At 24.3% G+C, this 122,736-nt stretch overlaps 14 protein-coding genes across 26 annotated transcripts; 8 read left to right on the forward strand and 6 right to left on the reverse strand.

The window, feature by feature from the left end:
- Window positions 1-7,585: 7,585 nt before the first annotated feature.
- Window positions 7,586-15,414, reverse strand: LOC112592512 (cyclin-dependent kinase 8). 2 transcript variants are annotated; one of them, XM_025336595.1, is made up of 12 exons: window positions 15,231-15,414; window positions 14,914-15,112; window positions 14,409-14,475; window positions 14,236-14,346; window positions 13,344-13,484; window positions 13,097-13,286; window positions 12,689-12,803; window positions 11,486-11,584; window positions 11,315-11,387; window positions 11,140-11,237; window positions 10,978-11,071; window positions 7,586-8,304 (listed from the first exon to the last, which is right to left on the reverse strand). In XM_025336595.1, the coding sequence occupies exons 2-12, from the start codon at window positions 15,039-15,041 to the stop codon at window positions 7,768-7,770; spliced, it is 1,653 nt and encodes a 550-aa protein (XP_025192380.1). In that variant the 5' UTR covers window positions 15,042-15,112; window positions 15,231-15,414; the 3' UTR covers window positions 7,586-7,767. The 2 variants fall into 2 exon arrangements, with proteins under 2 accessions (XP_025192380.1, XP_025192378.1); XM_025336593.1 differs by having other exon boundaries at window positions 7,587-8,304; window positions 14,409-14,484.
- A 2,822-nt stretch (window positions 15,415-18,236) lies between these two features.
- Window positions 18,237-20,807, reverse strand: LOC112592509 (D-aminoacyl-tRNA deacylase). 2 transcript variants are annotated; one of them, XM_025336585.1, is made up of 4 exons: window positions 20,591-20,807; window positions 19,991-20,081; window positions 19,455-19,687; window positions 18,237-18,467 (listed from the first exon to the last, which is right to left on the reverse strand). In XM_025336585.1, exons 1-4 carry the CDS (start codon window positions 20,631-20,633, stop codon window positions 18,334-18,336), a joined length of 501 nt encoding a protein of 166 aa, XP_025192370.1. In that variant the 5' UTR covers window positions 20,634-20,807; the 3' UTR covers window positions 18,237-18,333. The 2 variants fall into 2 exon arrangements, with proteins under 2 accessions (XP_025192370.1, XP_025192371.1); XM_025336586.1 differs by lacking the exon at window positions 19,991-20,081.
- Window positions 20,808-20,914: 107 nt separating this feature from the next.
- LOC112592510 (low molecular weight phosphotyrosine protein phosphatase-like) lies at window positions 20,915-21,732 on the forward strand. 2 transcript variants are annotated; one of them, XM_025336588.1, is made up of 2 exons: window positions 20,915-21,103; window positions 21,249-21,732. In XM_025336588.1, the coding sequence occupies exon 2, from the start codon at window positions 21,256-21,258 to the stop codon at window positions 21,679-21,681; it is 426 nt and encodes a 141-aa protein (XP_025192373.1). In that variant the 5' UTR covers window positions 20,915-21,103; window positions 21,249-21,255; the 3' UTR covers window positions 21,682-21,732. The 2 variants fall into 2 exon arrangements, with proteins under 2 accessions (XP_025192373.1, XP_025192372.1); XM_025336587.1 differs by having other exon boundaries at window positions 20,915-21,732.
- A 63-nt stretch (window positions 21,733-21,795) lies between these two features.
- Window positions 21,796-26,750, reverse strand: LOC112592511 (vacuolar protein sorting-associated protein 33A). 3 transcript variants are annotated; one of them, XM_025336591.1, is made up of 12 exons: window positions 26,490-26,750; window positions 26,222-26,421; window positions 25,934-26,018; window positions 25,624-25,728; window positions 24,630-24,930; window positions 24,452-24,563; window positions 23,820-23,980; window positions 23,566-23,720; window positions 23,347-23,499; window positions 23,060-23,285; window positions 22,012-22,101; window positions 21,796-21,946 (listed from the first exon to the last, which is right to left on the reverse strand). In XM_025336591.1, the coding sequence occupies exons 1-12, from the start codon at window positions 26,589-26,591 to the stop codon at window positions 21,846-21,848; spliced, it is 1,791 nt and encodes a 596-aa protein (XP_025192376.1). In that variant the 5' UTR covers window positions 26,592-26,750; the 3' UTR covers window positions 21,796-21,845. The 3 variants fall into 3 exon arrangements, with proteins under 3 accessions (XP_025192376.1, XP_025192375.1, XP_025192377.1); XM_025336590.1 differs by having other exon boundaries at window positions 22,012-22,125; window positions 26,490-26,591; XM_025336592.1 differs by having other exon boundaries at window positions 22,012-22,125; window positions 26,222-26,375; window positions 26,490-26,576.
- A 2,336-nt stretch (window positions 26,751-29,086) lies between these two features.
- LOC112592518 (electron transfer flavoprotein subunit beta) lies at window positions 29,087-30,221 on the forward strand. Its single transcript, XM_025336600.1, has one exon. It carries the CDS (start codon window positions 29,359-29,361, stop codon window positions 30,118-30,120), a length of 762 nt encoding a protein of 253 aa, XP_025192385.1. The 5' UTR covers window positions 29,087-29,358; the 3' UTR covers window positions 30,121-30,221.
- A 712-nt stretch (window positions 30,222-30,933) lies between these two features.
- Window positions 30,934-35,592, reverse strand: LOC112592504 (vacuolar protein sorting-associated protein 53 homolog). Its single transcript, XM_025336577.1, has 16 exons — window positions 35,293-35,592; window positions 35,032-35,217; window positions 34,756-34,970; window positions 34,273-34,393; window positions 34,068-34,213; window positions 33,786-34,001; window positions 33,560-33,722; window positions 33,303-33,499; window positions 32,981-33,223; window positions 32,745-32,894; window positions 32,553-32,678; window positions 32,414-32,492; window positions 32,194-32,342; window positions 31,494-31,649; window positions 31,269-31,428; window positions 30,934-31,168 (listed from the first exon to the last, which is right to left on the reverse strand). The coding sequence occupies exons 1-16, from the start codon at window positions 35,377-35,379 to the stop codon at window positions 31,013-31,015; spliced, it is 2,550 nt and encodes an 849-aa protein (XP_025192362.1). The 5' UTR covers window positions 35,380-35,592; the 3' UTR covers window positions 30,934-31,012.
- A 1,126-nt stretch (window positions 35,593-36,718) lies between these two features.
- LOC112592537 (POC1 centriolar protein homolog B-like) lies at window positions 36,719-38,606 on the forward strand. 2 transcript variants are annotated; one of them, XM_025336624.1, is made up of 8 exons: window positions 36,719-36,800; window positions 37,046-37,173; window positions 37,232-37,409; window positions 37,479-37,587; window positions 37,644-37,938; window positions 38,007-38,203; window positions 38,272-38,394; window positions 38,450-38,606. In XM_025336624.1, exons 2-8 carry the CDS (start codon window positions 37,113-37,115, stop codon window positions 38,483-38,485), a joined length of 999 nt encoding a protein of 332 aa, XP_025192409.1. In that variant the 5' UTR covers window positions 36,719-36,800; window positions 37,046-37,112; the 3' UTR covers window positions 38,486-38,606. The 2 variants fall into 2 exon arrangements, with proteins under 2 accessions (XP_025192409.1, XP_025192408.1); XM_025336623.1 differs by lacking the exon at window positions 36,719-36,800 and having other exon boundaries at window positions 36,948-37,173.
- A 1,140-nt stretch (window positions 38,607-39,746) lies between these two features.
- LOC112592517 (ubiquitin-conjugating enzyme E2 L3) lies at window positions 39,747-42,767 on the reverse strand. The gene is made up of 4 exons (XM_025336599.1): window positions 42,410-42,767; window positions 40,503-40,598; window positions 40,227-40,413; window positions 39,747-40,142 (listed from the first exon to the last, which is right to left on the reverse strand). Exons 1-4 carry the CDS (start codon window positions 42,434-42,436, stop codon window positions 39,988-39,990), a joined length of 465 nt encoding a protein of 154 aa, XP_025192384.1. The 5' UTR covers window positions 42,437-42,767; the 3' UTR covers window positions 39,747-39,987.
- A 4,687-nt stretch (window positions 42,768-47,454) lies between these two features.
- On the forward strand, window positions 47,455-54,399 carry LOC112592557 (apolipoprotein D-like). Of its 2 annotated transcripts, XM_025336664.1 has the most exons (5): window positions 47,455-47,584; window positions 48,385-48,535; window positions 52,429-52,645; window positions 53,385-53,536; window positions 53,888-54,397. In XM_025336664.1, exons 2-5 carry the CDS (start codon window positions 48,404-48,406, stop codon window positions 54,161-54,163), a joined length of 777 nt encoding a protein of 258 aa, XP_025192449.1. In that variant the 5' UTR covers window positions 47,455-47,584; window positions 48,385-48,403; the 3' UTR covers window positions 54,164-54,397. The 2 variants fall into 2 exon arrangements, with proteins under 2 accessions (XP_025192449.1, XP_025192450.1); XM_025336665.1 differs by lacking the exon at window positions 47,455-47,584 and having other exon boundaries at window positions 48,387-48,535; window positions 53,888-54,399.
- Window positions 52,766-73,655, reverse strand: LOC112592556 (nucleolin-like). Of its 6 annotated transcripts, none has more exons than XM_025336663.1 (7): window positions 73,350-73,504; window positions 73,064-73,231; window positions 72,727-72,991; window positions 72,226-72,531; window positions 71,995-72,145; window positions 71,665-71,802; window positions 52,766-53,004 (listed from the first exon to the last, which is right to left on the reverse strand). In XM_025336663.1, exons 1-6 carry the CDS (start codon window positions 73,502-73,504, stop codon window positions 71,714-71,716), a joined length of 1,134 nt encoding a protein of 377 aa, XP_025192448.1. In that variant the 3' UTR covers window positions 52,766-53,004; window positions 71,665-71,713. The 6 variants fall into 6 exon arrangements, with proteins under 6 accessions (XP_025192448.1, XP_025192443.1, XP_025192446.1 ...); XM_025336658.1 differs by lacking the exon at window positions 52,766-53,004 and adding an exon at window positions 58,337-59,048; XM_025336661.1 differs by lacking the exon at window positions 52,766-53,004 and adding an exon at window positions 59,594-59,888.
- LOC112592558 (phospholipase A2-like) lies at window positions 62,902-70,030 on the forward strand. The gene is made up of 6 exons (XM_025336666.1): window positions 62,902-63,006; window positions 63,682-63,821; window positions 68,914-69,053; window positions 69,126-69,285; window positions 69,671-69,802; window positions 69,875-70,030. The coding sequence occupies exons 1-6, from the start codon at window positions 63,001-63,003 to the stop codon at window positions 70,008-70,010; spliced, it is 714 nt and encodes a 237-aa protein (XP_025192451.1). The 5' UTR covers window positions 62,902-63,000; the 3' UTR covers window positions 70,011-70,030.
- A 254-nt stretch (window positions 73,656-73,909) lies between the features above and the next one.
- On the forward strand, window positions 73,910-75,858 carry LOC112592534 (39S ribosomal protein L44, mitochondrial). Its single transcript, XM_025336619.1, has 6 exons — window positions 73,910-74,070; window positions 74,471-74,582; window positions 74,674-74,931; window positions 75,019-75,103; window positions 75,180-75,489; window positions 75,576-75,858. Exons 1-6 carry the CDS (start codon window positions 74,016-74,018, stop codon window positions 75,800-75,802), a joined length of 1,047 nt encoding a protein of 348 aa, XP_025192404.1. The 5' UTR covers window positions 73,910-74,015; the 3' UTR covers window positions 75,803-75,858.
- A 10,383-nt stretch (window positions 75,859-86,241) lies between these two features.
- On the forward strand, window positions 86,242-100,450 carry LOC112592514 (T-box transcription factor TBX10-like). Its single transcript, XM_025336597.1, has 9 exons — window positions 86,242-86,347; window positions 90,148-90,361; window positions 91,619-91,735; window positions 91,881-92,037; window positions 92,179-92,334; window positions 92,905-92,972; window positions 93,514-93,644; window positions 98,519-98,747; window positions 100,220-100,450. Exons 1-9 carry the CDS (start codon window positions 86,242-86,244, stop codon window positions 100,362-100,364), a joined length of 1,323 nt encoding a protein of 440 aa, XP_025192382.1. The 3' UTR covers window positions 100,365-100,450.
- Window positions 100,451-104,606: 4,156 nt separating this feature from the next.
- Window positions 104,607-107,761, forward strand: LOC112592525. Its single transcript, XM_025336608.1, has 6 exons — window positions 104,607-104,687; window positions 104,756-104,836; window positions 105,098-105,215; window positions 106,073-106,164; window positions 106,686-106,815; window positions 107,689-107,761. The coding sequence occupies exons 1-6, from the start codon at window positions 104,607-104,609 to the stop codon at window positions 107,733-107,735; spliced, it is 549 nt and encodes a 182-aa protein (XP_025192393.1). The 3' UTR covers window positions 107,736-107,761.
- Window positions 107,762-122,736: the final 14,975 nt, after the last annotated feature.

Consider the following 122,736-nt stretch of genomic DNA (forward strand, 5'->3'; position numbering starts at 1 on the left):
ACAATGTGAAATCAATTACACACAAATCAAGTACCTTTAGATAATATAAAATATATGTAATTAACCGCTCTTCCCGCCACTGAGTAAAACCCACGAGTGGGTACATGCGTATTATAATAAACATAATATATTAATATGTATGTAGTATGTACTGAATGCTCTATTAAAAGTAAGACATTTATTATTTCACAAACAAAATTCTTGGTAAACAATTAAATTTTTATCATTTTTTTTATTGTTATAATTGTTTATATTTCAAATTTATTACATGACAACATAAATTTTCGATCTTATATTACGAAATAGAATATTATTCGGATTATTTTCATTTACAAGAATCTAATTTAGAACAAATAATCGATTATTAAGAGTATTATAGTAGAGTAAAGTTTTAATTACCAGAGTAGTGAACCAACAATTATTAGTGAAATACTCTTGTACCACTCTATTCCACTAATAACTTTCAATACCTAATTATAACTCATAATTAATTACTCTTCCAAAATTCAATTTTTATATTCTAAAAAATATTCTACTTTGGAATAAAGAATTAAAAACTTATGTTGGTATTAAAAAAAAATAAAAATTAAAAATATATGATTTTTAAGAAAAATATTTCAAAAAATATTAATAATTTTTTGAAAAATGAATGTCTTACGTTGAATGAATCGCCCAGTAATATACACGTATCTGTGAAGGATGTACATGAATACATGATACGTTTACTTTATTATTTATACAATTACGTTACGTTAGTTTGACTTCTCCGAAGTTTTTTCCATACAATATTATACGCAAATATTTATGTATAGTTTATATACGAATAAATTGCGGTCTATCGACCCCCACTATATTTATTATGTTTTGTATTATTATATTATCACCACCATATATCATTACTTTTTTAGCTATTGCTTTGTATTATTATTGTACCGGTAACGGTTTTTTATTCGATAATAATAATTTATGATGATAATAAAGTGAATTATTTGTGAATTGGTTCCGAATTGTCCAAGTTGGTTTCTACGTTATAATAATTAAAGAGTATATCCGAACTGGTTATTGAGCAATAGGATGTCAAAAAACATACGTATTATATCCAAAATAGTTCTTGGATTTTAAAAGCAATTTCAATTTGCTTTTCTATTTTATACAGATAAATAAGATTCTATACATTTAGTAGGTACGAGTTAAAAATATTTCTATATTTTTAGCATAATTTTAATTATAATTGTTAAATATTTTTTTTAATAATTTAGGTATACACCCATAAATTACAGTACATATTTTTAAACAACCGTAATCATAACAAAATTATAACTTTCATTTTGCAAAGATTATTTTTTAAAAAAATCAGTTTATAACAGTTTGAAATTTATTATTTATTTGAAATGTCTTGTAAAAACTAATCTTTTTATGTGCATGTGGGGGAAAATTTTGATGCAGCCATTTGGTTGATACGACTTTATCTAACGTCCTGTTGTATATTATACTTAAAGTCAAATTTATAAAAATTTAGTTTATTGTGGTCATAATATTATACATTTTTAATAAATGTATTACAATTCTATCTATATATTTGCGGCTGTAATGGTGAAGGCATACAGTCAGCTGGCAACAAAACGCGTCCCAAAAAACTTGTGTTTGCTTACATAAATCAGCATGTAGCATTTTTAAACCTGTATTAAGTAGTTCATTATTTATTTATTTTTTTCGTAAATCTATACCTTTTCCTATTTATCAAATATTACCACCTCTCGTATTTTCTTTCAAATATGAATACACTATTAGCATCAACTGTATTAGTAAATTATTAAATACCCACTATTCTAAATTGTAATCTAAATTATAATTAACATATTGTTTTGTATATAAATACAAAATACACAATATTTTATCGGTACCTACTAGTTACATATCCACCATCACATTTTAGCTGTTAGACAATTGTCTTGAAATAAGCCTCAAAATTAATTACTATCTAAATTAAATTCAACTAAGTAACTCACCTTCAAAGTTGAAAAACATTTTACTGCTCAAAAAGGTAATCAGACACACCAATAAAATACACATGACACATCCAGTAAATTCAATACATTCATCGCTTCACTCAAAATCTAAAAGGTTGAAAATTCTTTCTTGTACTTTAAAACTCTGTAGCTTAAATCAAATATCTTGAAAAAATATAATATAGAAATGAAATGAGTGCGTCTCACAGAATCTACTCGTTCCAAAATAAATATTGATATAAAAATTGTATTATTCTTAAACTGAAAAAAAAAAATCAAACATTACAAAATATATTTTAAATATCTATAAATAGCACAAAAGAGCCAAAATATTTTTAATATTATGACTCATCTATTAAATGTTTATATAAATACTTATTTTGTGAAAATTTCAAGCTACTGCAGTTATTAATTTCTGAATCACTAAAAAGACTTTTCGTCGTTGTATAAAATATTATAATAAATTGAAGGTTTATTTAACACACTTTGTTAATAAAACTTAAAATAGTTAGAGGGGACAGTTTTATCGAATAATTCGTAAAATATCGAGATTAGAGTACTATCTGGGTTTTTTTATACTGTGAAATTCAATGTTTTTAATAATATATTTTATTTCTGAAGAAAAATAATTATTCTTAGAATATTATCAATAATGTTTGTTGAAGAATAAAAATATCAATAAAAAATAATACATTTTAAAAGTTTTGCATTGTCTATTTTTCGTAGAATAATACTTAAAAGTATTTCAATTAATATTATATAATAATAATAAAATACAAACACAACCTACACAATAATTTTATCTAAAATATTATTTTATTATTTTAAAACCTATCATATTTTGAATAGATAAAATTATTTCGCTTATTTTGCTCATTTTTACGAGTATATTACGTGTACTACATGACGAACACATACCTATCAAACATTTTTTTTTCTGTTTTAGCGCATTAATTATTCATAACTTCACTTAAGACTATATGAACTGGTACAACTTTGAGTAAATAATAACGTGCGTCGTCTAACATTTTTTTATTATTATAATAAATTATAATTATTTTGAAAAAAGGACTGACTTTGAAATAAACTATTTTTAATCACTAAACATCATTATCATATAAATACACTTTATTTATCATGGTTTATATTATATACCTATGTAACATGTAAATATTATATTATGTAAGGTAAAAATAACTTATTTTTTTGACAAAAGTTATAAAAATTAACGCACACCATGAAGACATATTTATGACGATTGCGAGTGACGATTGCTATACGGTAGCGAAGGTCGACATTTATTTTAACGATTTAAATTATTTCAAACACTACCATCAAATCGATATAATGCTTCGAAATATTCATTTTTTAAATGCATAATGTTTGTTAGTACCTATATTTTACCTACAAACTGTTATGTAATTTTATGGGTGTTCTATATAGCTATGACCGTTGATTCGCAATTATACTCGTATTATACAGCACTAAAACCACCGAAAATTTCAACTTCCTTTAGTTCAGCGAATTGCACACGTGTGGTCGTCGTAACCAGCAGGTATAGCAAAATTGTAATTTGTGTTATTACACCGAGCTGCACGCGAAAAAATAATCCATTAATACACATTTACACAATTATTATATTATATTAATTATCATTCAAACAAAATTATAATACGATGCATGCACAGTACGTAATATTATCACAGATATGTATTATAAAGCAGATCGGCAGATAGGTTTACGCTTGTAAGCAAATCGTAGTATAACAGTATTGTGATCCGTGTTATTATCAATTTGATGTTACTCACAAGCTATTGCCTAAACTGTAGTTGCATATACAATACCTGATGATATTTACAATTCCTACAAAATATCGTGTACTGTACTATAGCAATTAACCGTCTAGATATTAATTTTAAAAATTTGACGTGTTTAGATGCAAAAAAAAAAATATAAATAAATGGACGGATAAAGTGTTATTTTTCTTTTTAGTTGGTGCACTTAGGCTCGAGCCACGAAGCTATAAGATCATTGCCAAATGTCAATTGTATAATATAATATTATATGTTATAAGATTTCCTCAATTCCAAATTTAAAACTGCCCAAGAAAATATCGGAAAAATCGTATCTGAGATTAGCCAGTAAGACGAAGCGAACATCTTATACTTCGTATTCATATAAACTAATAAGTAGTAACTACTAAGATATAATGGCGTACTCTATACACGGAATATAATATTGTTAACTAGTTTGATGTCATGAAACTATAACGATTATAAAACCACGCGATACCTACTATGTCCGTATTATAGGTGTAGGTAATACAATGAAATAAAAAATAATAACAATAATGTACTATGATTCGAGCAAATAATTCAGACTATATATTAAACTATAGGTAAATGACTTCAAGTATTTACATAGATTGTATAATCGTGTACAATTATACTCCCGGTTCATACACAAAAACATAATAGCTTTCATAAAAGAAAAGGTATTCTTTAAAAAAATTACTTGGGATATAATAAAACCGTTAAATATTTTGATTAAGAAACACTCCACGATTCCCATGTACCGGATCCCTGCGTGACTATTTGCAGCACTTTAAAACAAATCAAGCTGATTGAAGTAATACCATTAAATACAATAACAGTTAAAACTATTATTGACCATCGCTATTTTTGTACATTGTCTTCTGCGTGTGCGGTAACACCACGAGGTGAAAAAGAGCAAGAGCAAAAGAGCGGTACAACAGTCACGGCAATGGATGTGGTAGAAAGGGTGCGAGTGCAGTGAGGGTAGAAAAAAAGCACCGTCGCTAAGGTGAGGAAAAAAGGGATTCGATCAATTGACTCAAGGACGTTTGTGGCTGGTGTGACCCCCTTTTTCAGCCAGGCATTCATTTTAGACCAGACGACCCCGAGGCGTCTGTCAGGCGTGGGGGGCGGAGCGTGCGATCGTCGCGCGAGGATGCATTACACGAAGTGGTCAATCGTCTAATTTTGTCGAATAAAATGTGCATCATGTATATAATATATCCATATAATAATATTCACCGTTCGGATCATAATAATAATGAAAAATAGCGTTAGTATCCACCTTATTTCAATAATTCGAACAGTAGTCATCGTCGTCGTTGCCATCGTCGTCTCCACCAGTTTTCGTCCGGTTCTATTTCCGGCCTTTTATCGTATGATGGTGATTTGATTGGATTTTACTAGCTAATGGGTAATATGATAATAAATACTTCAGCTATACCTACTCGGTCATTTTTCATCGACAGAGCACAACCAAAATACACAATTTGTCAGCTACAATATTATAAGAATAATATAACAAAATCCCAAAGTTTATACATAGACTAGTGGTTATAATTATATACTAAAAACTTATTAAATACGTACGTTTAACACTCAACGATACTCGGAATAAATACCTAACTGTAAAATTAAGTGTACATTTCAATAACGTACCCGGAAAACTCGACCGCTATTTTCGGTATTTGCTGAATTATATCCATATACCTACATGATATATACAGATTGATTCATCAATTATGCTCGTTCACTCCCATTTTCTTATTTAATTATTTATTTATTTATTCAAATAAATATATCCGGGGTTTTGAAATTTTCACTTTTGTTTTATAAATTATCTAGCAGATCATTTTTTTTTAATGTTAAAGTACCTACCAAGCAAAATATTTATACTATTAATATTTTCTTTAAAAATGGTTTTACAAAAATATAAAATAGATATACAATATATCATCAACAGTGTTAAATAAACTCTAAAAAATTTAACTACTCTTTCAAATTTTAATTTTATTACGTCAATATTTTCAGAAAATTATCGATTAAATAATTTGATGTATAAAATTGGTATGTCATTTGAAAAACAGGAGTTTGTATCTTTACAAAGCACTCCTTAATAGCACAAATATCTCAACATTTTAAAAATATGATATTTGCATGTATTTAAAAATTCCAATTATCGGATTTTGAATAAATTCATTATTAAAGGACAATAAAGGTATGAACATGTTAGATGAAACGCCTGTTTATTAACATGAATAATTGTACGGTAGTATGTTTATAATTGTATGAATATGATTTACTATTTACGTAATATATATAAAACGATTGTGGCATTGAACATAAAAACTACATTGCTTGTTATTGTTCCAGTTTCGATTACCTAAAAGCTGTTAATAAAAGAATACCTATATATTTATTTTATACAGCAAGGAATTAAAAAGTTAGAATAAGTAAATTACTCATATAATAGTATATAGATAGTATATAGTTTGTCTCAAAAATATGACAACCCATATTATTTGAAAACATAACAGCGGTGTACCTAAAATGCCTAACCAGAACGCCATGTTACCATTACAATTTTTTAATTTACATAATTTTATTAATATTAGGTACTCTTTTCGTCGGACAATATTATACATCTATTTTAAATACTAACGACTAATATTAATTTATAATGAATACATTTTGAGAATCAACACCAAGGTTCTGTAAAATTTATACTCGGAGTTAATGTCAGAATTTAACCGTATTTCAGTCACCATATAAAACAGAGTGGTTCAACCTTATATAGTTATCGGGAGGTCAATTTACACTTTCACAAAAACACCGGAGAGCACCAAAAGAAAAAATAATGATATTATTATTTATATTTTATTTATTACAAACATATTATATAATGCACAAATGATTACACCACAGATTAATACTTACATATAATTATGATGATTAGGTTACTTATATTTGGAATTTAGAATTTATGTTTTAAAAAAAATTAATATAAATTTAATATTAGTCTTCTAAAGGTAAGGGGGCAAAAAAGGCTTTAAAAGCTGTATGCGGCCAGCAGCCCAGGTTGGACCACCCTGATATAAAAAACTAACTAACTCTAGGAGAGTGGTGACATAATGGTCGATGTTATTAACCTAAAACATAGGAACCAGTCAACATTAACTAATTTAAAAATAATTTAATAATTTTAATGATTTTACTGTTATTATAGTCAAAAATTAGTAATACACTAAATACTAATACAATACATCATAAAATATTTCAATCATTGTATCGAAGATATTACAGTAACCTACTGAGATTCAGTATTTAGATTTATGTATCTCCAATAAATTGATAATAGAGATTAAAGTTTAGTACAATAACAATATACTCTAAGTACAGGTTAGTATGTTATAATTATTTAATTCTTGATGTTAATGATAAATAAAAGATTTTTTCAAGTGATTTAGTTAAAAAGTTAAATCAAAGGTTTGAAAAGGGTATAGTGATTTACAGTCAAATTATTAATAATTTCCATACAAGAAATAATTGACTTTAATACCACATTGTGGATTTTATATACATATAATATATAACATGATATATATTAATTAATTAATAATTCATTCTCACAACAGTTTTAAATATCTTTGAGGCTAAAACAGCACAAATATCAGCAATTTAGTGGTAAAATAATTCATTAATGTGCATAATAAAACAATTAGAATAAATTTAAATGTCGGTTAATTATATTTAAAAAAAAAATAATATTATAGTATAATCTGAACTTCAACAAATGTACATATTTAACCTGATGATTTAAATAAATTCATAAGTCGAGACATGTTTAGTTAAGCTGTTAAACTTAGTTTTTTTGCATGCTTGATAAAGGTTAATAAATAATATAATTTATCAGTCAAATAGGTTAAAAAATGATTTCAAATAATTCAAAACCTTTGCGAATAATTAGGACCAGGCCCATTGGGATTGACCTGAGAATACATCATTTGTTGGTGTTGAGGCACATGATGAAAGTCTTGTTGGTGCTGTTGTTGTGGTTGTTGTTGCTGCTGTTGTGGATGTTGTGGTTGTTGTTGCTGCTGTTGTGGATGTTGTGGTTGTTGCTGCTGCTGCTGTGGGTGTTGGGATTGTTGTTGTTGTACTTGTTGTTGCTGTTGTACTTGTTGTTGCTGTTGTACTTGTTGTTGCTGCTGCTGCTGCTGTTGTTGTTGTTGTTGTTGCTGTTGTTGTTGTTGTTGCTGCTGCTGTTGTTGCTGCACTTGTTGTTGTTGCTGCTGTTGTACTTGTTGTTGTTGTTGCTGCTGCTGCTGCTGTTGTTGTTGTTGTTGAACAGTAGGTGGCATTACCGTTCCTGGGTTGACACTCGGATGTTGGCCAAGCCCATTCATGCGCATACGTTTTTGATTAGCAGCATGTTGTTGCTGATGACTATGATGACTGCCCGACTGATCAGAATGTGCACCCTAATTAATACAATTTAATAATACAGTAAAATGCTTAAAAAAAGTCAGCTAAACATCTTAAAAAAACAATCGCTTAATACTTTCTTTAAACTTAAGTATTTTAATAATTCATATGAAATTTAAGTATGTTTACAATCCCAACAATTTGAAATTATTGAAATTATCTTTTATATTACAAATAATAGTTATAAATACCTTCTAATAAATCACAAACATTGAAAATATAATTTATGGTAAACAACTTGAGATTATAAAACCACTTCTTATCTAATTAATTAGATAATAAAAATGTTATATTTAACTATGAATTTAATTAATATAATTGTTGTACGAGTTTAAAGTATAAAATTATTATTACTAATTTTAGTTAATTTGATTTTAGTACTAATAAATTCATACTCAAACAATTATCTATACATATATTAAATGCTTTAAATAAAGACCACTATTAATATTTATTAAAATGTATGTAAAATAAATCAACAACACTACATAAAAAGTACTAAAAAACAAACAATATATTATTAATAGCATAATATCATAATATGATTTAAATGTTTAAAAATTAATAGTTTACTATAGAAAATATATTTGATTGCCACTTGGAATAATATTTAAAAAAAAAAATTAAAATGTAATCCATCATGACTACAAAATATTTGAAGAATGTATTTTTTTTTGTTTTTGTTTAATAAAATAAAGAAATAATTGTCACCATATGCCTATCAATATAAAAAAATCAATAAATACTGCACAATCATGTTACCAGCATTAAATGTCTAAGCATAAATTGTAAATGTAATAAGTATAGTAGTTACTTGTAATAAACGAAACAATTTTAAAACCTATCAATAATAAAAACGTTATGTGTATTATCTCTAGCGTAGTATGACTTAAGCCATGCCAATCATGCAAACTATTAATATCAGTATTGTTGGTTAAGCTATTACAATGGTCCTGAGTAATACTGTCAAATCTAGACATGATACTATTGTTCTTATTATAAATGGGACTGTTAAAACTATCGATTAAGTAACATCAACGATCATATAGAAAAATCTAACAAAATAATATTAAGTCATAAAAATATTGAAGTGCATGCAGTTAATATGGTTTTATATAATATAATGACTTATAAATATGTAATTTTTTTAAAAAGTATATTTTGTAAAGCAATAGAAAAATCAAAAAGCAAAAAGCAAATTTAAAAACCCATGGAATTGAAAAAAATTATTATCATATTTTGCATTAATAAGTAAAAATCATTAATAGCTATCTCAAAATTGAGATAATGCTCAAGTATCACTTTTTTTTAAATTTAAATTTAATTATTTTCTTAAAAATTGTGTTATCTTGATAATTTTGGTGATGATTTATTAGTAAAATTCAATAAATGTTTGCAACAATTAATAATATTGACTATTATTTTTTATTTATTTTTTTAGCTACTTCATGATCTTTTAAACTAATAGTCATGCATTATTAGGAAATCATATTTTTACAATTAGTTTTTACTCTCACACACGTAACATAGACCATAGTTCATATAATCAACTAAAAAATGTGATAAAGAGAGAGCATCAGTTGTCTGCTATAGTCTACATGACATAAATATAACTGCTTTCGATACTTAAATTGTTGTAACTTTGAGGTTCAAAATACTATATCAAGGTTTAATATATAAATCTGTTATTAAATTAAACTTTTTTTTAAATGTTATAATTTTTCAAAAAAATAATGAAAATTTAAAAAAAATAGTAATTAAAATACTTAAAATAAATTAAAAAATCAAAATATTTAAATATAAAAAAAAAATTTGTAAACAAAAAATAGATCATATTTTATTAGTAATGATTTTGTGAAATTAAAATATATTAAAAATTAGTTAAGTACAAAAAGCAGTTTTACTATACTACAAAATACATGCATGTAAAATAGCAACAATCACTTTCGCTATTGCATCTCCTAACTTTTAAGATTACGTAACACTCATATATATATTGTTAACATACTACATATCCATAACATAGTCAAAATTATGGATGAAGTCATAGATACCTATAATATTGTCACTTTTAATGTTAGAAAAGAAAACATCTATATTTTTCTCTCAAAAATATTTTAAACTAATACTTTAGTAAATATTGATATTATTTACATGTTTTTTTTTTTTAGAGATCACTTTACTAATGTTAAAAATAACATTACGTTGAATAAATATCAATAATGCTATACTCATACATGTAAGTTGGAGACAACAAATATAAGTTATTTTCTAAATAGTTTCTAAATATCAATTTATAAATTTATAATAGGTAATTAAAAAAGCTTATCCATAGAAAATATTTTCCAGTTTTAATAACTTAATATTATACTAACACACTTAGATATTAACCATTACATTTTCATTTGATTTTACTATGTGGGTTGTTATTTTAAATATGTTATATATGAGAGGTAAATTAATTAAATTTTGATATAGTTATTAACTAATATATTATGCTTTAATTTTCAAATAATACAAATGTATTATTTTTGAAACATGAAATTATAATTAATAAAATACTTCTTAAATAGTTAAATACTTATTGTAACTATGATTTGTTACAAAATCATTAAACAATACTGTACTAAAATTAGTAAAATTCATCAAAAAATAAAAATAAAACATACATTTGTAGCTTGCTGTCGTTTGTCTTTATCGTCTTGATCATCGTCAGTCAAAAACTCTCTTTTGGGATATGGTATTGGACATCCAGCAAAAACACTTAAAAATCAAAATCAAAGAATATAATTTTAGTTAATTTTCACAAAAATAAATAAATAATTAAATACTCTGAGGTAGGCGTAGGATCTTCTTGAAAATATGAATCTTGTTTAGCCTGTTCTGAAGTAATTCTTTTATTTGGATCCATAAGTAATAATTTTTGTAACTAAAACAGAAAAGTTATAAAAACATTATTTTTTATTTGGTATTTGGTTATAATGTTTTTTTTTTTTTTTTTTTTACTAAATGAAATGCTTTGCTATCCGGTTTTATTTTATGCCGATCCATATATTTCACCAAGGAACAATTTGAATAGCTAAATTAATTTAAAATAGTAAATTAATTAAAATAACTTAAAGTGTTATATTCAAATATTAAAATTTTTTATTTAAAGCAAATAATTTCTATATTTACTTTGATCGTTTAAAATCTTTCATTAAAGTTTGATGTTCTGGCATCTTTTTTATATCTTCCCAATCTTTCTCTTGAGGAAAGCCCATTACATTAAAAATTCTGAAATAAAACACATGACATATACACATTTGGACGACATAATAATTGTATTAAGCAATGTATATTGTTAATATAATAATGAGCAGGGCTAGGATAGTATAGGATTTTGCATTTTTTATTAGGATTTACAGGATATAGCTTTTCAAGCACAAAATGTGATTTGGTCATCTACGAGTTCAAATATATAGTTTTTATTTTGCATATTTTTGCATTTTTTGTACTTTTTTTGAATTTATGGTCATTTTTAGCATTTTTAGGTCATTTTTTCAATTTTAAAGTCATTTTTTATACTTTATTGAAATCTGGATTATATTTTATAAAATTTTAAATGGTCGTTATTGATCGTTATAAATTGTTGTACAGACATATAAAGATACAACATTAAAATAAAATCATAAACATATTTTCTAAAAATATTTAATACTTCAAAATACCAATTGTTTATAAGTATAATATAAAATATACTCATTAGATTAGTATACTTATAAATATTAATTATTATTTATTAATTTATTAATATAATTATATTTTTTTCGATCATTTTTTAGTTTTTATTAGGTCATTAAAATCCTAGTCCTAGTAATGAGTAATGACATAGAAACTTTATAATTTAGATGTTGCTAATAATTAATATATTATTAAAAACTACTTAAAATATACTTAAATTTATACAAGTCATGCAATATACTATTAGTTATTAATACTATTTGATTATGTTTACAATTAATGTAAATGCATAATTATTATTTCTTTTAAATTACAAATTAATGAAAATACCTAAATCCAACAAATGGACATGTTAAAATTGATTCTTTGATAAAAATACAGTACACTAGTTGGATAAAATTTTCTACTCCAATATTAATAAGTAATAGTAACTATAAAATATAAATTATAAGTTATATAAATGTAACTATAAATGTGATAATAAATAAACCAATATGTTCAGATATATTAAAAATAAGTAGTTAACTTAGTTAATGTTCATTTTTTTAAATTTAATGTTATTATTTGCACATACAAAATTAATGTGTTCATATAAATGTGTTTAATCACATTACTGAACTTGACTACATAAATTAGTATAATTTAGCTTTAACTTACCTATCTAATTGATCATGGTGGTAAGGATTACTTGTTTTAATATCTTCTTGGCGACAATGAAAAATTGGTTCAGATGTTAATAATTCAGCAAATATACAGCCAATTGCCCAGATATCTAAATTAAATTTAACATAAAAAATTATTAGTAGTAATACACTATAATTAATAAAAAATATATTTTAATGTAAACAATAAATTTCTTGATTTTAACAACAAATAATTATTTAAAATATTGAATTAATATGACATTATCTTAAAAATAGCAATTATTGGCTTATTTGTTTAATAATCTCGCTAAAAATAATAATCTACAAACTTATAACAAGGAAAAAAATAAAGAATTTTTTCAAAAATATAATGTTGCTTGTATTAATTTTTAGAAAAATGTGTGATTTATAATATAATTACCAATAGCTTTGGTGTAATGTCTTGCGCCTAATAGAAGTTCAGGAGCACGATACCAAAAAGTAACTACAACTGGATCAAGATCAGCAAGTGGTTTTAATGGGGCATTGAAAAGTCGAGCAAACCCCATATCAGCTATTTTTACACGTCCTCTTTCAGGACCTTCTCCCATTACTAAAATATTAGCTGGTTTCTAAAAATTGTAAAGATTATTATTAAATTCTAAAAAAAAATGTATAAATATATTTACCAAATCTCTATGTAAAACCCAATTTGAATGTAAATAATGTATTCCATCAAGGATTTGAAAAAGTAAAGATTTAACCATTCCTTTGGGAACCATTACCGGTTTTTTATTTGCTTTTGCTGCTCTATGAAACTTAATTATATGCTATAACAAAATAAAATGTTTTTTTGATAACTTTTGTTAAACTGAAACTTTTAAAAAATACAGAATAATATTGATATATTTAAAAATATCTATAACTTATAATCATTAATATCTGTAAAATATGTTTTTCCAAAAAATACTATGTACAAAATTAAACATTGTACTTTTACATTAAATAATGTAAATATCTGTTAATTTATTATATTTTACAGATATTTTACAGATATTATGCATTATTTTATTACTAATTATTTGTAAAAATTTTTTACATTGATAATAATGGTTGTACAAATAATAGTTAAATTTGTGATTTTTTTTTTAGTTAAAAATTATGTCTATAAAAAATAAAAGTTTTTTATATGTTTAATTGACTTTGTTATTCAATATTGTTAGTTTATAAACTAACTGTATTACTTAATTTATTTAGTTTATTCTAATTACAATTTATTAAGTTTAGAACATAACTATGTTGATGAAGTTTTTCAACAGAATGAAAATGAATACTTATGAATAACAACAAAATATACCAGACTATTTACGCTGTTATAATTAACATTGAAGAATATAAATTATACATTTTATACTTACTATTTATCAACACTACTATTATTAATCACTTATTATATAAAAATCATAAAAATTTAAATACAAATTTATTTTTATACCTAACTAGGTGAAATATACTTAACAAATAATAACAATTATAATTTTTAACATTTTTATACTATTCTATAACTGTAATAATTCTTACCCAAAGATCATGTTCAGCATAATCAAAGAGCAGCCAAACCTTTCTATCATTGTGTGACAAAAATACTCTAATTAGATTTATCACATTAGGATGCTTCAATTCACGTAACAACTAGAATAAAAATTATATTTGGTTATTTAAATTACAACAAATCAGCAAATAAAAATACTAACAGCAATTTCACGACATGCTGACATTGATAATCCAGTGCCTTCAATTTGCTTCAAAGCAAAGTCTTTACTGTTGTCCCTAAAAAAGTTAGCATATTCAATAACTTTTTATAATAATCTGATTAAAATAATAACAAGCAATTTTAACATTGCAAAATACAAATATGTATCATGTGTTGTGTAGACCATTAATTAAATTTTATTTATTATTACAAAAATAAGATTCACTTGCTATACCATACTATTATGCTTTAATATTTCAAAATGAATAATCAATAATTTAATTACTATTTATTTTCAAGGCTAGACAAATGCTAACACTAAATTTACAAATAACAATTTATTACTAAAGTATAAATAGGTAGATATTTTTAGATGTTTAATATTAATAATCAAAACAATAATATTTATCAAGGTTTTGTGATAATGGGACCCTTAATAATTGTGAAATTATATTCTTTCTAATCATATTATTATCTATTAAAAATTTACATAATATGTTACATACCCATCTTTTCTTCTGGCCTTATAGACATGGCCATATGTACCTCTTCCAACTTTACACCCTTCGTAGTCAAACAGCTCTTCTACCTTAGCTCTTTCATTACCTGTCTTAATTTTGAACTCGTAATCCATTGAACTACAATCTTTCAATGGACCAAAATACAAAGTTTATATTAAGGCTCATGAATTAATTAACTATAGACCTATAACATAAACATTAAATTATACTTTTAACTAGATATTAATTTTATGTTTAAAACGGGCAATTCATTTTTATATGTTTATAATTGTTTTCAATAACTAAATTAAAACCATACACACCTATATAAAACGCCCATAATTGTAGCAATGATTAACTCATCAGCAAAAATAACACACTATCGAGTATAAACTCGATAAACAATAGAACAGATAGCAATGGATTTTTGAGGCAGTATTAAATTGAAAACGATCAAAATATTACATACTTCATAAATAGCCAGTAGGTATAAAATTAATTTTATCTTTTAAATTTGACCACTTTTAACAACACTGAAACGTAAACAAACTGTATGCTGATAACAAAGGCCGGATCGGTATAGCCAACATTAGAAGATAATAATAATATCATTGAGCAAAGAAAAATAAGCCCACTAATGGCACTAATGAGTAATGTATTTACTACAATTTTGATATTTTGAATTTACATCAGTATTATTACATCAACTACATGTGTATCTAGTATATGACTATTTTTTTTTAAGATTTAATATGTTTATATAATTGCATAATTCATAATATGGTCTGTGGTTGAACGTTTGAACAATCAGTATTCACGAAGTAACTAAAATTGTTTAATTTAGAATATTCGATTTAGTCGAAATTTGAACACGGAATTTTCACATAATATATATTTCATCTGTTCTCTGAAATTTCTAAGAAAAATGTTTTTTTAATAATTTTAAATTACATAAAAGAATGACCTTTTATTACATATTCAGACCTTAGTTTTTAACATTAAAATTTAATTAATCATTGACTAAATTATAATTTTAGTTTTTTAAATTACTTTAAACTATTAAAATTTGTTGTTTTGCGCGTGAATGTTAAATATAGTATTATTACAATGTCACAATATGAGATTTAGACATTATTACTCTAACTCTATTTTTAATTTCAATAGCTAATAAGTAGATCATGGATTTTTATGCACTAAAAAGTATTGAAATGTACCATATAATATGCAAGAAAATTCTTTTATCTATTAAAAATTCAAAAATGAATCAACTTATAATTATACCTAAAATTTTTCATCAATGTATAATACATTTCATAGTTTGTAAAATATGCAATAACCACTAAATAATAAACAGAAATATGAAAAACAAATTTACTATTAGATTCAAATTATCAAATTATTATGATACGCGAAAATAACTGACAAAAATCCAAAAAAGTGAAAAGGAAAAAATAATCGATTAGCTACATAAAAATTCGCTCTAATTTTAAGTCAACAAAATTATTTTTAATAGGTATTCCTATTAATGACAAAATACTATTTTTTATATATTTTTTAATTTTTCACTTCAATATTCAATAGTTACATTTCGAGTTTGTAAAAATACCTAAAAATATGCAATAATAACCATTTAATATATATTAAATATGTTTGACTTACCTACTAGCTTTGAAAAATAATAAGATACCTAAAAATATTTAATTACATATATATTGCCATATTGGTGCAAAAAATAATATGATTCAAAATATAGTACCTACCTACCTATTTAATATAATATTATTACGTGGTGAACGCCACTCCTCCCTATTGGGCTTTTTTGTATAGTACAGGGGTGGGCAACTGGCGACCTGCGAGCTATATTAATTCACATTATAAACAAATAATAATAATTTTATAATTTAAATATACAATTAAATGCATATTTTAAATAACCTTTAGTATTGTTTAATAATCTTATACAACAAATTTAAATCACAATATTTCAGGTCAGATAAATATAATTGATACAAAATTTACAGAAGGGGAAATAATCTATAGTTACACCTTACAACACTACTGTACAGACCTTTAAGATATCTAGCTTGGGTTACCTATGGTTAATTATTTTATAAAGAATATGAAATACTATAATAATTTTTTTTTTTTACTATAACATAATATAATTATGTTTAAATAACAAATTAAAAACATCACGAGGTTTTATTATTGGTTTCTTAACTCAATTTTTTAAACTAAATCATACTTAATTCATCACTTGTAATACTTGTACAGTTTTACACATTGTTAAAAACTATTTATAGATTGTATATTATACTGGCGTGTGACGTAGTGATCCAGATATTAAGTCGTATAGCAGTGTTTTAATTAATTTAGATAATTTCTATCAGTTAAAATAAAATAGTTGTTTATTGAATAAAAAAAAAAGTTCAAACTTAATAATACAATAATTTTGTAACATGAAAATACTCGAAACTCAACAGTTATGATGTCATATTTTGCTTTTCTTAGACCAAAAGTAGTTTTTATAGGTAAATATTATTTTTTTAATTGTGAATAGCTAGATCATAATTTGAAATCTAGTTAAGTGGAACTTTATAAATGCCACTTATAAACATTATAAATAATTATTATAATATATTGTATTTTTGCAATCATATACTTATCATTGTATTTGATAAGTTGTCTTGAGTTTGTGATACCAATTAATATTTTTAAATAACTTTTAATAAAATCATTAATATATTTCATACTTATATTAATAAAAGCAATTTGTATGTATATAAGCAATCCATATCTTAGTCAATCATACTAATGGTTCTGAAATTTACTATAATATAGGTAATCCTGTAACCAAGAATGTGCACATCAAAACCAATTTTTTTTAAAATTAGAATTTAAAAAAAAAGCTCACAAAAGAATTTGTTGGCTGACAAAAAACAATATGTTTTTTTATTTTTATAGAGTACCCATTAGTTATAGCAAATAAAAAAAAATATTCATTTGTTAATATTGGATATAATTTTAAGCTTGTATGTTATTTAGTCAAAATCACCCAAATAAATATATAAAAATATGTTTAGTTTACATTTAATGGAGTTTAAGAAGAAGTAAATCTATGGGGATTGCAAGATTAGCCGGTATATAATATATTCTGTATAATAATTATTGTGATTCCAATTACCATATTACATCAACATTTTGTTTTGGCAATAAATCTTTAATCGTACAAGTATTGTTTCTAGGAATCCCAAATCCATGAGTATGTAATAATGTGATATACATAATATAATAAAAAAAACAATAAATAAATAACAAATAATAAAATATAGATAACTAATGAAAGTATTAAGTTAGCAGTATTTATTTTATTACACTCAAATAATATGAAAATTAAAAAACTTAAGTAAAAAAATACTTTTTAATCTATAGTTTATCCATATCGCCCAATTTATCAGATTTTCCATCAGTACATTTTTCAGGATTGGGAAATTCCAATTGAACAGTTACTGGTCCATCATTCACTATTTCAACTTCCATCATTTCCCCAAATGCTCCATCTAAAATGCATTATTTCTATTATTATTATTATTATAAAACATAATATGTAGATAAATTTTAAATATTATAACAATTAAATTATTTTGATAGTATAACATGTTTAATGATTAAAGATAAAAAACATAATATATGATAAATTTGAAAATGTGTGCAGTTAAACAATGCAGTACACCAAGTGATTTGCTCTGATTTTGAACTAAATGAATTTGTTGTCTTATAAAAATTTTTGGGATATCAAGTATAAAAATTAAATAATTGTCATCTAATATTTTTAAATTGTTATTATCAAATGATTTATGGAAATATCTTAAAACTACTATGGTAAGTATTTTCAATTTATTCACTTGTTTTAATTTTTTATTCATAAATTTGTATATTCTTCAATAGGCTTGCATTCTATCTGCTACAGCCACATTTGGCAGATGTTGAAATATTAATTTTGTATAACAACTTATAAAAATTTCAACAACATCTTCTATAGTAATAACAGATTTTCTATGTGTAAAAATAAACATGTCAACTTGAATTTAATTATCGACTAGGTGGCTCTAAATGGTTGAAAAAATAGACATTTAAAAATACACACACATGCAAAAAAACAAGAGTAATATTGAAGAATTTTTGATGAAGTTAAAGAAAAATATGACTTAAATAATACAAACAGTATTGAACTCAGAAAAATATATTTTTGAATATTATTTTATATTATAATTTAAAATATTTTAACCAGGTATGATGTATTAAGTTTTAAAACAAAAATCATTTTTAAGCTATTATTTTATTTTCTGAAATGGAATACTTAAATAACAATATAAAAGAATGTAATATAAAATTTCGTTTATTTTAGGCTGTTACAACACTGGTACAAGTTAAAATATTTAATATTCATATTTTAATTCTTTAATTTTTGAATTTAATTTAGATAAAATTAAATTTTAAAATAATAAAATCAAATAATACTTTTAATTTAATAAATTTGTCTTAACCTTTAATTTTATTTGGATTATAATGTTTACGCAAAGTGTCTAAAAAATATTGATAATTTTGCATTGCAAGGCCACTAGGCATGGCCATATGAAAATCTAATTTGTTTCCTTTAAGCTTATAGCATAAAGTAAACTGACTAATTGACAATATTTCATAATTCATGTCCATTACATTACAATGCCATTTCTTTTCATCTTGATTGAAAAGTCGTAGCTTTAATATCTTTTGAACCCTGAAATAATAAATAATATAATTATGACATAAGTAAGACTAGGTTAAGTCAATAAATTAAAACATTAATATTAATTAAAGTTATATCTTTCTTTTCAAAGACCTATCATGATTTAAAAGTAAAATATTGCAAATTAGTAAATGCTTTAACAATTAAAAAATAATCTCGATGAATAATTTATTTTTCACATTGTTTTCAAGAACAACCCAATATTTAATACAGAAACAAAATATACAGGTAATATAAGTTAATTAATATGTTAATCAATCGTAGATTAAAAATATAAATTTAATATCATCTTACATAGCATCAATATCATTTTTTTCATCAGTTTTCTGCAAACCAACCAACAGACATAAGCCTTTAGTTATTGAATTGACTTCATGTCCATCAACTAAAAAAAAAATTAAATTAAATTTGCCTACATCAATAAAAGAATTACTTTATTTAGTTTAGGATTTTCCTATAAACATGAGAGTTACTACATAGTTTAGTTAAGTTCAAAAACATTCAAACATATTCAAAGTCTACTAACTAAAAATATATCATAGCATTTATAGATGTCTTATTGGATATCAATTTAATCGATGATAAAAATATTATGAACACTTTTATAATGTTACTTATATACCGAAACAAATACATTTTAAAAATAATCATCAATAAAAATATTACAATTCTTATTTACAAGTATTTTTTCCTTTCCTGTCTGTATCTTAAATATTTTTCTATTTCTATGATATAATGTGTTAAATTAACATAAACAATATAAATTTAATAACATTTAAAGAATTTGTGGTTTTTAACTTTTAATTAAATTTTTATAACTAATTTTATAGTTTGAATAGTGAGTAGTGACATTAGATATTACAATAAGTCAATAAAAGTATTATAAAAATTTACCTGAAACTTTGGCTCTTAAAACACGTTGAACGACTACCTTCATAATGAAAACATGCAAAATAATATAAATACAACTGACATTTAACAGTAGTCAGCATTCAGCAACTACAAAAGTTATTTGTTGGGATGAACCAAACATTTGGCAAAGAAATCGTTGATATTTGAATTAGTGAAAATTAAATTCGTAAAATGTGTACGATAACAAAACATATCAGACGATGAGAAATAGAGGATATCACAGAATTCTGTGATAATATTCTTACTGATATCCATTGGCTATATAATTATTATTACTATTATCATAATTTCGACTGTCGATATGATAACGAATGTAAATACTAAATAACTAAAAGTTAATATGAAATCAACTTCTATTTTTATATTTAAATGTATATAATAGCGATTAATGAGTACACTCTACATCATCGATCAATTATCATTACTTATTATTAAAAATTGATCGGGTATTATTTTGAATTTTCTGTGACACAAACACTTAACACACGGATCACGGTAAAGTGATTTTTTTTTTTTTTATTTGAAACAAGAGTCATTTAAAAAACTTTATAATCATCATCATTTACTTTCCAACCAAATAGGAAATAGCAATGGGTGAAAAGCGTAAGGTCATGTTTGTGTGTTTGGGTAATATTTGTAGATCTCCGATGGCTGAGGCAGTGTTTAATGAGGTGGCTATGCAAAAAGGCGTAGCTGATAAATGGTATGCCGAAAGTTCTGGTACCGGAGGATGGCACGTAGGCTGTTCACCAGATCAACGAACAATGACCGTACTGAGAAACAATGGTATTAATTTCAAACATGCTGCACAACAGTTCAAGTTGGATGACTTGGAAAATTTCGATTTTGTTTTTGGAATGGATAAGAGTAACGTGGACTTTATCAATCGGAAAAAACCATCAGACAATACAAGAGCAAAAATATTAATGTTAGGATCATTTGATCCTGAAGCAAAAATCACTGGACAAACCAATATAGAAGACCCATATTATGATTCTGATCTTCGAGGATTTGAAAAATGTTTTCAACAATGTATGAGGTCATGTCAAGCATTTTTAGACCAATACGAATAAAAAAAAAAAATGTATAACTTTTATTAAATAATAACAATTATAAATATCAAACATTGAAACAAATTGGTTTTTTTAAACTTATTAGTAATTACTGAATATAATAATATGCATGAATATATTAATACAATAATAAAATGTATACATATGAAATAAAATTGAATAACTTACTTGTTTAAATTTTTGTTTATTTCGGGGATTAATAATGACTTGAGAAAACTATTGCCATTTGTAATATTGGTAGTGGCAATTACATAATCAATTGTAGCTATAAAAAAGGTTGGAATTTAAATTTGTATTCATATAAACACAAAATAAGATTTGGGAACTTACAGTCTTCAAGCGATGACAAAAATCTGAGAGCAGATATTTCTGCAAATGTACATCCTCCAATAAAGAACACAAGCACAACTTTTTGGGAGTCTGTCAAAAAGCTGATATTAGTTGCTATAAAAATAATAATTGCAATTTATTAAAATAGTAAGTATTTAAATGATTACAATACATGTTTTATTTATGATGACATTAAATTATTCCTAGAAATTAATTTTATTGAACATAGACTGCTCTTCCAGGAAGATCTAAGTCTGTGAAATTGTGGATATTTGGTTTATTCCTACATTTTTAAATTATTTCTCTAGGGCTAATATGCAATATGGTTAATAATCTTCAATTCAAAGTTCCCCTTCAGAAGTTTAACACTTACAGTGATAACATAACTTATATAGCCTTAAAAATTAGGATTTTTGAAGCATATAAGCACTAACTTTAAATTTACCACAACTGTTTCTGTCAAAGTGCACAATGCTTGCTTGTTCACTCAATCCTTAAATATAGTCTTATAATCTGGTATCTTCTAACAGTTGTGGTAGTTTTTAACTTGAACGTGTAAATCATAGTTTAAATTTGATGTAAATGTAGTGGATATTGACTGTCCTCTATACACAACTATACTCATTCTTGCACTTGGTATACAAATAGATTTCAGGAATGCGACCAACCTTTTTTTTTTTGTTTTTAGTAAATTAATATTAGAGCAAGTTAATACAATAACTATATGTTTACTAAACAAAATTAATTTTTATATGACAGGCAATGTTATACTTGTATTTTTTGTATTCTTTTTATGCAGCTGATTACCTATGAAATAGTTCTTCTAATAGAATAATACGGTTAGCTAATGAAAATTCAAACTTTTTTTATTATATTTGTTCTTTATATATTATAGTGCTTCTCACATAATTGAAATATCCATTTTTGTATTTTTTTTATTATGTAAACATTCATTATTAAAAATTGTTATATTAAATTATTTTAATTTTATTATTGCAAACTTCTGTAAGCTTCATCTTAACTAAATAATAATTAATAAATAAAATACCTTGATCAACATCAGAATTAACATGTTCTATAATAGGTCCCGGTAATAATGGTAGAACATCAGATAAAATTTTACTGTCTGATTTAGAAATATGTTGAATTAGTCTAACACTCAGTGGAGCATAAATCCCATAAACATAGTTAATATCATCTGGATCAACTTCACTCATTTCATAAACATCTAAGTTTAATAGACGGCGACAAACAGCATAACTTCTTGAATTTGCCTGTAATAGATATTCGTTAAAATTATATACTATAGCATAAATTTAAAAAAAATATATTTACTTGTATTTTAATAAGACCAGCATTTTCCAAATGAGTCATAGTTATAAGATGTTTGAAACCATACACTTGAATAATTTCTCTCTTATAATATTCTAAAGTTTTTTGCTTTAATCCTGAATTTACAGCAGATTGCATACATATTAATCGTAATACCTGCAACATATATGAAATATTTGATAAAATATTTTAACACGAGTATTAAAAATATCTTATAATTACTGTTATAAGATCAAATTTGTTGGAAATTAAATCTTCTATCTGTGGTAATACTTTGTCTGATTCAATACCTAAAATGAGTTCTTGTTGTACATTTATTAAATCTCGAAAACTAGTTTTATCAGTTAGTTCTTTGATTAGTCCAGCAACTGTGGTATCTAATTAACAAATAAATTAAACAATCATTTTTAGTTAATCTCAAATATTCATATATTAAATAAAAAGCTACCAAACAAAATTAATTACAGTATAATTACATGTAGAAAGTTGTCTTTTTAATGCCAGTATGTAAGGAAGTCTAGACACTAACTGTTTCATTTCTTGAACTGTTTTACCACTTCGATTTTCATCATATTCTGAAGTAATGTGTTTGGCTCTTTTACTTAAATTCATTAATACTGCATTAAAGTGTTTATTTCTATTTAAATACAATCAATAAAAATATTAACATTATTTATCCAACAAATTTTAAATTTTTAAGTTTATAGCAGTGTTTCTCTACTAGTGAACAGGGGTATTTTTTATAATTTTTTTATTAATAAAAAAAAATTGAAATTGAAAAAAAGACAGTCTTCATTAGCTTTATATACATATTTTTTTTATTCACTTCCAAGATATATAACCATTAACAGCGAGCAGTAATTACTATTACTGGAGACCAATAATAATTGTTTATTATTATTACTACAAGTAAACAATGTACAGTTTTTAATTATTCTAAAATTTAAAATCAGTGAATAAAAGTTATCCTTGTTATGAGAAATAAAAAAGTCTATAAAATCAAGCTAATGTGAACTATTAACACTTTTTAATGTGATCCATATTATAAAAAAGGTAAAAGACACTGATTTACATTAATGATATATTGTAAATCCATTGAAAATTATACCTTGTTTCAGCAAATATTTCATCGTTTGAATTTAATACAAGCTTTTTATGCGTTAATGTATTAACATTATCTTCTTCAGAAACAAATTTGTCAGCTGGTAGTTCTACAGTACCTAAAATAAAATTTAATAATAAAATAAAATAAAATAAATTAAAGCTTTTGTTTAAAATAAACTTACAGCAATCAATTCCAAAAAGCTCATCAATAAGTCCTTCAAATGTTAACTGTGTAGCCATTGGTGTCATTAAATCAACAGAACGGTCAATTAAAACAAGATGATCAATTGTTTTATAATTTCTGTTTGCTTTAGAATTAGGTTTGCGAGGTTCTAAAGATATTTTAGATACTAAATCCCAAACTTGTTTAACAACAGGGCCCTTGCCAGTTACGCGGCCAATTCGCCCATAAAGATCTTCTAGACTAACAATTGCTTGTGCTACGCGATATAAACATGTTGGATCATTTTCTAATGATAACTCCTAATTACAAATAAAATATTAGTCAACAAACTATAATATAAAATTTAGTACATTATTACTAGCAAGTTGTAAGTAAGCAAAAATAAATATTAAATAAACTGCAAAATGTCTAAAATACTAAAATATATTTATTAATTGATTCACATGTTTTTATTAACATTATTAAATATCAAAAATTATACAGTAGAGTCTTGATAATCCGGAAAAATTCAAACTGAGCATCATCCACTCTATAGATTTGTCCAGATTACTAAAGGGTTTTCAAGATTACCTACACAAATGACTAAGATTTTTATTTTTAATTCCACCACCTTTATAATATTGATTGCACTTAAAATTTAAAAAGTAATAAATAACTTTAATATATGAATTTAAAAAAAATAAATATTTATGATAATAGAAGAACTTAAGTATAGTAGTCAGTAATTTTTTTTTTTTGAATAATAATAGTAATAATTCTAAACAAACTAAAAATGCATTTACGAACAAATGGACTTATGCTGTCCAGATTACGGTGTTCACCAGATTATTGGGGGTTCGGATTATCGAGGCTCTACTATACATATTTTATCAATTTTTGTATAAAAAAAAAACTGATAAAAATAAAAATTTCATAATCATTGCAAAAATAAATAATATACAAGTGCACAAGGCTTCCCATATCAAATTTTAGACCTTTATTTATTGTTATACCTTATAACAATCATTCATTTCCATTGACATAAGATCATTTTCCAAAGGAAATAAAAAACAACAAAATTCTTCAATGAGAACAAAATTTCCTAAAACTCCTTTTCTCTGAAAATTATAATTATTATTATTAATATATTTATTTAAAAATTTAAATAGAATAATAATAATTATTATAATTATTATATAATGGATCTCATTAAGCTAACTATACCATTAATTAAATAATCATTTTTTTTTTTTTTTAAGTTCATGTTATAAACATAAACATGCAATATAATATGAAATATTATACCTAGTAAAATAAACTTACTTCTAAACGTTTTTCACATAATAAACTGCGAGTAGGAACAAAAAATAAATGATATTCTCTTTGTTTGAGATCATCTTGATTTTCCCTAAAATAATATACATTAATTTTAGTTGAATAATTTAAATAATCTACAGTGTATAGGTAAGCATTATTTAAATTGTTGTTAGACATTAGCTAAGTAATACTTGATCATTAAAATGCAAGAAATATTTTTTAAATATATCTTAAAATTATTTGAATAACTTATAAAAACAAAATAATAAATTAATTGCAATGAAATACACATACTTATGAATATTATCACATATCATATCCATATGTGTTAAAAATGGTCTTGAAATAAATATAACATTTTTCACCTTTTCACGAAAATTACTTAACTTGCCAGCGTTTAAAATAAATACTTCTTTAACATCATGTTCACGTAACAAACTATAAGTAGCTATCAAACCAATAGGTCTTGTTAGTCCTTCATCCAAGATTATAACCTACATATTATGTTTTAATTATTTTAACATAATAATTATATCTTAGTAATTCTTAATTAATATTTTACCTTAGGACCATCACATTTGTCCAATAAATAAATTAAGTCTTTAGCTGCGCTCTCTTGAAGTAAACTAATATTTACTCGACTGCTAGTTAAATAGTTAGACATGGTGGACAATAAAATATTTTTAATAAAATATTATGATTAACATAAATTTTGAAATAATAAATTAGATTCAAAAGTATTTCTAACAGATTAAGAGAGAAAATATACAAGGATATTTTTTATTAAAAATTAATTTTATAAATGTATAAATATTAATAAAGTGTTTTCTAAATTGTATTTATCATATTGTAATAAAAATTAAAAATATTTAAATAATTTAATTTAATTTTTGTGCACATCAAAATATGAATATTGAATACGGTCTGTATTATCAAAAAATTCCTATTAACAGCTTTGATAACAATGTAGTTGGTTACACTGTTAAACCGTATGTTTAAGTAGATTTTATTTTCTTATAGATAAAATTTAATAAAAAGTGAAGAGAGAAGAGACAGAAGGTTACAATATAATATATAAATTTCTTTGCAATTCAAAGTAGCTAAAAATTAAAATTTGTGAAATTTCGTAACGTATAAATCTTTCATACATTAAACATCTTAGTATTTCAATTAACTTGATAATCATGTTTGGTTTATCGAAATTAGCTCAGCCTTTGGCCAAGCAATCTCTACAAGTAGTATCCAAGAGAACAAATGTTACTGTTAATGGTCCACCTCAAGTTAAAATGCCAAAATGGGTAAATATACTAAGAATTTTTTTTATTTCTTTAATTGCTTAATACTTACATAATATATATTTTTCTTTTTAATTATCTTACGCGTTGAATGAATACAACTTAGATTTTGTGTTTATTGTAATTTGTAGTATGTTTTTACAATAATATGCTACTTTATGATAAAATCTTTAAAACTACAATTATTAATAATTTTAAATTTAAGTTATAATTTTATTTGATTTTAATAATATATAATTAATTCTCAAAAACTTGTTTATTAATGTAATTTTGTTGTTTTTTGTTAACAAATAATAGCAATAATTTTTTATTGTCTTTTTCTGGCAACAATTGCTTATTGGAGGTTCTGCATCTGGATCAATCTTGATCATACCTATTTGGGTTCTATACGATTTAAAGAGTCTTCCACGGGCATAATTACTATACTTCATGTTTTTGTTGCATTATAAAATTAGATATGTATTATGTAAACATTTTTTTCTATTGAAATAAAATGATATTGTAGTTGAAATACTACCAACTGTATTATATGTAGTTTTAATTATTAATATTACCTAAATTTTTATTTATGTTTTTGGTGTGTTATCTTAGTATAATTATAAAAGTAATTTTATTTTTTACACTCATTTAGGTTAAATAATTTCATATTAATATGTAAGTGAAAAATCATTATATTTTTATATTCATTTGTTGAAGCAATCTACAGACTTAAAACAGTGTTTTGAATAGATAGAATAAAAATTATTTAAAACCATCAAATAATATAACTTATATAACTTGAAATTATTTCATAATTGACATTTGAAAATCTTGTTCTCTTTACATTTTGTTTACAATATTTTTTTTATTGGTAGAAAAGACAAATCACTATTAATAAAAAGCATACTATTTGGTACTTTATGGTTTGGCATTTATAAACTTATAACTATGGTATGTTAAGTATCTTTATTCTATTGACATACATACATATATTTAAATTTAACTACAATTTGCAATGCTTTTATTGTATATATACAATTGTTTATGTTCTGATGTATTGATGCCCAACATGCTATCAAATTCATCGTATTACATTTAAAATAACTGTTAAGTATTAAATTATTTTATATTCAATAAAATCGTCTTGTGTATATTTATCTATGTGACTATGTATGAACACTAAGTCATAATTTCTATTAAATTTTCAACTTATGAGATATCTAATAGATACTATCGTAATTTGTAATTTATGTTCCACATAAAATAATATTTGGAATTTGCATTTATAGCATTTGCGATTTTTTTGAAGAATTTAATTATAGCCTCTTCTCTTAGAACCTTTGAATGTTAAGACACCTACTCTCATCTATAGTATTTCAGCGTTATGATCATGAAATTGAGTATAATTTAAAATTAAAATTATTAATTATAAAAAAATAATTGTTATCGTGTGAATCAATTGTCATGACACATATTAGACACATTTTTAATTGCAATAGGATATGACGTTACTGCTTAAAAAATGATTTTTTCTATAATCTTTAGCTAAGTCGCACTGATTACTGATAATACAACAAGGACGTATAACGAATAACGATGGAAGCACAGAATAATTATATTATATTATATTATATTTATTCTGTGATGGAAGTATGGAACTCTGGAATTAATTAAAAAATGATGGAGACACCGTGTCGTAAGTCGTAATATCAAAACATCACAATACTAATAATGTTGTACCTACTACCTATTGAGTTTAATAATTTGGCATAGTCAACGGGAAACGGCTGTAAATTGTAATAGATTATGCACCTATTTACTATTGACGTAATGATTGACGGTCAATAGGTCGTTTTTCAGGAAATAAACCATGAAGTATATAGGTATTGTCTATTAATGGATTGTACGCTGCAGCAGCTGCTCGTCCGCTAAGGTCCTTTTCGTGCGATAAGATCGTCTGATAGCGAACGATTTCAACGTATACTATTGGTTAAACGCGCGTTTCCTCTTCGTTGTCCATCGACAACTTTTGGATTCCAAAATCGGCGGTGATACGACAAATGGTCCCATTTACTTAATCGTCAAAATAAACGTCAATCAGTCTTTATAATAACATTTTTACTTATTTCGTAATATCTCGTTTAGTCGTCGCACATCATGGCCCGCGTTTTGGTCGGTGTTAAGCGCGTAATCGATTACGCAGTGAAAATCCGCGTCAAACCCGACAAGTCAGGCGTCGTCACCGACGGTGTCAAGCACGGCCTAAATCCATTCGATGAGATCGCCATCGAGGAAGCCGTCCGCCTCAAGGAGAAGAAAATTGCGTCCGAAGTGATCGCAGTGTCGTGTGGCCTGCCGCAGGCACAGGAATCGTTGCGCACCGCTCTCGCAATGGGCGCAGACCGTGCCGTCCACGTCGAGGTGCCACAGGCCCAGTATGACAGTCTGCTGCCGCTGCACGTGTCCAAGATTCTGGCCAAAGTGGCGATGGACGAGAAAGTGGACATCGTTGTAGTCGGCAAACAGGCCATCGACGACGATTCCAACCAAACGGCCCAGATGACGGCGGCCCTGTTGGGTTGGCCGCAGGCCACGTTCGCATCCGAGGTGACCGTAGCGGACGGTAACATGGTGGTTAAGCGCGAAGTGGATGGTGGCTTGGAAACGGTCAAGGTCAAGTTGCCAGCCGTCATCAGCGCTGACTTGCGACTCAATGAACCACGGTATGCCACACTGCCCAACATCATGAAGGCCAAGAAAAAGCCCATCAAGAAGCTTTCAGCCACAGATGTTGGTGTGGACTTGGCGCCACGTCAACAGGTGTTAAGCGTAGAAGACCCGCCTACCAGACAGGCCGGTTCTATTGTGCCTGATGTCGACACTCTTATTACCAAGTTAAAAGAAAAGGGTCATTTGTAATGTAATATCGAGAACACTATAGTTTTAATCACAAAAAATAAGTGATTTTCAGCTGTTACAAACAATATTTTTTTTTTGTAATTTAAAAATTAAATATAAATACCATGAACATTGTTATGGCTGTCTTTTTTATATTTTGGAAAATTCATTGACATGATGTTATAATTATTTTTATCAATATATTGTTATTTATTAGTAATATAATATATATTTACACATAATAATTTCTTGTTAATTTTTTTCTTCAACCATTAGTATAAAATTTAAATTATCACTTTTAAAATATTACCTAAAATTAAGTTTTTAAAAAAGTAGTAATTTATTGACATGTAATAGGAAAATAAATCATTTCACAAAAAATGTTTATTATTTAGTATGAATAGTTTCATTGAATAAAAATAAAGAAATAAATTAAAATTTATAAAATTTTAGATTTGTCAAGTAAATAGTTATAAAATATTCTTACGTTTTAATTTTGACATAAATGGTTGGATAGTTTTTAATAAGTAATTTTAATTAATGATTATTAAGAATTTTAATAATATAATCCGGGACCATGGATGGATTAATATTTTATTTAATACAATTGTATATAATGCAGTTAAATTAATATTTATAAGATACAAAAATAATTAAAAATTAATCTTTCAATAAGCAATTTAAAAATTGCATTAAATATTTAACGCTGAAAAAAAAAACTTTAAATCTTTTAAACTTAACCAAAAAAAATACTTTAATTACAATTATAATATCCTTAAAGATCTACATCATTTTTAATAATTCAAATGAGATTATTTATGATACATTTTCTGAATTCTCTAAAAAGGAATATAATATATATATATATATACACATGGAATGTACAAAAATATTTTTCACCCAACATATAAGACTAATTATTGCTTGAATTAGATATCAAATTTTTTTTTATGCGACTAGTATATTGTTTCAAACTAGACAATGCAGCTGTACTTGTAACAAAACTACCAGTTGGATTCCTAGGTCTAAAGATATTTAAAAGTTCATTTCGTTCAGCTGCTTTCAAACCCTGTAACACAATGAATCATTTAATATCATATACATTATAGTGATCTACACATACATAATTAAAAGTAATGTCCAAAATAAAGAATGAAAAAACCACAGACCTTCATCTCTAAAATTTTCTGAAATTCTGTCATATCAGATTCTGGTAATAGTTTTAAATATTGATCAACAAAAGATGTATAGTGTTTAATAGTCGGGGCCATTACTAATTTCAATATCATTTCTGCTTTTGTCATTCCTTTTACTACAACCTTTGTATAACTGAAATAAAATTACAACATAAAAATAAAATTATAAACATAAAAATTGTTCATAATATTTATTACCTAGCTGGAGCTTTACGGTTATCATCCAGGTTCATTGATGGTAAATCTAATAAGATTGTTTTCAATGAATGTGTATCTAACAATAATTGTTCGGCACCAATATTTGATAACGGCTTGCACTTATACAAATGTTGAATAAATTTAGGAATGAAAGAGCTAAAAGTTAAAATGTACACTAATAAACATTTTATTGGTTTATATTTTTTATATCACATGTACACATTACTGTTATTAAGGTTATTAGCATTAGTATATACTACATGGCAATGGTTACAACAGTATTAATAATTAATTCCAGTATAAATTTATTGAAAATAATGAAATTTATAATCTGTACTTAATGACACAAGAATAAATGTCTAAGGTATTTAAACATATTAATATATAAATAAAACAGTTTAATATAAATTATACTAGTAAATGTTACATTTAAAGAAAGCAGCCACCCTTTAGTGACACTTTTGTTTGCAAGTATAAATTTATAAAGTACTAAATATTTTTAATTAGAATTATATATGATTAATGATGGTGGATTGGTGCTGTCTATAAATTTCTAGGTTTGTCCCCACAGAAAAAAAATATATTTACACCACTGTAATATTCCATAGAAAAACATAAACTATATTTAACTATGTATAATGGATAAGTTTATAAACTATAAAATCAATGACTAGAATAAACATTGGTGTTATTAACTTACTTGGCAAAAGTGATACAGAACTTTGTAAAATATTTTCTAGATGTTGATAAATATGTTCGAACAATAGGAACAACAGTTCTTAAATGTGTGGTCATAATTGAAATATATTCACTTTGATCACCAACTGCTGTAATATTTTGCCAAGGAACCTAAAGCAAATATAAAGGAAATAACAGTATACATGTTTAACTATACAATCCGAACAATTTAAATTATTTACTTTGGTCATATTATTTAATGCAGGTTCTAAATCAGCTTCTAAATGTTGAACCAAAAGATTAATAGACATAAAAATAATGCTGAAACAAAGATAAAATAGCATGAAATATATATTTATGATTGATAAATGACTTTATTACTTTTGAAATAAATCATTTTCATTGATCATACTAATTTTTGGAACTAAGGAAGGGTCAATTTTTTCTTTTAATTTTTCTTCTAATTGTTGTGTTGTTTCCATACAGTAATCAGCAGTTGTAAGTATACTTAAAACAAATTAAACATCCTATGTGTATTATATTTATGATTTAAATTTTTAGTAGTTTACTTACCAACATATTTTAGCTAATTCTTGTGGTGTACAATTTATATTTTTAACACTAGTTTCAGTCATCCCACTTGGAAGAAGTTGTAAATCCTTAATTAGGTCTTTGGTCATATTTGAAACATTTGTAGTTAGGGAAGTAGCTGGATGACTTATTCTATCAATAAGTTTTAAATGTAGTATAAAAATAAGATTTATGATACTTGATATAATGTTAAAATTAAAAAATATAAATTTTTTTACTTTGGTAAGTTAGCTTCTAGTATTTTAGTCGCATATTCTTTAAGGTATTTTTGAAATACAGTAGCTAATGCAAGCATTGGATTATGATTACTAAGCTCAGTGCATTGTACTAGTGACTTCTTGTAAAACAGAAATAAGTCAGCACAATTTGGTAGAACACTAGCTGTTTGGTCATCAATATTTTCTTTTGCCAATGTAATCTTATTGTCACTTACAAAACGCTCAATCAGTTCTGACAGATTTCTTTAAATAAATAAAATTAGTTAAAAATCCAAATATATATTATTTTAATTATGTTTATAGATTTAAATTAAATACTTACTTATCTACACTATCAATATAAATATAGAGAAATGGTTGAAAACAATCACTTATCAAACCATAAAATGGAGATGAATTTTGTTTTGTTTCATTTTTTTCTGTTAGTGATGGCATACTTTCCAACACATCAGATATTTGTAATTCTTCTGAAAATGGTTGAAGAATATCTTCAGTCTCAGTATTAATTATTGGTTGCTTCTAAAAAAAGACAATTATATAGATAATAAGATCATCTATCAATAAAATATAAATACCAACAGTTATATTCTTTAAAGATTTTTCACAATTTTGAACAATAGTATTGCCATTAAAAGTTTTTGCCATCAAATTTTCAAATGCAACAGTTTTTTGAATTGCATATAGTAAAAGTTTGACATCAATCTCATTTTTTCGTTTAACCATCAGTTTAGACAACTCATTTCTAAAAATTTAATTTGTGGATTTAAACTACTCAGAAAATTTTTAAATAATACATTTTACATACTTGGTAATTTTACAAAATTCAACTGCAATTCTTTCGGATAACTCCCAATGGACAGGAAAAATAGCCCTAAATTTCTCTTCACATTGTAAAAGTTGTCGTTTAAACCAAGCATATCGTTGGTTTAGTTTATCTAACCAGGCAACATCTTCTGTACTATCAAATAAATGTGTATACTCAGAGAGTTGAATGTCTATAAACCATTCTAATAATTCATCTCTGAGAAATAAAAATTTGTAAAATTTATAAATATTTGTTACATATTATAATATATAAATTTCATACTTGACTTTTGGTTCTAGAATTGAAACTACTAAACATGCTTCAGTCATTTGTCTGTTAGGTACAAAATTTTTTGCATTTGGTCCTGAAAATGCTTCTCGAAAATCTGCCATGATTTGTGTAGCTAGTGATGTTTGTAGTTGTTTTACCTATTAAAAATTTAGATAAATTATAAAAAAAAAGTAGAAAAAAAAAATTAAATAGTTACTTCAGTAGCTAATTGAGCAATATGAGGTATATCTGTGTAGTTCTTGAAATGTTTCATAACATCAGTTACACCTTGTAAAGGCATTACAATTTCTCCATATTTACGTTTTGTAGTCAAACCTCTATATATAATTTTAAATTAAATAAATTGTAAACATAAAGAAAGAGAGAAAGAGTCTTTACATTTTTGTTTGTCATCATTAAAATTTTTGGAAATCATTGACAACTTTATCAAATAATTATAAATTTAATTCAATGTCAACTATTTTGATTATCTTAAACTCAAAATAAGTAAAGTATAATGTTAGATACTTAAAAAACTTAAGATAGCCAAAAGCATAAATTGTTAAAATTGAATTATTGAAGTTCATAAATATTTAAATACTTAAGAAAATATTAAGGCATATGCAAGATTGGATAAAGAAATATGTTATTAGATGAATAAACACAAAAGAAACTAAACATGAGAAAAAAGCTAACATACCTGAGTGACTCAATACCAGAAACAAGCATATGCAGATTATTTAGTGTTGTAATAGAAGTAGTTAGATTCTTTTTGGCACAATCTAATTGTTTAATATCTAATGTTATTTCTTTAACAATTTCCTCGCTATGTTCAGCTTTCTGTTTGATCTCTCTAATCTGACTGAAAAGGTGTTTGATATAACGTTGGGCTTCTTCAAGCTCAGCCTTACCATCCTATATAGACAATTATTAGAAATACTAATATTTATTTAGATATTTTTTTGATGAATTTTACCTTGTTAACTTCAATTTGTCCTCTAATAACTGATCGAATATCATTATCAATGGAATCTACTTTACATTCTAGTGAATTAATTACATCATCGATATTGGTAAGTGACTGTTCAGTAGGAAACAGATTGTTGATGTAGTCTATTGTGTCAAAATCTGGTTTATCTAGAGGATCATCGCTTGGTAATATCTATAAATAACAATATTCTTTCAAGTATTGAATAGAGTACAATATAATTAATGTGTACATTATATCAAAGTGTACCTCATCTATTGCTCTTTGAACTTCTACCGAGTATACCAATGTTTCAGTTTTACTTATATCAATTTTTTCATCATTGAGTGTTGACATTATTAAAATGTAAACCAACTATTTATTGTAATTTAAAATGTGAAAAAAATTTATATTTAAAATTTTTGTGTAAGCCAACACTACACAACACAGAGCCACAGAAAGTTAGACGACTAAATTTAATTCTTCATATTATCCACATTTTAGAACATGCCAAATAGACAATGGACTTAAATAGTAAATACTAAATAGTAAATAGCCAATGCCACTAAATTAAATATTATAAATTGTACTATGATAAAAATTGAATATCATATCACAGAATTCTGTGATAAAATTATTATCTTTTATCAAATATATGATAAGGAGTACTTAACTTAATTTTTAAAATTTCTAGTTTCTACCAAAATGTAATTTAAAACAAATTTACAACTTAGGTACTTACCTAGTTCTCTAGCTAATAAAACTTTGTATCTTAAAAACAATAACTCAATATCGTTTTTGTTCTGAACCAAGCGATGAAATGAAGATGAATGTATACTTTTTTCCTGTTCATCATCACATTTTGTTTTTGGAACAGTTAAAATGATCGATTTTCAACTTTAGCAGAGGCTTATAGTAGCATTTAGATCGAGTTATGATAGGGGTTAAAGTTAAAAGTACCTAATATTTTTTTAAATAATTAAGCAATCGGAAATTTTTACGCAAAACTAATATTTGTCTTAATCGATAATGATATTTGGTTGTAACACTTATAACTCATAAAACAATTGTATATATTTGACATTTTCATTAAATATTTTAATTATATTTAATTATAATTCCTATACATGCGAAAATTTTCAAAATATTTTGAATTTGTTTGAGCTATTTATGGACGTTTAATATATTCAATTTATTTTTATTTTTATTAAAATGTCGATAAAAATAATAAAACATTAAGTAAAAATACCTGAAAATGTAAAACAAGATTCCTTTTTAGTTTTTCTATCGACAAAAAAAAAAAAAAAAAAAACTGTAAAATGACTGCAATTTTGATAACCGTTTGATATTTAAAGTTTTTACAATATTGGTCAATTACCTACCCATATAATAACCACTTGTCTTCTCATCAAACAATTTTTGATATTTTATTGTAATTTAAAATCAAATAACTGTAGATATTTGAAATCACAAAATGATTGTGTTAGCTTATCTCACAAATAATACAACTTTCCAAGTATATTGACTTTTTAAGAGTTATTTAAAGTCATTTGAAATTTTATAATTGTTTTAGTTTTTGTCTTTAATTGTTCATATGAAATTATTTGTCGATTCAAAATTCTTAAAAACGTTAAGCCTCTACATGAGTTGTTTTAATATTTGTATACAATTATTAAAAAATTATAGAGACAATTCTTTTTATGGGCATTTTAAATTTAAAAAAAACTAATTTAAATCGAACTAATTCACTTTGGAACAACTATTAAGTAGAACAAGAGGTATCTCAGATATCTATTCTAAATAGATAATATCAATAAATACCATCTTATCATTATTATCACATTTTCCTGACTGTTAAATATTAAATAATTTAAAATATTTTAAATTTAAATTTTTAATTATTTGAAATTGAATTAAATAGGTACATATTAAGATTTTTAACTTATAATTCTATCAACAATATTGAATACCAATCATAGTATGTATGAATACTTAATTTAGTAATTTTTTTCTGTTTATTGAGTTATGAAGTGACATAACGTATCCAATGAATTACATTATTACATCCATATTTTTGTGAATGTTTAACAATGATGACTTCTGATATTGAATGTTTGAAATGGAATACAACAAATTTTAAACCATCTAATGGTAAAGATTCTATACTTAAAAGTCATGTATTATATGTTTAACTAGTATTTTTTTTTAGTTTTAGACTATACAGAATACACTTTAGCGCTGGAACCGTCACATTGGCTAAGCTTAAAGACAAAAGGCCATACAACAAAATTATCTTATTTAGGATTAACACAGAGATTAGCATCTTTAGACAACCTTAATAATTTATATGTATATGATTGGTCAAAAGATGATTTAAAAACTATAAGGTAATTTAATAAAAGTATTTAATTTAAGTAGTCTTAAATCTTAATATTTTACATACCTACTTATTATAGATCAAAATATGATCATAATAGTAAACTTACAAGTTTGGCAAGCAACTCTTTAGGAAATCAAATAGTTACATGTTCAGATAACGGAAAAATCCAATTGTGGAACTTTAAAGTATTATTTATTTATATTTGCAGAGTTATTATTTTTAATTTAATAACATATTTTAGTTTTCAAGTTTGAAGATGTTAACTGAATTCAAAGGACATTATCAATGTGCACGTAATGTTGAATATTCTGTTGACAATAATTATTTAATATCTTGTTCCAACGATAAAACATTTAAAATATGGGATTGTCAATCTAATAAGTTTGTTGCTAGTAATATGTTTCATCGTAATTGGGTTAACGTAGCAAAGTTTTTCAAAGAAGACAAACTTGTCGTTTCCTGTTCAAGAGATTCGTATATACAAGTTTTTGATTGTTGTTCAGGAAAATGTGTTATAAATTTTAACCTGAGTCCAGGTAATAATAAAAATGACTTAAAACTTAAATCAAAAATGAATGTTAAAATATTTCTATACATTTAATAGATTTTGCTGAATCACTTTCACTAAAAGAAGAGTTTTCAATAGCAGTGGGTACAAAACTGGGGTCCATTCAAATTTTTGATTTGAGAGCTTTAAAAGTTTTACAAAAATACAGTGAACACATTAGTCAAGTAAATTGTGTTTGTTATCAATATAGGACTCCGTGTTTGGTCTCTGTTTCAAAAGATAAAAAATTAAATGTAATTTACTCAACATCAATTAAACACAAAACAAATAATAACTTATTACCACTACTTTTCAATTTTAGGTTTATGATACTAATGAAGGGAGATTTTTGTATTCAATTGATCACTTTAGTGAAATAAAATCAATGGATATTACCTCAGACGATAAATTACTTGCAACAACATCATTTCATTTTGAAAATGAGGTAATAAACATAAGTTTATGTTAATAATAATAATTATATGAAATTTTTATTTCAGATAACCTTATGGAAAGCAGAGACACTGCAAATGTAAAGGTTCTATACATTTAATATTCCAAGACTTCAGTGGTACTGTGTAAAATTTTTGTCTGTATATATTATGTATTTATACAAAATATTGTTTATCAATTATAAAATAAATGAATAAAATGAAACAGTGTTAAATAAAAATACATTAATAATTTAGTTAATTATAAAACCAGTTTTTCATTTTAAATTTTATAATTTTAATAAATTTAAGACTTTTTTATTTTTTTCTACTTTATGTTTGTATAAAAATAATCATAACATTCATAACTTTTAAAATGATTTTTAAATCAGTGGTTTTTTAATATTATTTTTAGAGTAGCAATCTATTCAATTATAATTTACAACTGTTTTTTTAGCATAATTATTTCTCAAGGGTAAAAGTGTGCTAACTGATATAAAATTCCCTAATTGTTTCATTTTTTTTTTACCTCTATAATTTTAATTATTAAAATTAAACTAATCAGCAAATCTTGATCAAAATTGTTTTTTATGTATTAAATTTGAAGCTTTAGTATAAAAATTTAATTAATTAGTATTTACTTTTAATTTTATTAAAAGTTCATATTAATGACAAATGTTAAATACTTATATTGGTAATTTTGAATTCAATTTTGCTTATCAATTTCAGACATGAAATAATATAAAAAGATGCCTAGTGTACTCTAGAATTTCTTAATTTTTAGGATTCTTTAGAATCTAAAGATTTTTTTTATAGTTAATACTTATCCGTATTTAAATCAAAAGTACACTAATTACTCTTAATTTTTTAACACATTCCTCTATTTTCAAAAATTTTAAATTATAAAAATATATACTTTTTTTTCAATACCTTCCACGTTGCTGGAATCCATGTATACCACTTGTATGTAAATTTTTCTTTTTTATCCTTATTAACATTTTAAAAGAAATTACTTTAAAATTAAAAATAATTCCTGGGCTTAAACTCACACTAGCCATCTATACTCTGTCTCAAACTAGAATACACCATTTATACGTACTTTTATTCCCTTCCACTGGTTGGTCACTACTAATGTCGTTATGTGGGAGATGCGTGTTGCCAGATGGAAGTCACCACCTGGTGTTTCTACTGAGACAGAGTATACTAATATATAATTATATTGTGTACAAGATATTTTCAAAAAAATTTATTCTTTAATTATTAATACTTTTTACATATTATTTATATTAATTTATACTTGAAGTACAATTTTAATTGAGAAAAAAAATTAACATTTAATAAATATGTTAAATAAGAAAAAGCGTAATTAAAACATTAACGCTTATATTTCTCTGATCATAAAAATAAAACCTTTATTCAAATTATAGTGTTTATTGTAGTGATAGAAATATTGGTTACAATCTTGTAATCTCAACTAATTGCTCGAAATTGTGTAATTACACATATTGGTGAAAAGTTGTTGTTTGTCGTTGTTTAATGTGTGTAATGCAGTCGGTGTTGTTAATAGTTCAACGACACTCATGTGTAAAAGTATCATTGTATACATTCTAATCAGATGGTCTTTTTTCACCAAACTTTTTGGCATAATCTTCAGCATTTTTAAAAAACTTCTTACGATCTTTCAAGTATTCTTCTGCTAATTCCGCACGTAGAGGATGTTCTGGTTCAGGATCATTGACTAGGGCTATCAGCGCTTGAATAACTGAAAATGTTAAAACATAAATATAAAATTTATTGATCACACTGTTGAGCAAAAAAAAAAACAGTTTTTAAAAATTAAAGATACCTTGATCAGCTTTGGTAGCTGGTTTCCAATTTTCAGCACTAATGATCGGCAAACAAACCTGACCTTTTTCGTCAATGTTAGGATGATAAATTTTAGTTTTAAAATTGATCTTAGGCGGTTTAAATGGATACTCTGCAGGGAAATTAATTTCTATTCTAAATGCTCCTTTATTATATGGGGGATTTTCCTGAAAAAAATAGTACAATACAATTAATGATTGACATTTACTAAGTTTATAAATCATTGTTTAAAATATTTATTATTTTATATATTTACAGGTAGAATCAGTCCTTGCCAAGCTAATATATTTGTTTCATCAACTTGAATATCACGGAATGACTTAAGTCCAGAATCGCGAATATCTGCAAGTTCCTAAGACAAAAAACTGAGCTTATTATACATGATTAATTACAAAGCTTAGAAATATATTTTCTTAAACAATAAAAATTTAATTAAAAATTATTATTCTATAATATGGTTTTTATGACTTAACAAATACTACTTAGATAAATGGATAATCATTTATGTATAATATATATTATAGTTGAGTGGTAGATTAATCTAATAGGTATTAGGTAATTTTATTTTATTTTATATAAGTTTTATACATTATGAACACAATCTTTATTAATTAGTGTAAGACAATGAGAAGTATTTTAGAAATTAGCTAATGATTTTTAATTGTATTTAAGTGTAAAGACAAATAATACATGTTTAATATATATATTTACTCAAGTTTCATTTGCAGTTATTTATTATACATTTTAAAACCAATGATAATAAGAAAACTACTTTTCTAAATTTTAATTCATAATTTTTTTTACAATAAACGGTATGTTTCATTTGATATAAATAAATTACTTATAAGGGTAGTGTTATAAATATTAACACCTTTGGCAAAACCATAGATTTGCACCCTCTTCTTCTCCCAATAACAAATTATAAAATTTGTTTTTAGATATAAACTTTAAAAAAATAAAATAAAAATGATAAGGACTTTATATAAAACACTACAAGATCTTTAAGGTAAAAATTTATATTTTAAAAGAATAGATAAATAAAAAAATATCTATTCTCAGTTTAAAATTATTAGCTACTTATATATACATATTTAAATATATTGAGGTACCCCTTCTTTATAGCATATGCTCTGGTCATCCTCCTTAATACCAATCATAATTAATATCCATGTAATCAAATAATTCAAAAGGTATAAATATAGATATCTTAAGCACGACTACCAAAAATGTTAACTTACATAATATAATATAGAATAAATGTTATACATTCTAAAGGACAATACTGTTTCATTCTAAATTGATAAAACTGGTAATTCACATTTAAGCAGTCTAGATACAAGTTATTAATCAATAGTTATAAGTACTATTGGTACTCAAATTACTTAGATGTGGCATAAACATTTAATACATTAACTATTTTTTAAAACAAATTAATGAAGTCCAAATGTATTTTGAATAATACAATTAAAACTCATAATACATCATTTTTTAGTTGACTGATTACAACTCCAATTTAAACTATTCTGAACAGAAAACAATATCAAGACAATGATATATTAATTAAAGTAATGAATAACATGAAATTTCTATTTAAGACATAAATAACCTATTAATACGAATAAAAGATAGTTAATGAATTTCAAACTGATCTGATTATATTATAGGTATTTACCTATAAATTACATTTTCTGATTTACAATTTTTACTTTTATGACGCAGTTTACAGAAGGAAAAAAAAATAATAATAAAACAGTCAATTATTTACAATACAAGATATATATTTTAAAATACATAAATAACTCAATTGTTTGTGCAGAAGAAAACCGACTGGAGTGAGTGTAGCATCAAGTGTCCTATATTAATTTGATCATGTCAATGATAAAATTAGTGATCACTAATCAACAGAAATGGACAAATGTTAAGTTTTTTTAAATGAATTGCAAATGGAGAAAATACAGAATAATATTACACTAGGTACACTGTACTCAGTATGTTATGAAGTATTATAAATTTATAGCAGCGCAAAACGGGCAATACTTTAATTATTAGTTGAACAATATAATGTCACATACATGATATATAGGCATTTAATCAATTATATACACATATATACATATATTATAAGACATAAACATTACAATACATGTAATTTATTGTACTTACTTTTTGAAGTCTCCTCGTAGCGGCCATGGTATATATACTAAGTTTTCAGATGAGAAACGAAACGAGACAAATATTGTGCACTGTAAAATCTAAAAACGAAGGCCGTGTTCGCTGTTCCGCACGTATACCATAAAATCACAACACATGCATATCAATACAATTTTTAATTGTTCGGATGTTTTAAAATAATTAATAAACCCACGGCGGGCCCTGCATAAGCAACGTTGAAAACTAATATAGTATTATAATTTATAATTAAATTAAGTAAAAATAAATTTCCACTTTTGATAATAGTCTGGTGGGCACCAGAATGTCCTGGTCTCGATGACTTCACGTCTCTTACCGATTCTAGTTTCTTCTCTTTTTTCTCTCACTCTTTTTGTTTTTTTTTTTATATAATCAGAAATACGCACTCTGTGTCAGTGTAGACAGATCTGACGGCACTAAATTTCTCTAACGGCAATAATTTAAATTACCACCGCGAATTCGTCTGTCATTTTCCATACGACGACAACTTTTGAAAATTTTAACTCTCTTTATACAAATAACAAATATACAATTTAATATCAACCATAAATATTAAATTTTGCGTGACATAAAATTTAAGGTATTCTTAGGTACTTTTCATATTTATTTTTCTGTTTCCTACTTTTATTTGATAATTTATTCTTGAATTATGTAATCTATATACAATGAAATAAATAAAAATATTTTAAGTCAAAACTATAGCACAAACATGAGAGAATTGTTTAAGAAGCCATCTAATAGCGACATTTAGATTGAACAGAAATGTTGACACATGAAAATATATAAGAGTATAAGACTATTAGAATTAAAAAAAAAGTTAAAAATAAATTAGGTAATATTATAATTTATAAACTAAATAATTTTTAAAATAATATACTTACTAGTCCTTTACTTGACGTAATTTTGTACACATTTTACTTATAATAAAAAACAATATAATATATATATACATAATATAGGTATATTAATATATTATATATAATGAAATCAATAATCAAATCAATTATTAATGATATAATGCAATGAATGCTTTTGACATATAATATTTGTTTAATTAATTTTTAGATAAATTAAATTTATTATTAAAAAATATTCTTTGGTATTTTATAATACCTGAAAAATAAAAAATAAGAAAGTGTGTACCAATCATGTAGCATATTTTCAATTTTTTGTGGACGGGGGGGGGGGGGTCTTAATATTAAATATAAGTTTATAACATTATAATAAAATACATACAAGTTATGATTTAATAATAATATTATTTATATTATATTATATTTCACTATTATTATTAAAATAAATGTCAATTAATAGTTAAACGTTAAACCCAAGTTATTTTTAAAAATATTGTAATACAAACATTAAAAACACATAATATAAATTAATATTATTTTTCTCGATACCACGTAGCAAACTATTTATGATTTTTTAAATTATTTTTTTCTGGGGGGGGGTCGAGACTCGGGGCGCCCCCCCCCCCCGTAAATACGCCACTGCCAATCACATTGTTGTATGATAGGTGTAGACTGTAAAGTGGGTCACTTTAATGAATGTGATAAATTTAAATTTTATGACTAGGGCTAGAGACTTCATGATCTAAAAAACCTTAAAATATGCATGAATTTATGCTTTTAAAAATGATCATAATATAAGCTCTAAAGTATGCAAAAATGCTAAAATATGTCATTAAAAATGTTTATTTTTCATTGAAAACCAAAAACTATAAATTTATTTATTATTCAATAAAGCTTATTTAATTTAATTTTTTTAATAAAAAATTGCATTGCGTCTAAAATATTATACTAACTATGTATATTTAACGCTAAACGGAAACACGTACGATACCAACAGACGAATAATTAACATCAGTCATCAATTGACCGTATGCAGCAAATTCCTTATCGACTGACGATGTTCATACTTCATAACACACACATAATTGGGAAAACACGCGGTAGATAGATTATTTAATCATTTATATTTAAATATTTTAATCTGTTTTTTTTTCAATTTCTAGAAAATTAATATTAAATATTCTATAGTACCTAGTACCTACCTGGCTACCTACATATAAAAAAATATTATTCTCTATGTCATATATTAAAATACAAATATTATAAAATATGCACTTCAAAAGAAAAAAAAGAGCTGAATATGCAAAGTAAAAATAATTGCTTTAAACTTCTAATAATATAAAATAAATTTCTGTATTACATAGCTATGTTTTAAATGATAAAAGTTCCTAGCCTTATTAATGATGTAAGTTATACATCATAACTTGTTGTCATTGTATACCTACAAAGTACCTAAGATTTTAAGCAAAGAGTTGAGACGGTCTATCAGCTTATATGAGCGATTGTAAACTCGGCCTGAGGAAAAAAAATTTTGAAAAAGTCTATTGTAAACTCGGCCCGTAGTTTTTTCAGGTAAAAATAATTTAGGTGTAAACTCGGCCCGAATAAAATTGTACAGTTAATTTTCTTATAATATTTTTGAGAACCATTTGGCATTACCCAGAGGACACCACAAGGAGTCGATTCTCATTATCCTCCAAAAATTATTTTCATTTTCATACTATAATTATTCATAGAATAAAATTCGTTGTATAAATTTAAATGTTCTTAAGTGTGTATTTGTAAGTGTAAAAAATGTAAAAATATAAGTAAAACTGTTGTGTAAAATATAAGTAAAAATTTTAGTATAATAATGTAAGTATAAATCTATTTTTTTAAGTAAAAATCCATGTGTTCAACATATTCACTCACTGATATTTCTTTATTTTTATATTTTGTAAGTGTTTTTTCTAAGAGTTCTCTTTTTTTTTTAGTTTTTGTATTTTGAAATTGAAATGGTGCATCTAGGCTGTTGATTTTAATGTACGTTTCTGTTTGTAGTTCTTTTAATTTTGCAGTGATGGCATAAATATTGGGGTGAGTAGAATTAAAACTTATACTTAAACTTAAATATTAAAGGGGCGAGATTACAATTTACCTAATTTATAGCCTATAATTTTTGGGACCAAGTTTACAACAAAATAGGTAACCAAGGGCCCAGTTTACATTTGCCTGCTTATATAGTAAATTTTATGTTATGTTTTCCGATATTTTTGATAGGTAAGGCCTAATTTATTTAACAATTAGTAATACAATATTATGTCGAATACTTGAATTAATTTTAATGTCCTTCGAATAATGCTTTTGAACTATCATAAAACAATGAATATTGTTATTAATATGATAGTTTAAATGTGTAATTTCATTACATTTTAAGTGTACATAAAAAAAATTATGATTTATATTTTTTAGTTTCAGTATGAATTATTTGTAAAGAACCTTGAATTAAATTTTCAAATCTTAGATATAAAAATGTATTTTATAAATTACTAACTATAAAATAATTTGAAAATTTTCGAGATTTTATATATTTTGTAGAAAGTCTGTACTTAAACGCTTATAAAAAAATAAAATATTGTAGCTGAAAATGTTTGATATTTTTTAATTGGTAATTGAACAAAATATGATCCACTTTGTATTAAATTTTCAAACATTTTTCTCATTAAAACAAAAAAAAAAAAAAATAAAATCGATTTTGTTAAAAACTAAATTTGCTTAAATATTCACAGTTTTCTTTGATTTAATTTTTTCTTCTTAGTTATTTGGAAAAATACTGAGAATTTTTATTTTTAACCTCTAAAGTACAAGATCCAATTTTTATCCAAACCACCTTCAAAGTTGAAATTTAAATAATATTTTTTCAATTATTTATCGTATATATACTTGTATAAACAAAATAAACATAAATCATTGTAAAAACAATACATTCATTACTCTATTCTGAATCTAAATTCTAAAATATTAAAGTTTTTTTCCAGTTTTCCGATTTCTTCGCAGAAATAGTACAAGTGTAAATACAACTGGTATTTGGATCTTTTGAAATATTTAGTGTTATATCGTTTATCGATGATCTACTGGCTATTTCATTAGTTAATGCTTTAACAGCTAGTCAGGTGTCAACTATATAATTAATAACTGATGTATTAATAATAAATTTATTAATAATTATTTTAAGCTCAATTATACTTCTTCTATGATATATACTTGTTCAAAAAAATGAATAAATTTGTCATTTAATAATATTTTGGTTCGGGTAGCTTTGAAAATATCGGGAAAATGTATTTTTTGTATGCGATATCATAAATTATTATATTCATGTTGTTATATAATATTACTGAGTACTGGTAAATATTTAAAGCAGGGTCCATTTTAATTAAGACACTCGCTATTTCAGAAAACATTAATATTTTATTAATACTATTTTTTATGGTTTTTGTTTTTTAGTATTTTACTCTTTGGTTTTTGATTGAAAACATTAATTTATAAATTCAATCTACAATAATCAAATGTCGGGAAAGTAATTTATGACTTTATGAATTATAAATATTTAAGATGTTGATGAACAAAGTTTAAATTATCAAAATATGCATAAAAATGCATTATCAATATTTTGCGGTGTATTGCCACACTACTCCATTACATTCATCTAAACGTAAAAAAAGCTTATAGTTTATAAGTTACTCGTTTGAAATTAAATTTTTATGCATCGAAGTACTCAAAAAAATATTTTATTTGGAGATAAAGATTTAAAAATGAATATTGTCATTAAAAACAGCTAAAAATCTAAACAATTATAATGAATTAATATTATACGTGAAAAAATATTTTCAAAAATATTCATAGGTTTTAAAATGATAATTGTTATGTAAAACAAGTTTGTAGTTCTACGTATTTAGATTAAATTATTACGCACGAACATTTAAGTTTTGATTCATACGTTGTTTAAAAAAACTGTCCAGTCATAAATGATTTATTGTTGAAATTATGTTAATCCGTTGAAATTACTAGAACCCGTTCTACCTATGGACTATGACTCATCAGATGTAGTTACTACAATAGCTAACCTACAGATCAGTAACGGAGTGGGAAGAAAATATTATAACATAATAAAACGCATAAACAGTATATAATACGAAGTTTTGTAACTATACATCTAGTGTGTGAATGTTCCAGAACACTATAATATTAGGATTTAGGAAGTCGTTTTTTAAAACCGATTACCTACCATAGAATACCTCGTACCTCGACTTACTTCGTAAGTACATAAAAAATAATAAATTTTTACATAGTATACTTTATAATATTACTAGTAACTTAAATTTGTAATTGAAACAATTTTTAATATTTAAAATATTGTGCTAATATATAGTAATGTACATAATACAGAATAGAGACAATAAGTATAAATGTATATTTTTAATTTTAATTTTTGAACATCTCGATTTACTAATTACTATTAATAAGAATAAAATGTTAGTTGAAAATGTGTAGAAGTATATTTAAAAAAATATCAATTCCATTTTCATTTATTTTTAATAATTTTACGAGAAATATTTTTCATTAAAATGTATTTTAATTAAAAATAGTAAAAAAAAATTCTTAATTTTTAGAACAGCGTAATATTATAACAGGCTCATGATCCATAGTAAGTTTGAATTGTATGTTTTTGTTTTAATAACAATACAATAATTATCTGTGTAATGATTAAATTATGACAGGAGTCAAATTCTTTGTTTTTACACAAACCTAGTTATCTAAATTAATATTGAAATACCTAGGTATAAAGGTTAAACAAACACAAAGATAATATATAATTATAAAATTATTCTAAATACTTTAATGAATATACTATTAAAAAAAAAATTAAACTCGAAAGAATACAAATAGTAGGTAGAACGACTAAAACGTAGATATTTTATCACAGGTAAACACCTATTAAACATATATTACAAAAAGGTATATTATAACATAATATACATTTATAAATAAGTAATTTTAGTAAATTTAGCTTATAATTATTAAAGTTGATATTTAATATATGTTAATATTTTATAGATATTTACATTTTTTAATAATGGGGCTTTTGAAAGTTGCTCTTGTATTGATGATCGTTAGCTGTTCATCTTTGTACTCTGTGAAGTGTCATTCATATCATTTCGGCCAATGTCCAACTCTCGAACCAATGGCTGATTTTTCAATGGATAAGGTAATAATAATATTATATACCCATAATGAGTAACTTATTAACTTAATATCATACTATGATATATATTGATATTTTTTTTCGACAAGTTACTGTAATATAATTAAATAAACCTTATATAATAAGCACATGTGATTAAAATATATAGGTACATATTTGTAATATAGGCAGGTTTAGTTCATTAGTAAAATGAATAGAAATAGATTTAGACATAAAGTATTTAATAGGTAATTGATGAAGTGTATATTATTGTGTAATAAAACCTGGTTTTTTTGACACAAGGAAGTAGAAACAACTGCACAAGTCAATAGTGGCACTATTGGCATTAATATTCATTTTTATAAGGGTGCCATTTTTTTAAGGATGACCAAATTATAGAGGGTGCGAAAATTAATCTTGCTTATGTGTATAAAAATAATTAGTATAGGCCTTAAGTGAAATATTAAAATGACTAACAGGATAGGTAGCGCAGCATAGTTAAGTATTAATTTTATTAAAGTCAAAAAAATAATTAATTACTCTTGCTTCTGGTTTCCTGGAATAATAGACATTTGCGGGTGCAACTAAATGTAGAATGTTCACTCGGGGGTTTTATTTCTTATATTAGTAATTATTCTCTCTAAATTATTTTAATGTTTGTAAAATATTTTTATTGAAAATTTAGATTATTGTAATAATAAAAAGTAAAAACGATAATGTTTAAAGGACAAATAGTTAGTAATATACATTTAGTGTACGCATCGTGTATGTATAAATATTAAATAAAAAATACTTCTATTATATGCTTTAAGTTTTAAATTAAATTTTATTAATGATATACCTAGGCATGGGCGCCCATAGGTAATATTTTAGGGGAGGTCAAAATAAAAAAATTTTCGAATGTAAGATAATAAAGATATTTAATGTTATTTTTCACATATAAATGTATACACTATACATGCATGTTATATTTATATATATATATATAGTGTATTAATATAATAATTGCCATACGAATAAATAAATATATAATAATTGTCATATGAATAAATAAATAAATAAATAATAATTGCCTTACGAATAAATAAATAAATAAATAAATAATAATTTTAATAAGTATATAAAAAAATAGAAATTAAATAATGTAATTAAGTATATTATTCGGTATCAGTAAATAAGAACTGTAAATTTCTTCATTTTATTCCAAACATATTAATGACATCCTGAATGAAAGTATCCTTGTTTGCGTTAGGTTAAAATATTTGTAGTACCTATATTGTGATCTTTATAGATTTACCACAAATTATCTGCGATAAATTATTTTACGTATAGGTTATACAGACTACAGAATACGACCTATCTATGATGTTAATATACGATAACAATGAGTATATTTTTATATTTATTTCATATCTTAAAAGTGATTTCAACAAATAATTTGCCTCGGTAATAAGGTAATATTGTGGTAATATTTTTTCCAGGGGGGGCAAGTGCCCTGTCTTGCCCTCCCCCAATGGGCGCCCATGTACCTAGGTAATACTACTAATACTATAAAGTCTCTAGTTTGATTTGTAAAATACTGAATACTTATCTATCTATATGTAGAAATAATTATTGAAAGTAAATTCATAAAACTACGACACACAGTATTATATTTATATTTAAATATATATGTAGGTATATTTAAAATTTTTTATTTGTATAAATTTGCATTTTTATTTTTTCTAGTTAACCGTATTATATGCTAATTCAGTTACCTCCTAATAAGTATGAAAATATGATTCATATTCATAACTAAATCTACGATTATTTATGTATATCTTGATTTATATTTTTTGACAAACTATTTGAAAATATTTATTTCATAGTAATATAAAAATAAAATAAAATATTCAGTGCAGTTATTTTATTATATCTACACGTAAAAAAAAAAAATAAAATAAAAATCAATGTTTACTTTTACAAAAAATTACGTTTTGATATTAAAGTATTTTTGGTAAGTATATACTTTCAAGTTTAATCAATGCTTGCAGTTTATAAATGATAGCATGGACGTACGAGCCACTAAACTATATAAGTCATAAATCATAATATAGAAATGTTGAACTATAATATTTATATAAGTACTCGAGTTATCGAGTATAATAATATTATTATATTGAGTCAACAATAAATAATAATTCGATGTTTGGAGGCTGATACATTTGTATTATATTAAATTATATTTAGTTACAAGTTATAGTTATCTTTATTGAATTAATAATATTAAATTATCAATGTTGAGACTACTTGTAAGCCATTTACAATTGTGTCAACGTATGTATTGTAAATATACAATGTGTATATTTGAAAACGTGTTAAAAGCAATTTAAAGAACTAGCATTATATTAATACAAAATCATATCAATTTAAATTATTTAATTAAATATAATATATTTGTTATTTTTCGTTTAATTGTGACTTTTATTAAAGGCATCTGTTTCGCTTTTGTAATTTGTCAATAAAAGTCTTTTAATTTCATTTTTTTTTTAAATTATTTATTTATATTGCTAATTAGTAAACTTTATTAATATAAATTATTTAGTGGTTAATTATATTAAGTACCTACATTAATAAATAATAAATTATATCATAGTCCTAATTAATTTATTATACGAACCAGTTGCAATAGAATTTTAGAAATTCACAATTATTAATCCATAATTTATAATATCGTTGTTTTTTATTGAAATTGGTCTTTAGGTAAGTGTATTTTCGATAATATCAATATCTTCCTTCACATATTTAAGAATGATTCAACATATAAAGTTTCAGTAATATGCTTATTTTTATTTAATTTTTACATATAAAATAATAGATATGTTTACGAACGCGCTTAAGACACTATCGGCAGGGTACTTACACTTTAAACACTTACACTTAAAGATAAAATCAATAGATATTCAACTTAATTTCTATTCTAGCAACTTTTTAGATGAGACCAAGATTATAACATTTTATAATCATTGTTTATGCAATTCATTAATTACTTTTATCACTAAGCACAAAAATCTATTTAAGATATCATATACATTATAATATTTAATAACTATATCCACTGAAGTATATTGTATAAAAAAAAAATCTTTAATATTATTTATAAATATACAATAGTTAACTTGGGTCCGAAAGTTATTTTGATCTTACACTCATAACAGTAGTTTATTTTTTGTTTTGATTATCAAAAAAAAATATTTATCAGTCTTTTAATAAATTTAATGATAATTAGAATTTATAAAATTAAAATTAAAACCACTAATGATCCATTAATAAAAATCATAAATTCTTATGTGCCAATTTACTACTGAATTCGCAGTATTTATAATGATCGACAAAAAGCTTAGTTTTTGATAAGCTGGTAGTTTTTTAAATTTGAATGAATATATTTTAAATGTGATTACGAGTGGTAAGTTGTTCATTTGTTGAGACAACATGAGTTAACAAATCTAATATTATTGACACCATTTTTCATAATACAATATAGTAATTATTTAATTGTTAAATGTAATATACGTATTACGTAATACACATTTGTTTATGCATAAATAGTGTAGATATATATTTTTACATAGTGTACTCGTATTACGATAATCTGATACATTTAAATTTAAAATTGTCATAATCGCCATTACCTCCTTGATATATTTTGCATATTATATATATTGTATTTAACAACTAATAAGCAATAGTTAAAAATGAATAATATTGTTACTATGTTATCTAATGGTTATATTATGTTATATTTTTTTTTATTTTGCTCGTAATTTGAGTACCTACATATATTATGAATTACAATTGTTATAGATAGGTACTTTATAAACTATACACATATTATATATAGCGGATGTTTTACTTTTAACTGTATTATATTTGTCTAGCTTTTAGGAAAATGGTATGCAATACAAAAAACATCAACGTCAAGTCGGTGTCTTGAATATAACTTTGAAAAAACAAGCGAACCCAACTCATACAAATTAGATCAAGTGAGCGAAAACTCAATAATAAATGTAGCGAAATCTAATAACTATCATTATATTGGAAATCTAAAAGCGGATCCTAACTTACCTTCGAGAATGATGGTTAATTTTCCATTAAGTAAGTAACTGTTTGACATTTTTATAATAATATGCTATTTCAATCAAAAACAAATAAAAAAATTAAGTTTTTTATTTTTCAAATATATTTAAAATAATGAATTGACTTAGGAAATTTCATTAAAGATTTTGATCTACTCAGAACAGTCAGAACCCTAAATTGTGTATAATAAACTATATAAGCCAAATGTTTCCATAAAAGATTCCATTATCGTTTATAATCGTATACATATAGTCATATAGGTATGAGGTACTTACTAATTAAAAGCATACCCTCTTTACCAACACCAAGTAATCCTTGAACTGTATAGATCTGAAGCGTAAATAGAGTAATGATATTTTACAATAATCATTACATGTCTACAAACAATAAAAAAAATTTATTGTTTTTTGATAAATTTAATGAATTATTAATTCATCTCATGCTTTTTATTCACTTATCACATAATCACATTATATGTTAACTTATTGTTTCAATATTTGATATAGTTTGTACTTTACTGACAAACAATATTTTAATATTAATTTTTTCATATAATAATACAATATTAAAAATCCATTATTTTAATTCTCAATTATGTATAAGTATAAGTAGTACATTAAATAAGTATTATTATTTAAAATCAATGGTTTTATATTCTAAAAAAAATATAAAAATTATATAATTTTTTTTCAACCTTGGATTGAAAACTTTCTTAAAGTTGAAATATATTAATATTAATATACTTTTTCACTTATAGATGTTGCGGGTAAAGCGTCGTTTGTTGTTTTTTCAACAGACTACATAAATTACGCAGGAATATTTTCTTGTCAAAAAATACCACTTGGTAATAGACATTCAGTGACGATTTTATCTAGATCAAAAACTTTAGATAAACAATTCGTAGATAAAGTAAGTTATTTTCACTGAAATAATTAATCAATTATATCCAGTTTAAGTAAAAGTGACATATGCAGTGCCTGTAAAATCTATTCTTATACCGCGGCATAGGCTATTTATTTTCCAACGATAGAGAATGGTGATTTTTTTTACTTATTTTAATATACATGTTTCTAGTTAAATCAATAAAATCAATTAATTATAGGTAGTTTGTTTTCGTGACAAGCAACCAAAATTTTTTTTTTCAACTATTAGTTCAAAAAATGCATATACTCTGACTTCTAGGTTTCATTTTCATATAGGAGTAATAGCAATGAACACCTGTATAAATGTAAATGTAATAATATCAAAACTTTCTTTCAGATGCGTAACCGTATTGCTTCGAGCAACGTCAATCCATTTGACTTAACCATCGTTGATCAAAACAATTGTTCAAACCTTAATACAACGATGCGTGTGGAAATCAATGATCAAACGTTTAGTTCACAGAATATTGGTCAGGCGGTACGCAAAGTAGGATCGAAAATCGGCGACGGTGTAGAGTACGTGATCGATGGCGGTAAAAAAATAATCAAAACAGCGAGTAGATCAGACGATACCAAAGATGATCCTAATAGTGACGTCGAATGGATGCCGTAGATTAATATCGCAATAACGACATTGCATAGATGCATACTACATAAACCTGTTCTTGTTGTAGTTAATAATCGGGAATTATATCTATTCCTATTTATACATAAGTTAAAAAAAAAATTTTCCTACGACTGATAATCAAAAAAATAAAAATGTTAATTTAGTATAGTTTTATTATTTTACTTTACAACTGCAGTTTGTAAAGTAGTTATAAGTAAGATTTTTATTATTTAACTATATATTTATGTATCAATATTAAATATACAGAAATTAAAAATTATTATATATTATTATTTAATTTATCAGTTTTTAAATTTTTGTTCAATTAAAGTTGTAAGTGTATTTATATATTATAGTTAATTAATTTCGTTGGGTTTTCAAAAATTTAAAGTACCTATAAATAAGTTCGGACAAAATGTTTAAAGTTTAAAATTCAGCTTTGTCGCCCCTAGTATATTTATATTATATATATTATTTTTTATAGCAAAACCGTATTTATTATTTCTTTAATACACCACATAATCTGTTAAAAATGTTTCGTATAATATTCATAAAGATTATTAGTTATAATATCAAAATTTTAATGACGCTGCAGGTGTAAGTATGCTTACGTGTTATGTCACCTATCCCTTTAGCCTTTAGATTTCATTAATATATAGAATAAAAAGAATTGGTCCCAAAATACTACCTTGTGATAAATCATATTTAATTACACACGAGCTCCTATTTAATTCATTAATTTTCACTGCTTTATTTCCTATTATGTAAGTAAGTTATAAACCATATTATGCTTGAACTATTTATTTCAAAGCAAGGCAATACATTTAATAGAATATCATGATTAACTATGTCAAAGTCCTAGGCTAAGTCTAAAAACATTGCTATCGATTTATTTTTATTTTCTAAGTTATCTACTTTACAGAAACTAAGATACTTTATAAAGAGCATTATTTGTTTTTAAACCCAACCTAAAGTGGTATTGATTTTTGTTAACAACTATATTTTTCTAAAAAATCTATTAGTCTAAATTCTAAATTTAACAATTTTTTCAAATATTTTTGAAAAATTTCTTAGTATAGATATTGGCCTATAATTATTATTCTACGATTTATCTCCACTTTTAAACAATGGTTTAATAACGACTATATTTTTAAATTATCAGGAAAAATGCTTTGCTCAATACTTAAATTATATATTTAAACAAGAGGATCTATTAAAAATTTGTTAATACTCTATAACATTTTAACTGATACTCTATCCAATCCCGCTGCTGTATCGTCTTTAAAATTATTAATAATTTCTAGTCTATATGACAGCTGAATTTTTTTAAGAAAAACATAACCAAGCAAGTAAATTTAAAATCTATAACCCATTAAACTCTATTTTTATAATCTTATATCATGTAATTGTATTGTATTTCTATTTCATTATGTCATATATATCTCATGTTTATTTTAAGAATATTGTACTCAGATAGTACTGGGCCTCCACACGAATTTTCTCAGTAAGGCCTAATAATCTGTTTGACTTCAAATAAAAAATAAAATCAATTGTAAAAATAGTTATTTGCTATTTGATAATTTAATGTACCTACATGGATACAACATTAATGTTTTGGGCATAGTATTCATCACTTATTCTTCATTTTGAATTTATTGTGTATATAGATAGGTTTAGGTATATAAATATAGTTGTTTTAGTATTAAATATGAACAACTATTTTAATAGAAATCCAAATGAAATTGTATCTAATAAGTGATAACTAGATGGTATACCTATATAATATTTAATTGAAGTATAATAATAAGCATTTTTCTATATTTATTTTTATAAATATAACAATTAACAACATGTCTTAAATAAAATTTAGAATGCAAGTAATATTAGTTATTTTACATAATTTATTAAAATCATGGTACAAATTACTAAAATGAACTATTAGCTTTATTAATAATTCTATATCACCATAATCCAAGGTAAATTTTAGATAAGCAACTACTTATATTAGTTCTAAAATATAGATGATAAAAAAATGTAACTTAGTTATCACAGTTTTGAGTTATTTTAAAAAGGTTAAGATAGACAAAATGTAAATATTTGATGGATTCTATGCTAAATTAAAAATGCTTTCCTAAAACTTTTTCCCAAAATTTAAAGACCAGAAAAACACGATTAATTGTAAAAGTACACCTATAATATTATATTGTCATATAAATTCTTAATTTTGATAATATACAGGTAATAAAAATTGAAGGCGTCAGACCGACGCGACAAATGCGATCGTTAATGTGAAGTCTAGACTCATTTTACCGAAGAACAAATGTGGCATCATATCAATTTCAATAAATATATTTAAAACGGTAATATAAGCTGTATACCTATTAGTTTTTTTTAATTTTCTATTAAAACGTCATTATAATCATGTTAACATAAAAAATCCATCATTAATATTGTGTACTTAAAAACACATTTTTTGATGGAACTTGGAACAGAAATCGTGTCAAACATTCTATAATATGTTATAATCCGTTTAAATTATAAGATACAGACACATGATATAATATTTTTTTCAAGTTAATCTATGTTTTTTAGACGAAGTTCAGTAGACATATTACTAAGAGAAAAAGGATGAACAACAATGAGCTTAAATTACTCCATAAACATTTAACATTTGGATAGTGTAACATAATTTTATAAACTCTGTAGAATCGTACATATTTGTATACAAAAGTAGATTAGATTGATATAAATTAAAAACAGATTACAATTTTAGACTTAAGTGTAGAACATCGATAAGTGATATGATGTTTACAAAATAATATTTTGTCGAAATCTGGTTTTCCTATTTTTTATTTTTTATTTTTTTTGTTATTTTCAATTATTTTATAGGGAACTGAGAAGTTTTTACTTTTTACTCTACAAAGTACAAATTAGATATAATTCGCAACTTAAAAATTGAAGATTAAACTATTGTTACTGTTATAAAATCCAAAATACGATAAATCTATTTAGAATTTAAGTTTTCAATGTATTTTATTGATTAGATGTACTGTAAAATTTACCAATCTGCAAAACATATAGGCAAGTTAAAAATCTAAAATATTTGTACAATATACATTAAATAATACTAAAACAATAATAAATAATATTGGTTATTTGTTTTCAATTTGTATAGTTAATAAATGTCAATTAATTCAGAGTTACATTCATATAATTATGTAATTATTAGGCTAAAGTTCAACAAAAAAAATATGAGTAATATATACAAAAATACATTTTATTAATAGGTACATATAGCCATATAGGATAATATTTAGTTATTGGATCAATCAATTGTATAACACGACATAATCATCTTAGCTATAAAACATAATACATTAATATTCTTCAATTTACTAACATGTAAGAGATTTATATATTATTAATTATTAATAAATAATTGTTTTATTGTATAGTTTTTACTTTCAATAGTATATTGTATTCAATAAACATGTACATTAAAAGCAACGGGAAAATTAATACCTATATTCTTATAATTTAATAAATATTTTGTTGGACAGTTAATAAATTAAATAAATAACAAAACAAATAAATACTGTATATCGATATTCTGTGAAAAACTACGCCGTTCAGTAATAAACAATTCGTATTATATGCGCCTTGCAGTAAATAAATAGTTACCCATTTAAGCAATAACAATAATTATTTTGAAGTTAAAACTTTTTTTAAATATTTCACTTACGTCTTTACTAAGCTACATTTTTGGAAAGAATAATTTTCTTGCAATTTGGTAAGATTTTTATTGTTTTGATTTTTAATTTTTTAAGTAGAATATTTATCTCAATAGTTCGATACATAAATAAAGTAGTTAATTAGAAGTTATTATAACAATTTAAAATTTAAATGAATTGAGTTGATTTGTATAGGAGTACCAGTGAAATGTTGATTCACTAAAATCTTCATTTGATTTTTAAAATTTAAATACTTATAAGTCATAACTAATAAACTTCTTGTTAGAAATTCGTTTTTTATACATTTGTACAACGAGGTACTCCAAAAAAATATTTTGCTTCGAAATATGAAATTAAAAATACTAGTTGTTACTCAAAATGGTAAAAACTTTAAGAAAAATAATACAACACAAAAACATTTAACTTTTCAAAATAATAAGTGTATAAACTTTAATAAATTACCTTGTAGAATCGAATGGATAGTATACGTACTATGTTAAATTTCAATAGTAAACTGCACAAAAATAGTGAATCTGTTTTGTGATAATTCAGAAGATCCATCGATTACTGTGTACTCGAAAACCATTTTAATACTAATGACGTGGGTCTATACGTCTTCGGTACAGTATAATCACTATAATCGTTAGGTGGCACTTGTACAACACAAATATATTATTATAATCTTCGTGAATTTCTACTGACGTCGAAGTATATTTTGTAAACTATTAGTAAATGCGGTTTACGTTCGTCCGTTTCCACAATATATTTTGACGCTGTTTTGTATTATTATTCGGGAAGTTTTGAAATCGTATTACGTAGATTGCGACCATCACACACATGCACATATATCTGTATAATATTTTCATTATATAAAATATATATTTATGTGCATAAACCGTGTAATTACATATTGTGTGCTTGCATTTCAACGCAAGTGTATAATTGTATATTATATATATATCGCATATATGGTATACTGTATATCAATATCATACACCAATTATACATAGGTGTATAATGTGTAAGAAGTACGATAAGTATACTTTGCTTGGTAGTGTAATAACTGCATTGGAATTGGGGAAGCAATAATTTTATTGGCGATTTATCGTGGTACACGAATAACAGCATTGTACGACTGCGTCAATATATCTTTCAAAAGACTGTGGATAGAATAAAAAAAAAGTATTATTAAACACTATATTATAAAATTATGAAGGTTTTAAATTTATATTGTATTATAAATATATATACTTGTATATGTGGGTGTATATACATTTCCGATTTGTATTTGTCGTAAAACATCTGAACTAATTTTATTCACGGTCGTCTTGCAATAATGACGTGTTATAAGGACTTTAGCTGCATGTTAAATTGATTTTTTAGAATTTCATTGACATTTTGTGTTTTAATATATAATATTATCTCACAATATCTAACCTATATAAAAATTAAGGTTTAAGAGGGCTCAGAGTCAAGTAGAGTATTTTTTAAGGAAGTGAGATTTGGTTATGTTTCGTGAATATCTTTATATATTATAGATTTTAGTAAAAAAAATACTGAATTTTTATTTAAATAATTTAATATTGCTTGAAATTGCACTATACACTTTGTAAATGTTCGATATTTTGGTATAACATTAAAAATACATATTATATTATATTTTTAGATCTATAAAAGCTCATAATTTTAAAGAAAAATAAAAACAATTAATATTAATTATCATTGCTATTACGTTGACTTACAGCAGATTAACTTAAATTAGGCTAGGTACGACATTCGTTATTCATTTATCATTTACTTATTAAGTAATGGCTAATGACATATTTATTTATTTATGATAGCAGGGGCGTGTTAGGAAATGAATTTACCTATAACTATGTAAATCAACTACCTGTAACTATTTTTATTGAAAAATAGTATTTTATACTATTAATGTTCCATATGTTAGTCTTGTGAAGGTCGATAAAATAACACAGCTATTCAATATAGGTACGCTTTAACTGTAAAAGTAAAATTTTTTAACTTAAATAATCAATAAATTTCAAGGTTTATATGATTTTTCTTATGTTTAGTTTTATACAACAATTTAAATTAGAAATAATAAATTTTATAATTTTTTTCTAAAATATTTCTGTATATATAATATATTTTATGATATAGGAATTAATATTTAAGATATATTTAACACTAAATATAATAAACATTTCATAAGTTCTGATACACATCGATGATATCCTCGATTTTATATACGATTTTCAGTTGTTTGAAACTTGTTTTAAAATTTCAACTCTTAGATATTAAAATTAAACAATTTAATGAATTTATAATTACAATAAAATTATTATATTTTTGTAGTTAACTTCAATCTCCTCCCTCTAAAGTAAAAATTAAATCAAATTTTCTAAAATACAAAAAACATACACACACACACACACACATTGCTTTGCTCAGAATCTAAAACTCCCAAATTAATAATCTATATGCAATAATACATATAGATTCAATTCTTATCTACCTGTCCCATAAATAAGTAATTATATAGTGTTCCTTTTATTAAAAAATATGTATAATTTAAACATCAATAGGCAATGTAATTTATAATGCATAAATTCCAATATTTATAAATACTTACATAGTAATTTATACAAAATATATTTCTATCATGGAAACGTAATTTAAGTTAGTAAACCTGTTTAGATTTATTTTATTTATCCCCATTTAACCATATTATATTAAGTATGCGTGTAGCATGTATTTATAATGTATATTATATATATATACATATTATAGTTGATTACGTAAGCTATGAATAACGACGTTTATTGGTTCATCAACTCATTTGAGAAGAAATCGCTAATCATTTAATATTGTAGGTAATTGATTTATTAATATAATAATTTTTATTTATCAGAAAAGTAGAATTAGTCGTGTTAACAACAGTGTTAATTATAGATTTGTGTAAATATGGGTAAAGTAACATGATAATAAGCAATAACTAAATTATTTAAACATGTTAAAAAATGTTGGTTAATAACGTTATTATAAATAAATATAATTTCATTATGGTTCAAAAATTGTTTCAATTAGCTATAATCACCTACATAAAATATGAATTTTATTAGATGGGTTACTTACCTATATAATATATTTTAAATTGTGCAAGTACAGACAGTCTTTGTATTTTAATAATTTTATGTTCATAAATAATATTACATTTTTTTAATTACCTTTATGTTTTATTAATTATAAAATGATTGTATAATAATTAAAAGCAAAACAAAAAAATTCAACGCTACAAATTAAAATAATGATTGAATAGATCTAAATAATTTAATGAAGAAAATAATAATAATGATGAAGATAAGACATCGACAATTTAGGTAGGTAAGTTGAATCATGCAATATTACAACTCAGAAGATTTTATTACCTAAAGAAGACAGGTGAGAGAAAAGGTTGGTTCTATAGGTGGAAAAAATTTTCGATGAAAGAGAATGTATTCAAAATCATAGATAGCTTCTTCGGGATGAATATTAAACATTTGACTTTGTATAACACATTAAGTTATTACGGGTAAACGAATTTAATGAAATATAATTTGTATAACATGATAATATGTAATACAAAACTGTGATACCTTTTTATGTTATAAAAACATATATAATAGTAAATTTATAATTAATTTAATATTATTATTATTTATTACTAATGTAACGTAACTTAAGAAAAATAATTTTTTTTGTAAAAAGGTTTAAACTAATTTTAGTCTTTTTCAATTCATTTTAAAATCATTAAACATGGAGATCTATGTGCTGTATGTATATATAAAACCAGCTAATCTCATACACTAATTACCATTGACCGACATCACAATATAATATAATATACTTTCTTGATTGGATTTCAGATGGCTTAAATTATTAATCATGTATAATTTCACCTGTACGCTACTACTGACAGCAATACATATTATACCTAAATGTTAGATTATTTAACATTTTCAAGTTAACTAATGGATATACATCATCACAATTATTCTCTTTAGAGAACGACAATCAATTAAATCACTAATATTATGTTATATAACTATATAAACAATAATATAATCTTCTAATGAAATATATACGATCGGCTTTTCCGTACAACTCACAGTAGACTATACAAATTGTGAGTAATAAAAACCAGTGTTAATATTCGTTCTTTAATTTATGTAGTTGCTTTAAAAGGAGGTCTTAATTTTAACTTTAATTTTTTTTTTTTTTAATGTATAGCTGTGATCGAGCTTTAAAACTATTTAGGCAGTTAAAAATCGTATAGAAGTCTTAAATTGACACGTGCCGAATGAAGGTCAATGAACGCCAGTAATCGGACATTCAAAATAAAATTAATGTACGAATGGCTAGCTAGATAGATATGATGATGGTCACAACTTTGAAACCCTGCGGGCCAACCCGAGGTAATTATGACGAGAAGCTTAACTGGGAAAATTCGTATTCTGAACGAGCTGAATTAGTTGTCTTTTGAAGTATAAAACGAGTCAACAATATCGATTAGTCACAGTTACAAATGTAACAATACATTATTTCAAATATGTGTTAATGTTATATACGAATTTGAATAGACCTCATAATAATAAAAATATTATCTATAAGACACGTTGTGACCACCATGGCAAGACTTTATGCTAACTATAACTGCAGCTAAGGCCAAAAACCGGAGGGAGGTGCTTGCTTCTTAGTATCCTTGAGTTTTATACAAAACAAACCGCAATAGCAAGAGGTCAACAGACACTCCATAAGCAATGAGCAGTTTAGTTTAGGTGTCCGAGAGCATCGTGTACGGAAATCTCGATGAGGTGCCTAAAACTCATCACAATTCAAAGAGGGTCAATTTTATTTAAGATATACCAAACTATACTAGCTTAATACGCTACACAAGAAGATTTTTAATACATTTTTTCTGTTAAAACTTTTTATTAAATTAAAGTTTTTAATAAATAATGCATGTGTATTTTTTGTGTCCGGAATTTGATTAAATTATACTTCAAGTTTTAATTATTCAAAGTAAATTTAATTGTAAAAAATGACAAAAGTACAAATGCTTTTCTTAGAGTAATGAAGGTAAGACGATAATATTGCAAATATTTTTAAACATACAATTTTAAGTTATTTTGATTAAAATAAATTTTAAAATAATATATTTAATATTTAAACAATCTAAATAGATAACAGTTAGTATATTGAAATATTTATCAAAAAATTATTGTCTCGGGTACACTATGTCCTATTTTTAACACATTTTTTTATAAATGCGTTTATATTTCTAAGAATACATTTTTAAATGTTTGTTATAATTTTTTAACTAAGTAAATATTACAAACATAAATTCGTAGGAAAATACATCTAAATGCGCCAATAAATTGGATAGTATGAATTAATACATTTTAATAGTCAATATAAATATGTAAGCAGTTATAATATTGTATCAAAGAATTATTTTTAAACAAACAAATCAATTAAAAATAATTTAAATTATAAGTTTAAAAAAAAAAATAATATATAAAATGTAATTTAATTAGAGTTAATACATATACAATAATAGTACCTAAGAATAGATTGATTATATAAAAAAATGAAATAAAAATTTGATTTAGGCATATAGCATAAATAATAGATAAAATAAAATAGTTTATAAATTGAATCAGAATTTATACATTACTTATAAGGTATAAAGGCTTTCTGTGAATTATTCTTTTTAGAATATTACTTAATACAATTCATTGTTAAATGTTTTAGATTACATTAATTTTCATACTATTTTTTTTTGCTGCAATGTCGGCAAACTGCAGTGGGACGTTGATTATAGTTGACAAATTACGAAAAAAAGCACTGGAAATAACACTCAAAAGTCCTATTTGTCGAATTTATAATAACAGGTATAATATAATTATTGGAGAGTAGTGATAATACTATAATAATATTAAAAACAATAAATTCATAACAAACACTGATTTAAAAATAATTATAATTTCGATAAGTTTGGTGAATATCATATTGTTACTTAATAAAAATGTTACTAATAAAAAAAATTTTGTTTTTAAAAATAGATATTTTGTAATTATCAAAAAATACGATATTCATCATGATGATTTATTAAATTAAAATATCTGTAACACATATTATATACTCAAAAAGATACTAATCCTATATCCGGTAATTTTACGAATGAGCAATTACTAATTAATATTAATGGTTGTTGACCAAGAGTATAATACCTCATCAGGTGTAACTATTTTACGAGGACAAGATATGCATTTTCATTAGATTTGATCGTGATGAACAAGAACAATGTATTTCTATATTTGAGAGGGAGTAAAATATAAATAAATGTACAAAAAATGTAAAAACAACAATTTGACCAAGGATGTTTACATGTATATAGTAATACAGTTTAACAACAAGTATAATAATTAACAATTTATCTTTGGGTGAACTGCTCTTAATTTAAAAATTTTAAATTACAAATATTTCTTTGTTATGTATTATATCATTTTTTGTACTGTATGACATCTTATTTATTTTAATGTTTTGAATGTTAAAAATACTTCCTGTGTTTTTCTCTCAACACATAGAATACATCAATACTATTATGGTGCCTACACACATTTAATATATTTCACCATAGTTAAGTTGTTACAGACTAATTAACAAAAGTAAAATAATTATATGTATACATAACAATTGACGAATTAATTGACTATGCAAAATTTTATTTCTAGCAAACTAGCAACACCTACAATTACCAAACCTAAATATTAATAAGGCAACTTTTATTAAATTGCTTTAAATAGGAATTTATTATTGATAAATAATTTTATTAATAAGTTCCTATTAATTTAATGCTTTATAAAAATAACTATTCAAAAATTTACAGTAATTGAAAAAAAAATTAATACTTTTATATATGATTAGGAAATTGCTAAATTTAAAAAAAATTAATTGATGCCTTTGGTTCTATCTTTTTATTTCAAGAATATATAGTTTTAGTATATTATATTATAAACATAGAAAAATTGTATCAACAATTACATTAAAATTCGAAAAAAATATAATTAATAATTTTAATTTAAAATAAACAATTATATTTTGTCACCACATAATTTATATACCTAACAGACTAATAATTGTTTAATTGGGTTTTTTTATTTTTTAAGGCATAGTTTTTATAAACCAGTAAGAAAAACAAATCGTTAAGATCATTAATTATTTATGTTAGATATATATAACGTAAAATAATTTAGGTATAAATTTTATAATTAGAAAACTAAAATTAGCATTTTATATTTAAATAATTTTCAGTAATATTTAATGAATAATAAATATTTAAATAAACTAATAATTTAAGATAGTTATGCTATTTGATTGTATACAAAACACTATTTACCCAATACCCAAATATTACTTTTTATTTAATTAAAAAAAAAAATTGTTTGTATAAAAATAAAAATGATTTGTTTTCGTATTAATATTCTAACAGTGACTAACCTTAAAGAAGACATATCTGTCATGGAAAACACAATCATATGTAAAATATAATTACTGTACAATAGCCAAATTCTTAACATTTCATGCATGGTAGTTGCGGTTAATAAAATTCATTAGTTTTTAACTTTAAAAGTTTAGAACATATTTTTCTAATTTCGTTCAAGTTTATTTCCAATAATTCATATAATGAAAAAAACTAGGAAACTCGATATTATGCTGTATGTCTGTAATCTGTATATTTGGTTGCTGTACTCGTAAAGAAACTTGAGTAAAGTATTGAACACAGTAAAGTATGTTTTGAATTTGAATTCAATAATAAATCACTATACCTACGCAAAATACAATTTTGAGAAAAAGAAATGATGTGTCAGCATATACGTCTAAAGATATTTAGTATTATAATTAAATTAATCGTAATTTTTTTCGAAAACAATATTAATAAGTGTATGTTTTATAAATTATTATAAAATGGTATCTTATATTACTGTTATTAATTCATTTGTTGTTTGTTAATATACCGACGTACTATAGGGCGAAGGATAATAAATAGTGATAATAGCCAATTGGTTAGTAATATAAAAATATATACTTGGTCTAAATATTTTGAAAATTGCGATGTAACAGCGATAATTTAAGTAATAAAGGAATATTTCAAGTTTCTACAATTAATGTATTTTTAATTACAACAAAATAACAAAATATCGGTGGAAGACATAAGCACCAAAATTAGATAAGAAAAAATAAAATCGTATCGTACGTAAGTGCCAAAATCCTTGGTACCTGTGTGCCACGGTTAATAGATGTTAAATTATTATTTAAAATTTATTATTAAAATTACAAAGCGAAACATATTTATTTATGAACTCTCCTTCTGACAATAAATTAAGAGTATCTCACGAAAAAATAATTATACAATGGAAGAAATATCAAGATGGTGAAATAAATAGTTTAGAATATGTGAAAAAAGTAGGATTAAAAAATCAACCAATTTATTAAATTTATTATTGACATTTTTTATAAATTCTCAACTGATTTATTAAATTTATATTTATTTGCATGTATATCATAATTAATTAATGACAAATACAAAATTTTAATTTTGGCGCAAATTATTTGTAATTTTTGCACCTCTGGCGCTTATTTCACATGTTAGGTCATTTTTGTGCATTTGGCGCTTCTGTCATATAGCCCAAAATATGTAGACAAAAAAACGCTATTTTATACCTGAATGTTCAATTTATTAAAATTATGGTTTAAAAAGTTCGTATAAAAATAATAATGCTTTATGTTCGACTTTAAAATTTAAGTAAAAACAGTTTGTGAGGAATTGTGTAATACATTTTCAAGATTTAAGTTAATAGGTATTAACATCATTAATCTTTTCGACGGGGAAAGAAAAATGTAGTTGAAAATTTTTTCAAATATTTATAAGTAGGAAATTCAAAAAAATAGAATCAATTCAAAAAAATTATCATGTTAATAAGGGTATTCTTATATTAATAGTTGATGAAAATTTCAAGTGAATATGGTAATTTAATTTTAAAATGATACATCACTAAGCGTATTTTGTGATATAACTATATTAAAGTATTTTATTTTACTTTTAGCATTACAATAAGTTGAAATATTTTTTTTCGAATATATTGCAATTACTATATTATTATTTATCAGTATTTAATTATAATAATAATATATATATATACAATATTATATCCAGCTAAAAAACTCAACATTTAATAAAAATTTTCAATAAATAATATGTATCTTAAAATTAGTCAAAAACGTCATTGCATATAGTACAATTTATAACAATATAATAAAGGTAGTTTCCTAAAAAAAATATTTTTAAATTCAAACAAAATAAGTAAAATCATTATGTTTAAATAAGTAATTACGTTCAAATTAAAACTCTTTTATGGAAAATTATTATTTTTTTAATTTATAAGATTTTATGGTTACAATATGATGGACTACTTATAAAAATCTTGTATTACATTTTTTTAAACTTAGATATTAAAAGAAAAGTTTTTTATGAATTTCCAACTACAAAATAGACAGCAATTTTTTGGAATTTTGAAAAAATTTGTTCGAAATTCTAACTTAAAATTAGTTACACTAAAAACAAAACAGATTTGGTAAAAAATTAGAATAGCGTAAAAATCCCCGTATTCCTTAATTTTTTATTTGTTTTTTTCTGATTATAAAATGTATTCCTCCTCCCAACTAAAAAAAAAAATTAATAAATAAATAATACCAACTAGATTCAATTTGCTATTAGAAACCACTCCTATTTTTTAAAAATGAAAGTACTTTTATTGTCCAGAAGTATTTATAAACACAAAAAAACAAATGAAAAAAAACACATAATCGCGATTAATATATTTATTGTTCAGTTCAAAATTCAGAATTCGATAAAATTTAAAAATAATTGGTGCTGTGTAATTATTATTACCCGTTTTCAGATTATTTTGACTTTCCAAAGTTTCAAAGTATAAATTCAATTCAATTTAGTTTCAAAAAAACCATTTTTAATAAACAATATTGAAGATAAAAAAAATGTTTGCTAGTAAAAAACACATAATTTTGAAATTAATAAGTTAATAACTCCACTCAGAATCTAAAATATATATCAAGATGATACCTATTATATATGTTTAATAATATACTATCTCTATACACGATATACTGTGTGTGCTTGGGTAAACAAAGAAATATCTGAGGCTCTATTAGCACTTGGAAGATTTATCAAAATTAAAGTTTCAAGATATTATGTATTAATTATTTAAATTGACTAAATTACTTGAGGCTTTTAAGTTCTGTAATTTAAAAATTATTTAAATTACAGAACTTAAAAACTTTAACTTAATACTTTATGTATATGCAATAGTTTTCTTAATTTCTAATACCTATCTATAATTTTCATTAATTAAATTTTATAATTATTATGAATAATCTTTTCAATGAATAAATAATAACTATAAACTTCTTATCTATGTATTAGAATCTGAGCAGAGTAATAAATTTATAGATTTTACAATTGTGTGTATGTATTTTTTTCTGTGTCTATGTAGGTTAAGTTAGGTTAGCCTAAGGTTTTGGATAGAAAATGTAATCTAGTTCATACTTAACAATGCCAGTATTTTTTTTTTTATTATAGGCAAGAAAAACAAATAAAAAATTTAAAATATCATAAATGTTTATCCAATATTATTTTTAAAATAATTGTTTTGTAACCATGGTTACCAACATTTAAATGGTCTTCACTTAGAATCATTTTTCTTAACGAAATTCATTACAATGATTTACTCAATAACGAGTTCCATTCTGCATCTAATGTACAGCAGAGAGGGTAGGTAATCGCGAGAGGGTACTACTTGCTTTCATTTTTTAAGTTATTTAGAATAATTTAAATTATTTTTAGAATTATGTAATTTATATAATAATAATGTAATGAGTGGGTTATTCAAATTTTATTAATTATAGGAATGAGATACAAGTACTTTTAAAAACGAATCCTCTATTTATTTATGAATCAATGTATGTTGAATCAGTAGAGTTGTTCTATAAAATATGTCAAGGTACACAGCGAGGCCCATGTCAAAATATTGAATTCATATATCCAGGTAAGAATAATGCAAAGAATAAAGTGACATTAATGTTGAAGAAACCAGAAAAATAATACTTATATTTAATAGGAACAAAATGGTGTGGACCAGGTAATATTGCCAAAAATTATTCAGACCTGGGAGTTTATCGTGATGAAGATATTTGCTGTCGAGAACATGATCATTGTACCAGAACTTTAGAAACTGGCCAATGTTATTTTAATCTTTGTAATACTTCTCCTTATACTAGGTAAGTTAGATTATTTTACATATTCTAATATCTTACTACACTAAAATTTATTTAAAATAAAAAATAACTTTGATCTTTTTTAAATTATAAGTGTAGCAAATATTTATTTATTTTTTTATTTTTGTACCAGAAAAAACTTTTTCTAATAGAAAAAATTCTCTGATTGTCAACTTTAATGGAGGTTTATCGTAGCAAATTGGATCTAGTTGTTACTTTTGAAAGGTCAAAATTGAAAAATTTCAGTATTTTTTTTTAAATAATTAGAAAAAAAAATCATTGAAATTTTAATTTTATTAATTAAAATAATCATTTGGTAGATTCAATAGATTTTATAAATAAAAAAATAAAAATACTAATATAAAAAAAAAATTTGTTTACATTTCAGATCTCATTGCGAATGTGATGGAAAATTTCAGCAATGTTTGAACAAAGTTAATACATCTACTGCTCACACATTGGGTGTCATATTTTTTAATATAGTAAAAGTTATGTGCTTTAAAGAAGAATGTCTGTTTGGGTAAGATAAGAAAACAAAAAATATTGTAACTAAAAATGTATAATATTTAAATTGTTTAAATTATATTTTAAGGATATGTATTCAAAAGTTTGAAATAATACCAAATTATCATCAACAAGGGAGAAGTATGGATATCCTGACCACAGATCACCTATTCAATATTTTTACAAAAATTGTAATGGATTTTGTGCGTTATGCATTAAAATAAATGTATTAAGTTTTTAAATGTTTTACTATACTGGTCACTGACTATTTTATTTATATTAATTCATTATACAATATATATGTCATTAAACATAATAATAGTTTTGAATAATAAAGATATCTACTATTGTTAACAACCAATAAAAATTAATGATAAATGACACATATTATAAATTATTTTTAAAATTTTTCGCATATTAAAATAAATCCAAATAATCTTGAAAACATAAAAGGATCTGTTCCTGTCAAATTTTAAGTGGATAGATGTTTAGTAGAGTTTCAATTTTTATTTATTTAATAAAAAGTTCAATTACTTGTAATTTTTATTTAAACAAGACAAAACATTTATTAGTTTGTTTAAAAAATTAAATTATGAAAATATGATTTTAATTTTTAAGATATTGTACTTGAAATTTACCATGTAGATTCTATCAACGTACGAATTTTAACAAATTAGTGTAAAACTGTAGAATGTCATCATGTATGTTTCGGTTAGTGTAACCGCGCAAAATCATAATAAGTTAACAGCACAACAAAAATACCTCAAGAAATAATAGAAAATAGAAAATCTTTTAGTTTTGAATTAAATATTGCACTACCGTATATTATGTATATTTTAAATTCTTAACTAATGATCCGAACGACCCGTGGACTGATCTTCGTGAAGGACAGGCAGGCCATACCATGATTTACGAGTAACGTTTGTTCTAATCGTAGCATATTTTTTCCCATGCTTATTTATTATAATCGATAAATACATCTATGTACATTAGTCAACAGATTGATGACAGCGATGCACTTTTAGTTGCATATCCATAATGTGGTATGATCATCAAATCATCATTGTATGATTAATATTCTATACCAAGATAAATGCAAGCAATTTTAAGGAGTTTTGTATAGGCAATTTTAATGACATTCAAGAAAAATTTAAATATAAGTCCTATTTAAAATTAATTTACAAGACTACAAAAGTTTTTATACCTATAAGATAACTGGGACCTTTTCCGTTAATTCACTACCACCCTTTTTTTTTTGGTTTTTCCGTGTTTTTTAGATTATTATATATCATTATTATTTTGATTTTGTGGGCATGAAGTGTGTAATATTTTGTCCTCTTATTCTTGTATAAAAAAAAAAAACAAAACAAAACAAGTAAAAATACTTTTTTAAAAATTAAATATTTTGCAAAATTATACACATGATAGTGTGGTAAAACATAAATGACAGCTGTGCTGATTAGGTAATTATTTTACGTTTAAATCTTTAATAAGTAATTAAGACTGTCTACATAATATTAATTGAATATATATTTTGTGTTTACATGTGGTGATAAAAAGATGACACCAAATATGTTTAAAACTTGAACAATAATGTATACAAATTAACAAGTTTTAATGAAATGTATGATTAGTGATTACTATGTGGGAACATCATGAAATTTAAATTTTAGTTATAATAGCGCTAGTTCACTAAAGGCTTATTTATTCAGATCACCTTAAAAGCCTATTGTGAACAGTACACACTCTTTGGAATACTTTTTATGTATTTATCAAGTATTAAAATATACTTAAATTTTTATGGCTTCATGTATTTAATAAATAATCACAAACAACATTAATTTTCTTAAATTTTCATTTGTTACAATTTATACTTACATGTTTTCAAAATGAAACTTGAATTTGCAATTTAAATTATCGACAATAATCATTTCTTCCCAAATTCAATAATTAATGGCTTTTCCTCGAGTATAAGTCCAAGATTTTCTTCTAATGCTTTTTCTGCCACTTCAATGTCTAAATATTTTCAGTCAATTAAAAGTTTATTTTGCACAATTATTTATTAAATATTTTTTATTTCAATAGAGAAAATATTTCAAGTTCCACAACTTAATTCTAAACTTCATGATTATTTAATGAGTTATTTTAATTAAATTTATAATTATAAGTAAACTTATAAAAGTAAATATTTATAAAAATAATTATTACTTTCAAATTCAATAAAAGCTTGTCCTTTCATTTTTCCTTTTTTCATATATCTATAAACTATGTCTGAATTTTGCAATTGTTTGTACTTTCCAAAAACAGATATCAATTGTTTTTCACAAACACTTTTGGCAATATTTTTCACATACAATATCTAGAAAAAATAATTTAAATATAAAATAAACAATCTTAAACATACCACTGATAGTCTAACATAACAATTTTAATATTCACTTTTGATGGGATTCCTTTTTGATAGTTTTGAAAATAAGATAAAGTTTTTAGTTTATCTTTACTCATTTTAGTATAATTATTTATAGGAACTTGAGTGCAATTAGCAACAAAACGCTGGCCATTGATAGAACTTGAAAAATTGTTAACTTTATTTTCTTCATTTGCTATTTCTAATACACCAATACACTGTTCTGTACGTTTTGATGCTTCACACGTATATAATTTTAAGTCAGAGTTTGATGTACAATCTTTTAAATCCCAAAGAGATTTAGGATTAGAATAATGTTTTATTGGTTTTTCGGGTATCTGAAATAAAAATATAATTATAATATATAATACAATACAATAATATATTAATTGTAATTGTTTTGTTATGATTATTTACAATTTATTTTTTAGCTTATGACATAGGTTTATGTTAATTATAGATGATAAAAATTAATAATATCTAATTTTAATAGAAATTAAGTTTTAATGAAGTTAATAATTGATATAAATCACCTCGATTGGTTTTTTATAAGATTGAAGAAGTTGTTTTCGTTTTCTTCTAATCATTTTTGAAGTTTTAATTGGTGAAGCATTGAGATGAGAAAACTGTTCATCATGTATTTGATCAAGATGATTGATTGGATGATCAATAGGAAGTATATTGTTTAGTTTAGGAATTTCATTTGCTTCACATGATAAAGCAAATGCTAAAAGTTTAGTTTCGGTACTATTAGGTTTTACGCATAATGCTAATTCTCGTTCATGACGACTCAAACAACTAAAAAATAAGATAAAATTAAATAAAAAAATTAGTTGAAGATTAAAATATAATAGAAATAATTCTTATTACTCTGAAACTTTTACAGAAGGTTTTTGATTAGTATTAGAATTTAATTGATTAGAAGATGCTTCGTTGACTTTAGTACAAAACTCAGGCAATGCGATTTCTCCTTTAGTGATTTCGGTGATAGAAATGTATTCATGACTGGTAATAAAATCACGCTCTTGACTCAAGTGCCTGAAAATAAAAATTTTATTTAAATTTTACCAAACTATTTTTATGTTGTTTAATATCACGAGGAAAAAGAAAAGTATAAATAATAATTGTAATTATTTCAATTTATAACATATATTACTTTTCAAGAGTTAAATGTTTATCAGTTTGTTTCAAAGATAATTTTTTTATCAACAAATCGCCTTCAGATTCAACATGGCTTTCAAGACGTTCAAAATCAGTTAAATTCAAGTATTTGGTAGAATGTTTTTCATTATTTTTTTTTACTGCAGTCATATTGATTTTCAACTAAAAGTTTAAATAAATAAAGTAATATAATTTAATCAAAGAATTTATATTGAATAAACAAATATATAATTATTTTTTAGGTATCAGAAAACTAATATATAAGATACTTACAGTTACAGTATATGTGACATTTAATGATTTAAATAGTAAATTTAAAAAATAGTCTAAAAATCAAAATAAATGATTTTTATTAATTTGACAATATTTATTTTATGAGCCTAACTGATAAAATGATAAACATGAAATAGATAACTGATAAAATGATAAACATGAAGTAGATAATAATTAAATGAAATACCGTGGTTAAAAAATATAAAAATAAATTCAAAGATATTATTAATTAGTTTATCATTATTAGATGCCTGATAAGCGAAAACTTAGTTCATGTTTTATCAGTTAACAACACCAAATAAAATATAAAAATAATGTGCGATTTTAATAACTTCTTACAATAAATGATTTTTTAAATCTAATATTTTCAATATTGTGTATTACAAACATGCTAACTCTGCGTACAGCTAGCCGTGTTCTAAGAGCTTTGAAAACCACCCAAAGTAAGTTAATTCAATGTTAACAAATAAATTTCACTCTTAGGTATTTTTAAATTTTGAAGTATCACCAAATTATTCAATGAACTTATTTATACTTTATTCAATTTAAATAAGAATTGTTGTTCAATTACTATAATATTACAATCCATAATAATGATCATTTATCAGGATTTGTGTTTGAATCCTAGTAGAATACTTTAGTATCGGTTAGTTTTTATTAACTTAATTAATTTTTATCTTTCTTCTTCAATATCTATTGATTCTATGTTATAAAAATGAATGTTATTTTTAAATTACAATCATTCAATTATATTTATACAGTTAAATTTTCCTAATAATTTGTTTTAAGATAAAGTAATATATAAGTATATATATTTATATTTTTTTTTTTTTTTTTGAGTAGTATGCGAACAACCATTTCATAGATGGTTAGCTCCAACATTGAGAGAATTGAAGCGCAGAAAAAATAATTTAGATCCTGAGAAACCAGTTCACCGTAAAACATTCCTTGAGTGGTAAGAATAAATATTTTAGTTATTAACTTTAATAGCAATAAGTATTTCCATTAATTTATTATTGATATTTTATTTTTTTATTTTTATCAAGGAATTATGATACTGAGATATATGCATTTAGTAAGCGTTTAGGCGAAGAGTTCAATAATGATTTACTACAACAAGCATTAACTGAACGTTCATATATTATTCGTGAAGAAGAAAGACAAAAGAATGTTGGTATAGAGCAACCTACTTTAAATTTATTTGATAATAAAGAATTAGTTTCCAAAGGTTCAGATTTTATTGATGATGTAATTAAACGTTATTTGCGTACGGTTTTACCTAGATTACCAGAAGAAGGAATCATGTATGTATATTGAATGCTACAAAAAGTATTTGTGTCTTTTTGTTGGGATTAAACAGTCTTATCAATATTTTTTCTTTGCTATTTCAGAGGAATTCACAAGTATTTAACAAGTATTGAAACACTGTCTCATGTTTCATTCCATATTGGTACATCTGAATTGATTCTTTGTGCTGTTAGTATAATATGTGAATATCAATTTGTAAACCAAAATATTTTAAATATATAATTGATAATCATTTTATATATAGGAATTTCCTGTGGAAAAACTTACTTTGTCTAATGTACTGAAAGCAATTACAGCTGCATTGGTTGAAAGCTCTGGTGATAGTCGAGCTGCATTATTTGTACGTGATTTTATTATTACACAAATAGCTGATAAAGACTTGCATCAATTTTGGGAACCTGAAGAACCTATCAAATTGCTATCAGAAATCTTAGCAAGAGATGATATTCAGTCTCCTGAACCCAGACTTATTGGATGCTCTGGAAAGAATACAATATTGGCTTGCTTTAGAGTAGGATTATATACTCCACATAATAAACAAATGATTGGACTAGGTAAGTTTTCAATTTTAATTGAACATTATTAATTAAGTTACCTACTTAAAAATTGTTTTAATTCTTTAATGTTTTCTTGGAAATAGGTTTTGGAGAAACTGTAGATATTGCACACGAAATGGCAGCAAGAGATAGTTTGCGGCAATTATTTGGCACTTCAGATAATATTTTACTTCCGTTTAATCTTAAATTAGATCAGTTGTGTGCAAGTACTGTCAAGAATGTATCTGTAAATGAATGGTCACAAAAAATTCTACCAACTCGTCCAGTGCATTATGAATTTCGTAAAGCCAAAGAACTAAGTAGTAATTAAATATTTTTACATCAAGTTAGATTTTATAATCATCTTTGTAATTTAAGTTTCATGATATGAATAAATCAAATTTAAAAAAAAATTAAATAGTTAAAATTTATTATTTTTTTTATCAAAAAAAAAGTATAGTAACAAAAATACATGAAATTGTAATATTATGTAATGTGGGTTATTAATAAATATTATAATATTAATATTTTTATTTGTGTAAAAATAAAAACTGAATGTCTGAGTTTTTACATACCTATTGGAATGTTATTATAACATTTTTATTGTAATATGATTTTAATGCGAGTTATGATCATTTTAAAGCATTAATATTTTACACAGCAATATCTGTTTAAAATGAAAGTACAGTAGAATCTCGATAATCCGATACGTCCAGTAATCCGGTTGTATTAACCTTTATGTACTAATATTTATGTATATATAAATTTACTATCGTAAACGATAAACCATTAGATAAAACTAAGTAATAACAGATCTAATCCTAAAAAACAAAAAGAAAACTGCTCTCAACCTAAAAGATTTTTAAATCATTTTTTAATACAATTAAAAATGTAAAATTCAATAAGTAAAAATGGGTTTTTTTGTGAACTCTCCACTAATCTGGCGTTTTTGTTAATCCGGCAGTAGCGTAGTCTGATATGTGTCGGATTACCGAGATTCTACTGTATCATCAAAAACCTATAATATTCTTACTTTTAAATTTGATAACAGGTAACTGATTTCAATATTAAAGCTAACAGCATAAAATCAATTTTGCTAAACGTAAATATTCTTTGTAATGTATTTGACATAACTAAAACATGCGTTGAGGCATATTATTAAGATAATTATTTATTAGCGTGAACATATTGAAAAATATTTTATTTTATAAACACACTTTGACTATGATATTTTTAAGTAATTAAAAGTTTATTAGAGTACAAAATTATATCGCATCCCACAGGTTGATTCACCAACCATGCATCAATTTTTTTCTTAAATTATTTATTTACTCAAATTCTGATACTTAAAATTCATAAGTATAATAACACCATATTTTTAATTACAATAATTACATGGCTATTTTTTTAAAGATTGTACAGTATTAATAAAAAACATTTTCATTCAAATGAAAACTATCTTAATAGGTAGGTAATGGTATGCAACAACAGATTTGCATTCAGTAGAACAAATTTTGTGTTTTAATTTTAATACCAGAGTTATTATTATCAAACTTTAAGTTAGGTACATTATCTTAGTATGAACACCAAATTTTTCTTTTAAATTTAAATTTTAAGGTTTTAACTTGTTTAAAAACTTAATGTCATAAAAAAAAACTTTCTAAGCAGTAAACATAGATATTGTTGTCACTTTAAAGTTGACTGGTAGGATTTACTCAACAATCCGAAAGGTTTTGCTGAACTCTAATTTTCACAAGTTGTAAGTTTCTAAAAGAGAAACATTACATAGGTAATGTAAGTATCCTCTTTTAAGTAAATCATTTTTTTAAATTTTGATATTTTTTATAAATTTAAATTTAATTGAGTATTTTTTTACTTATTAAAGATAATAGTCAATAATATAGAAGTCTACAATTATACCTAATAATTAATTTAAATTTTTAAAAATTGTCTAAAAATAATAAGAATTTGACTAAGAATAATTTATATTTCATGTAAAACTATTAAGGAAAAAGGGTAATTCTTATTTCATACTACATAAAATGTAGGTGAATAATAATACAGAAATTATTAGTTTAAACTTCAGATGTATCAAAATTTTCAAATATGTAGTTCAATATCATCACACAATTAATAGTATATAACAAACAAGTGTGGTTTTTAATGTTGCATAGCGTGGGAAGACTGGGAAGTAATTTTAACACAATTACCCTCCCACTACTACATGTAACATGTTAATGGTTCATAAGAGAAATATAACCAAATAAGAACGATTCTCATTTAATTAAGAAGTTTATATTGTCACATGAGTCGATAGGGTACTTCTAGAATAGGATTAAAAATCTGAGTATCTAAACATATTATGATGAATAAATATAGTAAAAATTTAAAAAATCATAATTTAAATAGAATATACAGTAATTTTATTATTACTAGAAGTCTGGAAATGTATAAACATAATGAATATGCTCGGGAGATCTTCCTACATATTTTAACGATACAATAGATGTTAGTGTTCAAACTTTTTTTTAATTGATTTCAAATATCCAAATTATTGATAAATTAGCTAAAACTTCTCCTCAACACCGCTGCTAAAGTTTGAGTCGCGTTCAATCAACATAATTATTACCTATGTAATTTGTAAATCTGTTTTTAAGAGGTGTAAGAACAGGAACCTATGAAAATATAATGGTTTGCCGTATATATGAATCGTCGCACAATATTATTATATACTATCTATTTATATAATCCTAAAAATTGTACACTTTTTATATCTTCTATGGCCAATGGACTGCCTATGTAAGTGCCAAGTGGTTGTGTTGTACGCGATCTTGGGTCTGTCATCAACCGGCAATAATATCATTTCACACGCGATAATGCATTGTAGGTTTTCATTATATTTATTAGTATTATTTATTATTATACGTTCTATACGGCCTGTGTCAACAAATCAAGTCAATGTTTATTCTGCGTTTGTCATCAACGGTCGTCACAAGCCTATTCTATAAGCGCGTTCGGGTATAAGGGTGCAATTATTCAAAAAAACCACACGCATATTAATTTTATAATATACAATATCCTGTATTCCACTTCCTGTTACAAAAACGGCAAAAAGAGTGTATAAACTATAGATTACGGCAGTCGGGTGCGAACGTTGTCGACTACCAAGTCGTTTAAAAACAGCTATATATGAACATAATATTATATATTTTACACCAAACATACGATAATATATACTGTACCTCAACACCTCCGCAATATAAGCAATAAAATGTCATTCGATATGGCAATGGCGGCAATATCCGTGTTGTCCCTAGACGAATGTTATACAGTTGTATAATATCAGTGTATAATCGCAGTAACAAATGACATAGGTACCTACCACTGGGTTGATACGCAGTAGGTTAGAAGGTATACTGTATTGACGTAGGTACTATAACAGGGCAATGAATGATGGACGAATTCGATTTGATATTATTTTTATCGTGACAAAAACTACCGTGCTCGTTGCACAATCATGAAATAATTTTTAAATCTCATTTTGGTGGCAATTTCCAAGAAAGATTGAAAATTTAAATCCAGTGAAGTTCTAAACGCTGCAGCTTGGCGACCGGGCGCTAGACCGTGGTAATAGCTTTGCAGAAGCGATCCCCATTCGTATTCAGTCTTATGTCATCCAGTAACGAGTATTCGCGAGCAAACAACTATAGTCATCTTGAGATCTTCATCTACGTGTGAGGCGTGACCTCGTAAAATCTGCGGTTCTCGATTAAACTTTATTCATGAGTTGGAGTTCGTATCAACTACTTAGGATTATATATTACACAAAATTGGTGAGTAGTTTGTTGATCACAACTTTCCACGAAACGACTATAATTGAACAACGTTAATATTTTATTAAATATTTACGACTTTGCAAGCCTTGTTGTGGCCCAGACACGTATCCAGGGAGTTCCATGAAGTCTAGACTTCCCTTGAAATTTTTAAAATTAAAAACAAAAAGTTTTGTACATCAATCATGTAAAAAAATAAAAATAAAAATTGTATTCAAAATTATTTAGATTTTTCTTCCCAAAAACTAAAATCCTGACTGCGTGCCTTGTCCGTGGTCTTCGGTACAGCAAAATACAGAAGATTTTACTCCAGTAAGACACCTATATTTATTTCAGATCTAAGTTATTTATATTATATTACATACATAGAAATATATTAATTTCAACATTATAATTATTCATAGCCTTCTTGGTTCCAAATAGATAGGATAAATGAGTTACAGTTACGCAAATATTTTATTAACATTTACATAAATAATTTAAAGTGTATTATTAATGTGTTTTATCTAATTGGTAGATTTTGGAAACATTATACATAAATAAGCAACATTCCCGTTTTATAGTTAAAAAAAAAATATATTGAATAATACGAGATGTGATAAAAAAATACCGGGATTTTTTTATTTAAAAATTTAAATGAACAAATACTTGTTAAAATATTAGTCTTCTTCAAACTACCCATTACTCAACTATTCACTTATCTCATCGATTCTGCAACTCTTTAAAACAATGTTAGAAGTCTTCAACCGCATTCGTTTTAATTGTTTCAATGTCATCAAATTGTTATCCATTGAGGTCAGTTTTAATTTTTAGAAAAACAAAATATACAAGGGGTGAGGTACGATGAGTAAGGGGGACATTTGAACTGGAATTTCAGTCTTTAGTTAAAATAATTTGGCATGATCCATGAGAAATGTTAGATACACTCACCAAAAAGTTCTCTTATCGTCATTCGTGGATGTGATCGAATAATTTCTCGAATTTTTGCTTTGAAGTTGAAAGTCGACCAGCACGGGAGTCATTACAAGTTGTTCAACCTTCTAAAAACCCTATAAATATTTTTTTAATCATTTCAAGAGTTTCAGTCGCTAATTTACTGAGTTTAACGCAAAATTTAATGCAAACATGCTGCTTTGGTTTATTTGAAATGACTAAAAAAAGGAAGATAAAACAGATATATATGAAATATGAGTATATGACTCTAAGGAGCTGTCGTTTATTATCATTACAAAAAGAAAATATTAACTCATAGTTTGAATTACGTAATTTAGTGTTATCTTTTATTTTATTTGATAAGTGTGTATTCTCATCTATCGATACGTTTATTTTTAGCGAAAATATAATTTTAGCCCTGCTATGTTTTGATCACACCTAGTATTGATTTTTATATTAATAACAAATATGAGTTACCTACTGAGTATTAGAACATACAAGTAGTACTGTACAAGTGTGTAACTATAACATGTCTGCAATAAATATAATATGATGTATAATTATTTTTGCATTATAGAACGCTTCATTTTGTTTATACAGACACTAACTATATGGTATATTTATATTTGAACATATTTTGTTAATTTATGCAAGTACCTACCTATATGTCTGCTATATTGCATATACAGTATACGATATGAAATTTGTACGCATTTGAATAATCAATTATGTCCAATAATAAATAGTATGATGTTAAATATCATAACAAATTTAATTTAGCTTATACTATTTTTTTAATATTTTAAACATATTTTATAATGAGGTAACTTTATTTTTATGAAATCAGTCCAAAAATAAAACAGCCCCTATAAAAACTGATTCAACCATGATCATATTTCTCAATATACATCGTATCAAACGATTTATTCAATGACACTTCAAAAGTTGTAAGGAAATTAGTTTAAAACAATTCAGAAATAACATGGAATAAAATATCAAATGAAACATAAAACATGTAACATATTTACATGATAATTTTTTTTTTAATTACATGATTATTATCTTAAAATATAAATCAGATTTATAATTTTTATTCTAAATCTGATATAATTAAGAATTCTTAAAATACAAAATATCTGAATCTAGTTTACGAGCATAGGCTTCTATACCTATATATTTTTTTTTAAATCAATGTCATTAATACATTAAATTTTAAATTTTAATACTTAAAAAATATAAAAACCACTATAAACTCAATAATAGTTAATAGCGATTTTAGGGAGTGTCATACTCTCCCCCGAATGTTTTTTTTTTAATTCTATTAATTACTGAAGTATCGCAAAATATTGTTAACGAATGATGTAATATTTTAAAATTACTTTAAAAATTAAATAATATATTGTTTTCTTTAGAAAAGTTTAAATTAATTAGCCATATGTTATCAATTATCATCAATCATTCGGAAGAATCACATTAAAAGTAATCAAGTATTAGACAAAAAAAATAAAATAAAGTCTACCTTTAATATTGTAAAAATTCTTTTTAAATATATACCTATAAAAGTATATATGAGTGTACAAAATTAATTAAACTAATATGAATTAAAATGTTAAATTATTTTTAATTCATTAAGTCAAATTGTTTATATTCTATTCTTGTTATAATTATAATCAAAAATTTAAGTAACAATCCTAAGATTTTTTACAAAAAAAATTCCACTTATAATGTGTATTATAATTAGGTATGAATTTGTGATGAAACTATGATAATATTTGTGGAAAAAAAGTTTAGTTCGAAGTCAGGACACCCTCCAAAAACAATCCTAAAATGCACCACTGATAATAGCTAATATCTAATTTTAGCACTCCCAACATTTCAATAATATACTCTTTAATTATACTTATATTAATACTTAATTATTAAAGTTTTTTTTTTGTTTAATATTAGTTAAAGCCTATACTTAATAAGTAATAGATTTTATTGATATTTTACAGTTAAAAATAACAACTTAATTTAATAACATTTTTCCGGATATTATAATAAATAATAATGTATCTAACATATGTACGGAAATATATTAAGTTAATTATATTAATAATAATTATTATTTTAATGTTAAATAAAATATTTAATATTGTTGGGAGATAATCAGGAAAAATGTTTAGATAAAATTTTATAAAAGTTATACTTAAAAATAAGTAATAACATTAATTATGTATATTACACTTGGACTGAATCTTTCAATATCGCTCTTAGAAATAACGATGATATTCATTATTGTTATTGTACGCATTATTATGAATCGTATAATGAAAAGTAATCTCCGTCTGCCTATTGCGTACATTCACTTCGAGTTATTAATTCTTGCATGTATATACACCATGAAGGCGAGGTGATGACAACTTACATTGGCCCTATTTCCTGTATGGCTAGTAAAAATTTAATGTAAAGATAGAGGGAGAGAGGAAGAATAGAAAGAAATATGTGAAGTTTATAATACAAGTACGCCTGTTCGATGTAGAAGCCATCGTAGATATTTCAACAGTGTAATAAAAATTAGGTGCATAAAATAAATATAAAAAAAAACTTCGTGGTCATGCACATATAGCCCACAACAGACACCAGTGTTTTTTAGTATTTTTGTAATTTTAAAATAGAATATTTTTTAAAGATATAAATGGTATATTTAAAATTAATATAGGATATACAATTATCAAATGACGTGAATAATTTTTTTTTTATGTGTATTTATACTCAGTATGATAATAATAATATAAAAATAGGTTTATTCAAATATCGATACGATTAAATAGCATTTACTTCTAACTCACTACAATTAAAGTCATTACATTAATAAATATTAATTTTAAATAAGAATAAGAATATTTATATGGTTAAACGGGCAGATAGTAATAACTTACAATTTATAAACAATAAACTATAGTTATTAAATACTAAATAGTAGATATTGATAAAATGTATAAATATTTTTTTTTAATAGCTTAAAAATATATAATATATTCTAAAAATTGTCTAGCTATTGGTGATTGACTGTAACTTTGTGAATTAGCAACATCTTTAATAAGTAATACCTTACATATAATCAAAAGTATGCTGGTACTCATGTTATGCATCTTATAGTACCTAGTACCTTTTTTTCCAGTTTTTAACTGACGACGCCGCGGGAACTGCTTTCGCATTGCTTCCACAGCGCCATCATCGTTTATTAACAATATCAAATATTTATACATACGTAGGGGGTAGACGGAACAGCTCTCCGACTTACCCCTCGTTCATGCGGTTTCAAAAATTATACATTTTGCATTAACAATATTTTCTGGACCTCTTCTTAACCTTCTCAGGACCACCGGAGTTCGCCGCCCTTAAAGATAGTACCTAGTACCTACCTCACTTAACTTATACTTCATATAAATTATAAAGTAATTGAGTAAGTATAATATAACTATACTTAAATGTAACTTGACAATTTGCCATTTTATCTATAACAACAGAAATGAAAAGGTTTTTAACAAAAAAATTACATTGACATATTTGCAGGGTATAAAAATAGAAGAAGTATTACACAAGCACAATTAATTCCTTAGTATCTCTATAGTCCACGTTATTATTATTTAAGAGACAAGAGTTTGTATTGTAATATAGAAGTTATTACAATATAAGTATTATTATTAATAATTAATATATTAAACAGTTTGATGTAAAATAATTATAAACAAATTATATAAGACTTATTAATATATTATTATTTTAGTTTAAGATATATGTATCTAATGCTTATATTCTATACAGACTTACAGTAAATATAAATATTGATAGATTTATGTTATGTATGTAATAGGCATTCATTATGATAGTAACTTATACTCATTTATAAATATAACGTGTAATTATGCACAAACGATATATTATCGATTCTATTTTTAATAGATACATTTTAAAAAATGTATAAAAGTTTAAATATATCAGCTCTACTTATAAATAGTTAATAATTAATATGATTTAAGTTATAACATCATAAATAAAATACGAGTACAATATATTTTACAGAAAAATATAACATATGTAGGTAGGTAAATAATACATATCTGTTGATTTTTGGTCAAATCTTTTTTTTCTTTTTTACTTATATTATTGTATGGAGTTATATACATACTTTAATATTGTAGGTAGATATTTAAGAGACTGTAGATATGTTACCAAAAAAAACGATTTTGATGATTTAAACATATAGAATATAGATCATAATTTTACATACCTATTAAAATATTCTACAATAATATATAGATATTTTATAATTGCTATTTGTGATCAAGCTTTTTCAATAATTTATGAAATACATGGATATAGCTTTATACAATATGTATTAACAGTTCTATTAACTTTTATGTATTTAATTCGTATTTATTTATACATATATAATAGACTGCAGTGGCATAAAGAAAATTTTATTTATAAGAGCTAAACTTGTCTACATACATAATTTTAATTATTGTGAAATAAAAATTGATATTATTTTTAAATATCAATTATTATTATTATTATTATAACCTATATAATTTCTAGTAATAAATGCCCAATGTACACAGTATAAAATTATCTTTCCAGCTTCCCAATTACATACAACAACATGGAACATGTTTTGTTAGATATTATATACACCTAGAATAAATCGGTATAATTTTGATTTATCACATTGAATTAAAAACATATTACTTATTCATAATAAAATATAAAAAATTTTATATTCTAACAAAATTACCCACCTACATAAAAGTGATAAAAAATAAATTCGTGACGCTTCTGTAAATATTTTATTTATTAACTTTAATAAATATGGCATAGGTATACATTTTACATTTTAAATTAAAAATAATATTTTTACATAGTACGACACAGCATCATATTTTATGCCAAGTAAAGACTCGTATATTATTATTAATTATTTTCATATTTAAAAAATAAATATTATTTATATTTTATTACCTGATTTATAGTTTATAAATATATAACATATATATTAATATAATTACAAACAAATACTGCATAAGCCATTATAAGATCTTAAAAAATAATTTAGATATTTTGTATTTGTAATAGGTGAGTATAGCAACATGGATCATTAGATATGTTAGATATCTTACCTATAAGAAAGTTTTGATTACAAAAAATTTACAAACATATGGATATTTTAAATTATTATAATAACAATGGATAACTTGGTTAATAAAATATTTAAAATAAAGATGTAAGCAAGTACGAGTAAGTATAAATAAATTTGTTTAATAAATATTGTGAAAAATATTTACCACTCAATATAGTTAACTTCAACTACTGAAAATGAATAAAAATCGTATAGGTATATTAGGTACAGTTTAAAAACATTTAAACATAAATGTATGGGAGGGTGTGTTCAAAAGGGGGAACGGGAGGCTGGATCGGAGAAAAACAGAAGGGGAATTATGCGTACGCCCAGCCCACTTGACCAATCCAAAGCGAAAGCCAATCCCTTCACCGGTGGGCTGTGAAATGTGTGAATGATGAAAAAATAGTACTACGACGACGTTAAAAATAAAAGATTTTAGTGACGGAGAAAACGGGATGACAGAGAAATAGACCAGTATTGGTGAAAGGTTCGCGAGATTCGGTGTTGTTTTTTCGCCACCTTTAAAAATCTGTCCTGGTTAAATACCCTAACCACACGCGTGTTGACAGGGTGATATTCGTTTGTTTTGCTTTGAGTTATCTATTTAATTTTTTTTTTCGGTAATAAAAAAATCATCATCCGCATTTCACGATGGCAAATGTACAATAATTGTCGTGTAAATCAGTCACGGGTGTTTAACATTTTTATATACATTTGTTTTCCTATAGTGATGAATATCATTTTTTTAAATATTTTTCTCACTGAATAAACGCTAATCAACTTTTCAAAAAAAAAAAAAAATTCGGTGTTGACAAAATAAGTGTTTAAGGGGTGGTCAGCATGCACCCGTTTTATAATACGTATGGAAATAGTGGGAACGTTGAACACCTGTATGATGATAACTGGGTAGCGCCACCATCCAATACACCGATGAAGGATATTGAAGGTAGGTGCCAAAGTATATAATGTTTTTGTGCTTTTTTTTTTGTTTTTATGGTCTTACAAATATTTATGGATGTACTTTAAATATTTCATTAATTACTAGTATGATTGTATGGATTCGGAAAATATATTAAATCACCTTTGGTTTGACCAAATAATACAAATATTCTATTTAATTTATTTTTTTCTTATGAGATTGCAATTACGAATATATATAATATATAAACCAACAATTTTAGATACTACGTAATAAATATAAACAATTTTTCAATTAATTTCTGTGTTTATTCAAGAATGTGAATTCTGCATATAAAATAAATTGTCAAATTAATATATTTATTTTAATCTACATTTTTGAGTAAAATATTTCAATATTATAGGTAATAAAAGTATAGATTCATTTTAATAAAATAATTAATTATAATGTTAATTCAACAATATGAATAATTAAATATCTAAAATACATTAAGTCTAGGTCGGGAGATAAACATAGGTATATGATATATTTAATAGTTTTTTTAATATAATTTAAAAACTAGATTATAATACTCGTAAAAATTAATTTTTTTTTAAAAACACATAAACTTTTTTATAATAATACCATAAAATAATAATCAGATTTTGTATATATAATATACTACTAATTATTATTAATAAAACATTTCTATGAGCAATATTATTATTAAATTAATATAGATCTAAGTCACTATTTAAATTACTCATGTGCAGCTTATAGTTAATATATTATATCAGTTAAATTAAGCGCCTATTAGCAATTATGTATAAATATATTAAATATTATGATAACTATCTGTATATTTTTTTATTTTTGGCTATAAAAAAAAAATAAATACGTATCATTAGTTATATACTTTTATATAGTTTAATCATCGATAGATATAGATTGTAGGATCCCAATCATTTTTACGAACATATGGCTATGTATAAGTGTATAACATATATATAGTAGCTATTATGTATATATATTATAATATACTGGTTAATTTCAAAACTATACTAATTTTAATTTGTAATAAATATTAGAATATTGTAAATTATTTCAAATTTTTTAATCATCTCAATACATATACTATTGACTACATTTACTACGCATTTTCTTATTATTGATGTATTTTAAAAATATATATGTATAACAACTTATAAATTATTATACTGTCGTCTGCCATAATATAACTTAATATAATTAAACCATTTCATATTAATTTTTTCGAGTGTATTTTAAAATTAATTTTGTTTTTTTATCTCATAAGTAAATACATAATATTAAATATTAATAATTGATAAAAATAAAGAATTCAAATATACTTTGAATTTTGACAAATAAACTATTTATTAAGTATAATTCTTATAAATTCTTATCATAAAAATGTTATTTAAAAATAACATAAATAATAATAATAATAATAATATTATTTTTTGGTAAATTTATGGTATTTCACAGTATATTCTATTTCTATATCAAAATAAGTATTTAACAATTTAATCGAATATTTTAAGCATTTAATTTAATTTAGTCATAATTAAGAAACTTTTAAAATACGTTTTTATTTTTAATTAACATTAAATCACTACTGTTTAATCTATAATTTATATAAATTAAGGGAATGTTATTTTTTACAATATTAGGAAGGTATATTAAATATACTGTATCTTAAGTTGCATAAAAAAAAAAGTAGAAAGTGCTACATATTATTATTTTTTCTATTTTAATAAAATTTTAAATTATATTAATTTATTAATTGTTATTTAATTACTATTTTGTATTGGACCTTCAAATTCAGAATTGGTGTTTTGCCAATAATTTTTTTAAAATTCAAGTTCAATTATATTAACAGATATAGGTATATAAAAATACATATCTATTTAACTTAAATTATTATATTTTCAATTATAGTGACTTGAAAAAATACTACAATAATCTAATAATATGCAAGACAAAATTGCCATTTACCATATAGAAAAAAAAATTGAAATGTAATAAAAATATATATAATCTCATGTATATATATATATATCATATATACCTATATACCTAATAATATAATTATACCAATATCGGGCTTTTATCGGCTCTTTAATACATAAATCAAATTTACAGGTTTTAACCAATTGGCATAAAATTGTGCACATATTATTTGAGCTCTTGAGCGGGTTGTAAGCTGTTTAATATCCCGCAATTCGATCACTAAATTCTGGCTCGCATACTAATATTTTGTTTCGATTCGCAAAAATCTAATGTTTTTTTTTTTTTTTTTTTGTGTGTGTACATAAAGAGTTGGAAAATCACAAAATTAAATATAAGTGCATAAATCTAATACAATCTTTATAATAAATAAAATGAATGTACGTTTGTATGATACTTGGAAATTACTGATCTTGCAGTAATTATAATCATATTATTTTATAAAGATTAAAAATTAAATATTATTAATACTATATTGATATATCTACTAGAAATCTGAAAATTGTAGTTAAAATTAATTGACTATTAATATTATTTTTAAGATTTTTAAATAGGTGATATGTTTATATAATTATATATAGTTTGAAATAATATTTTTCCTTTTGAAATGCGTTTGCAGTTGACATTTGACATCTAGTTACTATAATATATAACAAATAGCCATAAAATAATATTTTAATAATTTTTATTATGCTATTATATTGTATTGTTAGAGTTAGTAATACATTTGTGAAGATCAATAAATAACAACAGAAGATAATTTTTCTTATTATGTCTAAAATGTAGAATTTTTCTTACTAAAATTTATATTGCTTAGTAATTTTATGAAACCAAATCATACCTTAAGGTCCAATTTATATATTTTATTAGGTGTAATGATCTATTATAATTTATAGTACAGAAAAATAAATCATTTGATAATTTCATTAATCTTAAAAATATTTAACATTAAAAATGTATTTTATTTAAAAATAATAATTTAAAGAATTGGTTAAGCTCTAGTTTCGTATAAAATATGATATTAGGTTAACATTAAGTTTTTATTAGCCTTTTTTTTATTAAAAAATTGTTTATTTTATTTTAATTCTAAATAAACTTAAAAAATAATAATACCAATCTATATGTCCATGGTGTAATAATAAAATGTCATCGATTTATTATTCATATTAATGTATTATTATTTATTACTAATAAAAATAATATCATATCTTTAAACTTTTTCTTTTAATATCTGCTGTATAATTATTAGTAATCAATAAAGATAATCTACCTATTTACATTTTTAATACTTATATATTTAGCTAAATTATTTGTATTTTATCAAGATATTCATTTTAGCAATAAATTTCAAAATACATTTAACATATTTTCGTATAATAACAAAACAGCTGCCAAAAAATATTGTTTAAATATGAAAACTATTTAAAAATAATTTTAAAATTTAGATATGAGAATTGAAAAATATAAGTATTTGGTTATTTTTGTATATGTTTAAAAAAAAGAAAATATTGTTTTTGTTTTAAATATATTTTAAAATATAATCAGACTAATAGTCTTTGTAGTTTTTTACTTTGATTAAACTGCCTTAAATTTCTATTGTTGACCACTTAATATTTAAGTTGAGATTATACATACTATACAATATAATATATGTTCTATTACTACAACTACTATATGCAATACAAAATTATTTAAATTTAATTTATTTTAAATATTTTATAATATACACATTATTATCAATGATTTAAAGTAATAAAAACTCAAAGTAAAATCATGTTAATTGTAAAGAAAAAAAAATTTATTTATTTATTTATCTACAGCATGTTTAGAAACTGTATCAAGTACAAATATACAAGCAATTAAATCAACTTCTCATCAGTCGTATTTATCACCTGATAGAAAAAGATTGGATGTAGTGGCCAACAATCAAGAACATCCAAAACTTTCTGGAGTTGGTGCTGCATTAGAAATGAAACATTTGTGGGAAGAGTTTAATGAACTTGGTACAGAAATGATCGTCACCAAAGCTGGCAGGTAAAATAAGACTATGTGTTAAAATAAATAGTTAAGTTAATTTTTTAGTGCATCTATACAATATACGATATAACGTATATTTTACTACTATAAATTATTAATGATATTTTATATTTTAATAAACTGTTTATGGATCTAAAATAAAGATGTACCTTTTTGCTTTGCTCACTGATCAGAATATATCAGATATTATATTTATATCTCTGCTGCTAAATTTAAATATTTTAATAACTTTTGTATTATCTGGTCCAGTTGTAGAATATTTATTAAAAAACTTATTTTAATTTATTTATGCCATATAATCTATATTTATATACTCAATTTAAATTATTTTAAAATTTTACTGATTTTAGTAAGTAGTCGCCTATAGCCTATAATATTAAATAAATAAGTTCATAATAATAGTTCCTCCACGAATTGTAACTATTAATTGTAACTTTGATATCCATTTCCTTGGCTTGAATTCGACTTTAAACCATATTTAAAAAAATTATTTCTAAATTCCTCTAAGAGAATATTATGATGAAAAATGATGTACTGTATATATACACTATACAATATTATATAATGTACCTATTATGGTACCTATATTTCTTTATCTTTATATTGTGGGATTTATGTGTAAATATTCTTTTCTTTATTATTCAAAAAGGTAAATATTCGTATTATTACTACATAGGCACTTTGACTTATTAATCTATAACTATTTGGTATTGTTTTTCATAAAAAAATCTATGTATATTTTCGAAGCGTCACATCGGCGCCAAAGATCGCAGTGATGAGTGCCAAACACTCGAACTATTGACGCTTAAGCTATATGTTTATATTTTATCCCGATGTAAAAATGTATACATACCTATCTTTCTTTAACGGAAATCATCTATTAGTATATATTGGATCTTATATTTATCCGATTATTATATTATAAATAAATCTTTGGTTAAAATAAATTTATAAAAAAAATATTTTTGCAAATTATAGAATAAATTTAAATTAAAATTTTTTTCATATATAACATATTATATTATATATATTATACGTATATTATTCTTGATATATGAGATATTTTATTTATTTTTTAAATTAACAACTTACCTATATACAATTTGGAGACATGAACGAGCGTATCATAGTTTTATCATTTTATCATTATATTTTACAATAATTCAAAATATTTAAAATCTTTATGTAATAGTATATACTTCAATTTTTAAACAAAATACTAATAATAAATAAATGTACTCGTATGTATTACAGACGAATGTTTCCTACATTTCAAGTCCGATTGTATGGTTTGGATCCAGTAGCAGAATATATGCTCATGATGGACTTTGTTCCTGTAGATGATAAAAGATATAGATACGCATTTCATAGGTAAATATACAAATTATATTTGATGTTTGTGTCTTAAAATTTATAATTATATTTTAAACATTAAAAAGATATTATGGGAAAAAATATTTAAATTATATTTAAAGTTTATTTGATTATTTATATGGTATTATTATATATAACCTAGTTCAAGCTGGGTGGTAGCTGGTAAATCGGATCCCATATCACCTCCTAGAGTACATATTCATCCAGATTCTCCAGCGTCTGGAGGACAGTGGTTGAAACAAGTTGTGTCATTTGATAAACTTAAGTTGACTAACAATCAGATGGATGACAATGGGCATGTATGTATAAAATATAAATGTTTAATCATTAGGTAATTGTCTACATTAAAATCGTTTCTAACCATAGATACAAGAACTGTCTATATTTCACAAATTTTTGAAAAAATTAATTTTCTTTATCCAAAAATTATTTTTATTTAGATTATCCTTAATTCAATGCATCGATACCAACCCAGATTTCATGTACTCTACATTCCAGGAAGAGACGAAGACTCTTCAAATTCCACAAACAATTTTAAAACATTCATGTTTCCAGAAACTAAATTTACAGCCGTCACCGCTTACCAAAATCACAGGGTAAAATAAATAAAAATAATAATAATATTAAGACCGTTTGTGAAATAATTCTAATTTAGGAATGATAAGTTACTTTCTTTGGAAAAGCTTTTTTATTTAGTATATATGAACAACTCTACTTATTTTATAAAATATTAACTTAATGTATCGGGAAATTAAAATTTAATCTTAATTTAATATACTTTCTGTATTTCATATTATCAATTATTCTTATATTTTTACTTCTAATTACCTTTATTAGAATAGCTATAAGTACTTTTTTTTTTCATAAACTCATTATTTTTATTTATCTAATACTCTCTCTAAATTCCAAATTATTTATTAGTTACCTATTAAATTTTTCTCACTCGGAAAATAATAATATTCTGTAACTTTTTTCTTTAATTTAATTTAAGTACAATAAATTGTCAAATTTAATTGAAAAATATTAAATATGGTGATAATTAATTAAGTTTAAATAAACATAATGATATATATTTTAATGTCCAATTTCAAATATATAAAATTGGATGACTGTTTTATATATACATATAAGAACAAATCTATTTTATTTAACTTTAATGTTTTTAGATAACACAATTGAAAATCGCTAGTAATCCATTCGCAAAAGGATTCAGAGACTGTGAGACTGAAGAATGGTAATATCATATTAATATTATATGCGTTTACATTTATTCTAATATCTAAATTAAATGAACTATTAAAAAAGCTTTGTGTGTAATATACACTTGATATATTTATTAGACTAAAGAAGCTACTAGATTATAAATCTTGACAGATTTTTTCTGTCCATTCTTCATTACACCCTCTTGGAATAAACCCAAGCGTTACTAATTGACACCGGTGTGCTATACCGATCTTAAATATACATATTATTATACATGCACTAGTAAATTAGTAGTATATTTCAGAAAAAGGTGTATAATATAACACAAGTCAATTAAAAAATCCCTGTTTCTGGCAATCATTGTAGGTATGCTCATGTAAATTGGCACATAAATAGCAATAAATGTTGTTTTATATGATTTTTAGAAAAAAAATTCGTTCTTATTTTATACTCGACACATTGCTTTAAATATGTGAAAGTGTGAAACATGTGCGTGTGGGTGTGTGTATGTGTATTTAATTGTATTTTTTTTTTTTAATGAAGGAAGTTAATTTTTTTTTTTTTTTGTGCAGTGGCCCTATGTCTATTGATAGTGAACCACAAGCCGCCAATAATAAATTGCAATGCAAAAAAAATGTCACTGGAATCCATAACAATAATAATTGCGTTCAGTTCCCAAATAAAGAATCAACAGGAAGTTTGGGTATGTTTTTTTTTTTTATATTTCGTATACTTTTATCAAAGATAAATATATATATATATTAATGTTCTACCGACTCAATTAAAATATTTATATTTTAAACGACGTTTTTATAGATCACATGTGTATTTTTCAACGTTATAGAACAAATCCTATAATATCTTTTAGTTAAATAATTGTATTAGTAAAATTAAATGTTAGCTGAAAATATGTACGTATTATATGGAAGATGAAGTAATACAAAAATTATTAATGCATATAAACAAATTTTACTTTGTAGTTTTTCAAATGCGTTTTTTAAGACAACAAAGCTTTTAAATCAAAAATTTATCTTTCTTAAGTAAATTATGTGTTAATTTCTTTTATTTCGTGTTTGAAGTTTATTTTTACCACTTTGATAAGTATTTATGAAAAATTAAAAATTAAATATCTGTACAAATTTATAATATCAAAAATATAAAAACCTTAAAATCGAAAATCAAATTACCAAAATAATATCATATGATTTAATTGATCAATCATCAAAAATCAGTATTGATCAGAGTAAAGTATTAGAAATTTCAGAATGTTTTTACTCTTAATTTATATTTATTCGAGAAATTTAAAAAATTTAAATATTTAATGCACCTACTGTAGGTTAATAGCCAATAAATGTATATATACTTACCCAACTTACTTTTGGTATATTCTTTAATCGTTTCAAGCTCAACGCCTTCATGTTGAAACTAATGTTTTAGTTTTTTATTCTTAGATGCTATTTAAATCATGTCCGTCGCTTAAAGATATAAAAAATTGTAAATGACAAAAAACCGATGCGGAGCAATGTACACAAAATTATGTTGCTTGTACCCGAAAACTCTCATTAATTATCAGAGTTGTCTATGCAGTAGTCATTTATCATAATATTTTCGGGAAACGTTAAATAGGCATACCACCGCTGACGTTCCGTCGCATTAGCAGTCTCTCGTCTGTTTCTAAATAAGACAATTAAAAACTATCACGTGCCCGTGTTTGCTTGCGCTGATTATTTAAGAACTAAACGAAAAATTTCAATAATCAACAAAAATAAAATAAAAATAGTTTGATTAATAGTAATTTTGATACTTATTTTCAATTATTTATGGAAGATAAATAGTAGACCTACTGTTACTATATACTTCTATATTCTAATAAAATAGTTAATTGTATAGTGATATACATATTAAGTTATTCCTTAACTATTGTTATAATTTTATTTGATGATTGAAATGGAATTAAATAATATAATTATTTTGAAAATATGTATTATTTTTATATTTATATTTAACCCACTTAAAATTAATCAACTGTTAACTTAATTTAAATGTATACAACACATTTAATATTTATATCTCTCCAATAGGTACACATACCTATAGTTAAATCCATATCTGGCGCTTACCAACATTGACAGCCTTACGCTCTCTTTCCATTAATTAATAACAAATTTTTTTTAGCTATAAAATTTTTGTAAGAAAAATTAAAAATACTAAGGATTCTAATCATATAAATACATAATGACAAGATATAGCATAGAATATATTTCCTATATTTATATAATTTTATTTTTGAGAATATCATTAACTGAAATACTGTAATAACTAAAAATTATGTTTTAAATGAATAGACACATCCAAAAAATTTTTTTTCGATTCTCAGTTTAAAATTATTAGATACCTAAATATATATATTTAAATACCGTTGAGACATTTAACATCTTATAACAGACGCCCTAGGCGTAGGCTCTGACCGCCTACCCCTAATTCCAATCTTGGATAAATAAATACTATTTAATAATTTATTATAGTATTTTAATTAACGACATTCTCAAAAATAAAATCATATAAATATAGGTAATATTCTATGCTATATCTATTAAAAAAATATTAAATTCGTGTAAAATCTATATTCATAGATATTAATTGATATGATTAAATTTTGATAAAATTAAAATCAAACAAAATTACTATCATACAAATTAAAAACGTATTTAAATGTTTTAAATAATTTAGATTAAAAATAATAATAATTAGATAAAATAACTTTTATATTAATATATTTTACAAATTATAGAAAATTATAAAATTTACTAATGAAGCGTCAAGTGCGTGTGTATAAACTTTTTTTTAATAATATGAGTATATCATATTTGTATAAATTACATTATTTCAATTCTGTTTTATGACTGCCGATAGCAGGTGCCAAAATAAAATTATACACAACAAATTAATTTAAATTTGAAAACAGTTGTCACTGTTGTGGGTATCTTAGTCAATTTATTACTGTACCACCCAAACGTTTATCCGAACAAAATAACAAAATAAATTTAATATCATACATAATGTGTATAAATAAAAATATCTTTGTAAACTGAGTAGCGACGTCTATGTCAAAATATGTGTGACGCTCGTACCGTTTCCGACAGCAGTCCTCACCACATCCCTCAGTTCATTTTTTACAGTTTAAATTTATGCCAATAAAATATATACAAATGTACCAGTTAAAAATAACGATTTTTTTTCTCGATTTGAAAAAAAAATCTAAAAATCCTATCAATCTCTTTTCTTAATCCTACACCACTTTGGATCTCGACTATAAGTAATTTGTATTGAAACCAACTGACTGTCAAAAGACTTAAAATGTTATTTGTCTAATTAGCAGAACTTACATAGAAAAACAAAACAAAAATACACGTAACATAATTTCACACATTTGTTCTGAAAAAATATACGTAATGGCGTAATACATTTTTACAATCATGTTATTTATTATCACAGCATAATAATATGTAATATCATATTTAATAATAATGTATTATTATAAATCATTTCATGGTTATAAAAAATAATTATACCAAATATTATGTTATGGACTCTAGTATGAGTGTTTAAACGTTAAGAAACTAATCAAACAATTCTAATTGTAATACTTTAATCTGAAACGCATCAGTAATCTTTTGCATTTAATGAAATCATATGTGTGTATAACAATTTTGTATTCATTCAAACGACTGACTATTCGTCCCTATTAGAATGATAAATGTGCATCATACCGCCTCACAAATCTTCGAGGTCATGTAGACAAAAATCCTACTGGATCAGTTAACGTTTACGAAAAAAATCTATCCATAAAACATCTAGACATACTAATTATACATCGTTAACTTAAAAATAAAATTCATATACCCTTAATATTTATAAATTAAGGATTTGTATTTATAAATAATTTAATTTTAATAGTATTTTCAATTTATCATGCAAATATAATATATTTATAAAATTTATGAAATCATTTTGTAAATTTATCGAGAACTACAGTTTATTATCACTTATCACGTTATAATTTTTATACTTTCCAACTTTCATCTTCATAAAAAATTTAAATTAAATTATCATACAAAAAACAGACATGGTTATTAATTTTTATTTTAAAAAATATAGTTTATTTTATTATAAAAAATAAGAATGAATTGGCGTTTGATTATTAATAAATAAATACATATTGGATATTTTAAGACTGAATGTTATATATATCTAATTATTTTTATTGTATGAATCTTTCTTAAATTTCAGTCTACATTAAATTTTTACTGTCTTCAGTTATACTAAATTGAATTAACGATACAGATGATTGATAAATAATAAGTATTCAATATTTTTAGGCTAAAATTTTATTTTATACTCTAATATATATTGCAGCTTATTTTTAGTATACAAATATTTAAAATATTTAGATAGATAGATGAGGCATAAGAAGTATACATCTGAATAACTCGAAATAATAGTTAGCATTTTTCAATGAACTTATGAAACTTGGATACCATACTAACCTATTTTTTCCCATGGGATTAAAACGGTTTCGAGTGGTTTTCAATATCCTAACCGTGGGTACCGATTTTGTATCACTAAACATGTCAACGGAATGCGCTACTTCTATACATTTTTCATCCACTAAAATATAATATTGTAAAGTGGGTAAATGCATGTAGCCCATGTAAGTACTATAAAATACAAAACAACTGATTTCAACACCTTTTTTTGGTTATCTCACGTAACTTCAGCTAATTATTATTATATGCATCCATATAGAATTAATTTGGTTGAATATTCAAATATGTCTATTATATAAATTATAAGTTTTAATGTCTGTTTATTTTTAATAGTTGTTAACAGATTTTGTATAATATGTAGTATAATAATAGGTAGGTAACCTATTAAAATTTTTGCTAGATATAAATAATTTTATTTATATATCTACAATATTATTTTGACATATCAAATATCATCTACAATTAGATGTCTTTAGTTCATATTTCATATTTTAAATTGTCTTTATTTTGTTGCGTATTTGTATTTCAAGAAGATGTATGTATATAGGTATATACTATCTTCTTAATATATATATATATTGTATATGTATATGTATACAATATATATATACACATACATATATAAATGTTTTAGAATCTGAGTGAAACAATGTGTATACTTCATACACATGAGTTTAATAAAGTATAGTTTTATATTTTAAATTTGATTAGTCTAAACAATTTTTATTTTATACCTTTGATCTACATCAACATAATCCAAAGATTATTAGATATTTGTTCTAAATATATATATATACTATGTATTTTTAATGTTATAAAATCGTTGATACGTCGAACATCGAAGTGGTAATATAACACGAAATTGGCGTTTTATTATTTTCTAAGAACTATTATAGTTATAATAATTACCAATTAAATAAACGCAGACATATCTGGCACTGGTATTATAGTAATATGGTTATACAGAACATATATATTATGGAATTATATATACATTTTAATATTCGTGTGTGTGGCTTGGTATAAACAGGTGTGATGGAGAACATATACAACAGCGACAGTTCGTCATCGGCTTCGCCGCCGCACATGCAGGCTTCGACTCACGGCCAACACCAAGTGCCTCTGAATTCGACGGCAACGGCTACTACCGCAACCGTACCGGTCACGCCTTACCTAAGCCAAGTGTGCAATTATGGGCCAATATTCGCGTCGTCTGCATATGCGCATCATAATTACTCCCCGTTTCACGGATACGACAGGTAAATACTTAAAAAATACTATAGTTACAGTTTACAGTATTGGTGTATAACATAGTGTATACACAATATAGTGTAATGTATAAGTAGTGTCAATAGTACGCTGATGATGAATCTTTGTATAATATTTATATAGAACCAAGAAAACTGAGATAATCATAACTATAGCACCTCCGCCTAGTCCCGCCAATAGTGACTGGTTTTTAAAAGTGTACTACAAACTCATCTCTGCCTAAGATCCATAATAACTTATGTATCTATGACAGCTATACGACCAACACTGTATTCGTATAGACAATTAATATCGTGACAATAAAAATAAGTGTAAGCTAAATTGATAAAGGCTAACGGCAATGAATCTAGTTGGTGAACTGGTAGAAATAACTACAGCCAGGGGTCAAAATTAGCGTTGGAATCACTGTAGAGGCGAAGAGCGTCACGGTGGCGCCTGTCGATTGTCTATATATACCTAATATAATTATATATACACATACTATGGTATAGTATTGTCGGTGTCAAACGGACACATGAACTCAAATTATACGTTACGAGTCAAATGTACCGTGCGTACAAAATAATTGCGTCAATTATATAGTATACAGAAAACAGCATAGATTAGGCTCGTCTCTACCATCCAAGACTTAAAATTTTAAGTAGTATCTAAGGACCTATAAGTATTTGGGCTATTGGTCTTTATTTTTATAATTTAATGAAAATAAAATAGTGTAATGGGTATTAAAGTAAATTTATTTCAAGTTAATATTTTTATGATAAAATTTTCTACGAAAAAATGTAATGATTAAAATATATAAGTCTTTTTTTTATTGAAATATAAATTAAATCAATATTTAAACATAATTTATATTAAATATCTTTAATTTTACCAAAAGAATTCTATACCAACCATTATTTAAGGTTTAATACAAGCAATTTTCTAAGTTTCTACGCCATGATGCATACTGCGTAGTAATCGTTGTGTGCATGGCTGTACATGTAAAAATGATACTAGAGCGCTATTAAACATTTAAACATATTATAATTTGCTAAGAAATTTACTTGAAAACAATCTCTTTTTTGTTTTTTTGAATTATGTAATAATCTTGATTAATAAAACGTCAATTTCATAATCAAATTTAAGAAGAAAAGAAGAATCAAAATTTTATAAAGTAGGATGATCACCCTCAAACTTTGTAATAAATTTAATTATGTTTTCAGATTTCTTAACGTAAAACTATTTTTATTCGTATAATTAGCGAAAGACGAATGAAGGTATGTTTTTATAAACATTAACGATCGGTATTTAATCCCCTTAAGTATTAATTCGTTACGATTCATGTGTCAATGGTTTATGGAAAAATCACCTTCAAGTCTAATCAATTTATAATTTAAATAATTTAATATTTACAATTTTCATTTTAGAAAAGAAAAAAATTGGAATTTTAAAAATTGTTTTCATGATTTTTTTACTTATATAGATTACATCAAAAGAACTCTAACACCGAGATAGCGACCGGATACCACATGTCTTACCAGCATCATTACCACCATAGACCTTCCACGTTTCATGAAGCTCAAAAAACATCCAATACATATTTGCAAAATGATTACGCGCCCAGGTAGAACGCGTTCTTGTCAAAACAGTAACTAATTAGTTTAATACTATCCTTAATTTATGTACATATATATATATATATATATATATATATATAAATAAATAAATAAATAAATAAATATTTTTAATCATTAAATTGTATAATATAAATTTAGGTGAAATTCAAATTTGTATTATTCATAAATTATTAAACGGGATTGTATACTTATAAAAATAGGATATAGAAAATTATAACGTCTAATAAATTTTATAAATTTCTAAAATTAAACTTTGTTTTAAAATTTGATTAGAGCTGTAAATAAAACAGAAAGGATGTAAATGACGATAGTTTAAATATTTAAATTATAATAATATCAATATAGTTTTATTACTTATTATAAGTTATAAGTTAATAATTAGTATACGTTCCAGATTTTAAATTATATATCTTCTATCGTGTTAATGTGTTATTATTATAGTTAAATTGTTAGTGTGGTATACATAATATAATATAATATGAACGTTATTGGCAAATGGTAATATTGTAATAATATAATACTTTATTTTTTTGTAATTTATTCGTTTTATTAAGACAATAAAATTGCCATAATATTGAGAGTCGTATTTCTCCTTCTGTTGAGTTTACTTCGTTTTATACATTAACAACGACACTGACCATAAAGTAAAATAAATGAATGTCTTCGTTGTAGTATAAACTATATATTATTAAATATTAACTAACTATATATTACACAACGTGATCCCAATAGTTTTGTTTCTGGTTAGAATGTTAGATGATTACCTTTGAAATACAAAATACAAGAAACATGTCAAGTCTTGAACACCCCTATATAACATCTTCCACGTATTGCAATGACTGATGGCGGGTAGGTGCAGAGGTCGCGTGTGCCTGTTACCGATACCACCCGTGTGTTTCCCGCAGCCCATTAAGGGGTAGAAATCACTCTACTTCTATCCCACAGCCGTTAGAGTCTAAACGATTTTTACAAGACGATGGTTTTAGTTTCCGTACACTAACGTTTAATCATTATCGAGGTCGTTGGGGACTCAAAACATAACATCGTCCCATGTATATTTATTTTAATTTCAGAGATTTATTTTCACATAAACATTCAGTTCAAAACTCGAAAAAAAATAACATTTACTTCAAACTCAAATACTATACCAAAAGCCTACTTAAATTTTTCCATTAAAATTATAAGTTTAATTCAATTACAGAATTTTATTTCGTTTTTATGCAAAATTCTCTTTAAAAAACACATTATTATTGTTATAAATTTTTAAGTCTAGGTTAGATTAAAAATAATTCAGTAAATCATAAATAAATATTTCTTAATGAGATCATGTAAATTCTAAAGTATAATTAGTCGTTAGTGTATAGTTCGTTTTTATTTTAACGGCTTAAACACATTGAGACATCATCAAGATCTGCAATATATAAATTATATTTATTTTTGATGACACCGCATGTACATTTTTAACGTCACTACTCACAACTGGATGAGTAAGATCTTCTAGAATATTAAATATATTAGGTGCTAAGATTAGTGTTGGTAAACGACACAATGATAATGCGTAATAGCCGTTAAAATACTTAAACGGCTTGCAAAGTGCATGACGATATACTACATTAAGTTTACATCCGCGAGTATTGAAGTCGTACTACCAACCATGTCAGCATAAAAAAACTTCAAAAGAACTTGTTTTATAGACTCGTTTTTATTTTATTATATGTTCATATAATATAATATATATTGTATATGCTGTTTCAATCCACTATTTTGATTGTAAAGTGGTTATCTAATAATCGAATTCTAGCAAATTATAGTTATTAGTTTATTTACAAAATATATTATATAACTTTATATAATTATGTACCTACAATTAAAACAATTAATAATGCTCTATATCACCTGTAAAGCTGTAAATAATATTGTTCTTACATAATAATATTAACTATTATCCTAATTCGAATTACTATATGGATAGAGTAAGTAATAATAATTACTTATAGGTATTATATAATTTAAGAATATTAATTGGACCACCGTGTTTATAGCTATGAACTACTTTAACGATATCATAATATAAAATAATTCAGCCGACGTGTATGACTATGTAAATGTATAAAAAAAAAAATTGGAAAAATATTACCAGGCCATTATTATGAGTAATTATTACAGCTAAAAAAAATTCAGTTAATGTTTCAGATATTTGAATATCCAAAACGGCAAAACACTCCCTGGTACGTAAACCTGGATGAAAATAACATGTAAACATCGTGTATTGTAAAAATATTGAATGTGACATACTGATATGTTAAGCTATATGTCTAAATATAAATATATAATAAAATACATATATAAACATATATATATTTCCTAAAAGATTTTTTTGCATATAATCATAATAGGTGTAATTATAAAATGTATTATTCAAAATAATCATAATATTATTCTCTTTTCAGACGCGCACACCGACGTATTATTATAGTCTATGCCAACGAAAATATTGGGGTTAATAACAAACATGTGCCGTTGTGATGGCGGGAACGGTGGCGGTGGCTGCTGCTTCGGTGGTGGTGCAATGCGCGCGGCGGCAAATAAAGTAGTTAATGTTATTTAGTGAGACACAAAGCTCTATTTCGTCTCAGAGTCTGATTGTAATTTACAACGATTTGTATCTACAAATAGCCGAGCCACCGCCGAGAGGAATGCCGCGTGTGCGCTTTGCGCGGTCGTTTTTGGCGGGTGCAACATCGATGCAGTAAATATATTTAATATATATAAACATAATACATATATTTTACATACGCGTACAATGTTTCAAATATTTTAAAATGTGTTCGTAATAGAATATTTGAAAATAAAAACAATATAAATATTAGTCGAATGATTTTAAGAAATGTTTTCATTCGCAAATGCGTGGAACATTTAAAAGCGAAATTTGCACTGTTGACCGCAGTGTGTGTGGATTTGTTATATCTTATTCATGTATAATGTATATAATATTATACTCATGTTATGTTGTAGATCATACGTAAAATTTTACTAGGTTTTGTCAAATAAATAAGTAATCTATTTTCTACAGACTATTCGCACGAATTTGTGAAAAAGTGTATCATTAGACCGAAATAAATTAATTGGTATTTGATTGAACCTAACCTTACGTAGAATGATTAAGAAAAATATAATACATATTTCATACAAACACAATTTATTATTATTACTAGCAAGTATCATATTGTAGATTTTTTAATTTTGAATGCATTTTAAAAACAACAATATTGCTAATATAGTATTAATTACTTATTACCTATACCGTTATTGTTTTTTGTATATAAATAAATAACTATTTAATATAATGATTTATTTTTAATGAAATAAAACTCCATGAAAGATAAAATATGTAAATATATAATTATAATAATAATAACTAAATATTGAAATACATAATTAATAATAATAAAAATTTAAATCAAAATGAATTAAATATATAATATTTTAATTTCTTTAGTAAATTAAAATATATTAAATTAAAATTAAAATTTGACTATAAGATTCAACAATCTTTTAAATAGTAGTTACTAAAATAAAAATATTTATACAATGGTAAATAATTTTAAGTATTTACAACAGATATCTTTCAATAAATACTTTTATAAAATTGCTGAATAATTAATTAAAATACTATTAACCGATTTTTAAATAAGAATTAATATCTGTAGTCTCATCAGCCTTTTTAATTTTTACTAGGTAAAGGTAATAAACCATATTGTATCTTTATAGTATTCAATGGACAATCTTACCTACCTTATTTAAAAAAAATATCTTTTTCGAAGAAAATAATACAAATAGAATAATTTAATATAACATTATTATACAAACATATATTAAATTTACAATAGATACGTACTATAATATCTATAAATATCTTTTTTAGTACAAAATAATAGAATCTTCATTATATCGATTTAATTTAACATAATATTTACTTTTAAATAGATTTATAAATAGTATAGATACCTAAGATGGTATCATATTTACAAATCAATAATATAATGGTGACCAGAGTAACAAAACTCACATAAGATGATAACTAGCATAACAAGCTCGTTAATACATGTTTTTTACGTTTTATAGAAACCATTACAATTAAAACTTCAATCTTCAAAACATGTTTTTATGTTTTTTGTTTTAATGTACTCATTCTAAATAGTACGTTCAGTGTTCAGAAAAATAAAATTTGAAATGACGCAATATCTTTCAAACTTTATCAAGCTTTTAATAAATTATGGTGAAAATATTTTTTTACAATTAAAAATATATCAAGTAATTATTTAAAACTCTAAAATCCTGTTTAAAAAATAAATGTTTGTAAATATATTACCTTTGGTTAGATCAAAAGAAGTATAACAAACTCAAAATCTACGTGTTCATCTATAAACTGGTACATCTTAGTCTTCATTGTTTCGTCACTGGTAAGGACAATTAAGATAATCCGATGATAATATTATACTCACATTATCTTTCTGTACATTTTTAACCAAACCGTTCGAACTAAAATTTATTAGTAATAATATTTTTTAATATTTATATTTCCATATTACGGTAGTACGATTGTTTCATGTTATTAAAATTAAGCGTTATCTTTTAAGTAAGGAAAACTATTATGTTAATTTAATAACTATATTATTTCAAACTTTTTTAAATAATATTTCAAATTTTTTCATTTATTTTAGATGATGAAGTCTGTTAGTGGTTTTGAAAAATGGTGTTTATGTAACGGTTATTATAGTTGTCCTGTTGTCACAGATTTTGTACATGTATCAAACTTAGAAAATCGATATAAGGAATTTCGTAAGTGAAAACATATATGTATAAGCAATTGCATAAACAAAAAATTATTTTAGACCAAAATATATAATTTTGTCTACAAAAATATTTCACACCATAGAAACTATTACTTATCATATGCTAACTGTCCAATTAACAAATCATTCTGAATATAATAATAATAATCAACATAATAAAGTTACGTGTATGGTATTCACAATTTATTATTATTTATTATTGAACAATTTGTTTGTTTGTGATGATGTGCATACATAGTTACATATTGGGTGTTTTGTATTCAATATTTTACTTCAATGTTTAAACGATCGTCGATAGTATCAAATTGATACTAAAAGTACTATAGTGAACTATAAATATAATATATTACATAAACAAAGTTTATATAAAATACAACTCATAGGTATTTGAACTAATATAACTATTTTAGTACATTTATATTGTAATTAAACAATATTTGCATATTATGAATTGTCCATTCTAATTTTAATCAATTATACGTATTAAATTTAATTGAAAATTAAAAATTAAAAATTAATCATCAAAAAATTATTTTTGTTTTTATTGAACAAAAGTATAAACAAGACTAAATCATAGCCTATAGCTAATATACAAGTAATAAATACAAATTTAATATTAGGAAAAAATATTCGAAGAAAAGAATAATAATTGTGATATATTTTATAGGAGTTGAATAAGAGGTTTGTTATGTTGATTATTATTATTGTCATTATTATACTTTCAATTTTTGTACAAAATATCATCGGAATTATCTACTTTATAGATATTAATGTATTATATACCTACTACATGTAGCATTTGTTTCTACTACATACTTGGGTACATTATATACTGGTTTACAGTTATGTGTCATTTCAAAGAATATTGGGGATACGCTTATACAACAACAACAACAATTTGTGATATTTTGGTGATTATTGCTGCTCTTATCCGAGTAAGATAATACATATTTACAACACATTTAAAATAATGATAATCTTTATTGTCAGAAATAATGGATATAGCATTAAATAATAATATAGGTAATAGGTATATAATAGTTAAAAGTAATATAGAGAAGTATATAATTATTTATGACTATAAATATATTTATAAGAATATAAATATTGAATTTTGAATCATGGTTTTTCATTAATTAATAAATATATGTACTTGCACATTAAACATATACGTACTTTTAGTACTAATAACACACTAATCAACTGTAAAAATAAAACAAGTACCTATAAATATAATTTAACAATATAAGTAATATATTCGTATTTACTAAAATATTGGTATTATAAAAGAAAACTGTATAATACACAATGTTTGTTTTTCAACTTTTTATATACATATATCTAATTATTATAGATATATTATTATGTAATAGATATTGCAATAATAATAATAATATTACGTATAATATTCGTGGATACAAAATTATAATTATAATTTTTTAAATCAAAATTTCAGAATTATCATCAACTGGTATACCCGTGGCTATTTATTAAAGCAATAATTTTGATTGGAGAAATTTTCTATATTTTAAAGAAATACTGCGTGAATAACTGTAAGCCAACTACGTTACAGTTAGTAGTTTTAGGTATGTAAATTTATTAGGATATAAATTAAAATTAATAAGTTATTTTAGTTGTTTTAATTAAATTTTATTTGTTTTTTAAGAGTTAATCAACATATAACTTTAAAAGAGCTTGTAAGTCTATATTCTATAATATGGGTGCTACCACCTTTCCCTCTCGAGCCGTATAAAATAATTTATTTATTATATTTAAGTATAATTAAATAGTATATATTATATCTATATAATATTGATATAAATTATCCATTAGATAAAAACAATATTGTGATAATTTTTCGTTATAACAACACAACTATGAAAAACGTTTCGTAACGTTTGCCACATCAAATAAAATATTAACCCCCCCCCCTAACCAGAAACGTACACCTAGCAATTCTGGTTACACTACTGTGTTTAGGTATCTGATAAAATTAGAACATTTTCAATATTATTCATGTGGCTGAAATTGGAAAATAGTGTTTAAATATAATATTTCAGATTTATACTAAAAAAAATAATCGTTATTGTTAGTTAAATATTGCTTGAGGTAACTTATTTTAATCTGAACAAACTTAAAAAAGAGAACCACTCACTAGTGTACGTACTAAAAATATTAGTTATAGATTATTATAAATAAATGTTATTTAAGTATCTAAACATTTAATCTTAACGTTATACGAGTAGTTAGTTTATTAGTTTATTTATTACTTATATTAGCATTTTTTTTTTTTTTTTACATTTAATATCATGAATATTGAAAACATTATCATTTGTAAATAGCAACAAATAACAATCAGTTTCAGTTTACCTATATATATTTAACATAATTTTCTATATTTTTATAATAAGCAAGTAATATTTTATTATTAATAGACATTAAAAATTTTAAATTTTTAGCACACGCGTCTTACAGTTGGTACTTTATTTATACATGGAGATCATAACAGAAGTGGCAAATTAATAATATATTGAAATAGATATAAAATCAGAACATTTGGCTTAACAAATCATAAGTATAACTAAATACTTAATTGAATCTAAATATAATAAAAATTAATGAATCCCATATGAAATATAAAAGGAATAAGCTGGATATATTGGTATACCTAGGTATAATGATCTAGTCGTATTATTTTACTTGTTTCAATTAAGATTATTATTATTATTATTATTATTATTATTATTGTTGTATGTTTTTCGGAGGTGATTTTTGTACTATACACTACGTTAATAATTAATGATTATTAAATTGTTTATTATTATTTAATTGTTACACTTTTAATTACAAATATAACATTATTCTTATAAGAAAAAACACAATTACGCGTGGATTATGAATAAAAGTCGAGTATGAAATTTTTATTTCAAAATACAATCTTGTTGCCGTTTTAATCCATAACATATTAATCTGAATTATATAATATAACGTGTCACCGTCCACTGACAACAGAAATGAAATATATGGAAAAATGTTTCAATAAAATACGTACATAAATATTCTATATTCGATTTAGCTACTGTTACAGCCTCTTGAATACGAAGAGGTGGCATGATCTTATATATCATACTTAACCTTTCAAGTGCGCATGTACCGACAAACAATAGATGCAGCAGTGTTTTACAAAGAGTATAGATATCTGTATAATTTATAATATAACATAAATATACACGATGACAGTTCTTTTCGAGAGATTTTTCAATAGTACATCTATTCACACTATTCGCAGTTGTAGCGTTTTATTTCAATTGATCTTTTAACAGTTAATACTAAACACTTATTATTTTTAAATTTCTTATCGTTTTAGAAAATATTTTTAATAACAAACAGAGGAAGGTACACATCCCGTTTTTTGTTTTAATTTTTCATATTTTATTATTAAAATAATGGAGACATTTTTTCTCTTTACTCCCCAAAGTATAAACAAGATTTAATTTGCTACTATAAGACAAAATCAACCACAATATTGAAGATTAAAGTTTTTTTTTTTCTTTCATGTATATATATAAAAAGTATGCTTACAAACTACAGTCTTATAAAAGAGAAAAAACACATTTCTTTATTAAAATATAATAAGACACCCGTCGCTTTGTTTAAAATCAAAAATTTACGTTATCATTCAAAAAAAGTAAACAGGTACTAATCTAAAAAAGATAATGGTTAAAAAATAGAACTTAAAAAAAATGATTTATAATAAAAAATCACATTATACATTATAATTAAATTTACTAATTAAACTCTATACTTTTAGAGATAATGAGTGTTTACTGTTAAAAGATTGATTACCCAGCAATATATATAATATCTGATATCATAATTATATGTAGATCCTATTAGTTATGATAAATATTCTTCAGCGACGTAACAAACATACAATTTTTCCACAAGTTTGAGTTTTAAATCTATATATAGTAATATTATATACAGCACCTACCCTCCGAACAATCCGAACATCAATGCATCTCCACTATAAACAAATATCCCAATGATTATTATTATGAAGTCTGGATCTCACTTCTTAAAAATAACCTCGTATTCTCATTATTTTTTATTATATATCAACATACCACATTGCCACCTATAGATCGACGGGCTGTGAGTGACTTAATGATTTACAATATGAACGCTTTTTATCAAATTTCGGAAACGACTGTCCTTCAAATATTTTAAAGAAACGCCACTGAATCACAAATAAAATTTTTATTAATATTAAACAAGTTATATTAATATAAAATAAAGCATAATATACGTAAAAATTATATTTAACTATATAGCTGAGAATTAACATATAACATAATTATATTATGAGCTTATAAGGGCAAAACACATATAAACTATTCTCACACCCAGTGGCATATTTATATAAATACCTATACAATATATTATATGTTTATATAATTTGTTTTCCGCATTTTTTTACTTGTAAGCTCATATATAATATATGAGTCATAATATGTAATATAACTGATAAATAATTGACATCAAAGAAAAAACATGTATATTGACAACAACAATTTAAACAAAAATAAATTAATTCTTATTTTAATATTAAAAATAGACTAATATAATAACTATTGATGATATATATATAATTTAAAAACAGTGCCCCAAAAAAGAGAATGCCCTTTCCTCCAAATATTTCACTATAGAGGTAAGACAAAGATTGACTCAATCATTTGTTTTAAACTTATTTTCACACATTCTCACTTTAATTATCTTTACAGCGTTGTGCCTAAAACTTGTGTAACGTGGCAGGAGAACCTAGTTACTATATTAGTTATCCAGGGAAGGTTTTCTGGTTCTTATGGATAAATTTCTCGTAGCTAGGGGGTTAGAACACGGTATGTGGGATCTTATCAATAAATAAAACACGTTTGGTTTATAAATCTCTGTTCAAAATATATTTTTGGTTTGTACTTAACAACATGTAGATGTTGGTAAACAATCCCGGTGTTGGTGAGTTCATGTTTGTTGGTGAGTTCGTGTTTGTTGCTGGTCAGTCTCGAACTGCCCTTTCAATAAACGGTGCGTATTGGCCACAGGTCTCACAATCATTAACAATGTTTATCTCAGCACAAATCCCATTATTGCCAACTACGGAACTGTCACACTTGTATATTATTTCCAGTGCAAATTTAATAACTAATTTATCATTAAAATATTTAAATTAGATTTGATACACTTCTTATTTTACTTATTATAATATGAATAGTATTAACTTGATATATTTTCAATTATTTTATTACTAGAATTATTTGATGGGAAAAGGTGCCACCTACAACCTAATAAATCACAAGAAAATGGTGGAATTTACACGAAAAAAAGTTTAAAAAGATCGGTGGAATTTACATGCGCCCATTTTGATATGCCTGTTATAAGTAAAACATATTTATTATATTTCCCCCTCCCACCAGTATATGATTACATTTAAGCTATAATACTTAAAGCTGACTTGGAAATTACATATTTAAAATTTAAAATTAATATGTACTTTTACAAATAAAACTTTGTGGATATTAAGATAACCGTTTTTTCTATGACTTATTCGAGGCCATTTAAACCCATTGCCGCATGCTCGATGTCTCGCCACACTTCTTAATGCAACACTCCATTTATAATTACAAGAAGCTTTAGATTTTCTCTGACTCAGTCGCTTTACCGCTATCTTGGCCGTTCTTTAGGTCTTCTTCATAATTTGATCTTATTATCTGCTCTATCCTATGGTCTTCACACATTTTCTGACCAGTTAAGTCTTCTACTTTTTAGAATACCTATTATATCGATTTCATTAAATAATTCTCTTAGTTTTGCTTTCATCCTTCATTTGTATTCATTATTTTCACTGTTCTTTTCTGAGCTGAAAATACTCCTTAATATTTTTCTCTCGAGTGTCACTAGTTTCTTTTCGTTTATGCTTATTTAAATCAAGTTTATTTTATTAATTCTAAAACAAATTATCATACCTACTTGATAAATATTATCAAATATTATAATTATAATTAGTAGACATGAAATGGTTTTCAAAATATTATAATGTTATTGTGAATGTGATAGGCATAAAAAATGTTCTATAATTTTTGTATGTGACTAAAAAAGTTTCAAAATATAAAACAAGGTTCCTCATATCTCATAAGTTACTCTTATCACAATTGAAATATATCAAATAAACATATAACTTTTTTATAAGTGTTTAATTAACGTGTTTTTATATAATAAAAATACAAATCTAAACTAAAAATCTATTTAAAATTAAAATAATATCTAAAAAGTTGTAAAATGTTAAACAAACCAATAAGCTACTCGTAATATAATACTTAATAAATTTAGTACCTATAATAAAGTAATATGATATTTCTTAATTTATAATTATTAATTAGAAACATAAATGCAAATTTCTATATTTGTTTCTCAGCATAATATAGTAAAGCGGTTGTATAAATAATAACAATAATAATAAATAAGCCATTTCATAATTCATTTTAAAACACACACACCCGCACATATAAATTATATATAATATACCTATTACTATGATTTATGAGCTGGGCCACCCCGAACATATGAATATACACTCGGTGACGGTGATATTATGGTCACCTCAAAGCTCACAGGTATGAATGTATATAATTCTATACAGTTTACAGTATACAGCACATTTATATCTGGAAATTTCGAATTCGTTTAGCTGGCGTATATGTTTTATTTAACCTACCCGTACAGGTGGAAAATAATAATAACTTATCATTTAAATTTATTAAATTTTATTTCGAGTCAATTAATCGTCTTATTATCATATTATATCTGAGTAAACGTTATAAATAAATGTCCATTATAGTTCATATTTTACACAATAATGAAGCAATGAGTGGAGCCTAGAATTTAGGTAAAATAAAATTCTTAAACATTATCCATTAATTATAGACTAAATTAATGGTATGAATTAAAATGGTATTAATATATATGTTGATTTAAAATGTTTGTTAATTTTTTTAATAAAATTAAATAGACATTTTGGATTTCCTTTCTTACACAACGTCAAACAACATTACAATTGTGGTAAATAAAAATTCGTTTATCTTTATTTTTAAGAAGTACGTAATCTGTATACAATTACAAAATAAGCATATTATGTGAAGCCTTGAAGGGATAGGAAAGAAAAATAGCTTAACTTGAAGGTAAATACAATCATCTTAAAAGTATTTAGTGCTAGTTGATGCTAAATATTTTGTAGACAATATAATTTACAATCCTCTTATCGATTATAGAATATAAGTGAATAAAATGTACAAAAGAGACATAGTGATAAGTACTGATAACTATACGTCTATATATAGGTACGTCTTGTATATACTATATACCTATAAGCAGTATAGGGTTCATGTTTTTCTTTTAATTGTAAAAAAAATTGTTACAGTTTACATTTAAAATCAAAAATATACCTAAATATGATTTTGTATTTATAAACTGTAGCCCATACGTAATTTATTATTAAACATTTAAATTTTTTTATATTACATATCTATAGGTACCTACTATATTTATTCGCATCAATTCATCGTCTAAAACTAAACATATACCACAAAAGACACGATCGTAGAGCTATATAATATGATCATCATCGATTTGTGGTACAGCAGCAGCCGTCGACGTTTAGATCCAGTGATGGACGTGACGGGTTAGGTTCGTTCGGGTCGTGCAAAGGGATAACAAAAAAAAAAAATAAAAATAAATAAATAAAATAAAAATGTATATATCATCGCCGGCGGTAAATCATCTGGCCGACTGTTTCGATCCCGTTTTTTTCTTTTAACGACTTCCCGATATGTGTATACGCGTGCACCTCATATATAACACGCACCGTGTGCGTATATTATACGCGACGTAACGCGTATATATACGTTCTGCAGACAGATTGCTTATTTTCGTACCCTATCCCTTATTAATAATCGTAAAAAGTCCGACGTCTGGTCCGGGGGATGGTTTTTTCTTTTCTCGTTTTTTTTTTTCTTTTACCTACCGCGTAATACAACACCCATCGTATACACACTGTATAACAAACACGCTGCGGTAGATATATTATACATATAAATATAATAAACACATATATTACATTCTCGAGTTGTAAACAAATGTGCGAGCGTATATAAAGATCGCTGTGTATCTTATGCGTATAACCTCCTCGTTAGCCGCAACGTGCGTTTTTTCGTCTGTTATTTGCACGCCACTTGAACACGTCCATATGATAATAATAATAATAATAATATTGTCCTCTTCGTGATGAGCATACGGGTCCCGGGTCATGTGCTGTTCAAATGCCGAAGAATCACTATCCTATAAAGGTATAATTATATAGGTTTATTAATACATCATATTCTATATGAATATGTAAATTATAATTAGTAGGTATGTAAACCTTTCAATTTCTTATACATAATGCATGATTAACATTACAATATATTACTACATAATACATAGATATTATATGGAAAAGCATTAAAGTACAGAGAAAACTGAAATACAATTATCGTAACCTATTTAAACAAAATAATTTATTGACTGCAATATTACTGAGTTAGTCAGTTAGGTACCTACGACCCACCTATTTTAATACATATTTTTATAGATGTTTCTGTGCGATGTATTAAAATAGTCATACAATTTTATCATTAGGTATACGCGTTTGCAACTTAGACGTACCTATATACGTCAAATGTAATACATAAGTCTATCTTTGAAATGCATTTAAAACGTTCGTCTGTTAATTTATATAACACGTATTCTACTGCAAACTTTTTAAATAGCTAATGCAATCGGACTATTATAAACTTACAAGCATATAATATTAAATATATGTTTTTATAGTTTATACAATCTTACAATAGTTAGATAATCTTACTAGTAGGTATGTTTAATTCCAATTTTGTTTCTGCAGTGTATATTTATGTTTAGGTATTCAATATTTTATTGATTTTAAGTGATTATACAATTTATATGTTTATAATTGTATACACTATACTAGTCTGGCCAGCCATCATATATATGAGTGAGCCTTATAGAGTACGTTATATATACACTGTGGTCAATTATTAAATTTAGCAATATATAATAGACGGTAGACGCGCTATAATGATACATACATAATACATATAAAAATTATATAATACAATAAAACATTCAAAATATTTGTTATTTGTCATAAAAAGTATTTAATTACCATTGCACGATCGTGTTTTTATAATAGGAGTGTGATTCACAATATGATTAGGCTATTCTAGTTCAAATCGTATATTATAATGTATAAGAGCGACCTTTCAAAGTCATCAGCAAGCCTTGATCATCAAAATAAAATGAATTTAAAACTTAGGGCGCGCATCTCGTGTATATTATATAGGTATATCCGAATGGTGAATATTACCGAGTTTTCACTAGTGAGTACAAATTAAATAAAAAAAAAATAATAATAACATATTTCTTATACTTTGACCGTCGTGACACGACTTGGATACACCCGGCCAAATAGAACAACGGCCAAGCAAGAATAGCGCGGATACCTCTCAATTCGCATTCCTGAACCATATATTACAACTTAGTGGAACGTCAAAAACGGTCGCATGTACGTGGCAAACATCCAATTCAATACCTAATGGTTGCATGGATCGGAACAATTTATTAGTTAAAAAAAAATTTAATTCACGTCCGTGGCATATATTTGGCTGCCTTTTTGTGAAATTTATAGCATTTATTTGCATAGGCCGTAATTACCTAGGTAGTAATGGTAGTATACAGTATAGTTACGATTAGGTTAGGTTATGTTACAAATTAGTTAGGCAGTACATTCATAGGTTACATAATACTAAATTCTGACGTGAAAAATTTTGTAATATTTCCGCGCATGTAACAATGTAGAATCTTAAATTGATTACGCATTGATTGGTTTCCATCTAATTATACACCAGAAGCCAGGAAACGTTATAACTTATGTGTTATTGTGCCAAAAAACAAAAAATATGAAATGCAGATCTAATATACCTATTGACATTTGTAGATATTTTAAAAAAAAGTTATAAAAATTGTTTTGAAAACATGTATTAAATAAAAGATAATTTCTCATTAAAATAAATAAATTTTGTTCATAAAAGATTAATATAAATTATAATAGTACTTATTTAGAAATTATTATAATAATATTCGTTGAACAACTGGCTTTATAGAGGTCACCGTTTAAAAGGTTTGTTGATTTTTTTTTTTTTATTTAGTATATTGTTCTTCAATGACAAATAAAAAAATAAGTAAATTAGGTCCATACAATAAATTAACTGATATTCGTATAAGCTAAGTAGACAAATAAATATTATTTAGTGGTTTTGATATAGGTTATACATTTTTAAAGTTTAGAATTCGTTTCAATGTATATTTTGTGATTTTAAAATTTATAGTTCATCCTATACTCTAAATTATTGCGTTAACATACAGATTTGAAAGTTGATTTTCTACTATAAATACTATACGATTGAAGCAGAGAAATACATTGATGAATGAAATTGGTACTGATAAAATTAACAAAACATATACACACTTAGAACCTACAAATATTAAACAATTAACCAGTAATAAACAAGAACGAAAATCACACAAAAAATATAATGCAGATATTACCTATAAGTATTTAAAAAAATAATAGTTGAATACCTCACTTGATTAAAACAAAAATATTTTGGTATTGTAAATTAATTAATTATATATTTTTTTCAGGTTATGGGAAAATTCAGTAGTCATTTATTATTAACTAAAAAATAATGATAAAAAAAATATTCTTGAATACTTTGATACACTTAAATCATATTTTTAAACTCATCTTATCAACTCAAAGGCTTATTATCGATTAAATTTAATATTTGAATATTATTGTCAATTAATTAAAAAAAAAAAATAATAAATAAGTACAACTTTATGACTATAGCAAATTATGAAACAATTGCTTTACAACATAGAACAAGTAATAACTAACGGTTAATTATTATTAATGAAATCTAATTTATTGAATAAGTACTTAAATACTTCATAGAAATTATTAAATTTTAAGGTTCACTAAGAAGCTGTATAAATACAAATGTATGATACATTATACTCGTATGTGTTAAAAGAGTTACGGCTACTGTATAGTAAAATAATTAAATTAAAACCACTTAAAAATTAAAAACATTATTATTTATTCTTCTGTATATTTTACTGTTGATACTAACTCGGAAGAAAATGGATCAATAATCTATAACATAAACATTACAAAAAAGTATGTCGATAATAAATTACCTATAGGAAACATATTTTTTCAATTAACTATGTTATAAGTGCACTCGTGTACTTATAACATTTGAATTATTACGATATAAATATATTTTGTAAATACTCGATACCTATAAAAAGTAATTAAAAATAACTGAAGAAAAAATGAACTTGACAAATATATGTACTTACCTATCATATAATATAGATATATAGATATATAGCTAAACTAGTTACTGTGGCTATACCAAAAGTCACGTCTCGAATAAATTCCTTATTAATCATTATTAAAGTATGCTGATAGACTAAATTTCTTGAAGTTTTGTTATTCATTATTATTTTGCATGTGACAACTTTTTATTATAGTATAGACTATGTAAGTAGGTACCTACAATACAAATATTATGATTTATAGTTAGATAACTTACCAGCTATAACAGATACATCACACGTGTTTGTTTTAAGTATTGATATATATTTAAAAATACGTATATTAAATACAATTTTACATGTTTATATACCATCGTCAATTCTTTGTAACTATACAAGAATTTTCATTATATTTGATTAAAAGTTCAAAAAATAATGACAATTTGAACACCGTACAATATCTAATATTGTAATATTCTAGTAATAGCATAGTTAATATTATTTAAAAGTTTAACGAAGGAAGAAATTCGAATACATCACAGCTTATATTACTTTAAATATAACTACCTACTATAATACATTAGATGTATAAACATGTTCCATTGTTCTGTAATGTCATATTAGTAAATGTGCAAAGAGTACAATACGAACGAAGCTAGCGGTTTTGGTGGGTATAGGTACATTTAAATAAAATACGAGTTGAGATGGTATGTTTAAATCTTCGCTCCTTCAGTAAAAATATTTCAACACGCTACTGATATTTGGTAGGTATCTATTTACCTATCTATACTATATCCATAGATAATTAATTTTAATTACTTACTCACTGTTTATCAGTTATATCATCTTTATTTACATTGTAGTATTGAAGTATTGTACGGTAAGTTAAATTTAATACATTATTCTTACCTATTGGTTTATCATATCATTCATATCTCAAATTCACAGTCTTACGCACCCGGCCACACTGGACTACTTATCTATATAAGTTACGTAGTATTATACAGACATAGCATTCAATATATATATAATATATTATGTGTGTGTGTGTTTGCTCATACATCGTATACCGGGTAGGACCGGTGATATATTCGCACACATGGACACGGACACTGGCACGGTGCTGGAACGCATTAAGTGTAAATGTGTAGTATCAACATATTGTATTCATGTATATCGCAAATAACAATAAATAACAAACCCATATACCTAATATAATAGTGCGTACACATAAAATGTTAATGTGAGCGTAAACGTTGTTGTTTTTATCGAGAACTCTGCAGCGAGGGTGTGTTGCCCGGAAGGTGAATGCAGACGGACGTGTGAGTTTGACCCAGTTGACCACCCTTGGTGTTAAATAATTTGTCAAAAAAAAATCCCTATAGAGGTGTCGTGTCGAAACTCGTGTGTCACTCGAGCATATAAATACAGCGGTGGTTCGCGGAAACGTTAATTATTTTAGGCCCGTACAAGCTCATATATTATTACCATATCTATCATCTTGCACGTTTATATATTTATATATTTATATATACAGATATACTTAGATGGCATAATGTTTATATTTACACAAAATAATATTAATGTATTAGCGTTTACGGAATACCTACCTACACGTGCAATCGGACGTATGCGGTCCACATGCAGACATGCAGCGTGCCAACGTATGTCCCATGGAAATATACATCCGTCATATTACATCGAGTTGACTTACGAACCAAACACGTTTTTTTCTCATGGAGTTATCGTATTGTCCCCACAATTATTGACGGTTTTATGTAAAATATGCAATACTTTATGTCTTTATACGACTTTACTGCGATGTCCATGTGTCGTTCAACGCGTATTTGATAATATTTTTAATAATATGGAAGTAAATAAGGGGCGATTCGTTAAACGTAAGACACTTATAATTTCAAAAAACACGAATGGATATAATAATAGATAATTAATAATTACCTATTAATTAGGTTTTAATAATTTATAGATTTGTAAAATGTATAGAACGTGGTACTGTGCTAGGTATGTGCACATACTGATGTCTGATATGATGATATATAGATGATATCTAGAAATAGATGTAGGCATGAGTGTACATAACTTAAGAAATTTGTATAGAAAAGGAGAAAAAAATTTATTTTATGCCAGTTTAATTACAGATTATTATTAGGTAGTAGGTACTTATCCAGAGACTCCCGAAGTTCCGACAAATATGTCGCGAAATTATCCATATTATGCTGTTTATGCTATTATTTTATTTTTATGACGTATGTTAAATAATATATTTTATTCCTAATATAATTTTATATTGAATTGGAGATTTTATTTAGTGGATTATTTACATTTATTGTAATTGTCCAGACAAACGTTAGCACCTTACCTTCAACCTTGTAATAAATCTCTAATTCTAATAAAATAAATTTAATTAATTAACAGGTACGTAAATATCTACATTAAATTTGTAGGTTAGTTTATAAAGTCGTTATAATTAAAATTATTAAAATATATTGTATTCATTTTTATCTTATATTTTAATTATTTATGTTTATTTAATTTGCCCAAATAAATGCTGTCTTATAATAATAATTGTATCTCTGATAAATAAGTTTGTATAATATACTTATATACTGAGTTTGTCATGAGAATGTAATATGTATAAAAAAACAAAAAGTGCCGTCAACTGACATGACTTAATGGGGTAGGTATGGAGTCCTGCAATGATGGCGTGAACTATTAAATTTCACGAGGCAAATATAGATGTTAGATATTGACCATCATCACCACCACATCACCATCTAAATTTTATAACGCAGACCTATGGGGGTAAAACCCCCACACGCCCAATTAATAATTTTACAATAATAGTATACTTTATCGCGGTGGTTTTGTATTTTATAAGTATTCATTATTATCTATGATATAGTGTCATGTTTCACCACAATGGCACAATCCCAAATAGTATTTTTATAATTATAATATTTTATTAATATCATATCTCCATTAAAAAATAATATTATACCTAATATAAATAATTATATAATATTAAATAATACTATGAAAATATTAATAACTTAACGTCATAATCAAAATATTAAAATAATATTCTGGATATGATAGCATTACGTAATTATAAATGAAATGTTTAAATGGTATTTTAAATATAAGTATTGATAATATAACTTAAAAAATGAAATGATATATCTAATAACATTCGAGTATATTATTATTTTACTATAAGAAATTTATTGTTTTAACAATATTTCGAATATGTTAATAATAAGAAATCATAAACGAAATTATAAAATAATATTAGGAAAAAAATATCATAGTATCATTTAAATCTGATTATTTATTTACCCAGATAGAATTTTCGTAATGATAATGCTTTGCTAATAATATATTTTCATTAAAACAATAATATCATCGAATAGAATTAATTTAACAGAATTTAAAATAATCATTTTCTAAAATAATATTATGAATCTATTAATAATATGGTAATATGGTGGAGTGACACAGAAAATGCGTTAGATATATCAGAGATAAGCAGGGTCGGACTGGTGTCAAAAGGCCCAGTCTACGATTTGATCAAAGAGCCAAGTTTACTAAAATTTGTTAGCTTCACTTTTTTTCCTTCATTGTCGTATTTAATTAAGATAACAATTAAATATAATGAAAAAAAAATACACACATATTATAATAATGAATATTATAGGAAAAAAATTAATTTTTGATATAGGTACACTTAAAATAATACATAGATATAGGTATAATAAAATTATTATTTATAAATAAAACAATTTACAACAATTCGTTTGACCATTAACAATAATGAAACGATACCTGCAAATGATAAATATTTAAATGAAAATAATTAAAAAAACATAAATAAATAGCTAATTAGAATTTTAAATAATTTTTTTTATAATACAAACTTAAAACAACAGTTTAGAACTACCTGGTATGAAATAAAAGGCTTAGTAGAAAGGATTGAAAGTCTTGAGAATGCACTTTTAAACAAAGGATTCAAAGAAATTTTCAATGATGATTTAATCTTTAACTATCTCTATCAGACGAAGAATAAAATTATAAATCTTCAAACAAAAACTTCTGGATACAGTATTTAAAAAAAAAAAAAAATGGTAAAAAATTAATATAATTTATTGTTATAAATTTTTTGGATATTATTGTATATAAATATTTTTAGATTTCAGAATTATCCTGTTTATTATTATTACCCATTTATTTGATATCTTAAATCTTAGCACGATACTCAATAATCAAATTCTTTAAAAAAACGCATAATCTCTCTTTTTAAATGATTGTGTTTTTTATGTCAGCCTGTAAATTGACTTATTGATTTTTTTACATTTTCTATGAATACAACTCTATTTTTGTCGGCAGTAGTAGCATATTTTAAATTTTTTCAAAAAATGTTATAAAATTAAAAATTGCTCACAAAAAAAAGTTGTTTTTTTTCATCATATTAAAGAATATATAAATCATTACAAAATTAACAACTTGGTGTCGTGAGATTGTTAAAATTGTATGCACTTATTTAATCCAGACGTACAGGCTTGGTCATTTTAAAACCCTAAATAATAATTATTATAGATTACCTATTTTATATAAATATTAAATACAACTGAATTTATATGTTAGGTACAGATCTCTATAGGTATAAGTTATGAGCCACCAACTAACCAAACTTATTATCCACCTACTGAAAAAAATTCAAAGGCCATGGCCTCTCAAAAACCTCTTCACTACAACCACCTCACTATGAACTATAGTATCTCCTATAAGCGAAAACATTCTGCCTAGATATTATTCACTACTACTTTATGCTTACAATGCTTACATATTGGACGATTCACATTCATCAATCATGCTAAACCAGCCATTTTTACGTTTAATAATAAATTTATTAAAATTGTGATTTTGAATTTTTTTAGTATGTATAGTTATACACTATACAAGGACCAGATATTTAAATAGATATTTACTATAAGATTTTTATACTATTTAAATAGATTCTTTTATACGACGATAATTTTTTTTTTCAAACATATCTATGCTATTTCACTACAAACGATTTTTTGAACATTTTGATAAATCTAAATCATAATTTAAACAGTAGTTTCTCAGTTATTAGTCCCTATTTACCAAGTGTAATACATATAGGTAATTCTAAAATTTTTTAGAAATGTAGGTAGCTATATCTAAAATCAATTTAATTGATCTTTAATTTAGTACGAGTAAATAGGTACCTAAGTACTTACTATATTAAAATTTTACTTAATATCAATTATAAGTACCTTAGTAGTTAGTAAAATAATACTACCTACTATAAAATCAAAACATCATAGGTTGCATTGTCTCCTTATTATAATTTTAAACTAATTATTATGAACCCATAGTTAACAGCATATAGTATAGGTAGTTAGTAGTTAGTATCGACACAAGTTCAAAAGATAACTAAAAAATTATTTATTGATTTAGATGTGGGTACCTTACAATATTTTAAAAAGTCACCTTAATATCTGATTAATAAAAAAAAAGGATAATTCTTATTTGAATAAAATACATTAACAAATATAATGTAGGTACTACTGGTACTAGATACCTACCTAATACCTAATATATATAATTATTAATTACCTATATGGCTATACAAAATTTTTATATAGGTGTATAAGTATAGAAGATAATAAATAAGTAGATATCTACATAGTACATGATTCTACCAAATCTTAAAATTTGTTTTAAGACTTATTAAAAGTGAGGTTATGTAATTGGAAAAATCCAAAAAAAGTTTATCAAAATGTAAGCACTTCAAGCGTAAACCATAAGTGATAGGATTGGATACAATTACATATGAAAATGATGAAATATATCCATGTATGGCCTGTATAGGAAGCTAAATCTATATACATTATTAGCTCTAGAGATTTCTTTTTTTAGGTACCTAACTGGTAGATTATTATGTGTTCATGTATACATTATGGAAATGG

This window comes from Melanaphis sacchari, unplaced genomic scaffold, assembly GCF_002803265.2.
Source record: "Melanaphis sacchari strain LSU unplaced genomic scaffold, SCAv2.0 Contig178_pilon_pilon, whole genome shotgun sequence".
Lineage (NCBI taxonomy): Eukaryota > Metazoa > Arthropoda > Insecta > Hemiptera > Aphididae > Melanaphis > Melanaphis sacchari.

What these genes read in the sequence shown, in the direction of transcription:
- LOC112592510 (XM_025336587.1), top strand. Translation starts at nt 21,199, where the DNA reads ATGGGTGAAAAGCGTAAGGTCATGTTTGTGTGTTTGGGTAATATTTGT.
- LOC112592517 (XM_025336599.1), bottom strand. Translation starts at nt 42,436, where the DNA reads ATGGCCGCTACGAGGAGACTTCAAAAA. An exon ending in GGCAAGGACTGATTCTACCT is followed by an intron (nt 40,414 to 40,502) that starts GTAAATATATAA and finishes TATTTTTTTCAG; the next exon opens with GAAAATCCCCCATATAATAA. An exon ending in AGCTACCAAAGCTGATCAAG is followed by an intron (nt 40,143 to 40,226) that starts GTATCTTTAATT and finishes TAACATTTTCAG; the next exon opens with TTATTCAAGCGCTGATAGCC.
- LOC112592509 (XM_025336585.1), bottom strand. Translation starts at nt 20,633, where the DNA reads ATGAAGGTAGTCGTTCAACGTGTTTTAAGAGCCAAAGTTTCAG. An exon ending in AAAAATGATATTGATGCTAT is followed by an intron (nt 19,688 to 19,990) that starts GTAAGATGATAT and finishes TTATTATTTCAG; the next exon opens with GGTTCAAAAGATATTAAAGC. An exon ending in TAATCCAAATAAAATTAAAG is followed by an intron (nt 18,468 to 19,454) that starts GTTAAGACAAAT and finishes AATGCATTTTAG; the next exon opens with ATGGAGCATTTGGGGAAATG.
- LOC112592512 (XM_025336593.1), bottom strand. Translation starts at nt 15,041, where the DNA reads ATGGATTACGAGTTCAAAATTAAGACAGGTAATGAAAGAGCTAAGGTA. An exon ending in CACCATGATCAATTAGATAG is followed by an intron (nt 11,585 to 12,688) that starts GTAAGTTAAAGC and finishes GTTTTATTTCAG; the next exon opens with AATTTTTAATGTAATGGGCT. An exon ending in AACGACAGCAAGCTACAAAT is followed by an intron (nt 8,305 to 10,977) that starts GTATGTTTTATT and finishes TGTATTAATTAG; the next exon opens with GGTGCACATTCTGATCAGTC.
- LOC112592537 (XM_025336624.1), top strand. Translation starts at nt 37,113, where the DNA reads ATGATGACTTCTGATATTGAATGTTTGAAATGGAATACAACAAATTTT. An exon ending in AAATTTTAAACCATCTAATG is followed by an intron (nt 37,174 to 37,231) that starts GTAAAGATTCTA and finishes ATTTTTTTTTAG; the next exon opens with TTTTAGACTATACAGAATAC. An exon ending in GATGATTTAAAAACTATAAG is followed by an intron (nt 37,410 to 37,478) that starts GTAATTTAATAA and finishes TACTTATTATAG; the next exon opens with ATCAAAATATGATCATAATA.
- LOC112592525 (XM_025336608.1), top strand. Translation starts at nt 104,607, where the DNA reads ATGACGCAATATCTTTCAAACTTTATCAAGCTTTTAATAAATTATGGT. An exon ending in TACAATTAAAAATATATCAA is followed by an intron (nt 104,688 to 104,755) that starts GTAATTATTTAA and finishes ACCTTTGGTTAG; the next exon opens with ATCAAAAGAAGTATAACAAA. An exon ending in TCTTCATTGTTTCGTCACTG is followed by an intron (nt 104,837 to 105,097) that starts GTAAGGACAATT and finishes CATTTATTTTAG; the next exon opens with ATGATGAAGTCTGTTAGTGG.
- LOC112592504 (XM_025336577.1), bottom strand. Translation starts at nt 35,379, where the DNA reads ATGTCAACACTCAATGATGAAAAAATTGATATAAGTAAAACTGAAACA. An exon ending in CTAGAAGCTAACTTACCAAA is followed by an intron (nt 32,895 to 32,980) that starts GTAAAAAAATTT and finishes ACTTATTGATAG; the next exon opens with AATAAGTCATCCAGCTACTT. An exon ending in AGAAAATTTTAGAGATGAAG is followed by an intron (nt 31,169 to 31,268) that starts GTCTGTGGTTTT and finishes ATTGTGTTACAG; the next exon opens with GGTTTGAAAGCAGCTGAACG.
- LOC112592511 (XM_025336590.1), bottom strand. Translation starts at nt 26,591, where the DNA reads ATGTCTAACTATTTAACTAGCAGTCGAGTAAATATTAGTTTACTTCAA. An exon ending in ACAAATGTGATGGTCCTAAG is followed by an intron (nt 26,422 to 26,489) that starts GTAAAATATTAA and finishes CATAATATGTAG; the next exon opens with GTTATAATCTTGGATGAAGG. An exon ending in GCTTTTTGGAATTGATTGCT is followed by an intron (nt 24,564 to 24,629) that starts GTAAGTTTATTT and finishes ATTTTATTTTAG; the next exon opens with GTACTGTAGAACTACCAGCT.
- LOC112592556 (XM_025336663.1), bottom strand. Translation starts at nt 73,504, where the DNA reads ATGACTGCAGTAAAAAAAAATAATGAAAAACATTCTACCAAATACTTG. An exon ending in AAACATTTAACTCTTGAAAA is followed by an intron (nt 73,232 to 73,349) that starts GTAATATATGTT and finishes TTTTATTTTCAG; the next exon opens with GCACTTGAGTCAAGAGCGTG. An exon ending in CTTATAAAAAACCAATCGAG is followed by an intron (nt 72,532 to 72,726) that starts GTGATTTATATC and finishes TTTTTATTTCAG; the next exon opens with ATACCCGAAAAACCAATAAA.
- LOC112592518 (XM_025336600.1), top strand. Translation starts at nt 29,359, where the DNA reads ATGGCCCGCGTTTTGGTCGGTGTTAAGCGCGTAATCGATTACGCAGTG.
- LOC112592534 (XM_025336619.1), top strand. Translation starts at nt 74,016, where the DNA reads ATGCTAACTCTGCGTACAGCTAGCCGTGTTCTAAGAGCTTTGAAAACC. An exon ending in AGCTTTGAAAACCACCCAAA is followed by an intron (nt 74,071 to 74,470) that starts GTAAGTTAATTC and finishes TTTTTTGAGTAG; the next exon opens with TATGCGAACAACCATTTCAT. An exon ending in CTGAATTGATTCTTTGTGCT is followed by an intron (nt 75,104 to 75,179) that starts GTTAGTATAATA and finishes TTTTATATATAG; the next exon opens with GAATTTCCTGTGGAAAAACT.
- LOC112592558 (XM_025336666.1), top strand. An exon ending in TGTCGAATTTATAATAACAG is followed by an intron (nt 63,822 to 68,913) that starts GTATAATATAAT and finishes TATTAATTATAG; the next exon opens with GAATGAGATACAAGTACTTT. An exon ending in AATACTTCTCCTTATACTAG is followed by an intron (nt 69,286 to 69,670) that starts GTAAGTTAGATT and finishes TTTACATTTCAG; the next exon opens with ATCTCATTGCGAATGTGATG.
- LOC112592514 (XM_025336597.1), top strand. Translation starts at nt 86,242, where the DNA reads ATGCACCCGTTTTATAATACGTATGGAAATAGTGGGAACGTTGAACAC. An exon ending in AGATGGATGACAATGGGCAT is followed by an intron (nt 92,038 to 92,178) that starts GTATGTATAAAA and finishes ATTTTTATTTAG; the next exon opens with ATTATCCTTAATTCAATGCA. An exon ending in AGAATCAACAGGAAGTTTGG is followed by an intron (nt 93,645 to 98,518) that starts GTATGTTTTTTT and finishes TGGTATAAACAG; the next exon opens with GTGTGATGGAGAACATATAC.
- LOC112592557 (XM_025336664.1), top strand. Translation starts at nt 48,404, where the DNA reads ATGGGGCTTTTGAAAGTTGCTCTTGTATTGATGATCGTTAGCTGTTCA. An exon ending in GATGGTTAATTTTCCATTAA is followed by an intron (nt 52,646 to 53,384) that starts GTAAGTAACTGT and finishes TTTCACTTATAG; the next exon opens with ATGTTGCGGGTAAAGCGTCG. An exon ending in ATAAACAATTCGTAGATAAA is followed by an intron (nt 53,537 to 53,887) that starts GTAAGTTATTTT and finishes ACTTTCTTTCAG; the next exon opens with ATGCGTAACCGTATTGCTTC.